The sequence below is a fragment of the Eleginops maclovinus genome, chromosome 9 (assembly GCF_036324505.1).
Source record: "Eleginops maclovinus isolate JMC-PN-2008 ecotype Puerto Natales chromosome 9, JC_Emac_rtc_rv5, whole genome shotgun sequence".
In the NCBI taxonomy this organism is placed as follows: Eukaryota; Metazoa; Chordata; class Actinopteri; order Perciformes; family Eleginopidae; genus Eleginops; species Eleginops maclovinus.
This window is the reverse complement of record NC_086357.1, coordinates 2,443,758-2,587,936: the sequence shown is the minus strand read 5'-3', so window position 1 is coordinate 2,587,936 and position 144,179 is coordinate 2,443,758. Positions and strand designations below refer to the sequence as shown.

Genomic DNA, 144,179 nt, shown 5'->3' with positions numbered 1-144,179 from the left:
ACCCTAGAGGTGAGATATGATTAGCGTTATTGTTGAGGACAGGTACATCATTATCTCAATGTACCTCGGCCAATGCCAAGTTCCAGAGCCGTGCTCCATCCTCTGACTCGGGCACTAGCACAAGACATAATCTCTTCTCCGGAGCAGAAATGCACTTAATCATCTACTCAAGTTTCAGGGTCTGCCCCCGAGTGTTCTCTGTCGAGTGGAACTACGTTAGCGGCTCGGCAGGAATCTGCAGCCATGTTTTAAGTTCCCAAATTAATTGCCTAATGGATTAAGAGGTATGGAGTGTCCTACTTTACTGGGTCGGAGCAATCATTTTAATTGTGCCAGGTAAGGACAAGGGGAAGTTGTAATTCAGGAGAATGTGTTTTCTTTCTTATACATCTTTTATTGCCCCAAATACTGTGAAACCCCCCTCCCCCACCCTCATTTTCATGCAGGGGTTCATTAGAGAGTCTGCTGCCTGGAAAGGAGACACAGGCAGGAGTTTTGTGTTCCTTGCATACATGGCCAGACACAAAGGTGTTTCAGGCGTTGACTCTTCAAACCAGAGTCACTGTCATTTTAGTTCAGGCGCCACATACAGCCTGATGTAATCTCAAGTGGGCCGGCCCAGCAAAATCATAGCGTAATAACCTATAAATTAAGGCAACTCCAAATGGTTCCCTTTGTTTTAGTACAAAAAAAGTACATTGTGAAAATGTTCAAAATGAACTATCTTTTAAAAAACATTATGAACAACCTGAATAAGTTTATTATTTACAAATGTGCATTACAACTTACAGATCACAGTGTGTCTACAAAAACATTTAGTCCGTACAATATAGTATTTTACTTTATGATCGAGACGAATTGTCAAGACCTAGAAATTATTTGACTCATTATTATTATTATTGTTGTTGTTGTTATTATTATTATTCATTTCCATATCTGTGTAGTGATCCTTACACACCACCATAAGAACTCAAGTGGGCACTATTAAGTAAGAGGGTGAAGGTATCCCCCTGCTTGTAAATAAAATGCAGACATATGAACAACAGGGTTCCAACTAACCAAACTGTGTTGTACTGAAGCTGCTGACTGACATTATATTGCACATTTACATCTTTAAACTTCGTAAAATCTTCCCGTATGATTGAAACCCCCTGCTATAAAATACAAACTCATGTCACTTGCACAACTGTGTGTTACCATGACAACACTTTGTGCAAAGATGCAAAGAAAGGACGTTGTTTTAGAAGGGAACTCTTTAAAATAGACTCTCATTTGGGACAATGTAAGTGACCAAGAGTCAGGCTGTTACTTTGCCATACCTCATCGTAATGGACATTAAAGTGGGGTGATTGAAGGAGAACGGCTCCATGTGTCAAGTGTTGAGTGAAAAACACATGACACCAAAACCCATTAGTGTCCTCTGGAGAGACAATGCCCAGAACTCCCCGCCCCCCACTCCTCGTTGCTCCAGACTCGGGGTGCTGTTTCTGTCAAAAGACACTCTCTCTGCTTCAGATAAAAGGCCTCGCGATTAGCCCAGGGGTTGAACTGTGCTCCATTCCAGTTTCACTTTTTTGTGAAAATTAGGACTTGAAATGATGTCAAAGTCTGGTGAAATGAAAGCGAGGGTTTTTTTTCTTATACATCTCAGAAACTCAGGATATCATTCAATTATCTTTTAGCTAATTTTACTGGAAATATGGATGCTCAGAGTTGGTTCGCCTTGATCCATTCAGATTAGTTCTTTAAAAGAGGCCATATTATGCTTTTGGGGGTTTTCCCTTTCCTTTAGTGTGTTCTATGGGTTTGTGTGCATGTACATTTGATAGTCTAAAAGTTTGACCAACCACAACCGCTGGGCAGCTAACCAATCAGAGCAGACTGGGCTCTGGTTTCAGACAGAGGGTGAAAAGAGGTGTTGCAGCACAGGCAGTATGAGAAACATAAAGAGCTTTTTGAACATTAAAGTGTGGAGACATGTCCCAGGAGAGACACTACATACTGATATACACCTGAACAGGAGCAGGATATGTCCTCTTTAAAAGTAACTTTCATCTTTCTGCTATTCTATCTGGCAGTATGGGTGCGTATCATTTCGTTAACTGAATCATATGACAAAAGTAGCTTTAGCACAACAACACTGTACTTTACAAAAGTTGCCTCCACTTTTACAATATATTCCGACTTTTGTCAACTGATAAATAATACAGCATTCTATTCATACGGACAAATGGAACACAGGCTTAATTTGTATTTTAATTCTAAGTCATTTTCAACAACCTGCATCCATCAGTTTATCACACATTGTTTCTCCTGACTAATTAGACGTGTCATCTCCAGCTCCTGTTCGCTGTTCTTCTTTACACTCCTCAGGTGTCTCTTCTGCTTCGTGTTGTATTTGATGATTATTTGCCTGGACAAGACGGCTGACCCTATTAGTGCCTGGGCTCTGAATAGAGTAACTGACATCAAATCATTAACACACACAAACCCTGTAAGGGGCATGAGCATAATTGTACAAAGCATGAAGGCGAAAATGGGCTGACTGTAGGAATACAAAGAGTCTGGATCATCTCCAGCTCGTAGAGCATGTGCACATGCGCGTTTCAGTCAAATGAATGTCGGGAAAATAACTCTGAATTTGGCTTTTAGCAAATTGTACAATTTTAAGACCCTAATGGTCTAAATAAGGGCTTTAAAAGTCTCTGTACTGGGTGGTTGATAAGGTAAAGAAAGAAATGATCTGCTGATTTACAGATGTCTCTTTTCCAATGTAAGTCTTTTTTGGGCCCAAATGGCGTTACGGACTAGAACTGTGGTGTAGTACCATGGTTCGGCCACTACAAGGAAATTGCTTCCATGGGGATTGGGCACTTCAGCATCAGGTAACTGAAATGATCATCTGTTAGCTAGTTAGCGACCTGAATTCATCTCACAAACCAACATTGTGTTTTTGGCTTTATTGCTGCCATCTCTGAAGTCACAGTAACTTGACCTGCTAATAACTACAGATGTCCGGATGAAAACATTTCTGCAATTACCTCTATCCAAAACCCTGTTTTGGATTTTCCAATCTCAAGGTATACAATGTCTTAAATTGAAGAAGCTGTCCGCAAAGACAAATTCTCTGGTTAGTTTTTGACTCACAGTGGTATTACAGAATGAAGCTACTCATACAACCCTCTCTTTGTCGGAGCACAGACAAACATACCTGACAACAACCAAAATGTCCTTTTGGATCGCCAACAATTTAACCCCTGAAATGTTGAGGGACAGCTGACTCGTGACTTGTCATTTAAACCTGTGTGAGGGACACACGGTGATGGCTTACAATGGAAGAACTGTCATCAGATTTTTAATCAAATCATCAATGTTAAGATTAACCAACATTTATTTTTCAATAAGTTTTGGGCAAGAGCGCCTTTATTCCAGCTGCAGGGTGTGCTCTGGCTGCCAGATTCAGCAACATTTAAATGATATGTTCAGTTATTTTAACCTCAGCTAGCAGTAAAAAGACAAGCTAAAGATGTTACACTTGATGAGTTCTCCTGTGCACACACACTGACCGGTACTTTGCTGAATAAAAGTTGTAAAAAAGAGTACTTCAAAATGGAACTTTGCCTTTAAAAGCGCAACTGTGTGAGGAGCTTGACAAGATACAATTCAGGATTCTGGGTAACTCAATGTTTTACATTTCTGTTGATTAAAACTATTTAAACCAACAATTCAACTAATATCAAACTTTTTCAAAAGACTTATAGTGAGCCAAACGAGCCAAAGGTCTCAGTTTGATCGAGCCACTTTTTCTGTCAGCCATCATGTTTTTTAATATCCTCTATTAAGAATGTTTGACACAAAAAGCGACGTACAAGGATCAATAATGGAGCTCTGTACTAGTATTACCCCGAGAGTCGTGCTAGTCATTGAGTGGCGCCATGAGCTCACAGCTAATGACTGAAGATCAATGAGCAGAAACTGGCCTGTGGTTTGCTTCAGTGTTATGTTTACCATACAACAGCTGACGCTTCACTCAGGGGAGAGAAAACAGGCTCTGCAAATGCATCTGATGGCTGTGGTTTTATTTGCTAATTACATTTATAGCTACATGAAAATCCCTGAATATGTAATTCAGTCAGTCAGGCAAGACAGTCAGCTTTAGTAATACTATTCAAAAATTGCCATTCAAAAATCTCATCAATATTTAGGGTTTCCCCAAAAATTATAGAGATGATTGTAGGTGGACTTCTGAGTTAGGTCAAGGGGGATCGTCGCCCATCAGAAAGTTTTTGAAACTGAAATTCATCAATCTGGTGCACTTTGAGGACCAAATTAAGAGGTTGAAATAATGAAAAGCTCTACCTCTTTATGATAACTGTGTGATCTACGAACACCTTTATCCTAAACACACAGGTTGTATGGAATAAATCTACTTATACATGTTTTTTTATGGTGACATTATTATATCTCAGTAGTTGAAAACAAAAAAGGATTATTTACTCAAAACCAAAACGCCTCAATTTGATCACCTCACAATCTTTTAAATGAAGGGAAAGTTTCTACAACAAAAAAGACCTTACAAATGTGTCAAAAACAATGGCTTTATTTCATCCAAACAGGAATACAACTAGCTAAAGGCCTACTAGTTGAAATGTCATTATTCAGTCATGTAATGTGATTCGTTCTCAGAGTAAACTGCTTGTCTGTTGTTTACATTTAACTTTATTGTTAAAAAACTTGAATCTATCCATATTCTCTCCACCCCAATCATTTGTGTACAGTCCCTAACAGACTGAATCAGAAAGCTGGGAAAAATCTGCTTGCATTTTTAAATAAAATCCAGCTTCCTTTTAACATCTCTCTTAAAGTCACTGTCCCCCCCGAAGAGGAATTGAGAACAACTCCATCGCCACCATGAGCCGCTGTGGTTTCAGGCTCAGCCCAGTCAGACAGGGGCTCACCCAGGCCACTTTTTCAAATATAGACTTATTATTACCTTCCCACAATAAATTGCTCTGGAGGGCTGGGGAAATGCTGCTCTCAGTTTTTGTAACAGTGGCATCTCAGATATCATTAGGAGAGTAGTGCGGGGGGGACAGCAGATCAATGGATTCCACCACAGCAGCATTAGGACACTGTGTGTACGATCAGTTTACTGAGCAACAACACACCGCCTCTGCGGCTCTTACTGGAAACAATTGATGCATTGTTGCAGTAAAATGCATCACCTGAATTTTTAACCCCAATCACAGATTCAATTGTCACTACCCAAAATAATTGTGCGGATGGCTACACATGAAAAACAAATTCCTCACTGAGGCAGGAGACGACCAGCAAGGCCCACCGATATCATGCTGCTCTGTCATCGGAATCAAACCAGGAGAGCACAGACTCTGATTTATTCTTAACCTAGGAGAACCACTTTGAATCCACTGAGACAAACATCTTGGTATGTTATCCGTGTTTATGTGAACTTGTGGTTTTATGATACGTTTGCGAGTATGTCAGCTAGTGAACTGTCTGGATCCTGAGGATTTCCTGGAGAAATATTGAATTCTCCTGCAATCCAAACATGATCGACATGTTGGCCCTCAACAATCTCTGACGAAGATCCTCTGCACTAATCATCGACATGCTGAAATTCAAGCCTTTAATTACCCACTGGGTAAATATGGGAGGTTTATCATATAGCTTAAAGTTAATAACAAGTAGTATATATATATATTTTTAAAGTAACATTTTTAGCTGCAGAAGTTTGGAGCTGCTTAATGTGTAATTTCTGCTGCCTATTTAAAACTCTTCAAGGACACAGAAATATACATGATCTTGTTAATAAGATTAGCTATAAGTACACAAGTCTTTAAATTGGTAGACAGATAATGAATCAACGAGACATATATTATTTTCATTATTTTTCAAAGATATACATTTATTTATCAATGAAAATATATATTTGTTCATCTATTTTCATAATGTGACATAAATATATATATGTTTATCCAAATATATATAAATGTAGATATTTCCAACTTTTTTCATTGTTTGTCAGTTGATTTTTTGGTTCCATTAAGCTAAAAACAGGCAACACTGTCCAATATTTGTTATGAACGACCAGTAAAAATATTCCGTTCACTATCACATAGGATGAAGTACTTATACTTTAGAAGCTACTACATGGAAGTGGAAAATGTAATACATTTAGAAAACAATGAATCCAATATAACAGTTCATGGTATTTTTATTTATCAATCTGACTTTTTTGGGGTGGATTTCAAAACCAATTCGCAAGATTCCAAAAAAAACTATAGCAGAAAAAAAGCACGTCCTATTACAACAGTATTTGTTTGTGTTGTAAAATGCAAAGTGAAAGAGTTATGATTAATGCTGTTTTAAGAAATTTGACTTTAGGTTTGAATTTCTGTTGTGTATTTTTGATGAAATCCAGGACATCAGATCAGGTCTCTTTTGTTCTTCTAGTCTAAAAATATCAATTAAACAGCAAACTCACAAGTCCTTAAAAATGTAAAGTCACATCTGCTGCTGGGGAGAATAAATATTTCAGAGAGGTTGCATCAGTTAAGTGACACGGTCACAATGAGAGAAGCTTGCAGTCTGAATTAAAGATGTTCTCTGTACGAATGCTGTGGCGGCATTAGATTAGCCACAAGCTGTAATCTGTCACTTAGCTGCAGCAGGCCTCCTGTTTGAACTGATGTAAACTGCTGCTGTCTGGACACAGAGCTGGGGAGTGTAATGGGGATTCATTGATCCACTGGTCTTTAGCTGATTGAGTTAGATAATTAAAAAGCCTCTTGTATCAGTTCCATTAAGGATTGTTTGTGCTGCTTTTTTTCTTCTTTCTCTTGTTCTTTAACAGCACAGAGCTCCAGAGAGCTGCTGGAAAACAAACAGAGCGGTCTTTATGGCCCATTATCTAATGTATTATCAGACCTGCCAACCTGCACGCATTTTAAGTAGCAGTTACGCATTTTCACACCATTGTATGCTCGTACAGTCTGTCACAATAAAGCATGATAAAAGCTTCTGAATTCAACCTATTGTGCAGTACTCTTTTCTGACAGCAGGAGGCATCATTAAAACGCCAGCGAGCGGCTAGCCTGGCGTAAAGCAAAGAAGAAAAAGATTTTGACCAATCATAGGGCAGGATTCCTTCCTTTTGTTTCCATTTACATACATACAACATATTTGAAAACAGGTAAAAGACTTAATCAGCAAACCAACAGCTCAACGCTCAACCTTGTTTTCATTTCTTTTGGCTCAAATTTGAAATTCTCCTTAAACTCAGTGTGGCTAAAAGGAAAAGCTTTTTTAAAATATGCATGCGCCCGAAAGTCAGTTGAAACGATCTTAAGTAACCTGCTATATTCCTCTGTAGTTCGTTTATAGCATAATGTTAGCATTTTGCTTCTGGCGATTAGATTTATGATTTGGAAATTATGAAAGTAGGGTAGACGTGGAGATTATCCGGCTGAACAAAACGTGCATTTATCAATCAGGTTAGTTTTCCTCAGATCTGATTTTTTACAATATTCCAAAATCCTATGGAGAAATCGCATTGCTTTTTTGTCGAGGGAACCCATTCGCAGCTTACTTCCGGGTCGGCCTACAAAAATACGTCATCCCTGCAGCACTATATGGTAACTGCGTATGTTTTTTTGGACGAAAAATAAAAATAAGGCTTTTATGAAAATTTGACTAAAATAGAAGGTATATTAAATGAAGAGAACACTTTGGAGCCTACGAACCGGCTCTTCTAAGAGAGCTAATTCTAAAGAGCCAAATCTCTGAAAAGAGCCGGAAAACCCCTCACCAATCTGAATGGCACAGTCCAACAGCACTACCAGCTTATGAACGGTCCAATTTGTTCCAGAGTGCACTCTGGTTTTCTTAGTGACTATTCACAAAAGCACTTTATGTGGGCTTGATGAAACCCAAACTAGGTGGCATTACTAAACTACATTACACAGAGATATTTAGCCAAAGGATTTCACCTTTCAGTATCTGAGTGAATAAAAAAGTGAACATGCAAATCTGGATATCAAGCAGTAAGTATGATGTGCTGAGATCAAACGTATCCCTCGAAACAGGATCTGCAGTGACTGTGCAGTCCTGCAGGGCGTGGGCTGAGGTCTGCTGTACCTCCTCCAACATGCCGCTGTCCTCTGCTGTCACTGCAGCGCCGGCCTTCTCCACAGCGGCTGCGCTGTCTGCGGCGATGCTGGAAATAGCCACGCTGAGCTCATTAGCAGATTAGGTGTTGCAATGAATCTGTGTGGTTAGAGCTCCACGGCCTGATGTTGTTCCTCCAGGATGGCAATTACAGCTGATTGACGTGTTGGCACATGGGGTCGGAGGGGTGGGGCCCGCAGCTCGGGCCTGTGGAAGGCCGCCACATGAAGGGCAAAATCATCTTCTAATAGAGTATCTGAACAACACTATCGATGTCACTGGCATCTAGTGGGGGTTCTACAGTTGTGTGGGACATACAGTAACATTGTATTGGGTCAGATCAGTCTCATAATACACGAATGCACACAGAAGGATTAACACTTATATTTCATGATCCGCAAAAGCATTCACACTCGTATTTCAGGATCCACACAAATGTTTTTCAATGCACACACAAATGTGTTCCGTTTCACATACATGTAAATAAAATCCAAATACAAAAAGTGTTTTACATGTGTAGTTTTGGTCCACACATATTTGTTTTCCTAGTCAAACCGCTGAACCTGCATACACAAACCGCTTTCTGTGCACGGATCGCTGTGCATATGTGTGTGGGTTTTTTGAGACTCCCCTGACGGTCACCCGATTCATACTTGTAATGTTTTCCATCTATAGCCAATCAGATGTCTCCTGCATTCTAATCTTCTATTCTTTAAAACGGAAAACAAATGTGTGGATCAAAAATACACATGTAAAACTTTTTTCTGTATTTGGATTTTATTTACATGTATGTGAAACAGAACACATTTGTGTGTGCATTGCAAATACATTTGTGTGAATGCTTCTGTGTGCATTTGTGTATTATGATACTGATCTGACCCCATAACATTGGGGCTAGCACTAGAATGCTGGACATGAAACTTTATTGTATTGCAAAATCCACTTTGTACTTTCATGTATTGGATTGACCTGGAATTTATGTTCATGAGCAATGCCAACATTCATATTTAGTACCTCAAGTTATAGTCACAGTGAGTAAACCTCACACAGGCACAGAGGGCAGCTCAGGGGTCCTACAGGTGAAACGCAAAAGAGGTAAAGGTTTCACTTATTAGACCTAGCCGACAGTAGCCACGACGATGTGCTAGTGTTTCTGTATTTTAAGGTAAGCTTAAGTGGGGAAAAGATGTATAAAATAACTAAGTGATATACATATAAATTGAGTATGATTGTAACAAACTAGTGCAGATATACAGTATATGTCACATTTTATCTTTAATTTACGAGTATGTCATGCAATGCGTCAACTGCTAGCTTAAATGGACTAATGCAGGTAGTGTAACCACCTGTAGCTAAATGCGTTTATAGCGCGTTAATGCAAACAAATGTTTATGCGGATGCATCACTAATTAGACCCAGCCGACAGTATGTAGCCACGTTGCATTACGTGCTTGTCTTTCTGTATTTTCAGAACAAAGTGAAAGGAATGTATTATAAGCTTATGCTTATCAAAATAAATAAGTGCTGAACCACTGATGCTGAGCTGAACATGCTAACTTGAAGTGCAAAATATGAATATACTCACATTCGGCTGTTGACGTTGAATCTTGTTGTAACATTCTGATTCTGTGGCTCAAAGATGTCTGTAGAGTTGAAATATAGGCCACCATCTGATCATTTATAACCATGACTTTATTTCCTAGCTAACCTGGACTCGGTGGCACCAGCAGGAAGGATTACATTTCTTGGTTTCAGTCAGGTCCCCTCTTTTGATCATACATGCCCTCTCAGGTTTTGCCATCCTGGCTGCTAATCAAATAAGTGTGCTCTTTTAAATGGATGTAGTCTGTGATTCCAAATGACACCCCCACCTCCTCCATTTGAAAGAGTATCATGGTGAGCTGCCAGTGACTGCCTGACCCTTTGTCTTTTAAATTATACAGTTTGATCTGTGGTTGTTTTAAACTGCAAATTTCAAAGTAAATATTCAGCTTAATTTCACATCATCACTGGGGTGTCAGCAGTGGCAAGAGAATATTTGATTTGTTACAGAATGTGGCAAACTGCCAACTGGCCTCTGATCATATGTTGTTTAATTATGTATCAAATGTGGATATGTGAGCATTTTTTCAAACACGCAGACATTCATGAACTTTGAATGATGTGCCTGTTTTAAGTTTGCGTTTGGGAAATGGGGAAAGCACTGTAGGGGGTTAGCATTCTGTGTATATACAAGATAACAAGCAAAGAGAATTATATTCATCTTGTGTGGCTTGATTCAAACATGGCAGACCTAAAATGAAATCTCAATATGATACTGGGGATCCCTATCATCTACAGCCACACTTAGAACAAAAAAAAAAAGCTCTAGATGATCTTATGAATACCATCTACTAGATGCTGCATCCTGTGAGATGCTGTTTTATCAATCCATCTTTTACCACATCCGGAGTCGGGTCACGGAGGATGCAGTTTCAGAAAATGGCCCGTACCACGGCCAGATCAACTAACTCTGATTGGGGGATTCCATCGCACTCCGGTCCTGGGATTTCCCCTCGGTCTCCTCCCAGCTGGACCTGCCTGGACCTCCTCCCTAGGCCAGGTGGCATCCTTACTAGGTGCCCGAACCACCTCAACTGGCTCTTTTCTACGCAAAGCAGCACAGTTCTACTCCGAGTCCCTCCCGGATGACTTGACTTCTCAACTTATTCCTAAGGGAGATAAAAACAACCTGCTGTAGAAAACCCGTTTTTGGTCGCTTGTATCTACGGTCTCATTCTCTAGGTTATGACCGATCTTTCATGACCATAGGTGAGGGTAGGAACGAAGATCGACCGGTAGATTGAAAGCTTTGCCTTCTGGCGGTGGGGTAAAGCTACTACAACACTGCTCATCTCACGTTCCACTGTCCGTCCCTTGAGAACAAAACTATTTAAATGTTTTAGCATGAGGATTTAACACAAATAACATCTCTTGTTACTCTGACATTGTAAACATATTTGAACATAATATGACCTTCAATAAGAGAGACCTTTTCTAGTTAAATTATCCCTGCCAGTCTGGCTCCACTGACCATAAAATCTGCTCAGGTCCAAGTACTGCTCTCAATCCGTACAATAGAAGTGTGAACCGCAGCAGATGAAGAGCTACTTAATGACCCATGAAAGAATGAAGGCTCTTGGACCATGTGTGGCCTGAGGTCTGCTGTTTATGTATCCAAAGACATTAATCCCAGGGTTGAAATATTAATAACCGTACAGAGATGTGCAGAGACAGGATACAGTCTGCCAACAAGATCAAATCTGAAACGTGTCATACATTTTGTCAAAACATATTCCCCAAATGATAGTGAGGACTAAGGGGCTCCAGGGACAATAAAAATACAAAATAAGAAAATAATAACTATGTACAAAAAATGGTTTTCCAAGACCTGGAACAATACTGTACTTCTGTAATGTTCTAAACATTGAAGAGGACATAAAGAGTTTGCCTTGGTTATATTACTGCACGTCTTTTTGAGAAAAAGGGTCTTACCCCTCGCTGCGCCCAATCTCTATAATGTCTGTTTGGGAAAGTAAGACATACAGTATGATGAGTGTTAATGTCAATGACTTTTATAATCCGTTTTTTTGTGTTTCAGCAAAGCACAACAGCAGCTCCGGGAGAATCCATGCCTATTTTTAAAGATTTAATTCAAGCCTGTGTTATAAAAATAATTTCAACCATCTTAAAGTGATAACCTTATAATTTACCTTTGCCAATTACGCATTTTTACTGAATATAGCTTGACGCAACACAACGAAGGTCAATGCAAACTCCACTCGGTTAGGTGTTATCCATGAAATGAACCAAGCAGGACTCGACTGCACATTGACTGCCAACAGTAACTAGCTTTCCTCAGAGAGGAAAAAGGTTTTGTATCAGGGATCCGAGTTTAGAAAGTCGTAACAATTTGACCCAATTGGTCCAGCATAATAATCCCTATTGTGCCATTTATGTGTAGGTGTTCCACATACTTTATAGGCAACCATAGCAGGAAGTAGAATACTCGTTTTAAGTGTTTGGGCTAGCCATGTTGGATTCTGCTTTCATTGTTTCAGGACTAGCAGGCAGTGAAGAGAGCGTACAGGTGGCTACGATTCCTAGCTTCCCACTGGCTATATGTGCTTTCTTTATCAGTTTTCTAGTCTTTTTTTAATTTAATATATTATTATTATTTTTTTAACATATAAGCTTAATACTTATTTCCTGAAAAGAGCTTGACAAACGCAAAAGTAATGTATTTCCTATATGAAACGGGATCTATGTTCTATGGTCTTACTTTAAATAGAACATACTCTATGGAAAAGTACAAACTTTAAAACTAGGTCATTTTTTACATTCTGTTTAAATCACTTCAAACTTTGTTTGTGATAAGGCTATTTTATGGTTCATAAACTATAGTTTTGCTACCCTTGATAAACCTCCCTTCTTTAAGCTATCATAGCAGGCTATCAGAACAGAGTTGCAGATTAAGGCTGACAATGTCGCAACACATTTCTCTTCCAAAGGGCATTATGAGACCCCCTGAATCGAGGTGCGCAGCACCATAGCCTTATATAAAACATCAAATGTTTGATCTTGTGCCTATTTTTGCATATTATTATCCTAAGGTGAATAATAAAGACCCTTTGGTGAATGATGGGAACTTTAATCTGTCTTCCTTGTGTTTATGTAAAAAAATTGAAAAAGGGTTGGACAGAGAGACGCTAGATGACTTGTTTCAAACTAAGATCCAGGATCACAGCAGTGAAAGAATGCCTGAGTGCTTCAACCTGCTGACGTATTTATGTCTCAGAAAAAAATCTTAAAATCTCACAAGCTTTTGTTGTATCACAGACCATTTTCAGGCTTCTAACCACAGTGGTACAGTTAAGTGTTTCCTGGGTTTTAGGATATTCTCCACCTCGTAAAAAAGCTAAAAATGCCAACGTTGGGCTATAAACAAACTTCATCATGGTCACATGGTTCCTCGTCACAGCGACTAAGCTAAAGGCATCATACAGGAGTCAATATCACTGTGAAGTGCCTTTGGTGTCCTCATCACAATCACTCAGTCATCATGGAAATGTAGCAGAATAATGAAACTCTAAATTCTTATTATAAATGACCAAACATGTACACACATATTAGTACAATGATAAGTCTCTTTAAATATATGGTCTTCATTTTATACCATTTTCTTCATCAGATGTACATGATTTTGGCATGTCCCACACACTGCTCTGCTAACTACAGTGTGTGTAATAAGTCGTAAAATGAGACTACATTTTTTTTAAATGGAATAGTTTTATTGTCCACAACAAGTTATTTGATAAAACGAGTCATTTTGATGATGTACTAGTGTTCTATTTTCATAATCATATTGAACATTTTGCATTTGACCCTGAAATTAATAATAATAATACATCACATTTATATAGCACTTTTTACGGTACTCAAAGACGCTTTACATATTGCCCTATCAGAACTATGCAAACAGATCATTTATTAATTTATACTAGGGTTAAAAACAAAAACAGATGTTAGAACAAGAAGAAGAAGGTGGGAGTTAGGTGGTGAAGGCTAGTGCAAAAAGGTGTGTTTTTAGTGCAGATTTGAAAGAAGAGAGGGTTGTGGAGACTTTGAGGTGGGAGGGAAGCGAATTCCATAGGGAGGGGGCAGCAACTCAGAAGGCCCAATCACCCCAGGTCCGGCGCTTTGTCCGGGGGACTTGCAGAAGGTTGGCAGAGACGGACCTGAGGGATCGGGAGGGGGCATGGTGATGGAAGCCAATGAAGTTCACGGAGGACAGGTGTGATGTGTTCTCTGGAGCGGGTAGCAGTGAGGAGGCGTGCAGCAGAGTTCTGGACATATTGGAGCTTATTGAGGACTTTGGTGGTGGTGCCGTAGAGAAGACTGTTGCAATAGGCGAGCCTGGATGTAATGAATGTATGGATGAGTGTCTCAGCAGCGGTAGTTGACAGGTTGGGGCGGAGGCGGGCGATATTTCGGAGGTGGAAAAAGGCGGTTTTGGTAGTATGGTTGACATGGGGGAGGAAGGAGAGAGTGGGGTCCAGGATAACTCCAAGGTTACAGACTTTGGTGGAGGGGGTGATGGTGGAGCCGTCAATGTTAAGGGAGAAGTTTGTGGGTGGAGTGGGTGAGGGAGTCAGGACCAATGATGAGGATTTCGGATTTATTTGAGTTGAGTTTGAGAAAGTTATTTTGCATCCAGGTCTTGATGTCAGTCAGACAGTTGGAGAGGGTTGAGAGGGTGGAGGCAGTGATGGTTTTGGAGGGGAGGTAAAGCTGTGTGTCATCAACGTAGCAGTGGAACCGGAGACCATGGTGACGGAGGATCTGACCAAGTGGACACATGTACAGAATGAAGAGGAGTGGACCGAGCACAGAACCCTGGGGGACACCGTGGATGAGAGGAGCAGCGGCTGATTGACAGTTGTTGATGGCGATGAATTGATATCTGTCGGAGAGATAGGATCTGAGCCAGGAGAGGGCCGTGCCAGTGATGCCGAGGGTGGATTTGAGACGGGAGATGAGAATGGAGTGGTTGATCGTGTCAAAGGCAGCACTAGAAGTGTGGTGGGAAGCGGGTCCAGGTTGCAGGTTGATGATTTCATGGTTGAGACTGTGAAGGAAAGGTCCGAGGAGGTAGCAAATGTGGAGAAGGTTGGACTTCGGGGGGCTCAGGTACGGGAGGTGGAGCGGGGTAAGTGGTCAACTGGCTGTGAATTGTGCTGATTTTGTCATTGAATAAGGATAGGAAGCTATTGCATTTTTCAACTGAGAAGGAGTGTGAGATGGTGTCCATAGGCTTGAGGAGCGTGTTAATGGTGGTGAAGAGGGTCCTTGGATTGATGCTGCCAGACTCAATGATTCCGGAGTAGTAGGAGGAGCAGGCTGAGTTCAAGGTGTCTTTGTATAGCTGGAGGTTTTGTTTGTACATTTCCTGGTGGAAAGTAAGACCCGTTTTCTTGGCAAGCTGTTCCAGTTGGCGTCGTTTGGATTTGAGATGGTGGAGTTTGTCGGTGTACCATGGGGCAGAGTGGGTGAATGAGACCAGTTTAGACTGGACGGGTACAAGTTGGTCAAGGCAGAATGAGAGTGATGAGTTATACCTGTTGACCAGGTTGTCGGGGGAGTTATTGTGGGTGATGGTGAGTTTTGAGATGGACTCAGAAAGACATGTGGAGAGAGAGGATGGGTTGATGGACTTGAGGTTGCGGAAAGTGATGGTGCGTTTTTGCTTCTCGTGGGGGGAGGGAGTGTGAGTTTGAAAAGTAATGGCCAGATGGTCGGAGATGTGAAGGTTGTTACTGGCCAGGTGACTGATGGTGATGCCAGTGGAACAGACCAGATCAAGGGTGTGGCCTTTGTTATGGGTTGGAAAATCTACGTGTTGGGTGATGTTGAAGAATGAGAGGATTTCCAGAAGTTCAGTTGCCGGTTTGCAGTCAGAAGAGTCAACATGGATGTTGAAGTTGCCCAGGAGGAGAACAGACGGTGATATAGCACAGAGCTGGGTAAGGAATGTAGATAGATCAGAGGGAAAGGCAGGGTCGGGCTTGGGGGGACGGTAAATGACTGCAATGACCAGGGGTTTGGGACCAGATAGTTTAAAAGAAAGGGATTCGAATGATGAAGGGGTTGGGATGGATGTTGCACTGGTTTTGATGTTATGGCGATGAATGATGGCAATTCCACCGCCAGTTCAACCGTCCAGACGAGGTTTGTCAATGTAGGAGTATCCAGGGGGCGTGGCTTGATTAAGTGGAAAATAGTCCATGGGTTTTTGCGAAGTTTCAGTGAGACAGAGAAAATCCAGCGCTGAGTCAGAAATAAATTCACTGAGGAGAAGTCCTTTTTTGTTAAGTGAACGGGTGTTGAGAAGAGCAAATTTCAGATGAGATGGGTTTCTGTTGGTGATGGGTTGAGGAGCTCTGGGTAGAGGAGTGAGGTAAACAGTGCGCACGTTGTGCTTGTTATGGTGTTGACGTCGTGCCGTTGGAGGGTGCCGATTGGCCCACAGAGAGGGAATTTCCCTGATAAAGTGCTGTCCACCCTGTCATTATGGGGTAACTGCCCCTTTAAGAAACCCCCTGATGTCTTCAGTGGCATTACTACCATCGTGTTGTCTTTCTTCAATGGAGGCTGAAACAGTGGCTAGTTGCGGAGTAAGTATTTACACTTATATTTCGTCATTTTCATCATATTATGTGTGTAGTCAGATGTTGTCAAGCTTAACATGTCCACTCTGTCAGAGTGAAATATCAATTAATATAAGAACCTTTCAGAAATTTGAAATATATTTGTAAAACAGTACACAGTCACCTTGCTAACTGAATCATGTTGCTAAGTGAAGCTCCACCATGTGCTCATTAAATGCTAACATTAGCAAAATATGTCCACCCTGACAGGGGGGACATATTTTGCTGTTTGCATATACATTGTTAATTTATAAAAATTGTTGGAGCTTGACCAACATGCATTTCTAACAGCATAACATCTACTTAAATGAATATTAAGTTCAATGAAAAATCACAGCTTTTTTTTTTTGGAAATGGGTAAGTCTCAAAGGCACCTTATGGTGATATTGACCCGGCTAATGTTCAGCGTGATGATGTCAAGCAGTCTCATTTAGCCCCTTGTTAATAACCACTGTTTTAAGAAAAGGCTTCAGGCGTTCACCAGTGGGCTATTTACAGACGTATTTACTGACGTAGAGCAAAACGTGAAAATGTCATTAGCTTCTACTAACAACAGATCACAACCCAACATGTTTAATAAATCGTTTGACTTCGAGAGGGAAACTGGGAGTGCTAAAATGCTAACACATTTCAAGGTTTTGGACTAGTTCCAGCATCTATCTACAGCGCAGCCCGGACACTGATTGCAGAAGCAGTGGGGGTCAGGTAACTGTTCAGATGGCTATAGGTGCTTTAATGCAGATCAAATGTAACACTGGCCTATTTTAATTGTATATTTTTTTAACTTTATAAATCATCCATAAAACAAGAATATAAAACAGCTACATTACCACGCTTCACTAACATTTGTATGAAAATAAAGTAGTTTCTCTTTTTCTCATTTGAATCACACAACTGTGGTTCTTGATAAACATAGTAAACACCCTTCAGTTTGTTGTACACCATACATTTTATTCAGCTTATTCCTTTTCATCATGCTAACATCACTTCTGTTTTCCCCTCAGTATTATAAAGCACAGATGCTTTCAGTGTAGCAACTAGATGCAAACCTCACTGCAATGAAAACTTGATGGATTTTATTCAAATTGGAGTAAAACGGAGTTAAAGTGTTACATTATGTGTTTGCTACATTATGATAAATATGCTCTCACGTTATGTTAAAAGCCTGAGCCTGACATGCAGAATAGCTCTAATCCACTCTGGGCTGTTGCACATTTCTTGATTTGACTTTTATTGATGTAGATTTTCTATGGCATCTACTCTACAACTACTTAAGTTGGAATATGCTGCAGCGTTGGCCTTTATCATTTGATAAATGTTTTTCCCCTGAGTGCATGTCCAGTCCGCTTACAAGAAATCCATGGCTTTTACCAAACGCCTTCGCACCAGGAAGTAATCTCATAATGAATACAACAACAGTTTACACACCGCCTGCCTTTGTACCCATAATGCAAACAATGGAACTGCAGGCATCCAGACCTCCTCTAATGGAGTACCAAAGCAAACACATTCATTTAATCACAAGCCTTTCTTTCAAAGCAAACCGGCCGGGCAGCAGAGGATGAGAGGCTAATGACCCATGAGCAATAAGCAAGTGTTACACTGAATGTACTCTTGCAGGAAGAAAAAAAGCTTTTACGGAATAGCGTATCAATATCTTAAAGCAAAACCTCTGTGGCACCCCCCTCTAACTGGATTAGCTGTGTGATGTGTTCTGACAGTATGCTGTTAGTGATACTCCATTTGCTTTGTCTATCATCTGATTTTCCCTCGGTAATCCACAGAGCAGCGTTATATTTCATAATTTGTTTTTCTATCAGGGCTGATTTGTAAATGTGCAAATTCTAATTAGCCATAGCTACTGTTTCTAATTTATTAAATATTAAATGATTCCTGTGGTGCAATGTTTCTTCACATCCCCAGATGAAAGTTTGGGCTATGCAAATTCAATTGCCTTTTAGATGTCAGCAGTATTTTTTTTAAATGTCCCATTTAGCGAGTGGAGGCATTTTCCCCTTGTTGTTTGTTTGTCGGTCCCCAGTCCTCCTTAACTTCATATTTATTCATCCCAGTTGTGTTTAGCTTTTCAACACAACTTACATATGCTGTCAGCTCTGCTACCGCTGCTTTGTTAAACTTCATTAGTGCTGTCTGAATAATCTGCTTTGGTCTCGTACAACAAAGCAGGCTCTACAGACTCTGAAGTGAAGCTGCAGGTTAAGCCACAGACAGGTTGTTCCTCACATATCAATCTTTATTCTTTTGAAGGCTATTAACAAGAGCCTTTGTAACTCTTCATCTCAGAAGTTAAGAGTGTTTTATAAAGTCTTTCTAAGAACACTTTTAACATGTTTCCAAAGCAGCACTATGAGCTGGCCAGAATGAAGGATACCCTCTGAGGTAATGTAGTGTATTTAACTTCATAAGTTGTGCAAGAGGACCAGCATCTTCTGCCAAGATTGATCTCAACTTGGTGAAAGGTTTTGTGACTGCCTCTCTCATGGTAGCAACAACATCAACAACATCTCTCCTCAAACGGTCACACCATCGTCACCAGAGAGAATACATTTACTCTCAGATATTTACTTTGCTTTATTCTTTCATTTTTGCTTTTAGTGGAATCATGTTAAGTTATCGCTAATGACAACCTAGGATTTCCTGATTTTGCTGCTTCACAATAAAAGCTTTTAAGTAATAAATATAACAGGGGCTACTCTGTCAAGAATTTATGGGAAATGAAATGTTTACTACGCAAATTGTCAAAGTTTTTTATCATAGACTGTATATGGCTTTTACTCAAGTCTTCTACTTCCCCACCCCTACCGAAAGCACAAAGAGGGACATAAAATACACTGTTTGGACATTAAATACCATGGCAACAGTCTGCTGCAGGTCCAGGTTCTTCTTAAGGTGCTATACGCTTCCTACGAGTATGTTTTGAGATATTCTACAATCCTAAAATAAGAAGACCATTATTAACACCCCATCAGTATATTTATCCTCACTCCTCTCCTGAATGTTCTCCCGCTGCGCTCCCTCAGCTTCATGCCGTTTGAAATGTTTTTGAATGCCACTTGTATTCAACTGCTAGACATTTATTGAACGCCCACTTATCTTCACACTAATTAAGTTTTAAGAAACACATCCATCATGCTATTGAGGCAGTTAATTTACTATTGCAGTGTGAATCTGAAGCCCTCCTCAGGATGGTGCAGATATTTCTCACCACACTGCACCGGGCTCTTTCACAAACCCAATTAAAGATTATAATACAATTATTTTTGGTACATTTCCCAATTCAGACTTTAATTTATTGTAGATTCAGTTCATTCTTAAGACTTTAAAAAATATATAATTTGATAGTGAAGAGGGTGTTTTTCACCTAGTTGGAGTAAAAATCTTTATAAGCTTACAGTTAAAGGTCAAATTGGGCAAAAATGGCATGGACTTTAAATATATCCACAGCATTGTTTGCCATTTTTACACACACCTCTTTTTATTTGAGCTCCTCTGTCTCTGTTCTGCCTCCCCCTGCATAATAAACCTCCACCCAATTTGTCATGAAATCCCTCATTTGCTGGATACTCAGAAAGGCAGATTATGCTTATTTTTCATTTGGACAGAGGGAGATGGAGCCAGGTGTTTGGCAGCAGCGGAGTGTTCAGGTGTAACTGTGCCGGTGACGGGACATGACGAGCAGCCGCAGATGAAGGATGAGGCGTGGAGGATTTTGGGAAGAGGGGCACCCCTCGACCTGCTCCCTCAAGAACACCCCCACTGATCTGAGACGTTGAAAGTTTCTTCTGAATCACTTCTTGCTGGAATCAGCATCTATTTCTTAATTAGCCTCTTAAAGCCATATTGAAAATACAGCTGTTCATGTGGGAGAGCGGAGAAGGGATTCCGCTTTGCTCCACAAGATTTATTCATGCGGCCTCTTCAGACAATAGACCATTTAGAATCAGTATCATGCTAAGTGAAAAGTATAAATGCTGTTTGGTCATGTTTGTTTTATACATTTATAACAGAGCTTGCATACAAACAGAATATTGCAGGAATCAGTCCTCAAGCCGTAAACAACTGCAAAACTCACCATCTTCAGGTCCCTGGTCTAGAAGGCACATGGGTTTTTAGTTAGCTGCCTGAAATAAGGTTAAGTGATTTCAACATTTTGTTTTACGACATAAACACTGGAAAAAATGCTGCTCCAAAATCAAGCAAAAGAATAATAAATAATGTGTTTGCTTGTAATAACCAGTGTTGGGCAAGTTACTTCCAAAAAGTAGTAAAGTACATATTACTTATTACTGTCTTTTTAAAGTAATAAGTTACATTACATTATTACTGTCTCTGAACCTGTAATGCGTTACTCTACGTTTGCGTTTGCGTTTGAGTTACTTTCACCAAAATAATCACAAAAGTTTGGCTTTAAATGCTAAAATGTAGTTTATTGCAGGTCATTAATTAAAGCTCTCTATCTATCTGGCAGTACATGCTGAACATTAGGAAAAGAGCTAGAAATGAAATGCTCTGTTTAAGTGGGCTGAATAATATGTGATACCGGTAACATGACGTCTCTGTGTGTTATTAACAACATGTTAGTGGAGCCTCTGCACGGCCCTGTGACCTGCTGTATATGAACGAGTCTCTATTCAACGTTAGCTCACCTTGTCATTGGTGTGTTAACGGGGATTTGGCTGACAATCTTTCTAAAAGCCGGCGATTCCACAGAGGACAGAGGCTGCATATCTACAACACTCTGCCACGAGTCTCTGAACTTCTCGGGGTTCAAGCAGCAGACCAGAGAAAGTTACCTTCTGTTTCTTTGGCCTGCGCGCACTCCTGTCTTTCTCTGTTCTTTTCGCCGAGCCTGCTGCTCTGCATTGTGAGCCTGCAGCTCTGCATTGTGAGCCTGCAGCTCTGCATTGTGAGCCTGCAGCTCTCCATTGTGAGCCTGCAGCTCTGCATTGTGAGCCTGCAGCTCTGCATTGTGAGCCTGCAGCTCTGCATTGTGAAACTGTTTAGCCCTCTTAACCAATAGTAAACAGACTTACTGAGTTACTATTCTACCGGCACAATTATTTCTCTGGTGTCAGAATGTCTGGCGATGTTTGTGATTTCTTAGAAACAAAACACCACCTCATTTCGGGTTAAAATTAGTTGTAACTGCGTTACTGAGAATTGTAACGTGTATTATATTACCCACATTTCAGAAGTAATGCATTATATTACTGCGTTACAGCAAAAAGTAATACATTACTGTAACTCCGTTACACCCAACAATGGTAGTAAGTAAAAGAAAACTGCCAATAGAACAAGGGAAATTTGCTTGGTGAGATTGCTTGAAATAAGATGGTATATTTAGATAAATTAAATGCTTTTATTAGCTGGAAAGACTTATTTTGAACTAAAGTTTACCAGGATCAGGAAATGATCTGTCACTAAGTAAGCCAGAAATGCTCAAAGGTTTTCTGTTTTCTGATGTCAGTTGGTGATTTTCTAATAAAAATGAGATGCATCTAAAAACAAGACCGTCACTGCATTGTCACATCTTAAGTTATTATGTCTTATATCAACTGTAAAGACATATTCTGACTAGATATTAGACTAATACAATTGGCAAGATCTCTTGAAATCTTGCCAAGTGAAATAATGGTGAATGTCTGAAGCGTCTATGTGTCTAAATATAGCGTTTTCTAACAAGTGACTAAATGAGACAACTGAACATGCGAAACATTAGCCACCTTTAGCTTAACGGTGGTCACGTGAAGTCCTGTGACCTCTGGCTTCAGCCCACCTAAAATATTTTAAAGTTCATCCAAATGAAAATTTTGAAAAAAAATAAAAAGGCACTCACGTCTCATGTTCCTTTTTGAACAACAACGTTTTCAAAATGAAAATATTTCACTTAATTGTCATTGGTTGACAGTTGTGCCCCCTCCTCTTGCCAAGACCACAAAGTTCTATTAGATCTAGCATCTTAATTTTGCTCTCAAAATGCACCATATAGCAATATATTCTTGCGTAGTATTTCAGAGTTTTTCTCTAACCCTGAACTCTTTTTCGGGATAGGACACAATTACATAGTATCACAAACGCTCCTTTACAATCAAAGCAAGGAATGACAATTTCCCAAATAATGGCTTTCCGAGTGAAATGATGAGGACATTTTAGAGTGCAACTTGAGGGGGTTAGCAGAAGCTTACAAATAAAAAGAGCTAACTCCATAATGGTCACTGCTGATGGTGAATGCACTGCGGCGGTGAGTGAGAGAATCCGCTGATCCTAAATAATATTTGTTATGATTTATGCACATATATTTTAATTCAGGTTGTATCTTGTGGTTGAACAGCACGTGCGCAAAGCACTCACTGATGAGTCATCGGTTAATAATGGGCCAAAAAACACATTTATTAGTTCCTTAAAGTTCTGATCAAAATGACGCATGGAGCGACATCAGGGGGCAGAACATGTCATGAGAAGATGTCTGAACAAGCCATTAAAGAATAGCAATTGGTAAATCTACAACCATCTGACAAGATTAAGTGTCATAATGTTTCAATGGAGAAGATAAGAAAATACAGTTGATAATGTTTAACATCCTCAGCCTTTGTATCCTGCATCACCTCCAGTTCTCGTATGACACAATTTAAATCCTGAACAAACAAGTTCGACTCACCATGAACATCTTTTAAAAGAGACAAAGTTACAGCATCTATATTTATATTACATCGAGTTTGCTCAAATCAAATAATGAGTTTTAATATAATAAAGATTAGCAGTGCGTGTTGATGCCTGTGAATACATTTTTAAGCTCTTTTATCTGCATTTTCATTTACGGCCATCAAACACTGGAAAATTCTTCCAGCTGACCTTAAAACCTGCACTGATGATCACTCTTTCTCTTATTGTGCAAAAACAAATGATATTAAGCAGTCATGCCAACAGTAATTACACTCTAATCTGAGTTTTTCAATTGCAACTGTATTGTAGTATTATATTTTAACTGCACTATGCACTATTTTATTGACCTGTACTTACATATTGTTTTATAATTGTTTGTGTGATGGAGATTATGCTACTGTATGTTTTTAGTGTTTGCCTGCCTAAGGACTGCAGATAGAAATGAGCTATTAGTTAAAAATCTGGCATAAATAACCATTTCTCTTTTCTGAGAATAATGTATTTGCATGCATGGTCCTTTTTGAAATAAATCCATAACTACTTCATAATATAAGAAAAAAGGAGTTAATTGCACTACATATTTCTGCAGTATTTTGCATGTCACTTATGTATTCTCATATCAAAAAGTATTATTTGCAGAAGTTTTTCATTGTTTTAAGTGCTTTGAAAGGGGAGTCAATTTAGCATTTCTATATTTCCTTTCTATATTTGACCTCTAAATCTTCTGGTTTGACTTTTCCAGAAAGTAGAATAAAAAAAACAAAAAAAGCAGCCATGCCTGCAAGCCCGCTGAACTGAGCACACAGCCCTATCATGTAAGCCCCTGAATTGAAATATCCTCTGCTTGAAATATTGACTTTAATATCTCATATTGAAAAATTAATGTAACCTTTGATGTTAAATCCATACTCAATTTTGCAGAATGTTATAGAAATATTCAGAAAGGGGATAGGAGGCATTATTATGTTTTCTTTTCCTGCAGAGAAATTACATTTTACGGTTGTAACAGCAACCTCCCCTGTGTTCTCTTTAGTCCACGAGGGAAAAAAGACGGGGCCATTAAGGCAAAATGAAAAGAGCTATTGATTGGGCTCTTATGCCTTTTCTATCTGCCTCATTTCCTAAATGCATGATAATAAGGGCTAGCCACTGAAACTAACAATACTCCTTAATGAATGGAACTCTAAAGAATTAACCTAAGTTCGCATAATGATCCACAGATGTTGCATTCAATGGTTGATATGCATTTTGTTTTGTTGTTTTGTGGATTCATGTTCCATTTACCAAATACACGCTCATCCCCTTACATCATTATGATGCAATCAAGACATTATTTGATGATTTCTGTTTTGAGAAATGGCTTTCTTGTTATCAGAGATGTCTGGGGCGACGTTTCTAAAAGCTATCCTATTAGAATAATGTCACAGTTGATATATTGGAGATAATAATAGTCAAATAGGGAACAGTGGGTTATAACAAGTATGGAAAATCATGCTTTTAGCTAATGGAGTATTTTAATAGAGATATTGGCATGAGAGCCCCACAGAGTGGGAGAGTGAGAAATGAAAATCAAATCCACAGTTTGCTAATAAGTGACTCATGTCATACAGACAGTTAAGTGTCCCTGCAATGCTAAATTAAAATTAGGCTAATGGTAGATTTTCTTTTCTCTTACTTTAATCATTGTGTTATTTCACAATAGAGAACAGGTTTTAAAAAGTAGGAAAAAGCTCATTTCTTGAGATCTTTAATGTTTTCATTGCTATAAAGACTTAATATAATGTCTATCACAAAGTAAAGAATGAGAACATTGTACAGCCATTATAAGAAGAACCTCATTTAATTTTCTACCTTCATAACTTCATGAAAAATGATATTTGATGCTTTAACTCACTTTACTACTACCATTTCTTTCACTTTACTCCCAGTGCATTAATGTATGACAAAGCTGAAGGTCAACAGCAGCCAGGAATCATCTGCAAAAACTCTGTTAAAGGATCTTTACTACAGATGGACAGAGAAATAAATGTAACCCATCAAGGGTTTCTGTATCCTTGGGATACAGTCATTTGACGCTGTGTCCATGTGAAAGAAATGGGTATTTTAACATTGTATTAACAGTGTAATTAACATGTAGCACGGGTGTAATATTGGTGTAATATGGGTGTAATATGGGTGTAACAACATGTAGTTAGGGTGTAATAACAGACACTTATTGAACTGATTTTATACATGTAAATCTTTTAAATTGCAAATTGTGAAAATGTTGTTTATTAACTAGTTAGACTAGTATAAAGGCCACATTAGTATATGAGTATACCACACCTGATTTGTAATATGGGTTTAACAACATATAGTGTGTATGGTGTAATAACAGTGTAATACGGGTGTAATAATGGTGTTATCTGGGTGTAATGTAGGTCTAATAACATTGTAACGGGTGTAAACTTGGTATAATAATGGTGTAATATGGTTATAATAACAGTGTTAAAGGGCTGTAATAGGGGTGTATTAATGTGTTACATAGTGTTAATAATGGTGTAATATGGGTGTAGAAAAAAGCAATCAATTAATTTTCCAAATGATTTATGTATGATAGCCCACATAGGGATCACGGTTGTAACTCTCTGAAATACATCATAGAGATTGTTGTACAGTACAGCCAAAACCTCCCATTGTGACACAATATGTGGACACAGTGTTACAGATCTGTCCCATCATCCCTTTGTCCTGCCTGCCTGGTAATATTTGCTTGACCTTTTTTTTCTTTACACTGAGGTGTTTCTTAGTATCAATCAAAAGAAAATATGCACACTAGTTCCCAGTGCACTGGGTTGTGCTGATGTTCATGTTACACTTTAACTCGACGAAAACATATCCAAATAAGTACCAACGCTCTAATGTTATAGTGTTTAACCACCTAATGGTCCTTTATACTCCAAAACGAGACACAGACATTCTGCTGCAGCGGTGCTTCGTTGACCTGTCACTGCGCCCATAGAGAACAAGAAACTGCAAGTTGTTCAGCAGAAGCCTTTGCAAACATTTTGTGACATATGAGATGCATTGAGCATGTTTGTAAGGCCTTAAGGAAACACACCAACCATTTGGTATGCAACGCTGAGCGTAAACAAAGCCATGTTTGTTTTCAATGAAAACTCCACAGGGTAACTTTAATTATCTTAAACTAATCCTGGCCTAATTAGTTCCTGTTGTTGTTTTCTTTAATGTATTTACCCAGCTACTTGGACAGATAATTGCACTTTAAATGCGATGATGAAGTGGCGCAGGTTTGTCCTACTTTATGTTGATAAACTCTTCTCTGCAACATAGGCGTGTCAAATCGCCAAGAGTCTCCTTATCAGCAGAATGATCTGATGCTAGGTAAGTTATTTCCTTCTGGGCAAATTATATATTATGTGTCCAACCGGCATATCTAAACATGAAAGCAAAACACTGCTATCTCACAGCCCTCAGTGCTTTGATCAGAGATACAGCAACATTGTTGAGTAAGATGTTAGTTGTAATGTCTTTACTGCACACCGTTGTACCGTCTGATTTGCTGTGGCTGTTTGGCTTTGCTTTACCTCAGGCTGCATATTTGCATAATCAGCTTTTGGAGTTGTGGAGCCAAGTCCACAGGGGTGAGGCTGAGATGCTTTCATACAATCGATTTAAAATGTTTGTGTTTTTGTAAAACGTAGTGAACTAAGGATATTGGTCTTAAAGAACTGAACTGGTTATATTTTTTTGGCTTTTTCTTTCTTCTTTAACCTTACCTTCTACAGTGTTTGGAGGAAGCCGCTTATTAATATTAATAATTCATTATTTGTGTCTACTGTCTACACTGGAACACACAGCTGCGAACGGCCTTGTCAAATTGTCAAGAAGCCCTTAAATGCCTTTTTTTGCATTTTCTCTTTCCTGTAGTGTGTTCTATAGGTTATTGTGCTTGTCAATGGTCTGCAAAGGCTAAAATCCCAAAGTTCCCGCCAGAGGGATTTTCTCTCCCACACACTCCCCCCTTTGCCTGAAATTAGAGGACTGTTTTTGTCCTCCCTTGTTCACTTCTGTAACAAAGTGACATCACTATGACAACACTTGCGCTTCTTTTGCCAACGCTCCAACGCACATTTCAGGTGATAGGCTAAGGGGCGGAACATTTCAATCAATCAATCAGTTTATTTATAAAGCCCAATATTGAACATTAGTCTCAGTGGACTTTACAGTTTGTACAGAATATGAATATGAATCAAAATCTAAGCGGTTGACCAATCACAAAAGAGCCAACCAGCTAACCAATCAGAGCAGACTGGGCTCTGGTTTCAGACAGAGGGTGAAAAGAGGTGTTGCAGCACAGGCAGTATGAGAAACATAAAGAGCTTTCTGAACATGGAGACATGTCCCAGGAGAGACACTACATACTGATATACACCTGAACATTTGGATAATAAGTCGTCTGTAATCATCTGTGTTTGTAAGCAGTCTCATGACCTTATAATTGAATATGAAATGTCTCTGTGATAAAGTACACCCAGCATGTGGCACTCTTGGCCTTTCTAAGCCCTGCCACACTGTCCCCCCAGGTGTGACACCCAGTGACACCCAGGAGGATGTTATTCAAAACTAGAAGCAGGGCCCCTGTGGCACACGGTCACTTTCTAAATGAAATGTAACCCTGTGGCTCTCTGAAAACAACAGTGTGTTTCAGAGGGCCGGGGCCAGCTGTACATGGCTTACAGAGGGCCATTACAGAGCGGAGCCTGCAACAGCAGCTTCCTGGCAGGGCAGTTTGCCCCGCTGCTCGGTTTGCTGCCTCAGCTTAACTCCATCCTCTATCCGGGGACAGTTCCCTGCAGAGGGGCAGATGGTCTCATTTCTCCCACTGGGACTCTCTCACAAGCAGCAGTGTTGCAGTTATTTCTCCTGCTACTGCACAAGGATTCTTGTTGTACAATTAATTAAGTGCTTTTAATACTGTATGCATTTTTAATAAGTGTAGATGCAATCTTTTCCAACTCTACATAAAAAAAAACAGTTGCAACAATTATAGTGATGGCTGACCTACTTAGGCAAGCCTCCGGTCGATCAGCTGACCTTGTACTTTGGCCCAACACTCTGCTGTCCAACAACACAAGCTGCAGCTTTTACCCTTCCTTATTCAGATTTGTAATGTCATATTTTGTCATTTTAACTTCCTGTCTACACTGGAGGTTTTATTTTGTAGGTTAGCATCTGCAGCTTGTGATCCCCTTGATTCTTTATTTTGGCTAATAGTTGGCCAGTTTGTATGTTCAGTGTGGAGGTCTACCAGAGCGGGAACTTCCTTACAAACCTCAGCGTTTATTATCAGTAACATTATAGCTGATGAGATTAATCATTTTGTTTTCAGCTTATATTATTAATGGTATATCTGACGTATTAGAGGTGTTTCCACACTCCTCTGCTGAAGGGAGAGATACCAGACTAGATTAAGTAAGTCACAAATTCTGAATAGCCAATAACTGCACCTACCATTCTGATGCATCTGTTAGTTGCTCTGTCTGGCGCAGAGCAGACTCTTCATCTGAGTCCAACCTGTAGGGCTGAATCCTTCTGATGTTTCCTCTGAAGGACAGACAGAGAGACTAGCTGCAGATGAAGAATCAGTCGCTGCCATGAATATTACCCACGAGTTAACCTGGCTTTAGAAGCTTTATCAGGCAGGGCGAAACCAGATCCAGCATTTTTGAGAGAGAAAGAGAGGTATGCTTTCAGCACTCTTATTACATCAGACACATCTATGTTTATAACCTGCATCGCAAATAAAAATAAGTTAAGCACAGTTATTTAGGTTCACTACAGTCTCATTAAGCTAATGCTGAAAGAAATGCATTCAGTAATGTTTCACCGAACATAATTTACTCAACCCGATATTGGCAGTGCATTTAGTAACTTTTGTCTGCACAACCTTCTCATAAATGTGTATTCCAATGTTTGTGTATAACTCTTTAGAATTGTTGATTCTGAGCCAGTGGCACCAGACCGTAGAACAATATAATGTATCATCCAGTGGTGAACCATCAGGGCCGTCTGACGTTTTTTAAATTTTTTATATATATATATTCTTTACATATTATTTTAGTTATATTTATCATTAGTTTTACCAAAATAACTTCATTTAATTGTATTTAAAATAACATTTCCAAATAAATAAATCTTTCGAATCTGCCTATTCAGTTTCATTTGGAGTGTGAATGGTTAAATGAAAGAAGCTCCTTTGGCCGAGTTACTGGGAAGATAGGAGGTGAGGGGGGTCCAGCTGTAAATGCACAGAGAGCCTAGCTATAGTAACTCAACGAGAGAGTAATGTCAAATGACAGCACCAATCATATCTTCCCTCTAAATGGGTGGATTAGTGGAAAAGTAGCTAGTTAGCATCAGAGCTAACGTCAATTAGGTCAGAGTAACACATGCGTTTTGCACCCCAGGCTGTTGTTTCGATATATCGCTGAAGTGCATGCAGCTTGTGGGATGATATGATTATTTGTATTTTTAATTTGTAAATAAAACGTTTTGCTTAATAAATAAGTCATTTTTTTGTGATAACTCTTGTCTGTCGCATTGTTAAGGCTTGAGTTGTTTTTTTTTTGTTGGAGGAGTCGAAGAGGGGTCAGAAGGCCTAGGTATCATAGTCACGCTTCGCCACTGGTATCATCTAATGCTAATTCCTGACTTAAAAAGTAATAATAAACCCTATCTGTCATGGTGGCTGGGGACCTGGCAGTGGTAGGTGACATGTGTTTATTTCATACCTTGAATGTGAATGGGTGTTTCCAATTTGAGAGATTTATAGAATTTATAGAAATGTACACCAATATGTTTCTCTTGCATTCAACAGGAAGTTCAGAAACAAGAGAAAGAGTACGAAAATGCTTGATAAACCCTAAGCCCATCAAATATACAGTGAAGGTATACTAATTATATTTATATATACTATTTATTGTGATAAAGACAATACATATTACATTTTTTAAAAACTAAATCTGGCAGTATATTTGATTGGAACTTGGATGTGAATATTAGAAAGACCGTATATCTGGTTGAACAGTTCAGGACAGTTCTGATGTAAACTTAAGGCATCAGTTCCAGGTATAGCCTGATAATACCTACAATATCTATACATAAAATACAAAAACATATATTAATAAATAAATATTTGCATTCAGTTGTGGCTATTTTCTCCTCGTAATCATTAATAATATAACCTAATTTCCACAAATGCTAGCCTCCATGCATGTGTAGGATATTATTTCCTTGCATACACAGTGGCCGATCTGCCTTGCATCTCCCACGTATCAACTCATTAATATTGCATGAACTTGTTAGTGTCTTCTACCTGTTCTTTACCCCTCCACCCCTGCAACCCCAGCAGCTGCAGGAGCCAGAGGGTGCCTCTGAAAGTCAACCTACCACACTCACACACACACACACACACACACACACACACACACACACACACACACACACACACACACACACACACACACACACACACACACACACACACACACACGCACACACACACACACATATATCCATCCCAGGATTATCATCCACTGTCTCCCTTCCAAAATATCGTCATAAGGAAGTGTCAGAAGAAATTAAATGAGCTCTTCTATCCTCTCCTCATTGGGATATATTATGTGTGATTTTCACCCAAATAAGCTGGGGTGTAGCATGCCTCAATCCCCTCTATTTCAGCCCTGTTCCTGAAGTGCTGATTCTGTGACTGTCGCTTTAAATGAACTAGCTGCTGCTGGTCACGCCCCTTTGGAGCTGCTGCTGGCCACGCCCCTTTGGAGCTGCTGCTGGCCACGCCCCTTTGGAGCGTCATGATCTCTCCAAGAGAGTTTTCTACCGGGAGAAACTCAGCTAAGCGCTGCCGTGATTAAACGCCATGTTATGTTCCAAACCACATCCAGCATTATTTCTGAAACAGGTTTACCACAAGGACAGGACCTTTATATTACACACAGTCTCTCCAGTACAGCGTTAGCTCTGAGTGTTAGCGATGCTTGCTAACGTAAACACAGACCATATTACTTCCAAAACATGTCGCGCATTGTTTCTGATACAGCACATAGTTCGAGATGTTCTTTCTCCAGTGTTTACCACTAGAACAGTGACATTATATGTATTATATATATAACAACTTTACTCTCTTAAAGTAGGGTGACCAGACGTCCTCTTTTGCCCGGACATGTCCTCTTTTTATGTCCTGTCCGGAGCGTCCGGGGGGGTTTTATAAATTCATGAAAACGTCCGGTTTTCACAGTTTTTCATGGGACCATTGGCGCTTTGCACAGAAGTCTACTGTACTTAGACTTCCCCCCCAACAATCGCAAGTGTCCTCTTTTTCGCCACCTCAAATCTGGTCACCCTACTTAAAGTCCCTCCTGCTGTATATAAACACACACACACAGCTGGGGAGGGGACGATAGGTTGGGACGTGGATGGGACGTTGCGAGGAGTTTAATGTAAAGCCAGCCCACATTTCGGTGATTACATCATAAGGAAAGCAAATCTTAGATTTTAGAGATGTGGGTAACGAGGAAAAGAGAGAGGGTTGTATTTTCTGACCCTTTGTGTGTCTCCTTACACTCCGGGGACACATATTTATGTACAAAAGACATCAAAAAGTGCATTTTGCATAATAGGGGACCTTTAAATATATGTATCACGTCAACAAATTTGACTTATCTGAGTTGAACATAATAATATGTTATCCAAACTTTTAATTATTGCTAACCTAATACAGTTATGTGATATGTGTTGAAATAATACATTTAATTAAATTCAATATTTTCGCTTTTCAGCGTAGCTTCTTGACAGTTGTGATGAAAAGTGCTGTGTGAAAGCGATGACAGGAAGTGAAAGCACTCAAATGAAGCATTATCAACACCCAAACACTTGACCTCTCGTTAACCTGGAGTTATGGTTTGTTTTACTCTGGTGTCCATATGCAGAGCCCCTTTCCCAATTACAGCAGGCAGGGCTGCAGCTCATATATGCTGCACTAATGAAGACCCACAGAGGCCAAGGGAAAGGCTACAATGGAGTGGGAGGACAAGGAAACAGGTGGAATGCTCTGGAAAAAAAGGTCAACACTGGAAGTGGAATAATGAAAAATATGCCTGGGTTATTATTTATAATTTAATCTGCAGAGCAATTTCCCTGTTTCAGAAAAGAAGCCTGTTAAATACATTGTTAGTTTTTAAACTCTTCCACTTTGACCGATGACTTGCAATGAAAAGTATTATTTTCTTTGCAGAGAGACTGTTTAAATGTAGCTTTTTAAAGACTTTTAAAAAGCTAAATGTGTTGAAAATAATAAAAAGCAGGTTCAGATTTTTAAAAAGGGTTAACAGCTTCAGACAAATCAGTTGTTTTGTTGCATCGTCACACAGGAGTTTGAATTTGAACTTAAATAGATATGGTTTAAAGAGAAATGCAGCTTTATGGTTTAAACCTCACCTTCTGAAACATCTATGGTGAAAACATCTCTTTTGTATAAGTCTGATAATCAGATTCTTTTTTATTTCCCTCCAAATATTCAGCCTGGTATCTGCTCATTAAACATGGGTTGATTGTCTTCAGTGTTGCGCTAATTAAAGCTGAGTATTGGCAAGAATCAGGCGATAAAATACAAATCATAATATAGCAATATACTGTATTAACATACCATTAGCAAAGTGATATTTAGATATTTCCTCCATACATACAACAGCGTGATCGGCATTAATCATCATGTCCCTTTAATATCCATTCTTCACGTGAACTATGAAACAAAAACCAGTAATGTGTTTGCGAATCAATGCAGCACCACAAGATATATTCTACATAGTGTATCGCTATTTTCTCAAACTCATAGTGCTGACTGATCAACAGTCAGTGAAGCGTTTGTACCGCAGTTGAGTGATTCTTACACCAATAAAAGAAAATAGGCCAATGGGTTGTAATTAATGCATATCTTTTATGTCTCAATTTATCCATTACTTTTTTTAAAGTATGTACCTAGCTATGTAGGAGGATGTCAATCAGATAATGGTTTCTGTTAGCCTAGAAATCTAGGCATCTAGAAAATCTCTCCATCAAAGTTTTCCACAACACACCATATGCGCAACAGTTGCCCATGGACTCTTTTCCGTCGCTCTGACTACATCGCCTTCTTCGTTGCTCTGATTGGTTGTAGCTATCCTATTGCGTGCAGAGGGAATTTGAAAGACAACCGTTTATCCTCTGCATTTAACCCATCCTAGTACTAGGAGCAGTGGGCAGCTATTGTGCAGCGCCCGGGGAGCAATGGGGAGGGGGGATTGGAGGTGTCCGGTGCCTTGCTCAAGGGCACCACAGCAGGGCCTAGGAGGTGAACTGGGACCTCTCCAAGTAGCAGTCCACTTTCCATATTTCATGTCTGTTTGGGGACTTGAACCGGCGACCCTACTATTCCCAGTCCAAGCCCCTACTGACTGAGCCACTGCTGGACAAAAGAGTGTTCCCTGACCGGGAATCGAACCCGGGCCGCGGCGGTGAGAGCGCCGAATCCTAGCCACTAGACCACCAGGGAGCCCTGCCAATTGGGTGTGCCCAGACCTACATTTTGATGTTGGTCTGGTTTGCCAGGCTAGGTTTCTTTAACTTTCAGAAAATAGTTGACACAATACCAGACAATACTTACGTTTAAACAGCTGAGGTTAAAACTTCTGCTTGATCGTTGTTCTTCTGGCAGGAAGAGGAATAAACATGTTGGTTTCAGAATGAGGAAGTGTTAAACAGGAATGCTGTTTCATTGGAACAGGGTGTATAATGTAATGCTGCCATATTAACCGGTACCTGCAGCCAGAGGGGGGGTGGGGGTTCTCAGGGTAGCAATCAAATCTCTCTCAGATCATGTTTACTAAGTGACTCTTACAGCACAATAATTCGCCTTTAACTAAGACCGCAGCGGTGAATTGATATGGTAAATGTAGTGAAGGAAGGCACACTAAACAAGGCTACGGCTCTTCTGTGGGTATGTGTTTGAATGTGTGGGGGGGGGGGTAGGGGACTCTTTGGAGATTACATTTTGTTAATTGCCATCATCCATCAAGCATAACATTCATAAATGGGATAGCCATTGGACATTTAAGATAAGTCTCAACTATTATGATGGATCGTGGTTGCAGTGCTCGTGTTCAATCTGGTTAATGTCTGAGATAATAATTTAGCTTTAATCACCCTAATTTTATATTTCGCCACTACCTCCTCAGGCACTCAAAAGTTATTTTAGACCAAAACTAATAACACAACAATTTAAAGCAGCCCTAAAAAACATCTCTGGACCGAGGTATTAGTGGCAACAATGATGAATTTATATTAAGGATACAGTATTTAACACTAATTGTTATAGCATGGTCTCATAGGTCCCCATAGCACAGTGTGACCTCATCAAATCATGCTTTGCAATAGGATTTAGCAATAAATAAATACTCTTTAATACTATTAATGTTTAGTCCTAATATTTTGTATTCCATTTATTCCATTAGTCCCTAAATGTTTCTTTTACATTTGTCATTTATTAATCGTTTTTAGACAGTATGTGAATTATTTCATTGTCAGATTTTACTATTTACTTTAATCTAAACATTTCTTTAAATGTATCCCCCTCCACTGGTTCTGTATGTATTATTACCTCTTCATTTTTCACAATATGCCGTGATACAAATGAGCTTTGTCTACTGGAGATAATTGTTCCTTTTTTCTCCAAAAATATGACAACAAGTGAAAAACGAAGGGAACCAATAACAATGTGAAATTCACTATGCGTTTATAGACTAGAGGTACATTTACTCAAGTACAATTTTGTTGTAGTTTCAGCTTTCTATGTTACATTATACTTCAGGAAAGTGTGTCAAAATACAATATCTGCCTAAAGTAATGAATAAATAGGGGACAGAATGCGCCACAATTATTTAGAAGCTCTTGTTCAACAAAAGAAATAGACTGTCAATTGAACGAGCTCATTTTAATAAAATGGAAAAAATGAGCTGCCAGCAAACATGACCTGAAAAAAAATGCTGTGTACATTTCAATACTTCTGTAAAAACAAGACAACATGAAAAGAACAGTGAGAAATATTACTTTTGTACAAACAGGTGAATGTTAACCACACATTTTGAGACTTTAAATGACAGTGTTTGGTATAATAACTTGTGTCTGATGTGGTTTTGCCACAAAAATGTTCATTACCATCCCCCCTGCTCTTGTCTATGAATATGCAAACAGTGGTTTTAAAAGTTTAAACGCTGTACCTGAGATGAAAAGTCTGAAGAGTCGATCTCACAACTGCCTCTGAGTAATATCACACAATCATTTTCATATGAATACTTATTAAACAGGTTTAAGTTGAGCGCAGACACATGTTCCCCCTTTTAGCAGATGAATGTGAAAAGGCCTTTTAATGTGTAAGTGAAGTTATAATAGGAGTGCGTTTTGAGTGCATAACTTGACTTGCAATGCAGTATTTTCATGGTATTGTGCTGCATACCCAGGTATAGCTGCTTCAGCTTAAAAATCTGAATACAGTGCAAAGTTCAGTAATGGAAGACAAACAATGCTCTGACTTTTCAAAGCTTCTTGTTCTGTGTATGACCTTAACCTTCCTGCACAGGTTTATGTAATAAGGATGAAATGCTGCATCTGTCAAACACCATACATCATTCCAGTGTGCCTTTCAAAGGAAGAAGTGTCAGTGTCAATAGATGACAAGCAGGTGGAGCTGTGAGCAAAGTAAAGCTCAGTGTAACTCTCAGTTACATTACATTTTGAGGAGTTCTCTTTCCAAAGAGAGTGTGTGTATGCTTTACTCCTGCAGGTTCCTCCTCATGGATGGAGCTTATTTCTGTGCCGCCTGCTCAGTCCATGCACCATGAAGACCTCGCCTCTGTGCACTTTCTCCATATCTGGCATAACTAGAGGCTAATGGTGTCATTTTAATTGATGTTACTTCCACATCTCTGCCTCTTCCTGTGTATTCTGACGCTACTGCTGGTTGGTGCTGTAAGTGACAGTGTGGAGAGGCGCTGCTAATCCAGAGGTGGCAAATAATCAGAATAATTTGGCCGCTGCGTGTGTTTGTGTGGGGCGCTGGCCTGCATGTACTGCTTGTCATTTTTTCAATTACTCGAGCTGTGGTTAAATGTTCATTTTCAGCAGTCAGCCCCGAGCAACTGAGCCCCATTAGGTTTTACCCACAGCCTCACACTCATTAGTTTTCTCCGGTCAGACGAGAGTGAGGGAAGCTGGGCCGGCCTCTCTAAAGAGGTCAGGGTGGAGTCTAGTGAGATTGTTAAGGAGTTTCCAGCCACGATCCTACCCTAGTAAGATAGTGAAGACTTGGGTGACCTTTGTAAAGGCAAATCAGCGCACACTCCTAATTGACCTTATCTCTTTTTCCTTCTCTCCTTCTATAGTCGAAAGGATCATGCTCCTGTCGTTTTCCCTTTACTCTGGCAAATTGAACCGGTCTTATTTAACTGCTCTTACATTAACACAAAAAACATTAATAATCAACAACTTTTTTTGATTAAGCTTGAGAAAAACTGAAACGTTGATTTTAATTAAATGTGTTATGTCAACAGATTTCACATAACTGTGTTAGGGTTAGTTGAAAGCAATGATATTACATTTGAATAAAATATATTCACCGGGACCATCGCAGGTGTGACACAGTTGCCTGAACCTCTCAGAATTCAATAATAGTTGTGACGAGCTATTTATATGTTTATGATTGATCAAAGGAGTAAATTGGTCAGATTAGACCCGCACACAACAGATTAAACCCAGATTCCAGGAAAGATCTTCAGATGCGTGATGCCTACAGAGCAGGCATCATTACCCAGCGTCCTCTGTTTCCACTGACCTGAGGGATCCTGTCTTGTTTTTTTTGCGTTGCTTTGGCTCTGCCAGCTAAATGGAGGTTGGAAGGAGATTGCATCCATTATTGAGGTATTCAATTCAAATGTCACCCGTTTTCCACTTGGCACTGTTTTCCCTTCCTTTTTTTTTTGCTCGCGGCGCGGGGGAGGGAGGCACCAGTTTTTTGTCTCAGCATTGAGAGGGACTTTTTCAGCAGACATTAGCCGGGACAGATGCAAGGTGACACCGGTGTATGTCACGCCACTTCACCTTGCACCCTGACACTTGGACGTTCTCCGGCACTCTCTCTTTATGGTTAGTATCCTCCTGAGCACAGGCCTCTGAGGCTCGGCTGATTGTAACTATTCATCATCCCGCGTCCACTTAATTGGACCAAAAGTAGATTGTAGGGTGGCACGGGCCCCTCAGGTGGGCGTGGACAGAATACAGTTCAGATCAGACGCTGGAAGTACTCGAGGTGCTCACATGGAATAAACCCACTCCGTCTCCACGCGCAGGTTACCCATTTAGCCACCACAGACTCGGCTTTCATTACCCGGTTACCCTCCTGTCAGTGCAATTCAGTCCTATCATCCCTCAACCCAGTTGAAATTAACAGGTAATTTGTAAATGTCACTTTGGGTTAGACACCTCATTTTCTTCTTTTTCCAACAATCCGGCAGCCACAAGCTAATTTTTTCTTGTCTTTTGAGAAAGCTTTTCATTCACAAATAGAGTTATGGTCCACTAAATAAATGAGAGTAATTGATGAGAGAAAAAAAAAGTGATTTACCGTAACCTATTAGAGTCAATCAATGACATACTACCCAGGATTCCTTTAGTTACCGTAATGCATGTCTGCCGTCATACTGGAGACGCTCTCTGAGAGTGAAATGAGATGTGAGGAGATGGTGAAGTACTGTATTTAATATCTTGTCACACACACACACACACACACACACACACACACACACACACACACACACACACACACACACACACACACACACACACACACACACACACACACTCATTTATTAAATCGCACACCCGAAAATGTAACATACATGTAAGAGCACTGTATAATTCTCAGACTACATTCAGTAAGACATCTAAATGCACAAGGTTTATTTGTAGAGCAAATTATTTACACAAAGGCAATTTAGTGCTTTAGGCAATATGTACAATTAAAATGATTGATGTAAAATTAAAGTGCCAGTTCATTTGCTTGGAATGACTTAAAAAAACAAAAACTGATGATGTGTTCCAAGATAGAAGCAACCAATTTATGCCCCTTTTCCACCAAACCAGTTCCAGGGCCGGTTCTGGGCTAGAGCCTGATTAAGCTCTGGTTTTTCCTGTTTCCAACGCACCTTGGCTGGCCTCTAAGCACCGAAAACCAGTTCTTAGCTGGCCCCACTCGGCTGCCAGGCAAGAACCAAGAACCACTACATCACGCTTACGTCGGAGGTGGGGGTGGGATTAATCTGATCAACAACAAGAAAATGAAACATAAGTGGTGCTACAGAGTAGAACCAGAAAAGCACCAGAATGGATCTTGAACCAGAACCAGTTTGGTGGAAGAGGAGCATTATTCATTGAAAGCTGCTCGTTTAGCATGCACACACAAAGCGGTGCAAGACTGAGTCCTTATCCTGGAAAGGAGTTGCCATATAAACACGTCCGGTTCCCCGGGTGCTGCACAACAGCTGCCCACTGCTCCTAGTACTAGGATGGGTTAAATGCAGAGGACCAATTTCACTGTGTGTGCTCTGCTGTGTGCATGTATGTGACTAATAAAGAGGGTTTCATCATCTGATTCTATCTATCTATCTATCTATCAACTCAAAGTTAACATTTTTAGAAGTGTTTTTGGAGAGTCTCTGTTCATTGTTATACACAAAATACATCTGTGAATAGCTCACTGATCTGAAGCTCTTATGTGCCCCAAATGTGGCTAAAATGAGATTACTAAATCAAGGTAAACTGACGGTGTCTTTAGCTTAGTGTGACCTTCATGTAGTTCCTTTATAAGCAAACGTTAAGCTTTTCATTCTGGCAATTGAGTTTACTGTTTACGAATCAGTGGCGTTATTAATATGTGGAGATTATCCTGCTGAACAAAGGGTATACGTAGCTACCATAAATGTGTTTGCCAAAGTTTTCTGCAATATTCCCACATCCAATAAAAAAAAAACATTGCTTTTTGTCGATGGAGCCTTGTGATGCTAATATCCGGGTCTGCCCAGAAAATGCATCAGCCCTGCATCGCTCTATAGCAGGTTCTTCCGTGGGCGAGAGGACTTCCTGTTGTCTTCCTGTACATACTATGAATGGCTTCAGATCATTTAACAATATTACTCTGGTTGACTTTTGAGCTAGAACTTGACATTTCTTTTTGACCAAATTGTTAACATTCTGATTTAAAGGTCCCCTGTTATGCAAAAGACACTTTTTGATGTCTTTTATACATAAATATGTGTCACCGGTGTGTAAGGAGAAAATACAACCCTCTCTCTTTTCCTCCTTTCCCACATCTCTAAAAACGGGGGTACGAATGAGCTGATCCAGTTTTGCTGCCGATATGATGTCATATCCGAAATGTGGGCTGGCTTCACATTGAACTCCTGGCAACGTCCCACCCACGTGACACATCCCAACCTATCGTCCCCCATATACAGTGGGCGAGCTGAATCCCTTCCCCTGCACCTTTGTGTGTCTGTGTGTTCAGCAGGATGTCTGCAGGAGGGACTTAGAGTTGTTGTAGATAATACATATAATGTCTCTGTTCTAGTGGTAAACACTGAGAAGTGTTTCAGAAATAATGCTGGATGTGGTTTGGAACGTTATATGGCGTTTAATCACGGCAGCGTTTAGCTGAGTATCTCCGTTAGAAACTTCTCTCTTCAGAGCAGAGATCATCATGCTGCAAAGGGGCGTGGCCAGCTTCAACTCTGCTGAAATTTAAAGCTACAGTCACCGAATCAGCACTTCAGGAACAGGGCTGAAATAGAGGGGGATGAGGCATGCTACAACGGGGGATCTGTTTGGTATTTTGAGCAAAACACTTCACTTATGTATGCATTGTATAGATATTGCCCTACAATATATTGTTCCAATATAGCATAATAGGAGACCTTTAAGGAACCAAATGTGGTTGTTTGTGACACTTAAACAAACCTATTTTCAATGCTTTACAGTCCCTTATTTTGTAAATATTGGGAAGGGTACCAGTGTGCATCAGGTGATCCTGCAGTACTCAGAGCGACCATCACTCCAAAGCCAGCTCACAGCCCGTTAGAGTTCCTTGGTTCTGTGGAAGGAGAGAAGACTCAATATTAATTTGGATTTACCACATTATTTTGCCATGAGTTTATTTTGTCATTCTGCTGTTCTCACTTACCATACCCACCAAGGCAACTATCACATCCTGTATTTGGACAACTTCAGGTCTCCAATTTTGTGTGTGCTTGGATTGAAATGGTAAAAGGATTTTCCTCACTTAACTTAAAGCTGCTATCATTCGAGGTTAATATTTCTAATGGATCAAATGTAGAATGTAGGGGTTGCTTGTACTGTAAAGTGGCAAACATTTACCAGCAGTTCCCTTCACTTGTACAGAGGATTAGCCTCTGTGGCTTATTGTATATATTTACATTAACTAAACCTAAGACAACTGCTTTAGTTCAGTCCCACTGCTCTCATTCAAGACGCAGCTACTACATCCCATTGCACCAAAAAGCTTCAAATGTAAATAGAGACTATTCTGCATTTAACTTCTGAAATGATACAAAAATAATATCTTCATCATTAATGTGTTGACATGTTATGGATGTCTATTCATTCTTTCAGACGATATTAATGTTATTATTTGTTTCATTATCAACTAAAAAACGTTGATATAATGGGAATCATGTTTGATTTTACTCAGCTAGAAGACTGTAATAAGGAAAATAATCACATTGACTGTAATTCAGACTTTAGGATGGGTGAAGGAAAAAAATCACAATATTACCACAGCCAAAAAATCCCAGATAATATCCACTCTCATTTGAGGATATTATATTATATTGATACATCATGTGGCTTCAGGTGGCACAAGCATAAAATGTGTTAGTAGCAATAAATCAATTCAGACAAAGCATCATCATACATAATGTATTAGTTATCAAGGTCCACATTTTTTCTCTCAAATTTGCATAAATAAGCTTGGATGAACCTGTTATTCAGTCTTACAATTTGCATCAAGTTCTCTACAATTCAAAAAGAAACATATAGAGCACGCACTTTAAGTTTCAGGGCTTTTATTGCTTTTGTTCTCCAGTTGTCTCAGAACTGTTGCATGACCATCACTCAGAACAGCATTCAAGCTAATTCCCCAGTCAGTCAGTGCATCGGCTAAGTGGAATTCAAGACTGATTTCACCATGTGATACCGTGAGCCTGCAGCCTAAAAGCCTCCGTGTGATTGATAAACATAAGAATTGAGGAGACGTTCCGACTGGGGAAAAGCCTCTGTCATTAAAAATATGGTGTCCGTAATGAAGAGGAAATAGAATTAGCAGCGAGAAGGATGAAGGGGAGCCAATTGCTGTAAATATTGTAAAGACTGATCGACATCTTCCTCCTCCAGCCACAGCAGAAAGTCATTATGTGGTTTTTGGATATAGGTTCCCCATGACCGCATATTTATTATCTATCTAAATAGAATCACTTACCTCTGATGCTGCCTCTGATAGCCAGTCACCACAAATATCAGTTCCTCCGGTGCCTCTGCTGGCAATTTTACATAAGGCCAAATGATTATGCGTGCAACCAGACAGGATTGCATTTTGTTGTTAACTTGAGTCGTGTTTTCCTGTGAGAAATAACCATTTTCAGGGGGAGATTTTTCCCTCCAAGAGTGTATATTCAACACTGTTTGACATCCTCCGTGGTGGAAAATGAGGTCAGTGCTAGAAAGTCAGTGCACTTTTTAAAAACAGGGAAAGAAAAATCCCTCCTCATAGTTCCATGACTGTGATGTGGCCATTAGCCTTCTCCATGATCCCACATCTTTATTCATTCTACCTTTATTTTGTCGGCATGGTGCATGGTGTATCTTTTATTCTCTGCAGCTTTTGTTCAGGCGTTAAGAGTTATGGCAATATGTATTACAACGGGGACTGCAGCACAATGCCTATTCATGAAGGCAACTTATGCAGTGCTCAAAAGCATGTATGCACATAGGTATTGGCCCATTTGTCAAGCCAGGAGAGCTAATTATCTCATAGCTAGCGATATTGTTTTCAAGCCATGCATTTCATTGTGCAACATTAAAACATACGTGGTGCAGGCAGCACAAATGGTTTCCATGAGTATGAATGCATTAGAACATTTTGGGAGGGGATGTTGTATTAGAGCTCCACAGGGATATCAGCATGCTGCACCTCTTTTGGTTTGTCATTCATCTTCCTCGGCTGGGGCGGGGACAGAACCAGTGGGTAGTGACGCCTTCAGCCAACTTGGCAGGTTAATGAAGGTAATTTGATTTCGTACATAATGGCTGCCCATGCCACGCGAGGCCTAATTGCGCTCAGCGCCTGGGCGTCATTTCGTGGTACCAGCCGAGGCCCCGTGTATTTCCTGAAGGTTGTGCGGAGGCAAACAAGTTCCTGATTCAAGCAAGATGGAACCGATAACTCAGTTTCATCTGCTAATAGTTGATCTTATTTCCCTGTCAGCTGTGGGCACTGCTGTCACAGTGAGAGGCCGGCAGCTCGGTTTTAGTGAATCAAGCAAGTTCATTACTACAAGGCAAACAAACACCATGGTAGGCCTTACAGTCCTGGGATGACTCTAAAGGAACATGGTGCTCTTCACACAGTGTTATTTATTACTTTGATTTGATTTTATCCATGTGGAATCTGTTTCTGTGTGCTCTGTCAGTCATCCTAGGCTGCTTTTCAAAGATATTTGACTTGTATAAACTATATTTTCTCTCATATACATTTGTTATTTTAATATTAACATACAGTTGGATTTCATTACAAAATGTAATGGTATACAGTGAATTCATATTTAAACTACCATGTTTCCATTGTTCGACATGCTGTCAAATGTTAATGAAGTTGTCAATTTGTACCTTTGAAGACTGAGACCAACAAAATACAATCGTTGACTTTAAAGTATTATGTCGACAAATTTCACATAACTGTATTAGGTTGGTTGTAAGCAAAAATGTTAAATTGAACCTAATATTCTTTTCATTTAAACCTAATATTATTGCTTTCAGCTAGCTTAATACAGTTATGTGCAATTAGTTGACATAACACATATAATTAGAGTCCACGTTTCAGTTTTTTCATTGTATTATTATCAATGTTTCTTGTTAATTCATTCAATAACACTTTAATCTGCAAGATAGTTGGATGCAAAGACAGGGTGAGATGACAGTATTTACGGCGACGCATTATTTACTGTAGTTGGAAGTATAGCCACCATGTTGATGGGAACCCAAATTGGCCTATATTTTAAAATATGGCCGGTTAATTTTTTACAATATGACTCTATATTAACACCATAAATTGTAAAGCCATGAATATTTTCAATAATACATTGCATTCTCTTATTTTTATAACTTCCCATAACATTTTATTTCTTGTTCATAATTCCAGTCCAAAGCAAGTGTGACATAACTGTCTCCGCCCCATGTGGTATCCTACATGGGATATATAAAACATGGTCTTGCAATTATTTTTGTTATAGTTGATAGTCATCAATTAAACATCTCAGAATCCTCAGAATCAGATTAAATTACAAAATAATGCTAAGTTGGACAGAGTCTGAAACACACCATCCTAAAGTTAATTAGTGTTTTTTCTCACCCTATAATTGGATCCTAATCAGCATCGGGGTTCAAGCTATTTTGCTGAGACCTCTTCATTTGATCCTTATCTACAAAGCCGTGGTAGATATTATAGGCCATATTCTTTTACTCTGTCATCCAATCTAAATGGATCTTGTTTCAAAGCCTCAAGGACAGTCTGCGATAAGCATGACATGATTGCAATTTCCTGCTTATCTTCATAAAATCGGTAAACATCAAAATGCACTGATCAATATAATCGGTTACAAATAAAACTTCAAACCAGAGGTTTGTTAAATATTGCAAACCAAGATTGTAGCAAAAACTGTCAAACAGTCCTCAAAACCAGGTCACTTATTTTACACTCTACTGTTGAAATCACGCTTCTGAAATTTCAAAATAATGGGAATATACCAAGACAATTATAAAGATAATTGAGTTTTTGCTACCATAAAGAATGTGTATTTATTTAAAGAAATTATCATTTCAACAATGCTAATTATGTGATTTGATCTAAGTGTATTCTGTTAAGTTTGCAGTTTATTTGGTGGAATCAATTTTACTATGAACCAATTCTGCTATCCATTATGGCGTCTTTGCTTCAGTGTTAATTGTGCTAAAAATTGTAACACATATTCAGTTGTCGACAGAGGTTGTTGGAAAGCTAGCCTTGTTCAGTCGGAGGTTATGGATTATTGTGATAAGTTTGCCATATTATCATTTATCTTTTAGCTACAACACAATGTAGGCGACATAGAAAAGTCCTTTCTGTTTCAATTACCCCTGGTATGTAATGGTATGGAGTCTCATTTTAGCGGCTAAGCTAATGTTAGTTGGGGATTCTGGTTTAAGTGATTGAAATTGATATGAAGTATAATAGAGGGATTACCACGATTGTGTCTTTTAAACTTGTGTTAGCATTAGCATTAGTACTTGAATGCTAGCTAAATAGAACTTCTGAAGCAAAACATTTTTTTTAAATATCAAAAAACTAAACAGTGGCATTTCTCTCTCTTAAGAAACCATCTTTAGCAGAGCATACAGACAGCAGCAGGGTTTCCAGACAACAGTTTGATTTTACAGCTTGGCTAACTCACAAAATGAATGTTGATACAGCTGACAAACTGAGAAGTCTGCTGTAAGCATGGATCCTGCCCTTGATTTTTATAGTGCAGGAAGCTGGAAGCAATGGAAGATTTTATGTTTTCAAAGAGTTCAATGCCTCAAAAAATGTGAAATCTGACAAATAATGACTCTAGATTTATAGTTTGTGGCTAATACTGGATAGAAACATGGGCTTAGACTTAGAATACTGATGTGGCTAGGAACAATATGGTAAAGAGGTCACAGATGGGCTGAATTTAAATATGTATTGACTGAAGTAAATATATTATTAAGCACATTGGTGTGACTGTTAATTGTATAAATATTGTATAAATCTGCTTTCTGTATAAAGTGAGATTTTAAAGTTACGTTTGCTGTGTGCTAAAAATGAGCCAATGCTTGCTGTATCATAAATGTTATCAGGAGAGGCTCTTCACTGCATGGAGATGTGTGCCAACACAATAGTTTAAGCCAAAGCTGACCATAGGTACGGCTGCACGTTACCTTTGACCCCCATCAGCCATGCTAACAATCACCAACATGTTGTTTGCATTGGCTCGTCTCATCATCCTCTTACTGTGTGTGTAACAATGCTCTCTGGATGCCAGCCATGAAACAGAAAGCCACTGGAGAGTGCTGAGTGGATGAGCACTCCTACAGATTCTCTTAACGTGTAGCTAAAAGCCTGCTACTTCCTCATCTCACTGCCTACCTTCACTAGTGGCTGTACAATGAGCAATAACAATCCCTCGCCTAATGATCCAACATTAATCCTGTGCTTCTTCAGTTCATGATTTAGTTTAGTTGTTATCTAAATTCAAACATGAACATAATAGTAATCCAGTTTGAACAAGGAGTGGTTTGTGTCTTGACATGTCATGGTATTCACATGGTAGGACAACCATGTAAGAGAAAGTGCAAAAGACATAAAATGTGTATAACGATGGAATATAATCTTGTATAATTCCATACATTTTTCATAGTACACATTAAAGGCAGCAGAACAAGAGGTTGATAGATTAAGAACAATCTACCATTTCACCATCAGCTAATCTTGAAAAGATAGTTAATGACAGTCGCAAAGACTAAACGGATATGATGAATAATAAATGCAAATGAGGTTTTGTAATAATCACGTCTTTGATGACAGCATTAGTAAATATTGCCATTCTAGTATTATTGCCTGTATTCTGGAGACTAAAGAGATGACACAAAGTGTTAAGTGGTTTGCTCGAGAGACAAAATGTTTTGTTTTTAGTTGAATATCAACAATGTAAATGAACTCATGGAAATAGCTGACTTTGCTTTGTCACCAATCCTGTTTGTGATATTCATGGACAGGATTTCGAGGCGTAGTCGTGGGGGAGGGGGGTCGGCAGTTCGGTGGGCTAAGGATTGCACCACTGCTTTTTGCAGATGATGTGGTCCTAATGGCTTCATCGGTCTGTGACCTTCAGCACTCACTGGATCGGTTCGCAGCCAAGTGTGAAGCGGCTGGGATGAGGATCAGCACCTCCAAATCTGAGGTCATGGTTCTCAGCAGGAAACCGATGGATTGTCCACTCCAGGTAGGGAATGAGGCCTTACCCCAAGTGAAGGATTTCAAGTATCTCGGGGTCTTGTTCTCGAGTGAGGGAACAATGGAGCGTGAGATGGGCCGGAGAATCGGAGCAACGGGAGCGGTACTGCAGTCGCTTTACCGCACCGTTGTGACGAAAAGAGAGCTGAGCCAGAAGGCAAAGCTCTCTGTCTACCGGGCCATCTTCGTTCCTACCCTCACCTATGGTCATGAAGGATGGGTCATGACTGAAAGAACGAGATCGCGGATACAAGCGGCCGAAATGGGATTTCTCCGCAGGGTGGCTGGCATCTCCCTTAGGGAGAAGGTAAGAAGTTCAGTCATCCGGGAGGGACTCAGAGTAGAACCGCTGCTCCTTCGCGTTGAAAGGAGCCAGTTGAGGTGGTTCGGGCACCTAGTGAGGATGCCACCTGGGCGCCTCCCTAGGGAGGTGTTCCAGGCACGTCCAGCTGGGAAGAGACGGAGGGGTAGACCTAGGACCAGGTGGAGGGATTATATCTCTTCGCTGGCCTGGGAGCGTCTTGGAATCCCCCAGTTAGAGCTGGTTGATGTGGCCAGGGAAAGAGAAGTTTGGGGCTCTCTGCTGGAACTGTTACCTCCGACCCTGACGGACAAGCGGGAGAAGATGATGGATGGATGGATGGAAATAGCTGAGTCCTTGCCTCGTATGTTACATCATAAAATATTTGTCTGCTTGAACATTAACTTTCCTTGTCTATACAAAAATATCTTGAATGTAACTCATATATTCTTTTTGGGATGCCTAGATTTTTTCAGCAATATGTTGGACTCTTAATATCTCAAGATCTTTTGGATGACCCTTCTCAGCTTGGCGTTACCTACGGCCATGACTATCCAGCACCATAGTGGGTTGCATGTGTGAATAGATGTGCTTTTTTAAAATCTCTCTATGTATGGCAGCCATAACATTCCAGTGTCTGTTCCAACACATAGAAATGTTGTGGGTAGTTTATATAATAAAACCAAACAGATGTTCGTTTAACTGAAAGACATCCCCTTAAATAATAAAACCAGAGAAACTGATAATGTTGCAGTGGTCTCTTAATCAGTCTCTTAGCTAATGAAATGTATATTTAAAAGCGTATATATAAAATTCTCTACATCTGCTTGGTTATCAAAGTATTGTATGTGAGCAGTATTTGTGTATTTTACTGTGTATAGTGCATCCATCCATCTTCTCCTGCTTTTCCGTCAGGGTCCGAGGTAACAGCTCCAGCAGAGAGCCCCAAACTTTCCTTTCCCTGGCCACATCAGCCAGCTCTGACTGGGGGATTCCAAGACGCTCCCAGGCCAGCGAAGAGATATAATCCCTCCACCTGGTCCTAGGTCTACCCCTCGGTCTCTTCCCAGCTGGAAGTGCCTGGAACACCTCCCTAGGGAGGCGCCCAGGTGGCATCCTCACTAGGTGCCCGAACCACCTCAACTGGCTCATTTCAACGCAAAGGAGCAGCGGTTCTACTCTGAGTCCCTCCCGGATGACTGAACTTCTCCCTTTATCCCTAAGGGAGATGCCAGCCACCCTGCGGAGAAATCCCATTTCGGCCGCTTGTATCCGCAATCTCGTTCTTTCGGTCATGACCCATCCTTCATGACCATAGGTGAGGGTAGGAATGAAGATGGCCCGGTAGACAGAGAGCTTTGCCTTCTGGCTCAGCTCTCTTTTCGTCACAACGGTGCGGTAAAGCGACTGCAGTACCGCTCCCGCTGCTCCGATTCTCCGGCCCATCTCACACTCCATTGTTCCATCATTCAAGAAGAAGACACCGAGATACTTGAACTCCTTCACTTGGGGTAAGGCTTCATTCCCTACCTGGAGTGGACAGTCCATCGGTTTCCTGCTGAGAACCATGGCGTCAGATTTGGAGGTGCTGATCCTCATTCCAGCCGCTTCACACTCGGCCGCGAACCGATCCAGTGAGTGCTGAAGGTCACAGACCGATGAAGCCATTAGGACCACATCATCTGCAAAAAGCAGTGGTGCAATCCTTAGCCCAACTAACTACAGACCCCCTCCCCTACGACTACGCCTCAAAATCCTGTCCATGAATATCACAAACAGGATTGGTGACAAAGCGCAGCCCTGGCGGAGGCCAACCCTCACAGGAAATCGGTCCGACGTGCTACCGAGGACCCGGACACAGCTCTCGCTTTGAGAGTACAGAGATTGGATGGCCCTGAGTAGAGACCCCCTCACCCCATACTCCCGCAGCACCTCCCACAGTATCTCCCTGGGAACCCGGTCATACGCCTTCTCCAAATCCACAAAGCACATGTAGACCTGATGAGCGTACTCCCAGGCCCCCTCCAGGATCTTTGCGAGAGTGAAAAGCTGGTCCGTCGTTCCACCACCAGGACGAAAACCGCATTGTTCCTCTTCAATCTGAGGTTCGACAATCGGCCGGACCCTCCTTTCCAGCACCTTAGAGTAAACTTTCCTAGGGGGGCTGAGTAATGTGATGCCTCTGTACTTGGCACACACCCTCTGATCCTCCTTTTTAAAAAGGGGAACCACCACCCCGGTCTGCCACTCCTTCGGTACTGTTTCCGACTTCCACGCAATGTTGACGAGACGTGTCAACCATGACAGTCCCTCAACACCCAGAGCCTTCAGCATTTCTGGGCGGATCTCATCCACCCCCGGGGCTTTGCCACTGTGGAGCTGTTTAACTACCTCAGTGACTTCCCCCCGTGAGAATGGAGTTGATCCCCCTTCATACTCCAGCTCCGCCTCTATCATAGAGGGCGGAGTTGTCGGATTCAGGAGTTCCTCAAAGTGTTCCTTCCACCGCCCTAACACACTATCAGTTGAGGTCAACAGCGTCCCATCCTTACTGTACACAGCTTGGATGGTTCCCTGCTTCCCCCTCCTGAGGTGTCGTACTTTGGCGCCGACCAAAAGTCCTTCTCTATGACTTCTCCGAACTTCTCCCACACCCGCTGCTTTGCCTCGGCCACGGCTGAGGCTGCTGCCCTTCGGGCCCGTCGATACCTTGCAACTGCGTCAGGAGTATCCAGGGATAACATATCCCGAAAGGCCTCCTCTTCAGTCGGACAGCTTCCCTGACCGCCGGTGTCATCCAGGAGGTTCGAGGGTTACCGCCCCTTGAGGCAACTAAGACCTTGAGACCACAGCTCCCCGCCGCAGCTTCGGCAATGGAGGCTTTGAACACCGCCCACTCTGGTTCAATGTCCCCAGCCTCCACAGGGATGCCTGAAAAGCTCCGCCGGAGGTGTGAGTTGAAGGCCTCCAGACGTTCCCAGTTCACCAGTACTACACGTTTGGGCTTACCAGGTCTGTCCAGAGGCTTCCCCTGCCACTCGACCCAACTCACCACCAGATGATGATCAGTTGACAACTCCGCCCCTCTCTTCACCCGAGTGTCCGAAACATACGGCCTCGGGTTCGATGATACGATAACAAAATCGATCATGGACCTTCTGCCTAGGGTGCTCTGGTACCACGTACACTTATGAGCATCCTTATGTTCGAACATGACTAGCACAGAAGTCCAGTAACAAACCACCACTCCGGTTCAGATCAGGGGGGCCGTTCCTCCCAATCACTTCCCTCCAAGTGTCTCCATCATTGCCCACGTGTGTGTTGAAGTCTCCCAGCAAGACTAAGGAGTCCCCTTCAGGAGCCCCATACAGGACTTCTTTCAGGGTCTCCAAGAAGGCCGAATACTCTGAACTGCTGGTTGGTGCATAAGCACACACAACAGTCAGAGTTTCCCCCCCCCCCATAACCCGCAGGTGTAGGGAGGCGACCCTCTCGTCCACTGGGGTAAACTCCAACAAAGCGGCACTCAACCAGGGGCTTGTGAGTATCCCCACACCCGCTCGGGGGCTCACACCTTGGGCAACTCTGGAGAAGAATAGAGTCCAACCCCTATCCAGAAGTAAGGTTCCAGACCGACGCTGTGCGTAGAGGTGAGCCCCACCAGATCCAACTGGTAACGCTTCACCTCCCGCACAAGCTCCGGCTCCTTCCCCCACAGAGAGGTGACATTCCACGTCCCCAAAGCCAGCTTCTGTCGCCTGAGTCTGGTCCGTCGAGACCCTCTGCTTTCACTGCCACCCTTCTGACAGCGCACCCGACTCCATCGCTGTTTCCCGTAGGTGGTGGGCCTGCGGGACGGGGAAGCGGAGGTGTTGCCCACGTTGCTTTTTTGGGCTGTGCCCGACCGGGCTCCGTGGCAAGCCCGGCCATCAGACGCTCGCCGACGAGTCCTCCTTCTGGGCCTGGCTCCAGAAGGGACCCGGGCTTCCTCCGGGCCGGGTTTCCTCGCTTTCATGTTTGTTTGTCATGAGGTCTTATGAACCAATCTTAGTCTTGCCCCTTACCTGAGACCAATTTGCCATGGGAGACCCTACCAGGAACACAAGGTTCCAGACAACACAGCCCCCAGGTTCATCGGGGCACACAAACCTCTCCACCACGATAAGGTGGTGGTTCTCGGATAGGCTAAAGCATGGTTTTAGCTGCAAATTGATGTTTTTATATTTTGTTGCTATTATTTAACACAGCTCCAATTTACTTTTATGAATTTTTTATTAAATCTGAGTTTTCTCTAGAATTCAAAGTATTGTTTAGTTGAAGCATGAAAACAAGGATCTCTTCTCCCACTACATGGCTTGAATATAGAAATGAAATTGGAAAGCCTGTTTCTCTAATTTGTCCCAAATATGGTACAATTTTTAATCATGTGCAAACTGTAAGAGACATAAATGTCCAGTATCTATTGAATCAGGTGTATAGTGCATATTTTATGTATTTTTCCTATTCCACTCTTCTTTATTAACCAATTTTTTTTAAACTCTCTGCCTTTGCGACGGTCCATAGTCAGGCTGCCTGTTTTTCAAATAGATAAACTTTCCTTTTATAAGGTCAACATTCATGGTTCTTTGGCTTCATAATCTACCATAAAGCCAAAGCCAAAGTCCACTTCTGAAAATGGCTCATTAAGATTTTGATCAATCTTGTTCTTTTCGGTGAGACAGACTTAGGAAATGCCATCAGAAAATTGCATTTCCCAATGACATTAGGCGCCCAGTTGACCATCCAATTCCATGTGTTTCTGTTGAGATGTTAAGATCTGATATCGTTTGGGTCAGAAAACCTGCTTTTCCCTCTAAGTGAAGCAATTAAATTTCCTTGATGGTCTCTGAGAGCACTTAGCTTAAGAGAATACACTTTTAAATCAAAAAGCTTTCAATCATCTCAAATCATATTTGGGAGAAATCTGCCCCAGAGTGTACTGTCACATGCAATGCTATTGAGCATGTGACAGACCCGTGCTGAGACGGCCGATGTTGGGAAAGGTTATTGTACATGTCTGTGTGAGCTCTGCATTGGCTGCGACATGTTGTGTATCGGCAGTACAATGTGATTTAGTATATCACACAGCAGCGGGTTAAAGACGTACCTGAGGAGAGGCCTGGCTCATTGAGAAAACACATAAATTATAAGAAGTTATGCATAAAAATACACATTCCTGATAACTCTGGCTGAAGTTACAGCACAATATTAACTGCAACACTCAAATGATATTATCATACACTCTTCTTTTAGATATTGGCCCCTGTTCCCCCCCCTTAGAACCGCCGGTGAACCACTGTTAAACCATGGAAGGAAAAATGTATTATTTTCTCAAGCTTTGTCTTTAAGAGCCGACAACTAAACCTTTTTACATTTCCCACAATTTGCTCATCTCTTCTTGATAGGCTGGTCGTAAACACTTGTGTCACATGACTAACAAATTGTAATGTGATTGGCCGGTGGTCTGATACATTCCTTTAAGACATGATTAATGCTGACAACAAGGAAAAAAGGAGTTCTTGAATGTTTTCCCTGAATTTGTAAGCCCTTTTGACTATTGAAAATGACAACGAGGATTTCACTGCAAATTAAATTTGTTGGCTTTTAAAGCATAATATTGAGGCGTTATAAATTCACTGCTATTTCATTTTAATCATTGAATAAGCAGTAATCATTAAAGAGATCCTAGGTTTTCCCTTTCCTGTAGTGTGCTCTATAGGTTGTTGTGCATGTAAATGGTCTGCAAAGCACCCCTCTACATTCCACATAAATATACAGTATATAGTAAATATCTCCAAATAATGGCCATTAATTGCTTAGATATCTGTATGGTGCGGCAGTATACACAATAAGATGGATTATTTTTTAGTAACACTGTTAAAATAGAAAAAAGTAGCATATAAAGAGTGCTAGTCAGCGTGTGAGGAATCACACATCTCTCTGTAACTACCTGTTCACTGGTTTACCATCCTGCTCTATTTTACGACAGCTAATTAGGCAAGTTTTATAAGCAGGTTTACTTAACTCTGTCAGGCAAGGATAAATTACCATTTTGCACTTCTCACTTAATCATTTTAATTACCACAGGCAATTTATCAGGCTGTCTTCAGGGTATGAATAATTGCAAAGATTATTAAATGAGAGTACAAACTGTATATATCAGAATATACAATATGTATATATTTTGAGGATACTGAAGGAATTGCAGTATGGGATTTTACTAACTACAGTACTAGTTTCACACCCCATCATCTTAAAGTCAATCGGTAAGATACAAGCATTTCACAGCCATTCCAAGTCCATCCTCCCTTCCAGATACCATCAGCAGCAGATATGAAGCACGCTGTTGTGCAGGTTTACAAATCTTAATGCTTGTGTGCATCAGGAGTGTGTTTGGGAGGGGCTGGCCCTTTGCTGACTTTGTCCTGACATTCATTCCCACACTATATCAGCAGCAGAGAAGGATGCACCAGACGCTCCCTCCTCACAGATCAAAGAGGGGTGTGCCACGCTGCTGTGGGCTTACTTGAGAGACTACCAACATGAAAATACCACATCCCAGTCCACAGTGGGGGGAAGGTCTGTAATTGTGTCTTGTCAGACCTCCAAAGTCCCTCTCACAGCTTCGTACCTGACATTTTCCTCCAATGAATTTATTTTTCATTCTTTGGTATTTTGGCGGCGCTGCCATTTCCCACTTCTCCCACCGTGTGTAGTGCGAGACCATGATTAAAGTGTGTGGAGAATGTATGAAGAAAGAATTTTCCCCACATTAGGAAAAGGTCACATCAAGCATCAGATGAACGGTCAATTTCACAAGTGATGTATCAATAATGATTCATCAGTTTAAATATTTGAAATACACAACATTTAGCAAGAACAGAAATCGTCACTGAGACCTGTACCTGTCAATATGGAAAATAAAATCCAAATGATCAGCCCAGAATCAAAAATGCATAAAACATAAAGCTGTGTTTGTGATCAACCAAAAACAAAAATGACATCTCCATTTTAAAGTAAATCAATACGGTTCCCAGCAGTTGCATTGCTTTAACAGCGTAATGTAGAAATTTCGCCCAAATAACAATCTGAGCTTTAATTACCACGGTTTCTCAGATTTTTTTGGAGACTTAAAAATGTTTTTGGTTTGACATTTTACCAAGACATTCCTCAAATGCCTTCGAAGTTAATTCATTAAAAATAAATGTTCTGTCAGAATTTAGTCTCCTGACAGACCTAAAGGGTTTTGGGGTTCATGCTGTAAGAGGGCATTGTTCAGCTTTACTTGAAAAAACTATATTTCAGTATAATAAAAAACCTGTATATAATTTCAATGAACACCATGCCAGTTACTAACTAATGCAGTCTCTGGGATAGGCACAGAAGGGTAACTTATCCAGGAGCTGGTGGCAGTGGCAGTTGTACACCCATTTTAATTGGGAGGGCCACGCTGGGGCCAGTTATTTTACAAGATCGAACTATAATGCTGGACTAAAGACAAAACAGAGTGATCAAGATTTCAACATTTTTTTTCAGTATAAAGACAAAGCGCACAAAAATCCGCAATATAACATGATTAGTGTTTAACAGAATTAGTGTCAGTAAGTTATAGTTACGTTATGTATTAAATCACATTTTTGAAAACAAAACACATTAATTTTAAATTTGGCTGAAGTTACAGCACATTCTTTGCAATTTGAATGCTAATCATTGGTATTATTATAGACTCTTCTTTAAGAGGTGGGCCACAGGGGGTTCCAAGCGTGGTGTTACAGGGGCACTGCACCTAACCTCTATCTGCTCCCTTGGCACCGGGTACCTGGCTGCCTCTCTGCTCTGCCACCTCTCCTCTGCATGTGGTTGTGTGTGCATGTATTTCCTCTGTGTTTGTGCATGTATATCCTCTGTGTGTTTAATGTGTGTCAACACAACAGAGTAGAGAAAGCAATTTCCCTGTAAGGGATTAATAAAAGTACGTCTTCTTCTTCTTCTTCTTCATAGGTTGCGTCAATCAATCATTTAATCTGGTGATGTTTCAACAACCAATGTCACATATTGCCTTGTCCTAACAGAAAGAATAGAATGATTACATTTCTTTAAATATTGTGTGATTAAAGACAGCATTAGCTTACATTGCTATAGATGGAATTATTGCCTGTTTTCTGTGGCCAAACGCAATGGAAGTTATTGTGATGTCACTGAGGGTGTTGATTCGTTTGATGTGATGAACTAGATTCTTTGATTTTAGTTGAACATCAACAACAGCAATATATAGCCTGATGGGTTCCCATTATCTGACACAGCGACCACTGTAACACACAAACACATCAGCGAAGAGCTGTGAATGGACATGAATTGCCAAGGGCAGTGCAAACGGAAGCATGGACATATTCGCCAAATATTAAATTAGACCAAAATGTATGTCCAAAGGTTTTATCAATCGAATCCGGGTAATGGAAAATTTGAAAGACCTGAAAAAAACATTTTTTAAAAAATGTGTTCTGGTTACCGGATTGCATATATAGCACCGGACAATGAGCTTTTCAGTTTGCCTTTCAATCACCCATTTAAAAACATTCACAGACAGGAGAAACTTGGGGTTCTATGACTTGCTCAAGGACATTTAGACATGAAGATTAAAGGAGGACCAGCTCTACCTTCTGAGCCACCGCTCGCAATCAGAGGCAGAGCTATTGCCACTTTGGTTGCTAATGTACAGCTAATATGAATAGATCCGGCAATGGCTGTTAAGCTCACATAACCTGTAATTGAGAAAAAGGAATGTAAACGCCACATTTATGTAAAAGGTCTAATGCAAAACATCTGTTTGTTTGACATTATGGCACAACATTGGAGTCACCTTACCAGTAGCAGGCTCTGCTATGAAGGTGGAATACCAAAGCCTGCCCCCCTCACTTCCACCATCCACTCTATTCCAAGGTAGCATTCCCACCAACATGAACAGTTGATTGTGTTAATTGGGATGTATGCTGTGGATAACTGCTTCAAAATGTGTATTTTCAATTAAGACTTCTTTCATTATATGTTACCATACATTTTGGGGGAACCTGAAGGTGCTGGATAATCTGCACTACTTTATTATTTAATTATAATGACTACAACATGAAGGTATTGTACCAGACAATACCTCAAATTAGCACCACCCTCTACCTTTTCTGGCTTCTTAAACATACGATAATGTAATATTCCCCAAGAAATCACAGCCTTAAAGAGGCCCTGTGCTTTTGGGGGTGTTTCTTCTCCCGTAGTGTGTTTCATAGGTTTGTGTGCAACAAGATAAAAAACCATCCCTTCATTGAAACCAATAACACTGACAATGAAATCCAGATTGTTGCCTAATTTAACAAAACAATTATTTCAAAATTAAGACACATGAGTTGTAGATGTATCATGTATAAGTCAGACATGAATTTGTTTTCTTTGATTCACAATCTAGCCTGCTGTTGTAGTTACAATATTTACAGTACAGGTCTGCAAATGCTAAATTCCCTGTATTCTGAAACTCGCTGTTCTTTTACCCAGGCTCCAACACATTGTACATGATGATAAATGTACATGATGTTGACCAATCACAACAGAGTCAGCCAGCTAACCAATCTGAGCAGCCTGGGCTCTGGTTTCAGACAGAGGGTGAACAGAGGTGCTGCAGCACAGGCAGTATGAGAAAAATAACGAGCTTTTTGAACATTAAAGCATGGAGACATGTCCCAGTAGAGACACAACATACAAATATGATCCTGAACATGGGCAGAATATGTCCTCTTTAGTGTTGCCGTTTACTGTATGTAATGGCGAGTGTCAAACCTGGCAGAGGGGATAACTTTACTATGGGCGTTGACTTAAATCAGCCGTTAGGCCCTAAAAATTCAAGCAGTATTAAATACATTCAGTGTCATCTATTTCATCTTTTTTACTCAACTGTATTAACTTGATGATAAGTTCAGCACAAACACACTCTGTAGTTAATCTTATAGTGTTCAGCACTACACCTCTGACTTACTGTGGTGCTCCTTGAAATCTGCCCGTGCTAACATGCTGTATGTTACTGAGAGGCCTGAAGATTAGCATATGACAGATTACATTAAGTCATGTCTGCGCTGTACTTTATGACATTAGCCTCTTAGCCCAGGCATACAGATGCATGCAAATGCTCCCCCAAACCCTCTTATTTAAATCTGCTGCATGACATGGCACCTTTGATATGATTATTAGTCATCTAAGCGACTCAGCTTCACCCTCATCAGATAGGAGATGTCAGCCAAGGTGAGAAATGATGGCCACTTTGAACATGAACCTTGACAAGCTGCGGTGAAACACTGAAAAGCGACTGACTGAAAATGTTATTTAACAAAGGATGTCTGGGGAGGTTTTTCTAACTCTGACTATGATTTCCATGAAGAACTTTTGAAAAAAAGAACGTTTCACAAAGTCTCACCGTATCCTCGACATAACAGGAGAAAGTTGTGAGAATGTGGTTCTTTTCATGCTGTCCAACTCATTAGTAACAGAAGTCAGTCTGTCTCAGTCAGAGCGGCTGCCCAGATGGCTGTCCAATCTGCCCCGTGTAAAGAGTGAATCATCATAATCACACATAATCTGCTGTTTGACACAGGCCTTTTGCTTTAATTTTGTAAAATAATGTACTACAGTAATACACAAATCGAGGTATATCTTTTTAAAACCTGTAAGCGACACAGAATTGTGAGTTATCATGCAGTGTGACATAAATCAGCGAACTTGATATTTTAGCCTCATTTCGATGTCAGTTTTATCCGGTGTTTGCATATAGTGATACTCACAGTCTCCTACTCGTTGGGGAGGTAGGGATTGGAGATACTTCTCTCCAATTATTCCCAGTGTCATCGGAAAAGCCCGCAACACCACTCGAGTGTCTTGTCTGTGCTCTGTGGTCTTTAATCTTAATTATAAAGCTATCATTACAGCATGAACCCTGGGCTGCCAACAGTGGAGCCCTGGGCTCATCTGCTGTGAATCAATCAAACTAAGTTCTGCACTGGAGGACTTTTCTCTTTTTTTCAGTCAGGTCATTTTGATTCTCCCTTATCTCATTTTCATAATTATGCTTGTCCTTTCTCTAATGGACTGAAAACGCTCTACCTCCCGAAGCTCTACATGGTCAAGTCTGAATATTTCAACTGTGTTGCAACCTTGAATATCTGACCTTGCTTTAGAACATTGTGACAGTAACTGCTTTTATATTTTGGGTTGCAAGCAGAGCTTCAGTGAGTAATCCAAGAGATCAGAATGTGTTCCCTGCCGTGCTTGTTAATGGAGCCTTGTTAATAGTGCGGGAGGAGACAAGAACAAAATAACTTCAGTGGTTTATTGTTTATGAGAAGGTGTTAGATATGGAGTTATGTGTCTGTGAAACGCCCTCGTTCACACTCAAATTGTCAGCTTCTGCTGTAAATCAAGGCAGTTAAATTGGATGACAGAGAGAAAGTTGGCAGCAGCCAATGACAAATTCTCCCTATCTCAAACGCAGCTGACATCTTAAAGCTGTGATCAAGTGGAATGATCAAAGGCATTCAGTACTCCACTGAGAGTACAGTATGTGTGTGTGTGTGTGTGTGTGTGTGTGTGTGTGTGTGTGTGTGTGTGTGTGTGTGTGTGTGTGTGTGTGTGTGTGCTTCCTTTTTATTGTGCTTGATGAATACAGCACTGAATTCACAGGAACTGCCAATGACTCATCAGGTGTTAAAATAAACAAAACAAAAGGCAGTATTGTCATTGTTTATAAGCAAGGCTTACTATCTTGCACTTCACAAGGAAAGCAAGATAGCCTGGTTTGCTAGCTTTTTAAGCAGAATCATTTCAGTTAAGACAAGTCCGGGCATCTGCCTTTGCCAAATGTAAGAGACAGCTAACGCTAGCTGAACAACAATGCAGCGCAAAAACAGTATGAAGAAGCTGTAGATGTATTCATTTAATACCTTATTTAAAGGGAGAGAGCACATTAATAGACATTCCTGTGAATGCCCCAGTTAGCCAAGAAGCCATTTTTGGCTAACTGTTAGACTTAAGCCTCTGTTTCACAAATAGCTTTCTAGCTTCCTCAATGCTAGGAAGCTAAGCTATACTAACTTTCACTTGAAATGCTTTTTAGCTAGCCTACCTGGCTAGCTCTATTTTTTCGAGTTAAAGCAAATTGGCCTACCTTGCCAGCTTCCACTATCCTTATGTTTTTTTCAAAACAGCAGGAGGCATTCTTTTTCAGGAAAAGTAGCTTTAATCAGCATTAGCTAACTAATGCTATATTAGCTTCTTGAAAAACATCGAATAGCGTCCACTTAGCTGCTGCCAACAGAAATATCCGTAAAAAGGCCCGAATAGATTTGAACAAAGGGTTTCAACTATCCTCTTTTAAAACATCTGTAGCTGAAGAATTGTAGCATTTTATATTTCCTTTTACAAAAAGATAAGGAAATGTTAATGACTCCATCGTTTTATAAGAGGTTTATTTTGGGCATTGTTCTTTATCTGTAGCATTCATTATTCTGTAGACCAGTAGGCTTTTCGTAATTTAAAATAGATACATTATCCAGACATAGAGCCTCATTTTATCAGACAGTCAGTGAACTTATGAATCTTCAGTCCACAGTGTAGAAACTCAAATGAAATCCTACACAAAGACAAGCTGTGAGTCACATCATTCATCATTAAAGGCGATGAAACAGATGAAAGAGAAGATGAGTTGAGCTTTTCAGCTTTCAACAAGCCCTGCAGGTACAGTACTGCTTCCCAGTGTCCGTGCCACCTAACTATAGCACAAAGGGAAAAGATCCTGACAAGTGAGCATATGACAGAGAAGATTATGTTGAGTTCATAGGTCACATTTCTTTAATTTGCAAAACCCTCCAAAGTACCTTTTATTGCTGTCTGTGAGAAGGCTAAAGCCTCATTTTAATGCGATGAGCGGAGGTCCTCATTGGTTTTAAAATATGCAAAGAAGTACATACTAACATTAACCACTGCCTACATTATTTATCATCCTGAAAAGTGTTTTATCAGCACTAGGCCTACTTAACTTTACTTTTAAATATTCAAATTGAAGCAGAACTAAAATATCTACCGTGCAAGAAAAAGGCCCTTTTACATTTGATTTTTAAATGAAGCTCGCTGTCTCATGTGTTTGGATAAAAACGGTTTGGAGCTGCATTTTTTAAGGAAATTCTAAATGCCTAACTACCCAAAATGATCAATATCTATTTCTATGTGACTAAAATACAGGTTTTGACTGAAGCTCAAGCTGATTTCAGTGATAAAATAAAATATATACAAGGTTCATTTTTAGCGAGATAATACATGATAAGATTCAAGATTCAAGAAGCTTTATTTATCCCGAGGGAAATTGAGGTGCAACAGTTCAATACAAAGAAGGAAGGAGAAATATACACTCAATATAACTAAACTACTAAATATACACTAAAAATACATCAAATATTACTAAATATAAACTAAAATAACTAAGTATAACATGGAAACAAAGGATAACAAGGTTAAACTGAAATACAGGGATTACTATGGGATGCAGAGTTTGTTTAAAACATTTGATATCACTTTGAGCAACGACATCAAAACTACTTCAAAAAGGTTTTAAGACAAATTAACCTTAAAATGCACTAAAAGCAAATCATGTGGAGGTTCTCAGAGAAAATGTGTATTTCACATAACACCATAAGGTCATAAACTAACAGATTTATATCTCACCAGTTACTTTTCGCCCATTTTTCAGTCCTTAGTGGTGGATTCCTTCCCTGATGTGATCTTTATTTAGATGGCAGAGGTTTTAGAGGAGAGGGAAAAGCTTTTACTGTGGTTTACATTGGCCATGTATCATTGGGCTTACCAAAAAGTGAAGAGCTGTTCCTCTGCTTTTTAGCACTCAATCTCTCCCCCCCACCCCTCTTTATTCCCTAACACCCATCATAAATTTGGTCTGGTATGTGACTGCTAATTTATCCTTTCAATGTATGATATCCTGTCATCTCCTCATTTGTCCCTGAGTGTTTCTAATCAGAGATAATCCCAGTCAAATCCTTTGATTGTGTGTTTGGACCTGATCCATCTCTAAAGAAGCAATTTAATGGGCTTCATGGCACTTGGTGTTAAGTCATTTATCTAGTGGATTGGATGTGAATGCTTGTTTTAATAAGTGCTCTTCATGAATAGTAGGAGACATGCCATTTAATTAGGCAGAGTATAGACCTATCCCATAGCAACAACTTCTCCAAGGTTGTTTTTATTTGAAGCCGAGTGCTTTGTTACAGGAGGTATGCAGCTCTGCGTCTGTATAAAGTCAGAACTGTGTGATCATTTCAAAAACAACAACCTATACCTAAATACCAAAATACCAAATAATACCTTTGCACATTATTACTATGTAGATCATTTATTTCTAAAAGACTGCAGCTGCATGTCCCTGCAAAAGTCAGCTTCCCAGCAGATTCATGTAGAAGAAAGGAAATGACTGCATTGCTCTGGTGTTGCAGGGTAAAACCAGCTAGGTCCAATTAATACAGATATGTCTTTATATCTACAGTACATCTTTTCTTTATTCTCAAATAACTGTTGGTTGGATGCTTATTCCAGGAAAACATTCTTGGGTTAGATTAATTATTTATTATTTTTATATTCAAACAACATATATTACTTTTCTTTTTTTTAGAGACACAGTAACACTAACACAAGATACATTAATTCCTGTCTTTCGTGGATATTAATAGGATATAGATGTTCTTTGGATTGCACATGATCATCACATTTCAAATACTGTCTTCCCCTTAACATGAATGTATTGACTAAACAATACCTGTAATATTAGCTAAACAATATGTAGTTTAGTATAATTTAAATTAAAGAAAAATGACATTGAAATAAAATAAACAAGTGAAAAGCACCTACAAATGTACTAAATAAATAAAGAAAGAGGTGCGACTAGAGCACATCATTTGCCAACAGTATATTAGTGATGATGACCATTCTTCATCAAACATCTGTTTTCAGCTGTAACCAGGAAACTGTGGGGAAAAAAGAAGATTAAATGTGGGAGGTGATGTAGTTTTGGAGTTTACATTTTGGATATGATTTTTTGCAGTCTTTTAACACAATAAAACACTTTTTTGCTATAATGCTAAAATATTTGCTATTTATTAAGCCTCCTTCCACTGAAGGTAATATTACCTTCTTATTTTTCCCTCTAAATATTTGTTTTGAAATGATAAAGGACATTTTTTGTATGATATGTATTATATTTATTTGACCTATTTTAGGACTATTTTGGTTCTTCACCAAGATCTAATACTTTAAGCTTTAAATAAATGGTATAATACATTTTATTTCTATAGCACACCTTAAAAACAACATCAACTCAAGGTGCTTCACAATACTATGAGGGAAAAAAGTCAAATAAAATCAAAAGTTATCTTAGAAACATATTTAATACAATACATATGAAAAATGTTGAAATTCTTAAACACACACTAAGCCGTTACATGAGAATCAGAATCAGAATCAAAAATACTTTATTTATCCCAAACTGGGCCATTTTTTATGTGGTCTGCTTAGGTGACAAATACATGTCATAACTGTTGCTTTGGAACTTTCCATTCATATCTGTAGTTCATATGCAGAAGGATGTGTGGGGGAAATTCCAAGATGTGTGTGTCATTTCCCAGCAGAGCCTGCACTGTGGTTGGTTGCAACACACTGCTGTGTTTTACAGAAAGCATGCTCTACATGCTCCTCCTTCATCATGACATCTTATAAACCTTGCGCTGTTCTACCTAAACAAAACAATGCATGTACCTGGAAAAAGATTCTACCTTTGTGGTGATTTACAAACATCACATTCTACCTTGTGAAACATTGGGCGTGAGACGGTGTTGACAGAGAATGCTCTGATTTTCTCATTCTTCCTGTCCTGACGTGCTCCCTGCTGCTGCAATGATTGGCCGCCTGTTTTTATCACTTCCTCAAAAACAAAAACAAAGAGCGATCAGCTGAGTGCACTGGTAGTTTTGACAAGTTTGACTCCTTGTGTCTATATAACCGGGCGAGAGAAAACAGAGGAATTTTAACAGGAAGTGGAAGAAACGGCCGGTATCTGGAAGTACTCAGAAGTCAGTGGAAGAAGTCTCTCGACCTCAACCAGAAGTGAAATATGGGCAGTGAGTACCAGACACTGTCCTCAGCAGAGTCATGCAAAAGTCTATTCATCGGTATGTATGCCATCCCATCATGCATTTCATGAGAAACACACGTCATTCACAGAGTGTGATGCTGCTGTCCTGCATCACCTGCAGAGGAGCTGATGATGTATTGTAGTTTTCTTAAATGAGAAATGACAAAAGCACCTGTAAATATGTTGTATTACACATGCAGCAATATCCCCCTCTCACTCAAAGCTTCTTGATAAAGGGGGCCTTCAATGACTTTGGAAATCAGTTTACACAGACTGCTCTCTGGCCTGTATCACACATTTACAGCAGAAACCCTGGGGGCGGGGCCTCAACCTGCATTATTACCGATAGTATCAAGATGCATTTTGAGAAAATGCGTTATTGTGTGACTTCACCTTTAACACATGAGCCCATGCTGTTTTTCTGTACTGTCACCACGTCTTGAGAAACGTACTGTAACAAACAGTGAAGGCCAATCATCGCTAATTTCAACACACATAGTTTATTAACCCACAGTTTGAATGCATGCAGCTTGTGAAAAGGAATTAATCTGTGTATTATTGAATACACTGTATAGGCCATCAACAGGCTGAAAGGTCCCTTGTTTCTAAGATTGGAAGGATACGTCTTTCCCTTCAGAAGTGTTGTATTTGTCTGATAGATTTATCTTCAAGGTCAAATTGTATATTTTCTACTCTTGAATGCTGTTATGTTAAATCCAACCTTCTTCTTTTTTCTTTCTTACTTTGATATCAGGTGCAATTGAGTCTTTAAAACCTGAATTTGTGTTCTGATTGCTTACTAAAACACTAAATAACTGCTTCCATCTAGAGGTGCTGTAAGCCTGCGCCTGGAAGTGGTGACGGCCGTGGTGTTAACTTACCAGCCCCCCAACCCCACTCTACCCCACCCCCCACTGTAGCCAGATGGCTGTCACACAGGCGGTTCCTTGCCCAGACCATGCTGATTTCCCATCATTCTTCTGTTAATGAGGTCGTTAGCAATGCAACGGACAATTAAATCATCTCAATCTGGCATTTGTTTACTGTACGGTGCACTGTATAGTGTTTGAAACTGTTATAACACTGAATCAGATTATGGCTTCCTTTGGTTTCCTTTCTTGTGATGAATGTCTGACACAGTGCAGCAGGTAATTAAAACGTCACTGACAGCTCACCGCTAAAGCCACTTTCAGACCGTCACGTAGTGTAAACAGAGCTCTTGACAGAGTCATGTTGGTACATTCTCCTCTGTGATAGTGGGAGATCTACGTCTCCAGCTGACACTGAGCTTCAGTACACCAGCCCGCTGCTGCTGCACACAGGAACTCTGGTTAGCTGTTAAAGCGTGGTTGAGGGAGTGACTTCAGCCAGTTAGTGGAGCACTCACCTTCATGTGAAACACTGCTGAACACTGACACTGCTGACAGTTAATTATGGATGTCACAGATCACGCAGACGTGTCAGCTCGGCTACGAAGTGACGCGCCGCGTGTTTACATCTCTGTTGTATTGTTGTTTTCCAGTTATTTACCGAGAAGCAGTGCATCTGTTACTTAGCTCCAGAAGTGCCTCGGGGCTTGCCATAATGATTGTAAAAGCAGTACAGATTCAGGGGAATGAAATTTTAAAAAGGACTTGTGGGGATAATTGGTGAACCTGCCATCACTGTAACTTTGGAAATGTTTTCGGTCAGGCTGTTGAAACACGAAGACTGCCTTTAAGCTCCACTGTCGTACTCCATGTGTGTGTCTCTGCATGGCTCCATTATTTCTAGCAAGCTCTTCAACACACACAAAGTTATTTTGACAATGAGTGAAAACCAACCAAACTTAATATTTTGTCAGACAGACAAGACGAGAAGGAGGCAGGCATGTGAATGTTGACACACAGTAGTGCCTCACTAGAATGATTTCCATTCATAGGCCAGGTGTCTGGTGTCAGTAACATGTCGGTAAAGTTGTGGCACCACACATTCATCTGAAAAGTCCTGAGACTTGTCTTGAGACAAGAAGTTAATGCGTGTTTTTCTGTTTCACAGCTCCTCTCAGAGACATTAATGCACGGTGAGATATATGCCTGGTCAGTAATAAAAACTGCAGATTACACAGAATCTGATGGGCTACATTAAAAACCCACCCTTTGATTAAAAGATTTTTCATCTGAAGATGGAGTTTCACCTGGAGCAATCTGGTTCCACTAAAGGCCCGAAAGAGACAGGAGCTTCTGAGGCAGCAGTTTATCCCACACGGATGACCGCTAGCCTTCACTGCTGCCTCCCGATGTTTTTATGGGATGAAACCAACAAATCTGGCTCCTAGCTACTGTCCAATGTTTAGCTTCAAAGCTCCTGTTTGGGAATCATCACGAAAGGAGGTTTCTGATAAATCTGAGATGCTGGTTTCTGTGGCTAACCCCGCCCCGGGCTGTAGGACCACATGTCTGGTAGCTCGCGTGATGCTATCCATGGCTTACCTTTTATGTCCTCTCCTAATTGTATCGGGACGGATGATTTTACTGCCAGATATAAGTGTTTCAGCTTTGAGTTCAAAGCCACTGTTCTGAGTTGTGAAGGCATCACGCAACTTGTTGTCGTTAACAATTACCAACTCCTGGTCCTGCTTTTCACCTGGTGCCAAACTGCCAAATATAATTTTATGTTGAGAAATATCTACTAAACAAATGTGTGGCGCTTTTATGTGTTTTGAAAATGTTTTTTTGCAAATAAGTAAGAGATATGTTAAAATATAATGTGCAGCCAGCTTTTACATAATCCTGCTTAAGACACGGTTACATTCAAAACAAACCGACAACTTTACTCCCAATAATGATGTTAAATGATTTAATTTCATTAAAAATAATTGTATAGCTTCTGCTTGGAGAAAATAGTGCTTTCCACTGCGTACCAACAGCTGAAACTATGCCAGAAAAACGTTTTTCCTGCTCCTTTTCTCTTTTCCTTTTCTTTAGCGGGGACAGTCTTTTCACAGAGAGAATGTTTGATGTTGACCAGTCAGCATCGATTATTCAATTTAGCAGGAATGCAGAAATGTAGAGATAACATACAGTATCCCTAAAAGAGGAAGTCTAATTTAATAAGAAACTCCAAGTTAGAATTGAAATAAACAAAATAAACAGGCCTAGATTTACCATTATTATTTCCAAAATAAAGGTCTCTTAATAAAGCGGGCTACTCTGTTTTGTATGCTGTAATCATGAATAAGTTGCAATATAAGCGAGAATGTTTGTAAAAATCATGTATGTTTTAGTTGGATCTGGGATCAGCTGAGATGCAAAGTGAACACAGTGCTCCACCATTCACTGCCTCCATCTTCTCCTCCACAGAGACGTCAGAGTGCTTTATATGCAGGGATGTTGAACTTCAGGCCAGTGACCCACTGAGGAATTTCTGTGACTGCAAGAATTTACTTTCCCATCATGTGTGTCTGTCCACCTGGATCCAGAAGGTAAGAAAGACTCTCCATGTGGGGAACCTTGATATTTCAGTCTGGCTCGCTCGTCTCATCAGCCGTTTGTCAGAATTTGAAGCAAGAAAATGTCTTTGTTGGTTTTCCAACAGTGAATAAATGTGTTTGCCATGTTAGTATTCCTTATTGAGACAAAACGTAGCTGTTTGCCTCAAGGTAATGAGCTACCTTTCAAACAGCAATACCAATTAGTTTTAATGAGGGTTGCTAACAATGATAACACGTCATTGTTACAGAGTTGAAGCACAGCTGAAACTGTGAGAAGTGTCTCATAATGGACTGGCAGGAATCCAGGAAGCTATCATACACCCGACACCTGTCACCTACCGCAGGATGGCTCATTTACATGTGTAGAGCCCCTTGTACCAGCGCTGGTACTGATACAGCGGTCACTGATGTGGCTCCCAAAAGATCACTTTACACTCCTCTCAGTGAATGAAATGTAAGCTTCTGTAGGTGGCATACATTTCTCTTTCTGTTCAGTCATGGTGCTTATTGCTGCTCATGCTAATTACTCTTCCACCGTCCATTCCCAACAAACTGCTGCTGCCAGAACTGCAAAAAGATATAATTACCTCTTGTATAAGTTTTTATTCGCAGAAATAAAAAGTAAAAGTTACTTAAAAGTTGTGTTGATGTGAGAATTTAAATTACACTGCAGATTTTTACCTCTCAGCTGCAATTTCTCATCCTACAAACCTCTATATGCAAACAAGGCCTGCGCAATATATATTATGTTTTTATCGTCATTACGATGGCAACTTGTGATGAACACATTATAAAAAAGACTGCCACATCAGGGAGTTTTACGTTTGTTAAAACAGTAGGAAACCCATTACTTTTCTTATTTATGCCTTATCTTTTGAGTCTGCTTTAATTTTTTAATTTAACTAGCCATTTGTTGTATGTGTAGCAGTATTCTGAAAGCAACAGAAGTGCAAAACAGACTTTAATATCTGTTTATTTCTCACTAGAAATAATGCTGTAACGTGAGATTAAACAACATAATCACATATTCTTCCTTTAAATGCAATGACAATGCATTTTAAGAGCAGCTTGTTCATTTACATGGAAACAGTAGATGATGTTGTTTGTTTATACATAATATAATCCCTGTTTGACTACCATTAAGGGCATTGAAATAATCCCATTACGGTATTAAAAGTACAGGTTGAAAGCACCACATCATAGCATTCATTATTCCGCACATAAATATGCACATAGATTTTCTATAGATCAAATTAATATATTTAATATGAAAGCATTACTCTTCATGACTGCCCTTGACTAACTGGAACTTTTTTGCCTCTTTTAGCTCATTGTTTTGATTTTACAACCTACTGTTTTGGTTCACAGCTCTTATCATCCTTAGTTTAGTAATAATAAAGTATGGATGAACCTATTGTAAATGATGAGCAAAAAACAACAGATTCACAGAGTTAGCACCAACTAGCTGATGAACATAACAGAGCGTTTGGAAGCTAAAGAGGTAAAGACAATAATGGACCTAAATAGAGAGTAAATTATGGACTAAGTAGAAACAGCACTCCAAATTAATGCTGTAGTTGCTAATCCACCAATCACTCAGGTCAAAATGAGTTACTAGTGAGGGGGATTACTACTCAGCCTGTGAAAACAGTTGTATATAGTCTTATGTCAGTGTGGGGGACCCGAGGGGGGGTCAGCTCTGCAGAAAATGACCCTGATGAGGTCATCAGAGTTTTCTAGGCTGCTTTGAGATTTAAGTGAACAACAGCTGTGTTTGATTTGAGAAAACACTACCCAGTCGAGAACCACGCACTACGCAATCAAGTACAGACAGAGTACTACATGGAAGTGTACTGATGGAAGTATCTGAACTGGGGGCATGGAGTTGTGTTGGCATTTAACAGGCAGGGAATATCTGAGAGATGCTACTTGCTTTATAGGAAGTATTTAGGGCACCTGAGTATCTTGTCTAGATACTTCAGGGTTCAGGATTGAGTCCTAAACCTAGAAATGCCTTACAAGTTTAGCACGTTATGGCTCCTTCATCCCAACGTCAACATTTCTTTGGTTAGATTCCAGAAAAAGGTCTGTGGTATTACATTACATTTCATGTAGCTTATGCTTCTATCCAAAGGGACTTGAAATAAGAGCATTCAACCATGAAGGAACAAACTCAAAAGCAAGAATACTGCAGGTACATGAGCTGGTTATTAGCTGCATTAGCTTCAACTTTAGCCAAAAGTTTCTAAGTACAGGGGCATGGTCCACCATTTTGGAGCGAGCATAGCAAACAGGCTTGTTTTTGTTGAGGGAAACCTGGGTGCCTTGCAGTGATGGAGTAGTGAACCGATTGGCTGATACAGAGCAAAGAGAAAGTACCGGAGTGTAAGGTTTAACCATGGATGAGGGAGATTTACGACATAAATAACTACATAATCAACACACTTGGGGAACATGTAAAGCTTTAACAAATCTTTATAAGGCAGTTGCTAACAAGTGGCTAAAGGAGACTGCGAAACATCATCACGGCCAACAAAAGTTCCACTTTTTGCTTAGCTGTGGTCACAAGTCATTTTTTAGCATTACGTTAGCTTTCTGCCTCTGGTGATTGCATTTACGCTACAAATATTACAAAATTGGTGGAAATATGTGGAAATTAGCCTGCTGAACAAAATGTGTGTTCAGCAATGTGTTTGCGACAGATCTTCTTTTCTACGGTATTCCAAATTACCATGGAAAAATCCTGTTAACTCTTTGTTGAGGGAGCCCTTGTGATGCTAACTTCCAGATCGTCCTAAATAAATGTCATAAATACATCACTGCACCAAACTATAGTTGTGATATTCTACGAATCTTCTTTACTTATAAAAGAACGGTATGTATTTTATATATATAGATATATATATATATAATACATATATATATATATATATATATATGGCGCAATTCAACCAGCTGATGGGAAGTACAATATCAACCCTTAGAGCTTTGGATTCACTGCAGTGAATCTGCTGTTTGCCTCTCTAGTCAATCTGTATCACTTAAGCACTTTTGGACTGTACAATATCTTCAATATGAGGTATTTTATATCAGCGCAAACTATCCATAAGCCAATATACTGTACATATAAGTAAGTGAGTGAGTTATAATGACTTGCAATAATTGAATATTAATTAAGGGTAAATGGAGCGTCTGCTGTTGAGTGGTTTGCTGTTGTTCCGTCCACTCTCTTTGGATACTCCACAAGTGGTAGACAACATGCTACAGCAGACCTTTCATCTGCACCACCCAGCTGTCAGAGTGAAGAGCCACTTCCATTAAGTGTGTGTCTTCCCACTATACAATTATATACAGACACACACGCTCAGGCTCCTGAAGCATGCACGCACACACTCACGCAGAGCTCGGCTCTATGCTGAGTGTGTGCTGATGCTGCGAGACTACTTTAGTTTTTGTGTGTGTGAGAAGCAGACGGAGAGAAACAGAGAGGGGGGAGAGAGAGAGCGTGCGACCTTTTAGAGTGCTCAGGGTAGGGAGGCCCTTTCCCTTTTACAGAACAGAAATCAGCAATTGACCTGTCACTTTTGCTCTGATAGCCATCTCTGGAAAGCAGGTCATGCCCATATGTCTAAAGTGCCTCTTAACCGCATTTTATGAAGCCAGAAAATGTAATCCAATAATGATTTGACTTGCGAGAGAGAGAGAGAGAGAGAGAGAGAGAGAGAGAGAGAGATAGCCTTTTGGGAGTGATAGCATGCACCGTTAGCACTCCTAAAAGCAGGCCGAACAAAGAAGGGCAAATTCCACGTCCTTATTTAATTTCAGCCACAACAGTATGACACAGATGTTGTCACTAAACAGCAAAAAGCCTGAATTCAAACACAACAACGCAGCGCTGGCATTCATTCCCACAATTGTTGATGCATACTTCAGCGTCTGCAGCAGAGGCTATCTGAATGATAATCATCAGCACTGAGGCCAACCATACGCTATCTTTTTTAGATTCATTTGTGCCCGCCCCTCCTCTACTTCCTCATTTTAGGTTCCCAAAGACAAATAGCATGGCACAAAACTAATTAGTAACCAGGAACTAGTTAGGAGATGCCCTTTGAAAAACATGTCCTGAGGCCGGATTTAAATATAGGGACAGAGTCAGTGACTGAGTGTGCCTGGGAGATCCCGGCCTGCAGGCGCAGCAGCACTTTGACCCCTGACCCTCATTATAGGGAGTGCATTCCTAGAGGGGTGAAACCCTCGCAGCACAAAGTACAAGGGCATGGGAGGACTGTAAGCTCGCACCACACCAGCCGGGCCGGGCCTGGTGTGTCTCACTGCCCAACACAACGACGGCTTGAGAAGATGCAGAGCTGGGACGCAGGCTTTAGGAAAGTAATGGTATACACTTAGTTTCCCCACAGATAAATATTTCTTTCATTTTTATACATCTGGTTTCTCTCTACTGAAGGTAATGGGATTCTGCTAAAAGAAAAAAAAAACTTTTCAGAATATGTAACCCAATCTATCTGATATAAAACACACGGGAGTGAGTGGGGGGAATGAGGAGAGGGGTTTTGGAAATGCTAATAACTTGCTAGCATTGATTAAGTGGAGATTGAACCGGTGACATGTATGGATAGGGCTATACAGAAAAGTAAAACACTTGAAAAAACACACATTCAAATTCTAAATCAACATTTGAATGCTTCACATGTACTCATGTACACATGTAAAATCAACATTTCTTAGGAAAATATAGATATTATAACGTTATTAAGTCACACAATGGTTATATCCAACAAAATATCCTTCTGAAATGAGTTGATTTTATAGAAAATAAAAAAGTATTTAATCTGATTCATCACTTCATTCAGCATTAGTTTAAGGCTTGAGAATTGTGTTTGTTAGGGTTATGACATCATCAAAAACTCCCTTATTCAAAGCTCCATTGGAAACACCCAATATGAACCTTATATGTTAAAAAAAACAACACTTTGAGCAGGCTAACACGCTGACCTGCATTAGATATATTTTTTTATTTGTGACTGAAGTATGCATTTATGTCAGCAAGCATGCCCTTGCTTATAAGTGTGCATGCTTATATTTCCCTCTAATTGCAATGGTTTGAAAAGGGAGTTCAGACCCCCCCCACTCAGTCTCTCATGGGTTGATAATTCTCATCACTGCAAACAGACTTGGTTTACATTCATTAGAACAACACTCACAGCAATCAGGCCACATTGCCAGGGGCAATGGTCCTCTTTATAAAATCACATTGCCTAATAGCAGTGTTCTATAATTATATGCCATTAACATCTATCAGGAAGTGCCTGTGTGTGTGTGTGTGTGTGTGTGTGTGTGTGTGTGTGTGTGTGTGTGTGTGTGTGTGTGTGTGTGTGTGTGTGTGTGTGTGTGTGTGTGTGTGTGTGTGTGTGTGTGTGTGTGTCTTAGCATTGGGTTTGTTTGTACATTTGCTTTTCTTGTTTTGCATCTTTACATACTTAGCACCAGCTCAAAGATTATTGCCAGCGTTATTTTTGTTCCATGTGCGCTCCTGTCATGTGAAGTGTACATTAAGTGTGCGCATTACCAGAACATCTAGTTATGTATTTTTTTCATTAATTACTAAACCTACAGTGGCCCGGAGGTGCAAAACACAACAACAAGGACAAAACACACAAGGGATGAACACAACGGAAAAATACTTTTTGTGATTTTATTTTCTAAGATTATAAAGGGATTGCATTCTTTTTCCTTCTGTGTTATTCACGATACACCAGCAATCCTTTAACATCATTATTAATCCATTTACCATTAAAACTTGTATTTGATGTAGGTCAAGCTTAGTTTTACGATTAAATGAGATGCATTGATGCTCGAATTGATATAAAAACACACAACTAACTACCTATTGAATTATGAAAAAATCAAGCCTAACAAACATAGTGCAAGTAATGCAGAATAACAGATCATATATATTAATATATGAAATTAAAAATAGGATCCTTACCTTATTTACCAGATGTAGCACTATTTAACTACCATATATTATACACATTACTACTATAAGTGTTAATGTGATTGCTAACCCTAAAAAAACGTGACAAATAAAAGAGAATTGAAAGTGAACTGTTTTCTGGCATGTTGTTCAAATCAAACACTTTTTAATTGGGTTTCTTATCCTTAAGAACTTTAGGTTAAAGACACAATCACATTTTCTAAACAATCATAATTAATTTGTCAGGATTTGTCTCTCATGTCATTCTACAGTAAGTCCAGCTTGGATGTTGTTTCGTTGCTTCCCTGTCACTAAATCACTTTTAAATATGCTTTCCTTACAGGGCTGTGAGAGTGAACACAGACTGCACTGCATCATCTGCAAAGCCAAGGTAACTGTATCGATGTGTGTGTGTTTTGAGAGGGAGGGTATTATGAAAATCCAATGAGGGTTCTGATGATGTCTCATTCTTTTAATCTTACAGTTTGAAATGTTGGTAGCAAGCATTTAAACAAACACCGTTTAAGTCATTAGCTAGTGCCTGCATCTCACAAAGCAGATTTAAGCAGAGCGGATCCATAATACTAATGAGCAATCAGGTCTTTGTTTTGCTCTGTGATTTAGCAGATTTTGCAGCAGTTGTGTTGCTTATGAGCTCTCTCATAGTCCTTATTATTGCAGCAGAAAGAAAGCAGAAACATTACAATATTTGGCAAAGGATACAAGCCATGTAATGACCAAATCTGTATTCATTTCATGAGCAGAAATTAATCACGCCTTCCTGTGGTACGTTCCTAATGCAAATTTCCCGTCAACACATTGTGTCTTGTGTTTGCCAGTTTATTCGTATGAAATGGTGGAGCTGATGTGTCATCACAGATGGGGTTGCATGCTGGATAAGGTGGCCACATTACTAACCATGCGAGATTAGGAAGTGTGCTGTTGATGTGTTGTATGTATTCATGCGTGTACGTGGGTCAAAGCGTCTGGCTGGATACTGAGTGTTTTATTCATTGTTTGCTCTACAGCGGCAGGTTGACAATGTGATCTTTACTGTCGGTTCTTGTGTGTATGTATGGGAAGGATCCACTCTGCAGAGGAAAATGTCACAGTTACTCTGACAACGACCTGTTGAAGATATACACAGAATCACACGCTGATGGAAGTTAAATGAAACATTTACTCTCTGCTGGTTTTTGTTATTCATCGAAAAATCTGTCTCCATTTGGGGTCAAAGACCAATTGGTGCACAGTGTGATGCTATGTTTTATAGAAATCAACATGGATCTATTACTGTACATACGGCTGAGCTGTTTTACCAACCGAGTAATGAGTATGTTTTAGGATTTTAAGTAAAACTACATTTTGCATTCTTGTCAATTTTGGCACGTCATTGTAAACTCCAATGATATTCTGGCTATTGCACACGTATTTATAAAGAGGATAAAAGAGTTTTGCCAAATGCTGATTCAACCAGTTTGTACAAAACCAAACTGGTCTAAGGTCATACACCAAACAGGGAATTGTTAGCTAGTTAGCCAGTTTTACCGGTTATACTGGAAATCCACCCACCTCTTGTTGGTTATAAATCCTTAGCATTTCAAGATGCCTGTCTTTTAGTTTACAGCCTGGAATATTTGGAAGGACACATCATGCCATTAAGTTTGTATTCCACTCAGAAAGGGGAAGCTAGTTAGCGAGGCTAATTAGCATGCTTAGCTTCTACTCTTTGAGGAGTTATTCTAGTTTCTAGTTAGCTTAGCTCAGAGGCCTGTAACCTTTACTGTCAAAAAAACAAAAACATTTGGCTCCCTTTTTCACCACCTCAAATTCAGGAGCTGCAAAAACATATTTGATAGCACAGCTTAGAAAGGGTTTTATTTATTATACTGTTTGTTGCATGTATGAAATTATAGACCAACAATAAAGAAAACACTTTTTTTTACCCAAAACATAACACGCCTTTTTGTTTCTTTGTCATATTTGGAAATTAAAAGACATAAAAAGAGAGACTTGGAAAATAAACACGTATAGCTACAGCCCATTATCTAAAAAAAAAACCAGGCCACTTAAAACTGTTTCAGTGTACTGTCAATGTTAATGTTGTTTTTCTCTCAGCCACATAGCAATCAGAGGTTTCTGAATCAAATAAATAGTATAGCTGTTATATATTTATTTAACTTTGGTGTTATGTCATTTGAAAAGTTCCTACTAATTAAGACAGAATTCCATCTGACAATTGCTTTTCTTTATGTTGTCCAGAAATCTGAAAATGTTCAGACAAACAAAACTTATTTTACTTATTTAAATGATACTGTACTCATAATGCTTTTAGCATAGATCTAGCATAAGCTGTTGGAACTGAGGAGATATAACCAACCATTCTTGGTAGTGTGTCGAAGGAAGTCATTGTGATTATTTTCTGTTTCCCTGTCAGTATTTGGCTGCAGGCAAACACATTGTATAGGCATTACCACCCTCTCTGCTCCTCTTTTACCTAGCAGCAGACATTTCTTGCTCTTTTTCAGTATCTCAAACTGACCGTTGCACTTCTCTCAGTCCATTGTAAGGAAGGCACGGTCATCAATTATTAACGGCGAGCAGAGACATCCCACTGAGAGTCATGAACAGGGGTTAGTGGCAGGCCTGGTGAATGCTGCGAGTGGCAGTGGTGCCATTTGGAGAGTGATTGTTGGGAGGCCTCTCCTGTATATTGATATGAACTCTGCTGCAGTAAGTTAATGCATCAGTATAATAACATTTTAATGTCTGCGGTGGCACGGCCATTTCATATTTGTCCACAGAGAGATGCATATGTACATCCGCAATGACTGTAATGATGATAGTGATAATCATTTGCGCTGCTATCACTCTGTAATGTGTGACTGCAATCACCCTTGGTTAACATTACGAGGCTTTAGCCATTAAGACTTTGAGCAAGCAGTGCTCATCATAAAATCTCCAATTCGATGTGCCGGCCGTTTCATTCTCCAGCTTCTTTTTGCTCGTTGATGTTGCTTTTCCTTGAATGTTCTTTTCCCCATTTTGCAGCGTGCTCTCAAATGTGGGCCATTTGTATGAGTTATGCTAATTTGTTGGGGCAATGAATGCATTAATTTCATTAGCACATGGCCTCAAAGCAATAATTACCAGAGTAGGTGTGTCACAAGCAATCATGTTAAAATTTGCCAGTTAATTATTAAGATTTTGTTCTGAGGGACCTGAATTTGACATGAGTCGCCGAGGGAAAAAAAGAGAGGGGAAAGTTAATGCATTTCAGTGGCCGAGGCTAGGTGCTTGTTGTTGAGCACAGTGTTGGGGGGGCTGCTGCACTGCGGGGCTACTGGCACCATTTTTGCATGTTGACAGCTCACATTCTGGAATAATTAGTGTAAATAGCAAAGGGCTAGCTGGCGCTGGGTCAGTCCAGGAGGGCGTAATTAGAAAGAAAAGGAGGTCCAGAGACACCTGATGGCCTCTGCTCCCCCTGACTGAGTCCGGTGCAGAAGACGTTGGTTTGAGTGTTGAAGGAGGAAGCACATTCACAGCTCCCTTCCTCACCCTGATTAGCCCTTGTCGGACACAGAGCCAGGGTCAGCAGGACACACTGTGGGTTTAATGATGTTCTGTTAATAAAAAATAGTCATTTTTGGTACCACCAGGTTCCTCACCTGATCATTGGAGGAGGTGGTTCTGCTTCACTTTTACATTTGTCCTCTGCTACTAAATCAGAAATCAGGAATCAGGTGTATTGCCAAGTAGGTTAACACATACGAGCAATTGGCCTTGGTAAACACTTAAAAAAATAAAACGTTGACTTTAATGAAATGTATTATGTCAACAGATTTCACATAACTGTATTAGGTTAGTTGGAAGCACTGATATTAAGTTTAAATAAAAGTATAATGAGTTCAACTTAATATGATTGCTTTCAACTAACCTAATGCAGTTTTGTGAAATCTGTTGACATAACACATTTAATTAAAGTCAACAATTCCTTTTTTTCTGTGTTTTTGGTGCATACATAAACACACAGTAAAAGCAGATGAACTACCATTAAAGAAAACAATGAATAAAATAAAACAATAAAACTATTATAACATTAAAACATAGCAATATATAAATGGAATAGATGAAATATAGATATACCCGTAAAATTCAACCAACCAGCAAATCTCTTACCAGGGAAGCTATGAGCGAAGAAAATAAAGATATGAGGATGCAAAACATTTCAAACTTCTTCTGCAAACTTCAAAATAAAATGTATAACTCAAAATGATGTACAGTGTTAACATTTCAAAGCCCAAGTTGCCCATTATTAGATTTTTGTCTTAAAAAATAAGTGTAGTATGGAAGACAAAACAATTAGCTAGTTTTATAAAGGCAATTAAAGTCCTAATCTAGAAAATCAGTCCAGACAGAGTCAATCAGTCCAGAGAGAGTCAGTCTAATTCAAGAGCTTAGTTTTTACTCCATGTTAATATAACTTCAAATCTCCTGACACGATTCTGCACCGTTCTTCAAGCCTTCCCGGCCCATGTCTCTCAAGTGTCTCCTTAAAGGTGCTAGCATTTACACTCCCATCCCCCTCTTTGAAGAAAAAAATGTTAATCATCACTTGATTTTATATAGAAAGCAGATTATCCTTTGATTTTGATGAATGCAGCAGCTGCCAGACTCTTCATTTGACTAAAAGCAGGACATTCTGCAGAGGCCTCTCGATGTCACTAAGCTTCTGTCAGGACAGTGCTGTGACAGGAGACGACACATGAAAGGAATTCCTCCTCATGGCTCTCACAGGACAATGGAACATGGCCTTGAGGTAGTGTGTTTGTGTGTGTGTGTGTGTATGTGTGTGTGTGTGTGTGTGTGTGTGTGTGTGTGTGTGTGTGTGTGTGTGTGTGTGTGTGTGTGTGTGTGTGTGTGTGTGTGTGTGTGTGTGTGTGTTTGTGTGTGTGTGTGTGTATGTGTGTGTGTGTGTGTGTGTGTGTGTGTGTGTGTGTGTGTGTGTGTGTGTGTGTGTGTGTGTGTGTGTGTGTGTGTGTGTGTGTGTGTGTGTGTGTGTGTGTGTGTTTGCTTGACACAACAGAAACATCTCTTTTTTTTTCTTGCTTTTGCTTGAAAATTATTTTCCTTTTATTTTAGGAATCACTTTTTAAAAGTTGAACTGGAATTTACAAAGTAACGCGTTAAAGTAATCTGATTACATTTGTCTGTAACCCAGTGCTGTTAATTGCTTCAGCAGTAATTACATTACCGTTACTAAGCACAAAATGATCTCGATACTTGCGTTATTTTTAAGGTCTTCGACTGACTGCATAACGGGAGAACAGAAAAATAAATCAGTTGCTTTTCGCATGCGCTACACTCGCAACTTCATCAATGAGGAGACAGGGCAGACATGTCAGAGTCTCATTGCAGAGATGAAGAGGCGCAGCAAACATCATGGAGGAAATGTTGCCCGATTCATTAATACATCCATGCTTTCCACGGTGGAATCGCTGTCTTTCAGAAACATATTGAGCAACAAATACCTATAATATTAATAAGGGGCGGGAGGACGCCATTGGACTGGAAAGCTTTTGCAAGCTACCAGGAGCAGTGTTATGATGGAAACATGAAAACATGGCTGCTGTTCAAACAAAGAGCAGAAACAGAGGGCTGTGTGCAGTGTTCCTTATTAGATGAAGCAGTTATGCTGATCCGGGCAAACATCAGGTTAAACTATATATTGCTATTTTTCATTTGATTTAGGTGCATCTCAGGTGTTGGTAAAGAGTAATCTAAAAGTTATGTAACAAGTATTGTAACTAATTACTTTCAGCAGTGAGTAACTAAGTAAAGTAAGGCATTAGATTAGTTACCTTAGAAAAATCTAAGGTAACTAGTAGTGTGTAATTCGTAACTACCCCATCACTGGTGATAGCCCATCACGCTGCTATGTTTGTATTTTACTTGGAAAGTGGAAGCTAGCAAGCTAAGCTAAGTAGCGACTGTTTGGAAAGTAGAAGTTGGTTAGCCGATCTTGCTAAGTGCTATATCCCACTTTTTCCATTCCACATTACGTGTTGCAGGTAGCAGGTCACACTAGCTATGTCATTTTGGTAATAAAACACTCAAGTCAGTGTTCTAATTTCCTAGCATTTTTATTACAATGTATCTTAAAAACTGAACCTTTTTGTTTTAATGCTGCAAATAGTCCTTGGGAAGATGTATAAAAGATGTATTCGCACAAAGAATGCATATTCCATCTGTCACACTTAAACAGGTATTTATAAAAGAAAGATGTGCAGTGAAAATGTGAGCACCTCATGTATGGTAAACATCAGACCGGGCCTACACAGGTTTCTAAAGCTTTACAGAGAATATGATAAGGAGGAATTTAAATATAAGGTGAGAAATGTATCTCGTAGTATAAGGAACTGTTTAGGTTTTTTGCCAAACAAATGCACAAGCATATTTCTGTCTTTGTGTAAAACAGGTCCGCCGGTCAATCTGACATAGTTTTTATGCATTTTTGTACTCGTGGCATCTGCATTTTGTGCAAATTCCTCCAATTTCTTTTGGATGAGAAGTCATAAAGTCAAACAGACAAAAACAAAAATAATACAGCATGTGGTTTGGTTGGATAAAGTTACAAACAAAATAGAATTTCCCTGATAGCAGGGTTAGTCTCAAGCCATTATTCCAGGCAAATACGTGGACTCTTGGTCATTTCAGCCTTTTTATTTAACCTCCATGCCCTCCCTCCCTCTCCTGCCCTCAGTCCTCAGGCACAATTCATTTGAGTTCCTGCTCAGGAGGGTCCTGAGGCTGATTCAATTAAGTTTCCTTTAATTGGCTTTCAGGCATCCAAACTGAAACTGATGGAGAATTAATAACAGTTCCAGTTGGTCTCTGCTCTGTTTGCAACCTTGGAAACATCCCTAAAAATATGGAGGCAAAGTCGACCCAATTTTCCATGTGTCTGTTTTGGTAGTTCGATAAAGCGGTGAAGAAAACGTGGTCACAGTTACTGTGGGGTCCAGGCTTTTAGTATGCCATTCATCTCCTTGTCAACACTCTGGAAGTTTGTTGCAAACTTTGCACCCACAGAAACACAGCAGAGGCCAAAGATAATATGTACTGTTCTTCAACCCCATCAAAGCCATCAATTAGTGATGAAAGATTTAAACACTCTGTGGCTGTTCAGCCTTTACAGAATGTTCTCTTTTATGTGTTCTTCAGTGAGGCCCATCGTAAAAAGCCAACATAAGACTAAAAACAATGTATGTTTCTGTCTGACAAGTACTCCTCTGTGGGTATGGATCGCTCTTTGTCCAGAGAAAGAGAAATCATTTTCAGATGCATTACGATTTAGGTGGTTGACAAAAGACAAGTTGTGAAATGGCAGGAAATGATATGCTGCTGAAATGAAGGTTTGGAGTTCACATATCATTAACAGCCATGAAATCAACTTTTCCTCTGACTACGCTTTCCCCCCAGAGTCTGCCTTTGTCTTCAAACAGCGCCAAGGCAATCATTATGCTCAGGCATAATGCACCATAATGACAGTAATTTCAGTATCAAATTTTCAAATGTTCGGCCTTAATTCATATTGGTTAAGTAGCTTAGTTGTAATTCACATTTTCTACCCTTCTTAGCTGAGTGCTCAAGGAATGAGACTTCTAAAGCCGGACAGGAGAGCACCACGGGCAGGGACATTTAAATACTGCTGAATACATGAGGCCTGGGAAAAGCCTGGCATAGTGGTATTGTATTTAAATTGTTTTACATAATATCAAGCTTATTATATGGGCAAACAGATGGCAAGATGCAGCAAATTCACAGGGAGGGGATCATCTTCATCTCATAATATCTACCAGAATTGGGGGTAACTGCCGCAAAGGCTCCAATCTGAACCACTGTGGCCTCCACCTTCCACATCTTCTCTTAGCTCCTCTCTGAGTCCTCAGTATTTCCCAAGTTTCTCATGTGGCTACGACTTGGTTTTGATAAGTATCACAACGGTTCCTTCTTCTGCTGTTTGGCAACCACCACAATGTCTGGTTGGTTAGCCATAACCATTCCTTCAGTCTGGATCCGGAAGTCCATCGGGATCTTAGCTTTGTCGATCTCAGCCACCAATGTAGGTGCTGCCCATTATGACCTTCGGACTTCCAGCCCACACTGGGCACAGATGTTCCTGTACACAGTGCCAGCCACTTTGTTTTCCCTCTAAGCCGTACTGGCCTGCATCACACCCTGCTGTTTTGTACGGGAATGTCTCAGGAGCTTCTTTTCAAGCCTGCACCTGGGGTCCTGTCTGGCGTGGAAGACCCCAGCCTCTATGGGCAATTTGTCCCTTTCAGACCATAGGATACGATTTCTCGATCTCTGACTTCTTCTTTCTGTTGTTACTTAACTTCTGCATGGAAGAAACTTCAACAGTTTTGATAATCCATTAATCACTGTTTTTAAGACAACGGTTCACAGTTTCTGCTTCCCCTTTTACACTTTTTGTGTGTTTTTTGTTTTGTTGTTTGTCTTCCAGTATCCTGAATTGATTATCCTTTTTTTATGGTTTAAGCATTTGATCAGACAGTCACAAACCAAAAAACCTTTGTTTGTATCTCAGCAGGAATATGTACCATGTTACAACATGAACTAAAAGGCAATCGGAGAGCTCAGAACTTCGGCAAGATCAGACATCGCCTGTCTATCAGGCCAGTGATTTGGATTCCCTCAAGAATGTAATGTGTTCATCTTTGGCTCATGCTGCACCCTTCAACCAAAATGTTATTAAAAATGAGACGGCCATTTTTTTCCGTTATCCTGCTGACAAACAAACCAACAAGTGGAACCAAAAACCATGCTAGAGGTAAACATCACCTTACACGCTGCAACTAAATTATAATGCCTATATAAAGCATATTCAATCATTTCTTGGAAAACAATGGCACAGAAGAAGGGAATCAATTTGTATTTTTTCTACTTAATTTGTTATTTTGTTAAATGGGTTTTTACAACGTGTGGTGCACAGCATTAATTTGTATAGAGTGACCAACTGGCACATCACTAGAGGGGATAAGATATGACAATTTTTATTTGATCATGGATTGAAATAAAGTAAACAAACTGTCCAAACTACAGTTTCATGATTCTAATTGATTATGATTTTTGTAAATGATTGAACAACATATTCCTCATCTGTTTTTGTGCTTATAGTTAGAAGACAACATGGTGGGGGCCTCATTATAATGATTTGTTGGCATTAAAGAACTCATATGAATATAAAACCTCTTGATTAGAATCTGAGGTTGATACATAAGCAGAAGGCCAAGCGCATATATCATATATTCATGGAACCAAATACATACATAGAAAGAAAGAAAGAAAACTAACATAACCTGCATGTTTTTGAGCAGTTCTAATCTTTTACACATCTTTCAGCTTATTAATCACATCGTCCTCATGGCGGACCTCGCTGGTGGTGATCACTATTTTTATTATAAGGCCCTCAAAGCCATTATGCACAGGATCTCTATCGGTTCCAAACTGAGCTGTAAATTTTGAGAGAATGTGACACCCCCGCCCGAGGGTTACAGCAGAATGCTAACGAGGCCACGGCGACATTTCCATCAGCATACAGTCAGTCGCACCATACATCAGCCCCGCGCCGAACATCTCCAGCAACGCGCCAAGTCACTGACAATTTCAGACGCACACTTTATTAGTAACCCCCCATATCCACGGTGTAATGAATGAAGCCATTTAAACAGGATTTACGATATCTTTAAAACTTGATTGCTTAGAATTTGAGAATTATTCATAAGACTAAAGCATCATTTGTCATACAGCGAGTGCTGTTTGGGTGGGGACAAATGGTTTTGTTGTAGTTTTTTAAATGAACTCCTTTTCATCCACTCCTCAAATAAGCCATTTGTATGCATGTATGTCCACACACCGGATGTAATTAAAGCGAATGAGGCACAGATGACAACTAGCAATCAAGTTTTCCTCATAATGCATCGTGCCAACGCCGAGCTAAAGAAACAGATACGGATACAAATGATTAAAAATACACACACACATGTTTTATTACTCTGTGAATCCTGCTGAAACAAAGAGTACAGTGTTCCTATGCAGGCGTGGCTAGGAGGTGTTGTGGAAAGTACAATGAAGATTTGAGTTTGCTTAACCCTTTGTTCAACTTATTTTCTTTTAGAACAATACACCTAAGGTATTATATTGTGTCGCCTTGAGTTACGTTTCCTTATTTGCACCATTGAAGAGGCTCCCTTGCCTTGTTACAAAGATTATTGTGCTCACTTCCCGAGGCAGTGGGACCATGCTTTGTGTGCGATGCCCAGATCATCTCATAATTACACAAGGATCCTGAGGCAGAGGGTGGGGACCCAAGTGAAGGACCAGTTATGTCCACACACACTCACACACACACACACACACACACACACACACACACACACACACACACACACACACACACACACACACACACACACACACACACACACACACACACACACACACACACACACACACACACACTGCTATAGCTGCGAGGCATGGCTTACTATAGCCACAGCCAAGAATGAGGCCTCTCAGGATAGATTTACACACAAATAAAACCAGTCTTATCTTGGCCCACATGTGAACGGGAACTGATTACACGGTCTACATTTCAATGCTCAGATTAAATTGAGTCAATTTCCAACGGCCTATTTATTCCAACCTGCAAACACAGTGAAACCAAATCAGATTGTACTGCTCTAAGACCTCAAATAAGTGAATCTGTCTCCTGAGAAACTGTTTTGGAGGTTGAAGAAATGTATAGTTTTAAAATGGTTTGAAACTGGTGAGTTAAGTCATACTACATCATTATAACTGACTACCAAATGCAAGCCAAAATACAAATGTTTATGATGACTTATGGTTCCCTAACATGGAAATTAAAATAAGACAAGGTACTTTGTTTACCTTTACAAATGTTATGTCTCTTTACTTTAGTTATTAACTGTGTTTCCACCTGCCAGCATGTTCTCACTCCTAACTCACATGCAACATCTCCCTACGCATCACCATTTAATATACTGATACCTTTAAGTGGAATGTTTCAAAGTGCTGGCTTGTTTGATTCATGGTTTGTGTAGCGAATTCCAAAAAACCTACTTAGTTTGGTTTCAAAATGATCATGGTTTGTGTTAAATTAAGTAAGCTGACTTGCATTTATTTAACGCATTTGTAGTTTTCTGTCAACTTAAAGGGCTTTAACACAACATGTCATCATTCACGCATCACACACACACTGATGCAGAGGCTCATTAAGATTAAAGGGTCTTCCCTTCCCTGTAGTGTGCTATGTAGGTTTTGGTGCATGTAAATGGTCTGCATAGGCTAAAATCCCTGACGTAAGTTAACTTTGATTTTTGGTTTGAGACACAAGCAGGGTAACATCAATTTAATCCCGCCTTGACCGCCACTGCAGTCAGCATGCCGCTGTGTATGAAACGTTGTGTAAGACACTTCACCCCAAATCTTCTTCTTCTTCTTCTTCTTCTTCTTCTTCTTCTTCTTCTTCTTCTTCTTCTTCTTCTTCTTCTTCTTCTTCTTCTTCTTCTTCTTCTTATTATTATTATTATTATTATTATTATTCCAGTGGGTAATATTATATTCACACTGGCAAAATATTGCTCTCACAAATACCCTGTGATCCTGTTTGTTAAAAACAGTTTGCATTGTTCATGTTTTTATTGGAGTCTTTGATATATTTTGAAGGCCAAAGTCATCCTGAACACCCTGGACCAACTAAAACCCTCTGGTAGTACATAGGTAAATTAATATAACAACCTTAAAGGAAAGGAGAGGACATACATTCAGTGTTTTTTAATTATTGGGTTTAATGTTCTCAGTTAGAATTCACGGTTGATTTAACTTCCCATTTTAGTGATAATTTTTTTTAACTATATTTTATTAATTATGTTTAAAATACAACTTTATTTTCTGAGTTGTGACGAAAACTCTTTATTATCCATCTGGTAAGTTTTCAAACTTTGTGATTGTGTGTGTGTGTGTGTGTGTGTGTGTGTGTGTGTGTGTGTGTGTGTGTGTGTGTGTGTGTGTGTGTGTGTGTGTGTGTGTGTGTGTGTGTGTGTGTGTGTGTGTGTGTGTGTGTGTGTGTGTGTGTGTGTGTGTGTGTGTGTGTGTGTGTGTGACTGACGCATGAACGCTCGCATACACGTGGGTGTGTTTCTAAAACCCCATAAAGTCATATTGCAATGCCTCAGCAAAGCTCTTGATTAGCTGTGGTTTTATGTTGGGATGGTCCATTTGATTAGGTTATGTACGAGATCGAGGCCGGCCCAAAGTAATCACAAGGATTATTTATTCTTGTTAATTGAGGTTCCATCTTCACACCACAACTAAAGGTTAATGTTCTCTTGGTATGTTATTTACTGTGCATGTTCTCCATGCCTGCTGGCACCACATACAGGGGAGGCTCCACAGGTATAGGGGAGGATATAGAAAATGAGAAATGATTTGTAGCGTAATATTGACAGCAGTTGAACTTTGGATATTTAACAGCCCTGCTCTAAGCCTTCTGAAATACTCTACAACATTCATTTTAATAATCGCACTTTGGCTCAGGTGTGATGCTCAAGTTTCCTGGAGCTTTAGGTGGTGCAGCCCATCACTGCTCCTAATCTCTCCTTTAACTAACCACAGATAATTCTTCATGCACATGTAAATCATAGAGGGACTTTAAAGTGAATTGAAAGGTATATTTGAAGTGACATAGTGTGATTAATTCTGCCGCTCCCTAAATGACCCTCCGTTCTGTCTTCATAGGAAAGCTGCTCTAATAGTCTTTCCAATAGTGATTAAAATTACAAAAAAGTGAACCTGTAGGTTAATAAAAATGGTAATTTAACTAGTATCTGATTTAATTGACTCTGAAGAAGTACTTAAACGTGTTTGCACTCTGGAAAATCTACATGGCTCAGCGGCAAAGAAATTGGAATATCCAGCTGTCAAGATAATAAATTTGACTATTTCATCAGTGTAATCTTCATACAATCTCCCTTTGTGCCGCTCTCTACGGCTCGCCGCTAATGTAATAAATCACCTCAGTGTTTGGGAGCGTTTCATGTGTTTTAGAGTAATTGTAATATACTCAAAAGACCCAAAGTGCGGTGAGCAGCCGGTGTTCTTAACCTTTGTAGATTCAAGATTTGGAAAGTTTAACTCAAACTTTTACCTTCCTCCAACTTCTGCTGTTAGCAAGAGGAAGACCCTGATGAGGCCCGGTGGGTTGAAACACTGCTCCATGAGATGTCTTACTTTTAGACATGGCAGTTCACAGGCCTGGCGCCAGAATAGATCTACAGAGAGGGCACAGGATTTTCATGGGAAGGCCCATAAAACCGACATGTACCGCGTCACAATATAGACAACATCAAACAGCATGGCCACATGCATTGTGTAAAGACGCACGAAACAAAGAGCAACATAAAAATCACTTTTGCAAAAGTGTGTGCGTGGTAACACACCACGCATGAGCAATACACACAATCTCATTAAAAACATGACAGCAGCAGCTTTGCTTGGTCCTTAAAACTTGGGCAACTGCTGACCACAGCAGCAAACATATTTACATAATTTAGAGCGACAACACATTATGCAGTGCGTAATGTAGAGCGTGCGGTTGCTGGCCCAATAAAGGCAGCAGCAGAAGCTCGGTAGCGTCTGTGGTGGAGGCAGGAGGAGGAAGATGGCGCGGGCGGGTGAGGTACAGGGTGCGGCAACACTGGTGGTGATGTGTAGCAAGACAAGGAGGTTGCGCTAACTCTGCCCCTGGGCTGGCCGAGATCGGGTCAAGTTAGCTACGTTAAGGCTGCAACACCGGCTGCAGCTCTTTCATCACGGTTTGTTGTTGATAAATCCTTAGACCTATTTAATTACCTAAAGTCAATTACTGATGTCCATTTTTTCATTTAAAACACAAATGGGAGGCTACAGAATGCAAATTAAAAACAACTCCAGAATAGGCGGCAGAGCAGTGTCACGCGCAACAACTTGCTTGCGCGATCTATTCTGAATAGTGTTTGGTCTAAATGTGGAGTAATCACAAACCTCAAAAGTCTGTATTACAAATGTATTTGACGTCGGAAATATTTTATGAACTTGACTTACTATCTTACATCTCTTACATCGTAGCATTAAAGTGCACAGCAAAAAAAGAAAAGATGTTTGCTGGGGGAGGGGAGAAGGGTCAAATGGGAGGGCCTGGCCCTTCAATATATTTATGCAATGTGTACCTAAACATTGTCTCGTGTGCTTAACCTACAATTCTTTTTGTATTTTTGTATTCCATGTATACTACTCAGAAATGTACCTATACGTTTTTGATTGATTCAAATGAATATATGAAACAACATTATACTGAGTCATGTAGCTGAAATAATCAGAAGTAAAACATAACATAGAAAAGAAGGCAAAACTAACTAATAAACTATTGCTAATGTATGTTGGTTATACATCCTGGTTTGAAGTATTTTTAAATTGAAACGAGAAAGGATGTTGATTAACATCTGAGACACTCGCTTTGACTTCTGGAATATACTTTTGAGACGGTCCCTAACTTCAGCGCATCAGTTTTCATCTACTGTCGAGAATAATACTCACAATTATTTTTTTATTCTGAAGTTACTATTTGTTAGGGATGTTGTAATCATGAAACGTAAATGATTTAATTCAGATTACTTTTATTGTTAAGACATAATGTCATTCTGTGAGTGTTGTTGACAACAATAAATCATAGATAGTTTCACTTTAAGTATGCTTAATAATAAGTGCTTAAAATATAGTTTTACATTCAGTAATGACCTCTATAAATACAAGTTTTGAATAGGCATAGACCGTGCTGTCATTTTTATACTGCACGCACAAAAACTGATTATATTTATATTCTTAAAATAAAAAAGTAAAATCATTTCAACAATTCCAATGCTCATATTGTTGAGAAATATGTTTAGAAATATTAATATTCTATTAGAAAAGGTATTTGAAAGGTTTATAACCCTAAATATAAACCTTTCTGTCTTACTTTTTAGGACAGAATGTCTCGTAGTATTTTACAGTTTATTATTTATTATTTATAGATTAAACACTACTTATGAAGGATACATTGTTACCCACATGGTTTGATATCCAAAGTGTGTCACATGCCTGCAGTATGACCTGCAGACCAGATCATTCTTGCAGGGTATAATTTCTGTCCCTTTTTTTTCATTTCTTATTTATATGATGCCAAAAATATGCTCCCAGGGCTATCATTTTTCTGTGGCTGTTTGCAAAAGCGGAGAGCTAAGAGGATTTATCTTTTTGACCCATCACACAAAGACAATGAGCCGCAGAATAGTGGTGTCCAACAGGGAGGAGTGAGGGTGGGCACACCCAGCGTCCCCAGGCCCCTCTACCGGCGGACTCATGTTACAGGTGAGAGCCATTAGCTACTCCTGTCCGTATCAACTCTGGCTGCCTCTCCAAAGAGCCAGAGCATGTGTGTCGGGTGCAGGGATTACTGTATGTCAGTGTTATATCTCTGGCTTGTTTTGACCGGCTCCGGCTTCATGTTTCTGACAGCATATAGTATTAGATATCTGCCATGGCACTAACACAGCAGCTCACTCTCAGGCTTTGCATGAACACTAAGGAACAGAAAGGTGTTGCAAAACTCCTCACTTTTTTTAGGAAGCATTTGCCCCGGAGCCAGGACTAATGGTTTACTCACTCCCCGACAGGCCCCGGGGCCCCAGGTAGTCTCACATTGTCAAGCTGCTCTCATTAGCTCCTATAACTCCTGCAGAACGAGCGTCAGACAGACACACACTGAGGGCTTACACATGGAAGTGCAACACACTGACAAACACAATTACAGGCAAAAGTACACAGTCAATTATAGTTGTTGTTTTTTAAATGTAAGAAAGCAGTTTTATAGTTTGGGTTTCTCCCTCTTTATAATCATGAAACATTTGCTACTTTGCACATCAGTAATTTATATACTATCTTCTGTATATATATATATATATATGTATCTGCTCCTGTAGTATCATATCTGCTGCTGCAGTCTTTTATAGAACATTTTAATTTATCCAGAATATTTGATATTGTGTTTTATTTGTGATATTTGTATTTTCTACTGTAGATGTGTTCATATTTGCTGCTTATTGTTTTCATGTCTTTCTTTTATTATGTTTATTCTTCATTCCACCTTTTAAGTATTTTATAGTGCTGCTGTAACTAGTCCTAATCCATCTATCTGCACTGAGACGTTGACTTTAATTACATGTATCATGTCAACAGACTTCACATAACTGTTGTAGGTTATTTCAAAGCAATATCATTAAGTTTAAACTAAATATGTGGTTCAACTTAATATTATTGCTTTCAACCAGCCTAATACAGTTATGTGATATTTGTACACATAATACATTTAATTAAAGCAACGTTTCAGTTTTTCCAGTGTGTACTGTGTATTCATCTATAGCTAAGTATCTATTTTATTTCATGCTTTAAATCTATGCGAGTAAATGAACAAAATAATGAATATTTAATTTTGGTGTCTGGTTATTCCACATGGATTTATTCAGGCAATAGATAATAATAATAATAATAATAATAATAATAATAATAATTATAATAATAATATAATAATAATAATATTATAATCACAATCATAATTTAGTAATATAATCCTCCCACGAATAAATCTTTATCCCAAAATGAACACAACAAATATAGAAACATACTAATAGTCTCATACACAAATAAATACAAAACATAATCTATATTTTCTTGTATTAGCGCTAAACCATATATATTTATATAATGCAATATAAATTGAATTAATTTATTGGAGCTCAAAATATTCACACATTATTTCTTAAGAACTAAAAGGAGAACTCAGATCTCTCGCTCTACGTAAAAGTAATAATGTGTTTGAATACTAAAGTTTAACCTTACCGTAGCTTTAAAAAATACTTAAACTTCTTATATAATATCACCTCTTATACTGTGTTATATTAAAATAAATATAAGATATAGTTAAAAAAATACTGATGCAAGGTAGTTGGTGATTAAAATGTGAATATAATGTAACGATTGTTTGAACGGATCAAATGTGTAAAATGTCAACTCCATCTAAAGGAGTTATTTTGTCAGATAATTGTTGACCCTTTCCTCATGAATTATAGTACAAAAGTCAAAACGAAACCTGAATACGGAAGTAGCGTTTCTTAATAGGCAGCAAAATAGCAGGCATTTTCTTTGTAATATTTTAGACTTATCTTCAAATAAGGCTTTTTAATCAACGCGCAGAAAATGTGTGTGGAAGAGCTGATATAAAATACCAAATGCTGCATTTTCACAGTTTTGTTAGTCATCTGAATCACAGGGCAGAAAGGATTCAGGATTTCTGAATTCTGTACCTGTGAATGTCCTGTGTGCTGTCACAGTCCCCTGCTCCTCTGCTGCTCTAATCTTTATTAAATATGGCAATAACTTGATTTGACAATGTTTGAGCCGCTGGACTGTCGCTCAGTAAAATATGTGCGCAGGCCTGAAGAACCGTACAGTAAAATATAAACTGCTAAGCCAACATGTTTTCACAAGACTTTCAGAAAGAGGAGCCACTTTGTAAAGCTACTCATCTATTCATTCTTTTTGAGCTGACCCAAGTATCGTTCATTCTTCTGTATAATAATGTTGATGTGGTCGCCACATAACCACATACTTCTCAGTATATGCAGTACAATGGAGTAAAAAGGCCATTATAGGAAAAAAAGAGAAAGGTGACGTAGCAATGGAACAATACTCCCAATAGAAACTTAGATCTTTCAAGTTTAAAGTTGAATATTGCAAGGAAAAGTGTATATTCTCAGAAGTTCAGAATTCAATTCAAAAACAATTCTGAAATGTGTTGATAAAAATGTAACATTTATGAAAACCAACATTGATTCAAAACAGTCAATATAGTACAGTTTTTACAGTACAATATTTCATTTGAATAAATACATATTGAAATAAAGTTAAAGTTGTGAGACTCTCAACATATTGAACTTTGTTTTTGTTGCACATGTTTTAAATGTATTTGCAAAGAGATCATCAACCTTTTGTTTTTATTTACAACTTTAATCAAAGTTTTTGGGGAATTATTTTTCCCCTCTCCTTTACATAATGTTTTACCCATAATGTACCCTAGAGACTGTTGTCAAAACAATGCATTTATCTATCTATCTATCTATCTATCTATCTATCTATCTATCTATCTATCTATCTATCTATCTATCTATCTATCTATCTATCTATCTATCTATCTATCTATCTATCTATTTATCTATCTATCTATCTATCTATCTATCTATCTATCTATCTATCTATCTATCTATCTATCTATCTATCTATCTATCTATCTATCTATCTATCTATCTATCTATCTATCTGTCTGTCTGTCTGTCTGTCTGTCTATCTATCTATCTATCTGTCTATCTATCTATCTATCTATCTATCTATCTATCTATTTGTCTATCTATCTATCTATCCATCTGTCTATCTATCTATCTATCTATCTGTCTGTCTGTCTGTCTGTCTGTCTGTCTGTCTGTCTGTCTGTCTGTCTGTCTGTCTGTCTGTCTGTCTGTCTGTCTGTCTGTCTGTCTGTCTGTCTGTCTGTCTGTCTGTCTGTCTGTCTGTCTGTCTGTCTGTCTGTCTGTCTGTCTGTCTGTCTGTCTGTCTGTCTGTCTGTCTGTCTGGCCGTCCGTCCGTCAATGAGTGATAAATAGGAACATGCCATTTTCTTTTAATATGAATATAAAGTCACCAATCATAATGTAGATGTTGAATAAAGCACAACACATCCAGCCCTGCATTCGGCTCCTGTGTGAAGGCACTACTGTGGAGTCGCTCTGGAATCATAGCTCTAACCCCCCCCCCCCCCCCCCCCCCCCCCCACACTGCAGCCAGTCAAGTAAACTGGAAATAACAGTGTGTTAAAAACATTTTTGGACCTATACAAGAGATTTTTCTCTCTTCTTCCCTTTGCCCCGTTCTTTTGCTTGTTGAGGTTGAAAAAGATTAGCGGAAAATAGTGCATCACAAACTGGCTGCAGGCCTGGGGGCAACGGAGTCTGCTCCAAAGCTGGATAATCTCATATCAGTGTGGCGTGTTCATTTAGCTTAAAAGATAGGCCCGTTTTAGAAGCACCTCCTTAGGTTATTATGTAGCTTTTCATACTCAAGATGATAACTCATTCTGGCACCTGTGTAATTTACTAATGACACATGATTTTAGCCTGCACTGACTGCGAGCCGGGGAGGAATTACAGTGCTGCACTGACATCCAGCAGAACCTGGTCGAGTTGTTTTTTAACGTCTTTGATTAGGTGTGTTTACTCTGTGTTTTATTTGCATAGATCATGGAGGAGCCTGGGGAAAGGTAGATTTAATTAAGGGACATTGATGAAAGCACACAGCTCATCTCTGAAGTGTTTCCTCTGACATCGCTGCAAAATATCCTGATGACAGGTGGTGCTGGGGAGGAGGTGACACGGCTGCGAAACACAACAATTTGGCTCCATTCTCACCGTGTGTAGGTGGGAGAGTGTTATAGGTCTTCTGTTATATATCACTGAACTGAATGTAACTGCTAAATAAAATCCATTTAGACGAATGCAGGAGGGTGGGAGTTTATAGTGGAAACATGTGAAAAAAGAGACTAAGGTGATTCACATGAGGAAAGGCTGATGGTTGGTGAGATAGTGGAAATGTACGAGCAGCTTTGCAATTAGCAAATGCAGGCCTGCCACATTGTCAAATGCCCTCACGCTCTGTCTCTGCGATAATTGTCACAGCCCCTCTCTTTTATTACAATCTGTCACAGAGTCAACCATATTCATTATGAATTCTTATCTGCTGTGCTCTAGCATTTGCCAGATGGCACGTCGGTATCAAAAGCTAATAATGATGTAGTAAGGAAATTAAGGCTTTATCAAAAGCTACTTAATGCCAGAAAAAAGGAAAATCAAAATACATTGATGCATCGGTTGATCCTTGATGATCCCATCTGTGAAATTATAAAAGGTGAATCATCCTATCTTATAGCCACAGAATATGCAAATTAGAGAGCAAAGCTGTAAATTCGATCGGGTTTAGCTTAACTAATCTCCTTTGGTCACAATTTAGGTTTGATGTAGAAAGAAATCCCATTTTATACATAGATTAAATCTGGTTTCCTCACCTACAGTACGGGATTCGCTGCTAGGATGAAGTGGTTATGTCCATGAAATATGTAAAGTAAGATGCTCGCATTTGGACAGCTGCGGAAAAATACTCATAGCTCTCCGACATTTTATACACCTGCCAATTCCCAAGAAAGGGATTTACCTTTACCACACGCTGCAGATGCACCGGTCTAATTAATACATGCACGGGATATCTAAGTTGTCCTTATGATCAGAACAGGCTGTGTTGGTCAACATGTGGAGCAGTGTGGTTTTGAAAGCAGAAGGGGGAAGAGAACATCCTGTAATCAGACCAATTACCTTTTAGTCAGTAATTGGTGATTTAGATTCTTGATGTGGAGAACGCCACAGCATATTAAACACTTCATTTAAAAAGTGATTGGAAAATGTGAGTGAACAACAGGCCTTTAATACAGTGAACACAACAAGAATTCACCACACACCTTGAGAGCGGCATCTTACATTTACATTATTAATGTTACGCCGCACTTAACGGTTAAGTTAAGCTAACGTTGCTGTGTGTTAACTAATGTTACTCGATCCAAACACACAGCTGATTGCTGTAAGCTAAGTAGTTTTCACACAACCCTGTTCAAGTAAAAACATAGAACATTGCCTACTGAAAATGGAAAGCCTCTGGTACACAGCTAGCAGCGACCTGAGCCGCTGAGCAGCAAATCCTCCCGAGCTGAAAATATGTGTGAACATTAAATTGAAAATATTTGTATTCACCTACTTTTACATTCAAATGTAATGTACTTGTTTTAAATCAGGGCAATACATGTTCAAATTTATTTGAAAAGATAAGAATGATTTCTTTACACAATAAAATCTGTAAAATAAGAGAGATTAAAACATGTAATTGGGGTCAGAATAGTTCTTTTCATTGAGTTAGAAAACTTGCTTGTGAATTTCTGAGACTGTGTTTAAGCACAGCAGCTTAAAGTGCTAAAATGATCATGCTAGAATGCTCACTATGCAAATGCTTCACCATCTACATTTAGCAATTAAACATGAACATTTGCTAATTAACACTAAACACAAATTACAGCTGCAGCTGACAAGTGTTCTTATTTCTGTATATTTTGGCACATTTAAGGTCATAAACTAAGCTCAACTTCTATATTAAAGATCAAAGTTGCAACCTGGGAATAATTATTGTCTGTAACAAATGTCAAATAGTTGTTGATAAATGTCGTTAAAAACGTAAACACTTAACACAACTTCATATATTGTATATGGCATGTTTTATACTTGCATAGCAAAAAACCAAAGAAATCAAAACTAAAATGGACAAAAGTAATTGTGTACATGATTACAAAATAACAACATGTTTGTCCAGGCATAACCTGGCTCATCTGTGACTGCAATGTTTACTAATTTACTAAAAGTAGAGGAAATAAAACACCAGAAATGAAAACAAAACAAAGTATAATAATAGTGCTTCAAATTAAAAAAAAGAAAGCTGTAACATCAGTGGCTCGTCAGAGTAAGTGAGATTTATTGTCTCGCTACCGTGAATGTTTGCTCGAAATATTGTATTATGATGTTCCACTATTTAAAACTTTGACTTTCTTGGCCCAAAAACAGATCATTAGAAGTCATTAGAGTGTATCATCTGGGGATCATGAATGTCTAAAAAATGTAATAGTTATTTAGTAGTCTGGACTACACTGGTGAACCCATTGACTTACATCTATCCATCAAGGTTTCCTACTTACAGTATAATAAAAGAGCAAACTAACGGCCTCTCTTATATAAGCCAGTTTCGAGGCTTTCATACTTGTGTGACTCTATCATTAATCTTATCTACAATACAAGTAAAGCCTGGCATTAATATGTCTTTCCCCTTGAGAAGTAGGCCCAGAACAGAGGAAGAATTTCAGCAATGCACAATAAATAGCTGAGAAAATGAGGCTCATGGGAAATAGTGGAGCGGCCCTAGATTTTCCCTCCTCAGTGACATCTTGAATAGTTCAGGAGTTATATGCAAAAGTTGTGGAAGATAATGTCTGGTGACGTAGACTTGTTGTCACATTTTTCATCCACTTGTATCCAGTCCCATTGCATTCTGATCACACCTCTTCAGGCAGATAACTATTTCCTCAGGATTAATGTCCCCTTTTCTGCATCCTCCAACACATCACAGTTAATGACCTTGATTTAAATCACCAGAAGGTATGTAGGAACTCATATTACTTCCAAACAGGAAATAGATCAGCCTTAAGGTCTTGTTTTTGTCTGGTCCTGTGCAACTTTTGGCCTGCAGCTATCAGTTAGATATGCACATTGCCGCAATCCTGCTTTGATTGATTCAAAGCAGGTCTACCATGCTGGGACACCTCGCTCAAGCATTTGCAATTTGCATACTTTTTTTTTTAAGTTGGAAACTTTTTGCATTTGCAGTTTGATTTCAAAATCTGAAATAGTTTGACATGCGGAATAATCGTGTAGGCTATGTGGTTTTTCAAAACTGAAAGGTAGGATAAGCTCAGAGGAAGAATTAGTTCCACTTTAAAGCTTGCTACATGTTTTCAAAATGTCTTATAGTTCCCAACATTTGCGCTAAGCTGATGACAACATCACACACAAAAAGTCAAGTATAAGCAAAGTAAACTGTGTATAGGCCTGTAAATGATTTTAGGCTCACAGGGGGAATCCTGACATGTATGACACTTGGCACACACACCTCAATCACGAAATGCAGTAACACACTCTCTGCCCATCTTTCTCCATGTCTTCATTTCACAAAGCTGTTATTCAACACCACAAAGTTTCTACTAGACGACTCTTTGCAGTTACTGTAAGCCTCACAGACACTATATTTTGCTAAGTTTGACTGCATTTATTGCTTGAAAACACCATCATGTACACAATTCATCAATTGCAAAGTCAATTAATTTAATTTGAAGGTCCCTGATATAATAATTCAGACAGTGTTGATAGCTTATAAGCTATTATAAAGCTAGTCCTGTTGTTACTGTTTAATTTCACAGCACCGCCACTGTCAGATTCAAAGTTGAAAGGGTTTGTATATGGGTATGACACAGGAGACAGCAGCACAAACATCTCTATTGAACATGTTGTATATTTTCCTGTTAACTAACCGTTAGCGACCTAGCTTGGAAAGCAACAAGCTGGCTGACAGTGCTAGCATGTTCACCAACTAGCCAGCACTCTAACAGTAACATAGCAACAGTTGTTCACCATGAATATTCACCACAACGCCTAGCTTCTAGTGCCAGCTAACTTGATTACAATACACCAAAATACAAACATAACAATTTTAAGTCTGATGTTTATCAGTTCACCTACTTTGCCAAAAGTGTATCACTTTTTGAAGTTCACATGAAACCTTCCACCACACGTTACTTATTTAGAAAGGAAGTTCTTTACTTTTGGCTGGTTGCTTCCTCCTCCCATCATTTCCTTACCTTCTCCAAAACAATGCTGTAAAAACCGGGTGCTAATGCCAGCAGTCATGATTTTATTCTGATAAAATCATGACTGGTGTGTTAACTGCATGCCAAATGAATCAGAGCAAACAGGGCCAAATAGCGTCTTAAGTTACCATATGAGAACATAATATTACATAACATTTAAAAAGCCATTTTTATAATCGGAGTCCAGCGCAGAGTTCACTCCACATAAAACACGGAGATTAATGAGGGCAGAACAGCATCACCCATCGGTTTAACCAGGTCACCCCCACACAACCAACATCTAATCTGTAAGCATAGATGTGTCTTTCACTACTGCACCTGTCAGTCTCCCGTAACAACAACATTATTGTCACATCAATGGTGCGCTTGACCATCTTTGCTGCTGTCTTTACAGACATATGAACTCCCCACGGTGCAGGGCAGAGTTCACTGTGTGAGAGCTGGCCTCGGCGTGACACTAAAAAAGCGTCCAGTTATTACCAAGCAACTCTACAGTATTTATATAGGCCTGTCGGTTTAAATGCTCCCAACTCAATCTACATGACTTGAAATGACCACCCCACCCACCCACCCACACGTTCAGATGGCTCTGTGGTCCCTGCCAGTACGCAGCAGGTTGTAGTGACGCATGCATGACAAAGCTGAATGCATGCCTGCACACAGCCAATGGACTACAGCTTGAAATAAAACAAGAGCGATGAGATGTTTCTGTGACACAGTATACAAATCTTAGCCTTTAGGATGTCAGATATTATATATATATTATCAGTGTCATATCGATAGACACTGTGTTGTGAAGAATTATATATTTTAAGAGTTAGTTTCACACATTAATACATGGATGTGTTTTTTCTGTGAGCTGTGAACAAACAGCAACATCCGGATTTGATCTTTTCAGGCCTGAGGAGTCTGACTAATCACCAAGAGAGACCCAAGAAACCTAATGCAGATGTGAGGTAATTGCACGGACTGGCTCTCCAAATATCTTCAATTAAATTTGCAGAAGTTACTCTGTCAATATGAGAGGTGATATGTGATTAGCTTATCTCTTTTCCCTACTTCCCCTTCAGTGCTTCATGACCTGCCCCAGTACATAAAGAGATATGTTATTATCAAACGGCATGAATGGATGTTCAAAAGTCTGTGGTCTAATTTAATTGAACACACTTTAAAACCGGGTCTGTGTTGTTAGGTCTGCCCTGACACACGTGCAGGATATTCCCGAAAACAAACTTGCACAGGCAACAATGGAGCTTGGACTTTGAAATGCAAGCTGCAAAGCATCCTCATTAATTGCGTAAAATAGTTTTCTTTCCAAAGGAGTGACAGAAATGGTGTAATGCTGGGCTTCATGGGTAGATCTGCTGGCTAATTGGCTCTTTAAAAGAAGGTTAAGGCATTTTAAAGGCTTCAAATTGGTCTTTTCTCCTTCAGAGCAAGTTTTGAGTGCCAAGAATAATTAGGGCGGTGCTGATTGTTATGGACCCCATATCACACTAAGGCAAAACAGACAGCAGGGAGGATGCCAAGGGAAGCTTTATGAGTCTCATTTGAGTTAAGCTGAACTGACGCTCATTATAAACTGTATGAGTTGTGTGAGAGATAGTCAGCAATACAGATTGTATAACTATATGGAGCTTTTAAAACAACCATTTGCAGTTTGTAAGGTCATTATTAGTGGAATTTAATTTATGACTGTATGGAAAGACTTATTTTATCTCAAGCCACAAGGAGGCATGAATCTGAAGTTAAGAGACTCACCACAAAACATGGGTTATTGTCCTTCTCTTTAAATGATCCAAACAGCAATAATAATTGTTTGCTTTTGGGAAACTTTGGGATACTTAAACAAGCTGTACACAGAACACTGACATACCAAAGTAGTGGCATATCAAGTTGTTGTGGGGGATGTGTTAGCAGTCAGTTTGAGTAGCAGGCATGTTTGCAACTTTAGGACCCATTTTTGTCTTTTTAGCAGGCCACACAACATATCATTCACTCTGCTTTTAGCTGTTGCGGTCGCCTTATCACATCCCTGAGGTAAATATATGCCTTTCAGCAACTAGCTGACAATATTTCTCTGTGTTGGAATTCAACAGACACTGGAATGGCTGCCATACATGTAGAGATAAAGATTTAAGAACAATTTGGAGTGGACTCTTAATCTTTTTGCAGAGCTGTATATTGTTATAATAGAATCTACAAAAATGTAAAAAAATACCTAAACATTTTAACCTGCTTAGCATATTTGCACACCTAAACTTTTACAGTTGAAAGTACTGTCACTGGTCTTTGGCAATGACAAAGTTCTTACATTAATCGTCACCCCCCCCCCTGAGCGCTGACTCCTCTCGTGCAGCTGGTTGGGGACTTCCACATTGTGAGGTTTCATAATGCTGACATGGAAACATGGGGAGCAGTCGGATGTCCTAGTAGCCTCATTCTCCCTGCTAGCAGAGCATGTCCCAACTGTTGTCAATTTATCAATGTATCGTGCACTAGTGGGCACAGTTTGAGCCACCATTAGGACAGGTGCCTCCATCCATCATGGCCAAGTCACTTATTCCACCTTGTCAGGGGAAACTAAAAGGAGCTTTTGAAGAAATGTAAACAACTCTCAGTGGACAATCGGAGGAGACATCTCAACACTGTGAGTGGAGGACTGAGTACAAAGAGAGTTCAGTCTGTCATTAACATCCAGGGCCTCCCGCACTCATGCTAATGGTCTCCCATATGTCCTTTAACCGTACAGACACACTCATATGCAGCATAGGAGATATCTAATCCTGCCTTTTAAATGCTGCATATGCTGCACTAATTGAAATTATCCTTTTCCTTTGATTACCCAGAATATCAACAATTTTGCTTTTCTGATATGTAACGTAAAAATAGGAACACATTTTAGCAGATTTATTTTTTGTGGTTCCTTTTGCCTCATCCAAAAAATTATGACAAATGTTTAATTCTCCCAAATCCGTGGAGTTAAATTTATTATTGAGTAGTGTGGATGAATAATATAAGAATAAGAAAATGTTGGGTGTATAGTTCTACTGTTAATGGAATGCTAATTGATGCTAAAAGTGATTCATTTTTCAAAATGTGTTCAGCTGAAGCTGGTTTAAAACAGTTTCATCTTGACAATTATAATCATATGAGGAGTGCTCTCACCCTCCCAGGCTTCATTCATTTTGGTTATACTGCTGCACATTACAGCCAGAGGTGAAGTGAAGTGGGTTTTAATTAAAAGACACAAAGAAATTAGAAATTGGGGGATGCACAAAGCTGTTAATCAATCCCCAGCAATCAGCCAGCGTGATGATGGCACAACAAGCGTCAACAGAAAGAGGAGAATAGAGAACAGACAGATTGATGTGTTTTTTTCACTTTCTTGAGGATCGAAATAAACATTTGACGTTATGATGAAAGCTTTCTTTGTGTATTTTGTAGGTTATCCTATTTCAATTTAGACACCACGCACCACAAATATGTTTCCCTAGCTCTGTTTTTCCTTTGTTTTACAATAAACCTAGAGAAAAAAGGGAAATATTGAGAGAATGTCCATTATATATACATTTTTTAAACATCTGGCAACTTTTAAATGTGTCTTTTGATATCTTTGTCATTACATCTGCAAACACAGGCCCTAACACTAACACTAAGCCTTTTACAGAGGATGTGTTGACGTGTCACAGTAGACAGACAGACAGCACAGGTTTGACTAATAAAATAAGTAGTGGCTGAATTCCATTTATCTGCTCCAGTTTCAGGGTCCTGGTATTGTGCACGCTGGCTCAATGTCACACTGTCACGGCTTGCTGGGCCACTTAAATATAACAGAACCGTCCTTAATGTTGTTAGCATCACTATGCTCTATTTGCTATGGCAATTCAGAATGCCTGTTGTGGAAAAGGTCGATTGTAAAAGGTTAACTGTTTTATGGTAAGGTAAAAGGACAAGGCCAGTGAGATTCTATATTTCTTTCTATAGAAATAAAATAAAAAAAGGCCAAAACTAGAAGTAAACTCCTCCACCTTAGGAATCCATTGTTGTCCAAAAATGATCAGAAACACATCAGATTCCCTATTGCTGGGTTTCATGTACTCAAATGACCATGAACAACCACTCATCCATCATTTTAACAAACAGAAACAATTTAATATTTGACCTTTAACCTTCTCTTTGATTCTCTCCATTGGCTGTTGGTTTCTTTTTTTCTAACGCAACATTAAAAAGCTAATGAGTCATACCAGCTCTTCAGTTAACAAAGCACCTGGAACAGAAGCTTTTTGGATTCAACAAAATAGATTGGATCGTGGATTAAAGAGTTTATTTATCTTATTTACACCATGTATGTTGAGTTGTTGGAGGGGCATGGGATATAAGATTTTCATTGCCAACATATATGTTGTATATGCTGTGCATATGAACAATAAAACCTTGCTGTTAGCTGAAGGAACAATGGTAATACTATAGTTCAGGTTATGGGTGCCTGCTTGGTTTGCCTGCTAAGTATTAATAAGACTTTGAGTTTGAAAACTGACTTTAAGTTCATTTTTTAAATTCAATTGTACTAACATTGTCCTGCTGTCATACATAATCCATGGAACACCAAATGTCACATGTAATTAGCTGGAAATAATCCACCAATATGCAAAATGTACCTCTGTTTGGGGTAACGTTAGCTAAAGAGAAACGCAGTGCGCAGCTGTTTCAAGAAATGATGCAGCTTATTTTGAAAGGAAATTTGAAAAAGGCTGATGCCCCTAACCAGAATGGGGAGTTTCCCTTTTTACAATTTGGTTTTGGTTGTAACAAGATGTTATTTATGAAATGTGGGATTTAGAGCTACTGGAAGATGAATTTGTAACTTCTGAATGTGGAAAGGCTAGCTCTTTTTCCCTTGATGCTAAGCTAGGCTAACCGTCTCTTCGGTGATATGGAGCACATATATTTGTGGTATCAATCTGCTCATATAACTTTTGGTAAGAAAGAGAAAAAACTGATTTTCAAAAGGTACATTTATTTTACACAGTATGCAGAAGTTTGCTAACTCTGTACTTTTTGATTCCCGAAACACAGAACGTGACTGAAGCCATTACAGGAAATTGTGCAACATGTTATTATGAAAGGAATTCAGTATAATAACAAGTATGGAAATGTGCAGCAGATATGTCAAATCCCATGAAGAGCATTCCTTTTGATTAGCTCAGAGAGTCTTGTGAGGCCGGTATACAAATCAAACATGTTGAATAATTTAGTCATTCTTTTTTCCCATAACTATTTGTATATGTATGTTGATACAAAAAAATGTTTTACCCAAATATCATGCTTTGTAAAAGGCTTTTCTTTGCTCATAAACATAATAACAACAACAACAGACTGTAAAATGATCCACATTCACTACAGGCAAAGAAATAGAAGAAGAAAATATAACACTTTTATTCCACACATATTCTGCCTCATTCTGATGTATTGTTATGAAGTGAATTCAATTCAACACGAAAGTAATTATATCTATTATATTCAAACAAAATGTTGTAAACCTCTGGCCATGCTAATCACATCTTCTTTTATTCCCAGTGAAGACTCTAGTTGGCTGTTTTTTTCCTTTCATATTATTATCTAATTTTCTTTTGAAGGCCTTGATTACTCTCGGTCTGAAAATGAACAATAATTGCTGCCCTACTGCTTACAAAGTGTAGGGAACAGAGGAATAAAAGAGTGTTCTTTTCAGTGGTCAATCAGCAAAGAAGTACATTAATCATTATCTTACATTACAATTTTTTGTTTTGTGCATGAACTATGGTTCTGGAAGAATTAAAATGTCTTTTACCCTTCCAATTATGAATGAGATTTGTATGGTTAGCCTGAAACATAATATGAACAACAAGGATAAAGTAGAATTTACAAAGAAGAGAGTGCTTTGATCACATACTGCATGCCTTGAGGAGTCTTGCCTGAGAGTCTTTGATGTGAATCAGTGCATGAAACACAGGTCCAATTGGCCCGGGGTGACCCTCAAATTTGCACTCTTTAATCATGTGTTGGATGTCAGGTGTATTAAAAAAAGGTCCCTTGTGGTTCATCATGTTTTACCATTATTGCATGAGGCTGATTTCCTGACAAAAGTGTGTGAAACAATTTGCTGCGCTTTCAGTTATCGCACAACACACTGCTGCTTGCTGCTGAAGACATTACAGAGGACAGAGACAGGATGGGAACAAAAGCCCAAACAGTTGTTGTGCTAATACCTTCATAAACACTGGGATTCAGCACCTAATTACCATCAGATGGATGGAACTGAAAGGTCACTCAGAGCCTTTTTAAACCACGATACCAACGCCCCCCTAGGGATTCCGATGTTGGTCTTTGCATCATCAGAACAACATTGTAGTCCTGAATACAATATCCTGACAGTGTGAGTGGATTGGATCAAAAGTTTTTTGACAAGAAGACACTGCACAAACAATTTACCATCTTTCTCATGTGTATTAATTTAATGTCAAAATAGCTCAAAGACCATTATGTTCTAAGAAAGCTGTATACGGAACAACCAGTAGTTTACCAAGTGGTTATTTGCGGAATTGCAATGAAAATGTTTTAACAAAATTCATCTTTTAGTTACTTCAAGATGAACAGTTGAGGATGGGAATCACCAGGGTCCCCATGATACGATACTATTGCAATATATAATTCCACACCATGGATTTAAATGCGACTGGCGCATTTCTAGTTTCTTTCTCCGCTGACTCCATCTTTGTTTTGACTAACCTCCTGCCAATCCCAATGACTTTACCCATAGCCATGACCGCACAAGAAAAAAAAGCAGTTGTTATTAAAAACTTTAATTTAGATTTGCAATATGAATAGTTTATATGATAAAATATCGATACTTGCCATGCAAAGTATCATAATACTATGCTCTATCAATTATTTCCCCCACCCCTATTAACAGTACAGTAACTCAGATCACTTGACAGTGCTTGCTGAATATTGAGCTAAGCCTGACCAAGCCTTTCTGGCCTCCATGTGCCTGTATCAGTACCACAGTCCAACCAGGAACAGAAAGCGTCCTTTTGCACAATTATTAATACTTTCCAAAAACAGTACCAACCATCATTTTGCTACCCAAAGAAACAAACTGAACGATGTATTAAACTAAATTCTGTACTGAGTTTTCCATCCGACCTTACAGGCAAAGACTCATGAGGCTTCAGGGTTTACCAGGCCCTTCAGCAGCCGATCCTGCTACCCACTGATAAGTCGAAAACAATTCAATTTTACTGGGTCCATGTACACTTAGCAGCCCTTTGTGTTGTAGTGTAGTTACTGATATGGACAATTCATTGCTAAAGCTGTACTGTAACTACTTCAAGTTTATGTTGTATTTATTTTTATCTTAGTAAAGACCTGTATGAGTGGTTCAGCCAAGGTCTAAGAGAACTTCCAGCGTAGGAATACCAGGGTCCCCTAAGAATGGGCTCTATTCTCGCGTAGACCATTAGCTTGATCGGAACATGATCAATTAGCAACACCAACACACTACCGTATAAGCCAAGAGCAGGAAGTAGATTTAAAGCTTTTTTACAATTGAGGTCATTTTCTTATAACGCTAACTTTGTATTTGTCACTTCCGTTGTAGAGAGTTGGGAATAAAGTCACTGCTACCACTATGGATAAATGCCAATGTGATAGCCATTCATTGTCACACAACCGATGTTTCAGAAGTTCTGGGAAACAAAAGCAGGTTCCTAAGAATACAACATTGCAACAAACATGTTCGCTCTCTTAACTCTTTGTGTTCTTGAAAGATAAGCATTAGGGCCTTAAGCTACCAATCACTATTTTTGAGTAATGGCGACAGGAGGCATGTAAGTAGATCTTTAAGTGAGAGAAACAGTAAACTCAACGACATATCTCATTCCTTTGACCAGTGTAGGTTTCCTGCTGTATATTACCTTGCTTCTTTAGTAGCAGTCTGTGACACAACTTGTTTTTCAGACTCATTTTACAACGCATTATCAATGTTACGAACTGGTAAATCATGAACTCATAACAGGTAGCAGCTTCAGGAAAGAATAAAAACACTGAAATTAATACATAGGTCAGTCCAAACTGAGAATAAATGTGACAAAGTGCATACCTCCCAATATCGTTAGACTATTTTAGAATATTAGAAAATATAAGAAAACTTTTGGTCAGTTTGAAATGAAAATCTTGCACAATATCCTAGTCTCGACATGTCAAATGCAAATTGTTATTAGTCTTTACACCTAATTCCATTCCTCCTGCTGTATAGACATTCCTGTGTGATTTAATAGGGTCTCTTGCTCCTATATGGAGATAGAATTGGAAGACAAATAGGATTTAAGGAAACATACTACCTCTTGTCCCTCTCTGAATACAAAGGGCAGGCGCTGGTGCTATCACAAAGAAAACAGCTTAGCAGCAGTGCATTTGTTTTCCATTCAGAGAGAGAAGCACTTTGTCTTTCCAATCGTTACCTGTCTGTGAATCAGTTGCTCCATTAAGGACAGCCTAAAGAGGGAGGTGCTGTCTCGGGCTAAATTGCAATTAGTCGGCCTGCAAGTGAGGCTGGCACCAGTTAACTTGGGATATTGGAGAGCAAGGCCCCGTAATCAGGCTTTGGTCATGTAGAACAATGCATAAAATTAAATTGACATTAATGAATAATTGTGTAATGAAAATGGAGGAGTAGAGTTAATTGCATGTTACAGTGACTGTAATGCCCAGATAACCTTGTGTCTAATGCTATTCTTAGTCTGACTGCCAAGGCTCTCACCGTGGCTCCTCTCGGCGGGAAGTCATTAAAGCCGGGGAGTAGATAATGCCAGTGTGCCGAAACCCAGAGTAGCTACAATCTTGCAAAGACTTTCTTTCACAGGCCCTTTTTTCCTAAGTGGGCTATGCTGAAGTCATTTGTACACAGTCTGAATGAAATTAAAGGTCACTAGTGCTACGCATCTATGTCTGGATGGGCTTTAAGAGTGGGGCCCACTCACCCACGGGGGGCTGTCACACGGTAGAATGAACACCTTAAGATAACTGAGGGCTAGGATATTTGCCACAGATGAGGAGGACTTGAGTGACAACTGCTCTGACTAATTCATAAATGTAACCCATGTTGAACTACACCTTTCATTTAAAAACCGTTCCAACAATTAGATGCTCATCTCAGATTTTCAGTAGACTATTCAAAAATGCCATTGACTGCTCAGTGGCAGACATATTATTAGACGTATAATATAAAGAAGAAGAAGACGACATACTTTTATTAATCCCTTACAGGGAAATTGCCCAACTTAGGTCTCGGGACCCCTTCAGGGATTGCAAGATGAATCCTTTAGTGTGGGGATGTGATTAACGGCACAGAACAGAAGAACAAAGACATGCTATGCTACACAAAATGTATTTTACTTAAGTAAATGTTTGGCTGGTTAAAAACCCTTTTTTATTGTGCAATAAACTCCTAATAACCTCCAGGAAGTTTTTTAACAATAACTTTATTGTATGATTCGTCTCAAATGTTGCGTAACACTTTCACATTTTCTTGTTGCACTTTCTATCCACTGATACCAATGAAAGGCCTCGTCTCATAGTCCGTGTTTATTTGTTTGTGGCTTGCCTGAAATAAGGTCTGTGCTGAACACAAGCTGAAGAATGTTACCTGTTTGGTTGCATTATTTTATTAGAACACCACATATTTTTGTTTTATCTCCCCCAAAATACTATTAAATACTAGTATTATACAGTCGTCAATAATGGATGGATGGATGGATGGATGGATGGATGGATGGAGGGATGGATGGATGGATGGATGGATGGACAAAAAAATGTCCCTTAGCCTAAGCTGGACTTTTTGTCATGAGCAAAAATGTAAATGTTAGCATGCTAACATGCTTAACTAAAATTGTTAACATGGTAAACATACCTGCTAAACATCCGTGTAGCCAACAGAGAATATTTCTTTGGGAGAAATGACAGAGATGGCAGATTTACAAATTTGAAGATCTTCACAATTATTATAAATGGTCTTGTTGCACTTTCTTAATACCAATGAAAGGCCGTCTGTTCCTCGTCTCGTGGTCAGTGTTTATTTGAACTCATTTGACGTACAGTGTTAGCCATGAAGGGACTAAATAAACTACTTAACGTTGTCATCCCGACAAAAGTGAGCCTTTAGCTTTGCTGTGGTTAGCTGCAGCCATGTGACCGTGATGAAGTGTGTTTATAGCAGTACATTTTATTAGGTTTTTACCTCTGCCTATTGCATTTACTCTTTGCAAAATCACAAAGCAGTGTTGATGGAGGTATCCTGCTGAACAAAACATGTTAAGTATCACAAACATGTGTTTGTACTTAATACGTTCTAAATAATGTTCCAAAAGTCACTTGTTGGTTGACCCAATTATACTCCATTTAACGAGTGATGATATTTATTTTGCTTAAATTTAAGATTGTAAGTGCTGAAAATTGGGAACCACTGCGCAAAATGTATTAACAAAGCAATACTATATTTCAATACACGTAGGTCAACATTAGAAAGCCAAAGTGCCTCCGTTTGAAGTGAAGCACAGGCCTAAGGGGCAGCAGTAAGTGTTATAGACTGTCTGTGTGGGCCCGTCTGCAGCAGCCTCCCATAGGGAAATCTGTGAAAAGAACAGCAATGTATCAATTTACTAGCTGCTAATTCACCATTGTCTCAGCTCATTAGGCTGAAATGCATCAGTAACATCACATTATCACAGGAACGTGCAATAAATAAAGCTAAGGAAGCAATATTATAGTCACTTACCTGATCATTTGTGCTAATCACTGATCTGTTTTCGTATTGCTGTTTGCTGTTAATGTACTGAATGACTGAATGCACTCATCTGATAAGTGGACCCTATGAGGAATGAAATATAGACCAATAACATAGTGTACATTTTTAAAAGGCACATTATTCCCCCCCCTCTACACCAATGCCATGCCATTTAGTATGGCATGGCATTGTTGTGCTTAAGTGCACATTTGTGATAATATATTGTGTAATGTTATAAGGAGGTAACAATTGTGGTAGATTCCTTCATTGGTGCTTATATATAGGTCATATGTTATAATGGCAAAATATTGATATCTAGCTAAGTGGCTTGAGGGAACGCAGACAGTGAAATGGCTCAACAACTATTGAATGTTTCTGCATGCATGTGGTACGCACCTCAATGACACTTTGTAAAACAAGTAATAACTTAAGTATTAACAGAGTATTAGAAAATAATTAGAAACGGCACTCCACAATGGTTTTAGCCAGAAATAGCACCGGACAGACTCGACTTTCAACATTAGCCTCCATGGCGATAGAACAAGACTTATCATTGGAACTGAAAACTCAGATAATCTGTACAACAGAGTCATTGAACACTTCTTGAGGATGAAACGCCCTGTTACTCTGCGTTTCTGTATATTATTAATGGTTTCTATAGCCGTGACGTCATAATAATGGTATTAAGAGATGGATTGATTCAGGTAGGACACTACTGAAGGCCCAGGGGTGAAATGCACGGCTGGCTACTGTAAAGAATTAACAGAAATAAATGTCATTAGCAAGTTTGACCCCAACTTCCTCCCACTTTGCTCTCTGTGACAGTGGGTTTGTCAATGCTTTAGTTAAGTGTCTAGAATTTTTCCGATTCAGAAAACACGTTATAATAAGTGAAAAACCGCTTTTGTAACTTAACTCCACATGTTTTTGCAATTATAATTGTGATAACACAATTTCATTTTTTAATCAATTGACTCCACTACTACAAATATTTCCCTTAGCCAAAGCTGGACGTTTTGTTATGAGCAAAAAAGTAAATGTTAGCATGCTAAACTAAACATACCTGCTAAACCTCTGTGTAGCAAACAGAGAATATTTTTGGGGAAGAAATGACAGAGATGGTAGACCTTCACAATTAATATAGGTGGTTTTATACTTAAACCTCAGGTATCATGTGGGGAAAACATGCTTTAAGTCTTCAACCCTGGTCATTGTCCCGATCATTAGGTGCTGTAAAACAAAGATAAAGTATTATCAATAAGCATGATGTCATTATATTGAATTTCACATACCCCCTACTCTTGTATGCACTGTAGATATATTTTCCCTGGATATGTCATCTAGCCGTTTTTTAATAGTTTTTAATTTCACCTGAATATCTCTTACCCAGTGTTGGGGGGGATCAGAACCTGCTGTAGAATTACACAGATTATCATTCAAATGATAGCACACACATATGTACCCTGGCATGATGTAATGCTTTCTATCTTATCTCAGGCACTTGGGACCCTAGTGGCCCTTAGTGCATGTGTTTGGATTCAATACAAACAAGTCCCATCTTGTACAGTTGCCTTGTTGCTTTGGTGAAAGAAGCAGGGTGACACACTGGAGGAAGTAGACCAATTCATTTAACGTTACAGTTCACAGTAACACCACCCCTAACAAGGAGATTCCAAAAGTGGATCCCTGGACAGTTTAAAGTGGGTTTCCAAACCACTTCCTTGGTGAAGTTCACTGATGCTATGATTTGGATCCTGCTATAGTTCCATTGATGTATCCTGTTCAATCCAACCAAGCTGAAATCTAGTTTATAGTTTTGGTAGCAAACATGTTCAACTTGTCATGTGACTCATGGTCTTGTTTAGTGATGTCAGCCTTAAACAAAAAAATCCAACTTTGATTGGCATTCGTTAACTAGATTGTGACTATCATACACAAATATAATAGTTATTCTGAATGAAAAACTGTCCAAAAGGGTCAAATTAATGTAAGTCATTCAAACCAGGCGTAGGATAGTGACACAGGGTCAGAGATCTCCCTTCCTTATAAGGGTGCAAACTACAATTATCATTCTTTAGGTCATTTTTTTACAATAATTGCTATTTATTTTTGCTTGTAACTACAGCCTCAATGTTCTAAGCTGGCATGCTATAACAATTTACGAGTTTAAAAACAAAGATATTTCATTCAAAATCAAATTTTTCCCCCTTTATTTTCAAATTCTCTAATCACATGAAGACAATATGGACCAACTCAACAATTGAAAGGCAACAACAGATAGTTATTGATTTATGGAACATAAAAAGAAGACAATAAACGGAGAGTGCGATCTCTTTGTGTTCGGATTAGTAATATTAATTATTTCTGTTTATCCATACACACTCCAAAATACACATATATGTTACCCCAGTTACAAGCTTAACAATTATGTGACTATTTAAATTATATTATTGTGGCATTAGCTCATCAGCAGCTTATTGCATCTGAGAATTGTTAGATATATTTTGAAATTAAACAAGTTCCATTACTATCTTTATGTAGAATCAACAATTGGGAAGTAAGGATTTTTTCCCCCTTCACATTTCAAGGTAGTCATTTTCTTGGCAATAGTTAGGCCCACAAGTAATAGTATGATGTCAACAGATTTCACATAACTGTATTAGGTTAGTTGAATGCAAAAATATTAAGTTTAATTCAATATTAGGTTCAACTTAATATTATGGCTTTTAACTAACCTAATACAGTTATGTGAAATCTGTTGACATCATACATTTAATTTAAGTCAGCGTTTCAGTTGTTTCAGTGTAAAGTACACCAACAGTATCAAATGAAAATAAAGCATCACTTTATCTCTAATGTTGCTTCCTGCTTTGCTCTCAGTCTGAGCAGCGTATTGCTGGAGTTCTGAAATAAACTTTGATGCAGTCCTCTGCTTACTCAGCCCATTTTTCTAAATGTCTCAACATCTGCTGATGCATAAATAAATCCAAACTGATCAGGTGGTTAAACTGTTGATGTCAACTTAAAAATGTGAGATATATGAAATACATTTAAAAGTCAGGGCTAAAGTCTTCATAAGCTTTTAAAAAAAAACATTTGGAGCACACTGACGCTGGCGGCTATGCTGAGTTACCTGTGTGAAAGGAGCAATGAATAATTTGATCACATTTTTCATTTCACTCGAGTGCTGAACAAACAGGAATCTGTGATTAACAGTTTTAATTAGGATTCTAACTTGACAAATTCTTACAGCCTCGCAACGTGCCTAAGATGAATAAATCACCGGCCCGGGATCATCAAGCTGCCTCCTGAGTGAATGTGCCTCCAGATTACTTTGTGATTCCACCATGTGAGTCAGCCAGGTCTGAGTGTGTTTAACTAATCCTCTTCCCACCACATGTCAGGAGCAGGAAGTTTATGTCCGCTCAGTGAGCCCACTGCCCCGCTCAGGTATCGGACCCCCAGCACTTGGCAGTGTTTCTTCTGTGCCTCTTGAAAGCTGCATGTCAAAGCTGATTGGAGCCGGTGTGGGTTGACCTCACAGCGTGTGCACACCTGGCTTATGAGAACATTGTGAAAATGATTTTGCCTTGTCAAAAACGTACCTACATTAGGTCAATAAAGTCTAACTTAAAAAAAAAAAGATATGTTGTTTTAATCAGCGCTTGTTGTTACAATAGAATGGCTAAGATAACCTATAATTTCAGTTGAAATTCGTCCAAATTTCGAATCAATGGCAAGTTTGATAGAAACACGTAATTGATTTCATTAAGCAAACATTATGCATTTACTCTTAGAAACATTGTAAACCAAAATGTTTTTGGTTACCTAATTGAAATCCAATTATAATATTTTTTATTTAATTTCAATTTCATTGATTTTCATTAGTTAATAATGAATAAAGAGTGATGTCATCAGACATTGTGATTAAGGCTCTGTCAGTATGTAGTATGTCTTTTCACCCTCTGTCTGAAACCAGAGCACAGTCTGCTCTGATGTGATTGGCCTATCACGTAAATTGTGTCGGAGCGCTAGCCAATAGAAGAGCGAGTGTTATGTAGCGATGTCCATAATTCAACAAAGGAGTCCTATGGAGGCGGTTCAGGCGGCGAGGAGGGGGGGTTAGGGGGAGTGTGTGTGTGAGAAATGCCTTCTAAAGGGAACAAAGGGATTTTAGCCGTTGCAGACCATTTAAATGCACAGAAAGCTATAGAACACACTACAGGAGAAGGAACACCCCCAAAAGCATGTTGAATAGGTAACAGTCTTTAACTAGTTAAATGTGGAAACCCAATGTGCTTAAACTTATAACTTCTTACAGGAGATGGTCCATAAAGTACTTTATTACTACCTTTTTCCTTTAATCACAGGTTCTTGCTGTGCATCAAATTTAAATTTATAGTTAGAAAAAGTACTGCACAGTAAGTTTTCTAATAGCAGTTTAGTGAGAGAATGGAGATACACACCATCTCTCAACCCCCGTGACCCGCCCTCATGCTGAATTTAAACATCAGTAATGTGCACTGGGCTCTGAAATTCCATTGTGAAATGTTAGATTTAAATCTTGATGATATGCATCGTAACTATTGTAATCAGACATCCCAAGCTTCGCCTCCATTATTAATTGTCCAAAGCGTAATGATTTATTGTAGTCCTGCAGAATGATTATTAATTTTCTGGTTGATTATACCTGTGGGCGGCAACAACACTGTTCTGCATATAAGCATCTGCTAAATGAGAAAGTACTCTCCACATGAAAAGATGTCCTTGGAGAACAGCTCATTTTTACTTTAATCAAACATATGTAAAAGTGCTGTTGATTAAGGATTCTGTGGCAAGTATTCAGAAGGAAAATATGTAATGAACATTATCTGATTGTATTTATTGTTCAGACTTGTGAGAAGACCTTTCCTGAGCATGCACTGTTGTTCTTTTCAATCATTTGCACGCTGTAACTTGGAGGCATTTCAGTGCTGCAGCCTGAACTACACCTGCACTGCAACAAAACCGTGCAGCTGAGGCCAAACACACTGCTGTGACACTGGTGGTTTACATTCCAAAGGAACGGCGGAGAGTGACAGGACTGTGTGTACAATACAAGCTTCCCTCAGCCAGGCAAGTCTGGGTACGCCTGAGCCGCAAACAGCAGGCCAAGTTCAAACTTCACTTACGGGATCTCAACACTTGGAGGAATGCACAGGTGCAGACACTCAGCAGCAGACAATCCCAGCAAACACTTGATCAATCTGACACTTTGCAGGGCCCATGCCAATGACTAGTTCCTGTGGGATTGGAATCAGGCCTCCTGCAACAAAAGAAAGAAGTCCATTGAGCTGCTTTTTACCCTGAGAAAAATGAATTGTTGACTTTAATTAAATGTATTATGTCAACAGGTTAGTTGAAAGCAATAATATTAAGTTTAGATAAAAAGAAATATTGGGTTGAACTTAATATCATTGCCTTCGACTAACCTAATACAGTTATGTGAAATCTGTTGACACAATACATTTAATTTAAGTCAGTGTGAACATTAACAAAGCCGCTGGGATTCCCATCTGTATAATGTGCGAAACACAGAGCATATGCTGGTATGGTCGTACTTTGAGCACCTTCCATTCCTTAAGTTGTGACGCTGTCTACTATCTCCCAATCCTGTTAAAGAAACTAGAGCATGGTTCAGCAAAAGGCCTTTCCTCTGTTCTCAACACACCTAAAGAACGAGTGCAGAACACGTCATGGATCAGGTGTGCCGTTACAGCGAGGTAGTCCAGAGTTCTCCAGTTGGGCCAATACAGCTTTTGAATAAAAGGTTTCAACTAATCTAACACTGTTATGTGAAATGTGTTGACATAAGACATCTAATTAAAGTCAACGTTTCTGTTTTTTCAGTGAGCCTCAGGTCAATGCAATAACCACATTTACAAAAAAAAAAATCCTCTTTACGCTCTGCTCATTTACAGAATCACAGCTGATGGTTGTGTAATAACACTTTCACTCTGATGAGCTTGGCATTGGTATCCAGTGGCATATTAATCTACCCATGTCCAATTAATCAATGCAGGATCACATGCTGCTGCTCTTACAGTCAGATATAAACTGACATGTCGACCTGGGATCTCCTCCTATAGAGTACGACGCATATATTTTTATAAAAGCAAATGTATGTTTTAATATTCTGCACTAATCAGTCAGGAGAGAACTTCTGAAGAGCTCTATTTGCAGCTTCATTGATCACAAGAGATATCACTGTCCCTCAAACCAAATTTCCCAGGACTTTCATTAACCAAATTAGATTAAATATCCAATTAAATTGCTCCTCTCATAAAATTAGAATGGAAAGACATGATGTAGTGTTTTAATGATACTGATTAGGGATTTTGCTGAACATCACAGCAGGCTCACCCTAAATTAGACGTGTGTTTGTCTAGAATAGTTCCTCAGACCCTGCGCTGCCGAGGAGGGAACACAGCACTCCTCTCCGGCCACTAAGAAAGAGAGGCAGATTAATTAACAGACCTTTGCAGCCAATGAAGACAGGTGGCAATAATCCTGACAAGAGACAGATCTGAAGCCTCTCATATAAAACCAATTTCAACCGCATTCCATTTATCAAAAGCTCATCAGGGTGAAGAACGAGAGTTGAAACCGCGTGGCTGCGGAATTTGTTTCTCTCTGATTGCCTTGTCAGGATATCTTATCTGATCGCAGATGACCAAAACCCCACCCTTCACAAACCAACTCCCTTTCTCTCCCCATGACACACAGACTGCTTCACACAAATGCGTCCTGTGTGTTTCCCTCACTTCCTCTCACACTGTCACACTCGCCCACAGAGACGCACTCAGCCAATAAGGTTTCAAACTAGTTCCAGTCCAAATGCTTGTTAACCTTTCCATTCTCGCACCAAATACAGTTTACAATGATAACAGATAGATAACAGGGGCAGTCGCACCACTCGGAATTCCTATTAATATTTGAAAGAGACAAAGGTTGACAAAAGTGGGCTGCTCATTCCTACTCAGCAGCTTTTAATGTTAAATTCTGAGATGACAACTGTCACAGCTAATGTTAGCTCTGTGAGGCGTGTGAAGACACTGTCTATTCTAGGTGAGCACCCTGTAAAGGTGTATAAGATGTACTAATGACATGCTAACTCTTGGCCTGGAAAGTGACTCTGGTTTGGGTTACTACTGTGATTGGAAACTTGTTAGCCTGAAATGCTAAAGTTTGAGCCCTACATGAGCGCTCAGGACGGACTGTTCGATCCACTCCCTTTACTTTTACTTTTGTGCTTGAGTTTGCAAAAGGCTCAAATTGGAAACTCTCAACTCTTCTGATTCTGCCTCTAGCCCCATGCACACCACTGCAACATCTGGAGAAATCCAAAGTCAATTTCACTAAGGAAAACTAAACATGTTCTTTTTTTCCATGATAAAAACGAGAAGGCTGCACCTATTTCATTAAAGAGTGACTGTGACTATACTGTGGGTTAATCTTTTTTTTTCTTAAAGAAAAGAAATGATTAGACTTTTTTTTTTCTCTGAAGCACTTCTGTTCTTCTTAACTACAAACAATGAGAACAGCTTGGAAGATGTTTTACTTATTTATTGCTTACTGAATTACTTACATACATACTTACTTGCATACTTACTCACTTAACTACTTACATACAGTACCAGCGTTCTACTTACTCACAAGAGCTAAACAGCAGCCACAAAATTCAAAAAATAAGCAGGCTGGAGAATCATTTAAACAGAGCTAAAGTAACACTCATGCTAAAATGTCTATGATTGATGAATCTAGATTTGGTGGAGGGGTTATTTCTCATTCACTGCATTGTTTTGTTGCTCTAAATCATCAATGTTCTACCACAAAAACTTTTCAGTTGTTTTAGAGAATGTGTTAATTAAAAGTGAACAGGAAAACTAAGTTGTTTCTATAGAGGCATTGATCGTGATTATTTATCTTGGTTATTGTCTTCAGTACAATGAGTCTATTTATCGGAACAGAATAGACCCCACTTGGTTTCGAGCGTTACAATCAGCAGCACATTAAATAAATGCTGCTATGCATTGGCAATTAGTACATAATAATGTGCTGCACTTGCATTAATGTGATTGAACATGTTTGCTTTAGGGATATGCATATGGAACATTCCTTTCTTTGCCTTCCACCACTCCTGCTAACCCTCCTCCGGAGGGCTCAGTGGTCGATGATAGGATCCACCCGGACTGTCCAAACATCGTCCCTCAGGAACATTAACTTCAAGCAGTCCCATGAGAGTCAGAGAGAAAGCTCACTGAGCATGAAGAGTAGGGAGTGGAAACCCCCCTTTGAAAAAGAAGTCTCTTTTTTTAAAGGAGAAAGTATAATGGCAAATTAATTTCCCAGAGATTAATGTACAGGGTAAATATTTTAGTGTGAGTACTTATCTTCTAAAAAGTCAGAGGATGGACTCACTCCCTCCCCCCGCCCTGCTCTCGCAGTGTGTGCTGAAACAGCTGCATAAGGAGTCTAATGAGAGCAGAGATTCCAGGCTGCCTGATGGCTCTCATCAATCACCTTTCTGCTTTGGAGGTGTGATGCCGGCCGGGGGAAGGGGCCACGGAGGGTCGGGTGGGAGGGAAGGCATCAGGCTTTTAATCTCAATAAGTTAATGGACTTTATAGTCTGGTCTTGCTAAGTAGAACTTCATCCCTGTTGTTAGCAAACAAGCAGCAGCACACAGGAGACTGTCTCTAGAGCTGCTTGGCATTTTCACATTACACACTTAATTTGTGTTGGAACCAAAATGAGCACATCTACCTAAAGTTTGTCGATACGCTGATAAATGCCTGCTGAAGGTTACTCAGTACTGAGTTTAGGAAAACCAAATCCAGATCTCTAATGGAGCAGGTATACATGGTGCAGTTCCTTGGTAAATATGTTATTGCTAATGATGCTGCACGTAGCTGAAGGCATATACAGTAATCATCCCAAACTCCTATCCACACAGGACTCATAATATGGTCCATTATATCCTCAAGCATGGAATACCACAGTTGTCACATTGTGTTGACATCTGAAGGTGGAATAAACCAGTATAAAGTCCTCCATGAACAATGAATGTCCAATGTTAGCTTAGCAACAGTAACTGGCCAGATAACCTTTAAGGTCTTGGTGGTATCATTTTATCGTATTTCCAAAACAAAAAAATACAAAGACTGAAGCAGATGAATAATGGATTAAATAATGTTTAGTCTGCTCAAACACATCATCTTTCCTAACAGATTTGAGCGTTAGCCAATGACTACCAAGGGAAACCATGGATTGGCGAGCATCGTGAAACTGTTGCTATTTTAAATGTAATATAAATTGGTTTGTTGTAACTAAAGGTCAGGAACAGATTATATTCCTAGTCAAAGAGTTAGCATTGGTAGCTAGCTATAGATGTAAGTTGTGATGGAAGAGTGAAGGCTACTTGAGTATCTTTCTTTTTAATTAAGCACACATTGTTTTCATAAATAACTTTAATGACGCAGATAATGCAAAAAAACTGCAGTTCAAGATTACAAAGCTAAGCATAGCAACAGTAACAAAAGACTAAGAAAGTTGATTCATTTGTATATTTGACTATAGTATGACATATCATTTGTTTGTCTCTGCAGCAGGTTGTTCCACCTTTAGCATTACATCTGAGAACACTACAATGACGACGTTATTCCTGATTAATAACCAATCGTAGATAAAATGGCAGGTCAAACAGGTGTGACCATGACTCTATAAGGAAGATATTGTATTTGTGCCTTTGCTACCTTTTCTGTACCAGTTTGATATCCCTTGTTAATTAATTATCCCCCATGCTGGACAATGTGTTCTGAAGGGAGAGGTGGTAATGTGGAAAATATGCAGAAAATGTATTTGGGTTGACTGTCCGGCTATTAATAATGATTGTGTTTGGATAAATAGTGCCCTACTTTCACAATGTGAATCTAAATATTCCCAATAGGATTCTTCCATCCTGTATTGATTGATTGGTTTAGTGTTTAAAGGTCATAGTCATAAAATATCAGCATGCAATTAACACACTGTGATGTTTAACCAGTGGTTAATACATTGGATGCTCACTTTTTTAGTTTTAGTTTCTTGTTTGGATTTGAATTGAAGATTAGCACAGAGGAAATGCAATTTGGTGCTTCTTCACAAAGAAGGGGCAGGTGGGGCTGCAGGGCCTGTGATACATATCCTGATGTGGGGAGTCTTTAATCATGGTTTCCTTCAAAGAATGGATGGACTATTGTGTCTCTCTGTCCTCTTAACTAATGGCCTCCAAAACACTAAAAACCTGCTAACCCTGAGTCACGTGGAGACAAGACAGATGTGAAGGTCTGCGTCCTTATGGTTACCTCAGCTCCTTCGCAGAAACTTAATGAGGCCGAGGGAATACAATGAACATTCTGAGATGCTTTTAACCCAAACTTCAAATTGGCTTGGCCTTGATAGGACAAAAGGCAGAGATCCTACTGATGGATTTGACACTAACAGCTTCATTTAAATATGCCTTTTCAGTATTGTCACCAAATTGTGTTCAGCTGAACTGATCACCACATGTATTTCCATCCTTAATAGCTTGCGTTATCAGATTCCATATCTAAATAACGAAAGAAAGCCTTCACATTTGCTCTGCTGTTCAATTGGGAGTTGAGCCTATTCATAAATTCTCTCAGATTGAAAACATGTGTTTTGGTTTGTGAAGACATTTATCTGAATGTCTCAGCTTTCTTTGGCTGAAAGGATGGAATACGCTTTTTTTCTCTTCCTCTCTAATAGCCTGTGCACTGAAGGGACTGTTGTGCATTATGAAACCAAACGCAGAAAGATTTACACATTTTAATTAGCTTTTGATTTATACATGATTGATTATATCATTAATTGGATATAAATCTAATTTAATATTGGTATCATTTACTTAAATAATAATTGCAATGTTCCAATTGCCAGACTTCTTAAAATGGTTTGGTTTTAAAGCAGATTCCTTTGAGAGATTACTACTCTCAGTCACTTTGCTACAATGGCTCAAACCCAATTGATCCAGGAGAACAGGATGGAATGTGACATTAACACAAGTTTTACAAATTCCTTGGCTGTAATATTTATCTGAAAATCCTTACTTTCCATTGTTAAGGAAAGTTTATATTCCACAAACACAAAAAAGGGGTTTAGTTTTGATTTGGCTGCAGCATTGTTCCACTTTGGAAAGGAAAAATCACCACAAAGGACCCAATATGAGTGGAAACCACAACCCCGGTAATGCAATCAGAGTGACTAAAATCAAAGGAGGCAAAAGTTCAGGATCTGAATGCAATGTAATGTATCAGTTCCTTAGAACCTACTGACATAGCTCACTTGTGGAGGAGCAAGCCTAGACAGAGGGCTGAGTAATGAAGATGGATGCATTCTGTTATCAGGCAGCCACTTACTGGGGCCTGATGTAACCTTAAACATTGAGGATAGCTCAGTTGCACAAAGAATCTAATTAATGAATAGCAGCCATGAAAGAGGACAAGGCAAGTGTGCATTTGCAGATGAATTCCAGACACTAATCAAACGCTGTTCAAGTGCTTTGCTTGGTTTGTCTCCAGAGCAAGGCAATATTTGGCCAGGACTTAAAGCAATGTTTGCACACTGGGTTGATGACTGCATGCATGCTTCAGTGTTTTTTTATGTGTGTGTGTGTGTGCGTGTGTGTGTGTGTGTGTGTGTGTGTGTGTGTGTGTGTGTGTGTGTGTGTGTGTGTGTGTGTGTGTGTGTGTGTGTGTGTGTGTGTGTGCTTGTTTGTATAAAATGTTCTCGTTTCTTTTATTCGTGTGAAAGTGCTTTACACAGTTTTAAGTGTGCCATCCAGTGGTAATAAAGCACTGCATATACAGATCATGTGTAATGTTCTATTGAGTTGATTGTTTACCCTCCTTTATGGGAAAACTCTACAATTCATAGGACTTCTATATGGGGGAAATGTCTACTATTTGCTTGTAATGGCTATAGCTTGGTATATATTGATTGTTTTTAGGTGGGAACCCAGTACACAATGTAAAAGCTAATGGCTACTAAACCAGTTTGTGTGACCATAGACAGTGAGTGTACATTATCTTGTAACGATAGTCTTTAGGGTGCAAAACCCTCGCCTTGGACAAATGATTTAATGACTAGATCTGGATGCGATCCAAGTGATCCATTCTTCACTTGGTAAGAACACAACTCTACGCAAAGTGTGTACTTGTGTAATTCGTCAAGGTTAGACATAATTAGGGCCCATTATTTCGCTAAAGGTTTTTTTTAAAAGAGTCAATAGAACCTATTTCCAGACCTGTGAATGGCTTTAGATTTAAATGACCAGTTAATATTAATGTTAATATCAGTCATTTTGAAAAACATCACACCTAATTTCTATGAACATATGCATATGAGCGTAGCTGTAGCAGTATGTCATTTGAGCAGACTTTGGTTGCATGGCGATGCAAAAGTCAGACAAAAACAATTTGTCCTTTTCGTTAGTATTTTTAGATATGGCATCTTCATCTAAAACTGCAACCTTTTTGATGAATGTGTTTCTTTTTCCAGTGTGAATTCATGACACTTACAGTACTTTTTACTCTGTCATCCAGTACCAGGTCCAGAGGAGTTCTCCATGGCGCTCTGTGAGCTCCCAGTGGCAAACATGGTTGGTGCTGTTCAGTGCTGTAGTACTGCTGTTTCTGGTTCCTTATGCTGTTTTCTGCCTGATGACCGCCTTCACCAACCCTCCTCCTTCTATCACCTTTAAAGTGGCAGCGGCCTCCTTTGGTCTGCTGACAGTGATTCTGCTAATCAAGTGAGTACTTTGTTTACTCTCAAACCTGTAAAGTGCCCTTGGTCTGAACTTCTTCTCACATGGCAAACACAGCCAGAACATCGTCCATTAAAATTATGATGACGTCTCCCCGTTTTTATTTTTGTTCTAGCTGTCGGTTCATCAGCAAAATACATTTTGAAGCAACATTTCATGTTTATGTGATCTTCAGAACCAGAGTGTCGGTGTCATCCAAATAATCATTTCTGAAAACATGCTGTTCTCCAACCCCCAACACCCCAGCACCTCTCTTGTTTTTTTCTCCTGTGCTTCTTTCCCATTTTGATATTGCTAATTGGAATGATGCCTGCGGTACTGTAAACCATTAGTAAATGAACAGTCTGTTTTTATCAACATCTAGCTTGTAAATAATGCATTAGATTCCTGGCATAAACAATATCTACTCTGTGATTAGAAAGCGGCATATGGCGGATACTGTAATCAGATTACAAAAGCAGGTTATGTAATCTCTAATTGCTTAAAGCAGTACCCCAATCAGGCTGAAGAATACAGGATTACTTGAAAAAAAGAGAAATAATAGTCCTAATGGTAAAATAATGTGACATATTGACTGTCACTAATCAACTGATGCTGGGATTTAGACAAGCCCTGCTTAATAACATTCATTGTAAAATATAATGGGAGTAGTCGAAGTGACGTAACCTTCCATTCACCCTAAACTGTGTTTCGTGCCAGTAGCAAAATACACACTTTGTGTTCCTCTAGTATTTGTCTTAACTAAAATAGAGAGGCTGTTTGTAATTAACTCAACAAGGCTCGTAACTTTTTTCCCCCATTAAGCGCCTTTGCAAGGAATGCGGCTAGTGAACTGGTAATTAATAAATATGGTTGGACTGGTAATGTGCTTCTGCATCATTATGTTGTTGGAGCCCTTATCCACACTAGTCATGAGCTGTAATTTTATGACAGGAAATTGGTTTGTTTACAACACATTCAGCGGCTTCAGACGAGCTGCATTCTTGGCAGATCTCGGCTGCAGGTATGTGCTCATTGTTTGAGTTTAAAGAGGTTCAAATACGTTGTCATGCTAACAGTTATACCGTTAAAATACTAACACTTTGTTAATGACCATGAATCATTGAAAATACCTTGACTGTTGTGTTGTTTTTTGAAGTTTCAAAGGCTGATCAAATCTTAAGCGTTTGTAGTAAACCCACATTCAAACTGTATGTTATATCTTTATATATAATGGTGAACAAGTATTTTTATACGTAGTAAAAGTAACAATACCACTGTGTCAAAGTACTCTGTTACAAGTCAAAGTTCTGCATTCAAAATCATACAAGTAAGAGTACATACGTATTACCTTTTAAATAAAGTACATAAGTTCCAAAAGTTAAAAAATACACTAACCGTGAAATAGTCAAAAAACACCATTAAGTTCAAATGGCTGACTTCCTGTTGGGTTTGCTGACTCACTCCAATTTGGTTTTTTTTATATTGTCTCTATGTTTTACATATACCCACCAAAATTCATACACGTAGAACATTTGCAAATATATGTGGCACTATTAAGTCAACATATAACCCATTGCAGCAAACCCTCTTTTATATACATTTTCACCAGCTTTGAATTGAATGATAAAGGACATCTTAAGTCCGTCAAATGTACCTTTCATAAGGGAAAAAATAATTATTATAATAATATTAATAATAAAATTATGAAAATAATAATAAAATAGGCTAAATAATATATAGAACATTAATGGGTTTTATTCTTATTCATGTGTCACTACTTTTAATACACCTGGGGGATCTTAATCAAATAGCATACCTCATAATGAATAAGCTGATTTATATTTTGTATTAATATTGTTGATCTTCAAAGTAACTTGTGTTGTTAAATAAATATTAAGGATTAAATATCTTTACAAACCTGTAGTACAGGTTTCCTGTTCACTCATGCTCACATTATTACTGGTGCGATTTGGAGTTTGGTGGGTGCCCTTATTAGGAATGGTGGGTCTCACAGATCCGTGCCCCATGGTGCTTGTGCTGCCTGGGATGTGCCAGCCTCCTGCTGCCCCCTGTCAGCCTGCATCTCAGTCACTGTTCCCCCCGAGGGTGGAAGCCCTTGTGAGGAGCGACCCCCTCATCTCTCACCCACGTCACGGCCTGGTTTCTTCAAGACAGTATGAGGCGAAGATAAACTCGTCGGAAAAACCTTTTATTGTGTTGAATCCACATTCTGTACTCATGTGGTCATTATTAATCGCTCTTCATCTCGTTCCATGCTATAATGGCAATGTTTTGAAAAGAGGGCTAAAGCATTTTGCTGCTCATCCAATGACTAAAGTGAATGAGCCTCTGTTTCTTACCTGTTTGTCAGTTGCCATGGCTACATCACTTCAGACACAGGTATTTTTTTTATAAAGCAATTCAAGTATCAGTTCTGAGGAAATATGAGGGTTTAGATTTTAAAAAGGTTATGGTCATTTGGCTAATAAGTGTAATGCTTTCTCTTCTGTTTGTTAAAACTAATGTTCTAGATGTTTCTTGGTGTCAATAAATTCCATGATAATAACAAAAGCAAAATGAATTGATCGTACTTAAAAAACGTCGTTCCTTCATTACCATGAACACAGCACTGCAGTTTGCGTTTGTGATTCAGTCATCATCCTGCTCCTTAAGAAACTCACAACAGAACAACAGATGTATTAATCCACAGCAATCTTTTTTTCAAATGAAACTATTAACTTGTGGCCCATAATTATTAATTGACATTGTGCATAGACCCTAATGGGCTTGTTTGAAATTGCAGTCGATAAAAAAATATTGACTTATAGCTGAATTTTAGTTCAAAAGTGGGCCTGCTATTGTAGACATATTTCATACTTCAAATGTGTGCGTCATCTGTTCTTCACAGTGTTGTTAATTCTGTCAGCTGTTTTATAAATTAGTCCAATGTCCTTGTTAGTTGTTGTCCTATTAAGTCAATAATGCTGCATGATGATGAGATGAAGTCATAGTTTGAGTATAATGCCGTCTGTGCCATCTTGTCCTTGATGATTACATTCATAGATTGAATTAAAAAATGAACATAGCTTTCTTACTAACTTCTTTTGTATGAATACTTCTTATTCCTCTCCACTGCACTCTGGCTTCCTGTCAACAGTTTGAACCTTTAAAAGTCGTTTTAGTCGTTGTTCTTTTCACCCTCATGTTGCAGGTTTGTTATTGTACACATTCACAAAATCACATGGCATTTGTCGGGCTTGAACTGCCTTTCAGTTTGCTGTCACACAATATGCGCCCTCTCCTTGCTTTACTGTCAGGGCGGGCGTCGGGCCGCTGAGACACTGCCTGACCATGCAGCTCTGCACTGTGAATTTTATGCCATGCCTGGAGGTTAGAAACTCTCATTATGCCGTGTTAGATTTATTAAAATAGATTATGGAAATGTTAATTAAGTCATTAATTACATTATTTAAGCAGCATTGACAGATAAGGGAGTGTGTGTGTATGTGTGTGTCGGGGGGGAGGGCTGTGGAGCTCCCTCGGTGGTTTAAAAGGATGTGATTGGTGACAAGGGACACTGTGGAGATGTCGGCTAACCGCTAGCGCTGACATGATACAAAGTGGCCTACACTGCTCCCTCACCTCACGCTACTGTCTGCAGCAGTTTGCACAGCTGCCCGAGGACGAGTAAGATAGAATTGTTCACAAATGGACAAATGTACATTTAAGGGAAGAGAAGAGAGAGAGCTCAGTGCTTAAAGTATAGACATCTGCATTCTGCTTTACATTTCCTCAGTGTGAGCATTTGGTGGAGCATTTGCTGTGACATTTGAGCCAAGGCCTCAAACCATATTTCCAAGCTGCTCCCAAGGAAAACACAACAGCACAATTGTAAGATGAATTACCCGGGAGTTGATACTATGGACTCTCTTATCTGTTGACAGTTTAGTTACCGCGAAGCACAAGAAATGTGTTTTCCAATTCTCTGAGAATTGAGCTTTTCTTTGTCCCATCAAGCCTATATTAAGGGAGGGAAAATTGCTCTGATCGCACTTGATAAGAACAAATGATAGATGTTGTAAACAAGCAGAATGCTTCAATTCTGATCTAAGGCATTGATTTGCCTCAGCAGAAAATTACTGTGTGGACTGAGGTTATGCATCCAGTCAGTCAGCTGGGAGAGGGAGTTTTGTCTGCGTCCAGTCTTTTACTTTGTACAAGACAGTTCCTAAAATGTAACTGAATGTAATATGTATCACTAAAGATGCTGATTATTCCCGCCACAGCTGTGCTGATCCAGTAAGTTCACTCTGGTATCTTCTGAACCACTCCAGGGTCCTTAACCCCTAATCAAACCATATTAAATGGCACTGACCTGCACCGTAGCCTAAGAACACCTAAGTACACACAGGGATGCCTTTCTGTTTTTATTCCTTTTATTATTTTATTTATGTACTTATCTCTTCACATGTCCATTATTCTTTGGATTTTTTTCAACTTTTTTATTAATCTCTTCCTCTTTGCTTGATATACTGTATGTTGGCTCTGCAGATACAGCTAAATGGAAATGGAAGAAAGTGCTGAAATTTGACCAAGAATGTATAATGAATTTGAAGCTGAAATAAAAGCTGACATAACCCAAAAAAAGGCACTTTTTATAGCAATTTACATGTATTTATCGCTTTTGTAGGATTGCAATGGGTTGTAAAAACTGTGACCATATGCACAGTTGCCTGTGGATGGATTTTTATGGATAAGAATATGGTTTCGCAGGAAAAATCAACAACAGCTAGCATTAAGAAGCAAAAATATTACATTGATTTACAGCTAGCTGGCTAACCTTAGCTTTTATGCTCGCTAACGTAATTGCAAACATAAGATTGGATAGTTTGGTCGGCTAGTTTAACTTCACCAGCAAGCTCGATCCACTAACTTGTATGATAAAAGAGGTGTTGATTTTAGCCAATGGTATGTAACGATAAAAAGAACATTTATATAATTAATGATCGCTTGTTATTTGCCAAGAGTGGTACACGGCTGGGGCGGCCAACTAGCTAACTGTAACTTAAGCTCATCTAAGGTTAGCTAGCTAGCTGTAATTTAGCTACACCGCAATAGATCTTGCATTGATTCCTAACAGACGTTGATCAAATAATGAAGCCAATGGTCAGGAACAGTACATAAAGTTACATTATTCTAAATATGAGATTAATTAAATCTAATTTTACATCACTATTTTGGGCAGATGTCCTGATGCCAGCAACCGTTTACTGTGTGCACTTAACTTAACAGCCACCGGTGTCTTTAAATGCAAAGATGTTCTGAAATAAACACATTGTACCTTTAACTTTCATAGTTTTATAATAGGGATCAGTCTTGCCTCCTCAGTTCCTCCATCAGGTTGCCAGGCAGTACTTAAAGGTGTATTTCATGATATTAAGTGGCCGCTGATTGTAGGAAATGATACGCTATGAGGCTGTCCAATCACCTAGGAGTCAAGCTATCATGATTAGCTCCTACACCAGGCACATGAACCTCTAGATAACTACCTTATTGCTGTGGTAGTTAGTATGCCCCACATGCACAATCACATGGTAGCACTTTGCCACTACAAGACTAAAACATGCATATTCCACCTGTCTGATAGCAGCTGAGTACGCTGTGAAAGAATAAAGTACCACACTAGCCCTTAGTGTGTTCTTGATGATGACTTGCTGGAGGTACTTATAACCTGTTGGCCAATCACCAAGCAGGATACACTGTAACATATAACATGTAGATACTGTTATACTGCCTACAATATTTTCCCTTAGCAACTGAAGCCCAATAAGCATTTTTATGGATACGCAAGAGATGGAAGAACATTTACTGTTTCAATATTTTAAATATATAGTTAGACATTCTGAAAAAAAATAAGCTTCATCCAGGAGAGGAGTACAAAAGTCATCAAAAAATCTGCCTACCAACATCTCTAAAGCCCTTGGATCTAATTGTAATCATGTAACTTGACATAAGAGGCGACATTTTGTCAGGATTGGATAAAACATATAGCACACTGTTGCAGGTGTCGACACTTCACCTCTCAACTTTATTTTGTACCCAGAGGACATTTGGTTTTACAGCAGTGCATGTTTTAATACATAAAAGACCATGGACGTACAGTACAGTAAGGGGGAGGGAAGGTGTCCTGAATACAAGTGGGCAAGTACAATTGCAACCCTGGTGACCAGTTTGCAAAAGAACAGCAGTACTAATATCCAAAACTAAAGTTATTGATTCATACAAAATATTTCCTTTAAATCCTTACTTATGACCCTCTCACGATTTGTTGCGCAGTCTGTATTTCAGAGATCCTGCCTTCTGCCTATGTTTTGGTGCGTCATAATATACAAAGACTTAGCAACCAGGTGCCTGATCAAATTCAATCAATCTAAGGCAAGCTATGATAATGACCAATGTGGCTCCGGAAAAAAGCAAATATAGCAAGGCAAATCAAGAGTGAATGAGGGGTTAGCCTTCGAGCACCGTGACCCTCATTTCTGGGGAGAGGAGGTAACCACTTTGAATGTTTAGTTCTGAAACAATGACTTTCTTCTCACTGTGGCTTTGATTTGCTTATTAGTTCACATATTTCCTGGACTGTATGTTTCCATCATCAGGAGGCCAAGCAGCACCCTGGATTCACCAGTAGTTTCATGTAGAATAAGTTTATTATATAGTTTAGTTGGGATGAAAAAAAGTTTGATTGTAGCTCATTTGACTAAGGAATATTTGTGATGAAGCAATCAGACCTTGAGTCCTTGAGTCTGTTCTCTTATAATGTTTTAATCGTGGTGTTTTCCCAGGTGTGTGTCCAGCTATCTCAGCAGCCGGTACCGGCAGGCGGCGAAGAGCTCCTTCACAGTGCGCGCCAGAGGCTTGGACCAGGACAGAAGGAGGCGGGGCCGCTGGGACGGATCTGAGGCCTCAGCGGTGTCAGGTCACGCTTCATCTGCGGCCTCACCCAGTCAAGTGGGTGACAGGAAAGTGGCTATGTTGAAGAGTGGATGCCTCAGCCTTTATTGAAAAACTAACAGAAGGAGTTTACAGAATACAGCATAGTAAATCCTGTGGGATTAAGCCATTCAAGATATCACATCGGCTTATCAGCATGATATTTATGAGATCTCACACCTATCTGCAAGGTGTCAAATATTGCTGTTTTCCTCCATGTCAAAGCCTTGCACTCTTTCTTCAGCGGGTATATTGTCGTACTGCAAATTGATCATAAGGAAGCTAATGCACGCAGCCTTCAGGAGCATGTTCAGGCTCAGGGAGGTAAAAAAAAAAACTGGAATCTTTCTCTTTCCTTAATGATGTCCACACAAAGACAATGGGGCGCCGCTCTGATTAGTGTCACCTGTCCTTGTGCATCTCATCAGCTCCATTATGGCTCCATCTCCCATGCTTCTTCTGCTAATTGAATAGCCTGTGAAGTGGTGACGAGGATGGGGGCGAGAGCAACGTCTGTGCCACTGCTGCTTCACAAATGAGAGTGAGACTTCCCAGTGAGACACTACTGAGGCTCTTAAAACATAAACCATTATCATACAGATGGAAAAGATGCTAACAAGTAGCCCTCATGTTATATTAGCGTCATATCGTCTACGGATTATGTTATCTGTATCAGCTTTCAATTGGCATCTACTGTTTGTTTTCAGAGGGCCACTTTTCTTCAGTGTATCAGAGAGAGTGTTAATAGTAGACACATGGCAAGCTACGTATGGGTAAGGCAAAGGTTTAAAAATATGCCTTCATGCGTTGAAAAGTGGATATGAAATTCAAATCTGTCGTTCGTTATTCTGCAGCTGTGTTTGAGTTAGCACAAACACAAGGAACAAACTAGCTTGGTCAATGGTAATAAAAGTCCAACTACTAGGACCTCTTTCACTCATATATCAACATGCTACACCTTGTTTGTTTAATTCATACCAACACAAAAGTGTTTTTTGGGGGGTTCTGTGTTCCCAAATTGTCCATTGTCAACATATCCCATAAAAAGATAATGGTTCCATTTCTGATCCAGTGGTCCCCTGCTGCTTGCTTGCTTGCTTGTTTGTTTGTCTGAGTATGTACATCTATGGTTGTTGTTCTAATGTGGATTAATATATGCACTGGGAGGGACCTTCTGTCAGGGAATCACAATTCATTTAGTTGGACAATCCAATGACCTCCTGGCCTTAAAGACTGACATAGCAAAGATAGAAACTGGCCTCCAAATAAGTTTGACAATGGCCACTAACCTCCAAATCTAAGAGACTTTTCAGAGTTACATGGTCATATATAAGACAATAACTGGGACTAACAGTTAGCAGTTTGGGCAAATCACTCTTACTGATAAGCCTGGTCCAAATGGTGATGCTGCAGCAGAGAGGTTCGTGGATCAGTGCAAGGATGTCCTCCCCCACTTTTCAGATACAACCGTTTTTAGGACATTTTCCATTAGGTTTATCGGGGATTTTACCAATGCTTCAGCAATATATGGACTGTCCCACTCGCTTGACCTGCTCTCTGGATCCTTGCTTTGGAGGCATCCTAGATTCCGATTAGGATGTTTGCAAAACCGCCCCTTTGGAGATCAGACCACTGCGTAAATCACCTTTTGCTTTAACTATTAATCAGTAGTGGGGCAAATGAAACCCTTCCCCAAAGTAGTTTGTATTTGGTCTTAGGAACCTTTTAGAGGAACCGAGAGGCTGTTCAGAGAACTCTGTATTGGACCTCATTATAATCCCAGTGTGTCTTAGATTCAAGTTTTGTGAAGATGTGTGTAAGACAAAGTGTGTCTTAATCTTGGCTATGAAAAGAACTGAAATGATTTCTTAATGCTAAGAAAAAGGCCTTCTGTTTTGCCATGAGTTCTCTCAGAAAAGAGGACACTTTTTGGATTGAAATGGCAATGGGTAACATGAGAAGCACGGGAAAGCTTAAATGCTCCAATGGGGTTGGCCAGAGAGAAAAAAGAACGCTCCGTCAGGAACAAGAAGTGCTAATGAGCTAGATGTTTATTACAGTAGGGTGTGTGGTGCCTGTGTGAAGCCGAATATATAAGACTACTGGCCAAGACAGACTACAGGCACCGGTCCTTAAAGAGCCAATTAAAGGGAGTCTTTACAAGGTTACTCGAGTCACACACAGCGCCTAAACAAGGGGAAATCTCAATCATTAGGGTCACTCCCGAAAAAAACGGAATGATTTTCGACCAATCTCCATCACTCCTGTACTTTTTAAAACCGTGGGCAGTGTTAAAGCTAGTCTCCTAAATTCTTCTATGGTATAAAGTGGGATTAAGTAACTAAGTACATTTACTCAAATTCTGTACTTCAGTACAATTTTGCAGTACTTGTACTTTTCTATTTCCATTTTATGATTCTTTCTACTCGATAATGTACTTTTACTCAACTACATTTATGTTGCACCTTTAGTTACTTTGCAGATATACAGTATATTCATGATTACCATATAATCAGCACTTAAATCTGACTTTAGTTGGACCAAATTCACAGTAAATAAAGTTATTAAAATGAATTCTACCTTTACCAGCTTGATAAACATATCAATAATTATAATCAAAACATATCATATATATTATTATGAAATGGACCAATCTGCATAATAAGTACCTTTACCTTTGGTACTTTAAGTATATTTTATGCTAATACTTTTGCACTGTTACTTGAGTTACATTTTGAATGCAGGACTTTTACGTGTGACAGAGAATTCCTTCTACTTGTACTTCTTCCACAGCTGATGGTAAAAATGTTGCTCTGGGTTGTGTGATATGTAAGAGTTTCATTTGGTGGTTTGTTTTGGCTCGTTGATATTGGGGTTAATGGTGGTGTTATTTTTACTATCTGACAACCATTAGTGGAACAACATCCGACCCCTTCCTTCTCCCAAACTCGCTTGAGATGAAAGAGAGAGTTTTTAATGTGCAGATGACATGGCCTTAGTTGGCCTTTGTGTCTGGCACACACACTCTTCAGTGAAACAATTCAATGTTGATAGCACTTAAGATATAATCATGTGTGCCAAGCAGGATTTCACTAGAAAGCCAAATGTATTTGACATCATGGCACAGACTGATGGCCAATTTAACAGAAAAGATTAACTATATTTAAAAAAAATTGCACACATGGCTTTATTTTCTTAGAACTCAACGAGCAAGTCAGTGAAATTGTTTACAAAACCCTAGTTGAGAGTGTTTTAGCATTCCTCTTGACTTGAGCGTTTGAACTGCGAGCTGCAGAATGAGATGGAAAGGATAGTTGGCATTGCCAGCAAAATAATTGGGATGCACCGGCTTTGTGAGCTATAGCAGCAGGACAAGAGCATTCTCAATTTCATATTCAGACCATTAATATACAAGCAAACAATTATTTGCCATATAAAAAAATTGTGTAAGGGCTTTAACCAAACATTGTTCCAAGAAAGTATTCTATTCCAATTTCAATCAGCATTTTAAAGTAGAAAAAAAAAGACAGATCTTGCCACAAATCTTACGCCACAGTATTTTGTTTTAAGGTTAAATGTGTTTAAGGTATTGTATCTGTAATCTCTTTGAGCACTGTATTATAAGCGTTACTTTCTCGGTGTATATCGTTGCCAGATGTGTTCTTTATATCGATTGTTTTATGTTACCTGTTGTTGTGCCACCAACAATTTGGTGTACAATGCCTTTATTTTATTCTGTTTTAAACAAAAACGTTCCTATACAAATACCAAATACTGATGTGATTGAAAATAAAAACAGCTGAGCATTGTAGTGTCAAGAAAGCTGAACTCAACTGTCTTTCCTTTGGGTTTTGGTCTTCTCGTGGGATTTGCTGATAATGAAAATAATAAAGAATATCAACATCCTTCTCCTTTATGCACGCTTAAAGCAAATGTGTTCATGCTCTTGAAAATCTGTGTTGTAATTTATGACTTTTCCAGGTTGAAATTAATGGCTGAGAGCTCTCCTTGAGACAATTATGCCAATAGAGTCCAAACACAAACACTCCAACATCCACCACGCAACAATCTGGGTAATTTTCTCCCCCAGTTATACTATCATATGTTTGCTATAAATGTACTGTTAATAAATGATCCTCCTAGCTGTGTTTTGAATGAAATATCTGAATGTAGAGCATTATTGCAATATTACTTGGTTAAAAATTTTTGCAAATGCAAACGGGGGCAGGTCTCTGTTTGATGTTTGGATTACTTTCCAGGTCTGTGCGTTCAGTCAAAGGAAAGTACGTAAGATAGTTTCGAGGTCTGCAAAGAAAACCTTGAAATATAATGACTATTTTATGTTGAGTGGATAAACACTACCAGCTGTGATGCAGGGCTGTAGTGTGGGGTCTCTCCTGCCAGCCCGGAGCTTTGCTGCTATCTGCGTGAGCCCGAGGCAGCTAATGTAAGAGATCCTGCTCACTCTGCTCTGCTCGCAGTGAGCTGTGCAGCTTATCCTGCTCAGCCCTCTCCGTCTCACCTCTCTAACACAGCCAAGTGACTCTCAGCTGTGCGCCACCTCAGCCCAGGCCTTTCTATAGACACCACAGAAAAAGTAGAGCTGTATCTCCCCCACTGTATCTGCTTAATGCCACAGCGAAAGGACTGGCTTCCCAGTGTCCCCATGCCTGTATGGTTCCGGGACTTAATGTGAGCGTGTGGGGCCAGATGGACACTTTCATGAGTGTATGAGTGTGGATTATTCTGCCGGCTACATCTGGGGCTCCACATGGTACAGCAGACTGCCGTAGAAGAGGCAGGTGGGGAGGGCACCCCTCCAGTGGGCGCTCTTACATCTACACCCACCGACAGGGCACTGCCGCCGTGGCACACCTAAAGGTTACTGCACACAGAGGTGGGGTAAGTACTCAGGTCTTGTACTTGAGTAAAGTAGAAGTATTCAGATCTTGTACTTGAGTAAAGTAGAAGTACTCAGGTCTTGTACTTGAGTAATAGTAGAAGTACACAGATCTTGTACTTGAGTAAAGTAGAAGTACTCCGATCTTGTACTTGAGTAAAGTAGAAGTACCAGAGTGTAGGAATACTCTGTCACAGTAAAAGTATTCTAAATGTTCCTCCAGTGAAAGTAGAAAGTACTCTCATCTAAATGTACTTAAAGTAGCGACAGTAAAAGTAGTCATTGTGTGATTGGTCCATTTCAGAATAATATCTCTGATATGTTTTATAATGATTGATCATTAAAGTGTTCTCAGAGCTGGTAAAGGTGCAGCTAGTTTGAATGGCTTTGTATACTGCAGGGTAGCTGCTGGATTTACTGCAGGTGAACTAAAGTCTGATTTAAGGGCTGATTATATTTACCATCATTAATGCACATCTGTAAAGTAACTGAAGGGATTAAATACATGTAGTGGAGTAGAAGTACACCATTTATCAGGATTAAAATCAGAAGTACTTTATTTATCCCAAACTGGGACATTTTTGTGTTGCAGCAGCGAAATACAAAGAGACGCAAAACAAATACAAATGATTAGAACTAAAAAATAAAGTAAAAATAAAAATGAGGGGAGAGAGGCTACAGAGCAGTGAGTTGTCTGCAGCCAGAGGGGAATTATTGTACAGAGTTATTGCAGTGGGCAGGAATGTTCTCCTGTCCCTGTCCTTGTGACAGCGGAGCTGGAGCAGTCTGTTGGAGAAGGAGCTCCGCTGTCTGTCCAGCTGCAGGTGGAGAGGGTGGGTGGGGTTATCCATGATGGACAACAGTTTGTTCAGGGTCCTCCTCTCCACCACAGTCTCAAAAGGGTCCAGTTTGATGCCGATGACAGAGCCAGCAGCAAAGAAGAGTGCGCTAGCAACAACAGACTGGAAGAAGATCTCCAACATCTTGTTGCACACGTTGAAGGATCTCAGCTTCCTCAGGAAATAGAGTCGGCTCATCCCCTTCTTGTACACAGTGTCAGTGTTGGTCTTCCAGTTCAGTCCATTGTCGAGGTGCACTCCAAGGTACTTGTAATCCTCCACCACAGCCACATCCTCACCCAGAATGCACAGGGGCAGTGAAGATTTACCTCTGATCTATAGTGGAGTATAAATACAAAGTAGCATCAAATGGTAATAAGTAACGTACAAGTGTCTCATATGTAACTTAAGTACAGTACTTGAGTAAATGTACTTAGTGATTTCCCACCTCACACTGCAGGATAATGTCTGCTTCTGCCTGTACACTCATGTCTGACCGGACAGCTCTCCGGTGTCAGGTGTGACTCTTTCCAGGTTGTGTCCAAAACATTTTCCCCTTATACACAGTTTGAGAACAATTCTGGCTATGGTGTGTTGCTCAAGGACATTTTGTAATGTGGACAAGACTCCAATGATTAATGGCCTACCTACTCTACCACCTGAGCTGCAGCTGCCCATGATATGAACATGCCACCACCAGCAACACATTATGCTCAGTTCATCGAGGGCAGTGTTTACCACCGGGTCAAACAGACTGTATGCAGACCATAGAGAGTAATGCTGTGTGTCAAGAGAGAAAACAATAAGGTAACTCGGAGCATCACATGTAAACAGTATATACCTTTTGCACCTGTGTGATTTTTGAGAAGATTTTTTGACAGTTTAAAGATCATTTATCTTCATAGTATATATATATATATACTGTATATATATATGTGTGTTCTCTATGCCAGTTCATTTTTATTTCTATTTCTTCCTTTGTCTATACTTTAGCATTGTACATTTTCTTCTTTTTATTTCTAATTAGTTTCTATGCCTTGTATTGTATTATGCTGCTGCAACAAAAAAGAAATCTGAATAAAAAAGGGGTTCATCTGGCTTCATCAAACAAGACAGTGCTTCACAAACCACAAAAAAAGATTACCCTCCCCTTCCCAGGTAAAATAGGAAGTGATACAGGACTTTTTGATTGATAAAACCGCTTAAAACCAAAAGAAATCAATAAACACAGGGCTGAATAAAACAACAATGACATCAATAAACAAATTAAATAAGTAAATAAGAACAGAATAAAAATAAAAACGCAAGATATACACATTTTATATTTTTGTTTTATATTTTTTTAACAAGGCAAGTTAAAAAGGTGGGTCTTAACTTGAAAAAAAAATGTAGATTTGGTGTGCTTTCTCAATGCTGAGAGGAAAATCGTGATCGAATCATGAGGCCAGCAAAGATTCATAACTGCTTTATCCTTATTTTTCTTTGGCCACGTTCTAATCACACCATTTGCAGATATACACCCAGTTTATCGAAGCCATCCTCCACTCCATTGTGATAATCCCTATTATCTGACATATAATAGACTAAGCAACAACAACAAAACATTACTTACACTGACAGATACATCCTTTGTTGGCATTGCAGCCACTATGAGCTTGTCTTTCCCGCAGTAATAAACACTTATCTCTGACATTTGCATATCAGTAAAATCTCATCATTCAGTTCAGCAGTGAGCAGACCATCATTATACTCAAAATGACACTGGATGTGTTTCAGTCAAAAAGGTGTATCTTCCAATTCTGAAATGAGATGTATAATTCAGAACATTACATTAAGAAATTAAATTCTGCGTCGCTGCCAAAATTATTATTATTATGAATACGCCGCACAGATTTAAGATTGAACTCATGCCAGGGCCTTTGTGAAATCAGAGCTCATTGGCCGAGTCCACATCAGAATGAGCGGCCAGATCCATCAGGAGAGATAAACCCGGCTGCGCTGACTGGGATCTAGAGTAACATGCCTGCAGCGTTCAGACCGCATGTGAACACCGTATCTGCTTTGAAGCACCAACACTCAGATCTGAATCCGCGTGTCAGAGAGCCAACAGTCCTGGGCTGTGAGTGACGGGGGATCTGCTTTTGAGTTGGCTACCTGTTGAGTAGGATTAAACGAAATACAGATGGTGTTTACATATTTAACAAACAAAGGCAATCTCTCTCCTGATCCATGAGAAGAACATTTGTTACCATGACATGTTGAAGTTAGAAGTGGGAAAATAACTTGTTACTATGTTGGAAAAAGGCCACAAAGGGACTCCTTGGAAGCCCCTATGGTAGTTTAAACATGGTGAAGTTCCCCCTAAGGTTCCCATCCAATGGGGACAATATTATTAGAACCTTCTATGATGCCCTTTAATGAAAACATTCGATTAAACTCTCTCATGAGTAGCTATAACATTAAGAAAACGTGAGGAACCACTGAAATCCAGAGCATTTTTTTCATTTGTCGAAGTCCGCCACTGAACTGTGGCTGTGAGGTAGTTTGGGGTCCTCTTATTGGTAGGTTGGTCCGATACCAATAACTCATAATCCCTGGGCAAGATACCTTACCCCTAAGTTGCTCCCAATGGCCAGTGGTGTGAATATAAGCTTCATTGAGCAGGTGGCACTTTGAATTGCACTCCCCTTTGGAATTGATATGTAAAAGTGCTTTGAGGAGTGTCACAAACTTGAAACACAAGGCAGTTGGACTCAAATGAGGTCAAGTATAATAATACTTTATTTTCAAAAATGCCCAAAAAAGAAACTCAGAACGCTCTAAAGGAGGAAAATAAATTTTAAAAAAATAACAACGCTCTTGACGAGGTGAGAAAAATACAGCAAAAAGAAGCTATGAAAAAGCATTAACAAAAAAATCACTCAGTATGAGGATCTAAACTTACTATCACAAAACTCAGGGACATGGAGCTGGCTTGAATCATTCAGCAAACGCTGGTATGCTTGGTACTGACACAAGGGTTGCGGTCGAATAGTCTGTTTAGCTTAGGAAGGTGATAACGTCCTCTGGTGCATCATAAATACGTGGGATAGTGTAAGTGCAGTCTGATTCTCAAAGCTCACAGTCTCTTTTCCTAAGTCCTTTTGAATTCTCCTGTCCACTATTCCTTAACCCCGTGACGTTTTCACACAAAGGTCAAGGAATAGTAGATAGGAATAGACGATAGGAGCTGATTTTTAGACAATGCCTCCGTACCCAGGGACAGGACAAGATAAACTGGCACAAGACAAGGGGAGACTAGACTATTTAAACATGAGGTAACTGGGAACAGGTGGAAACAATCAGGGGTGGGGCTGGCACTGACGAGGGCAGGGACACAGGGGGTACGGTCGAATTGTCTAAAAATCAGCTCCTATCGTCTATTCCTATCTACTATTCCTTGACCTTTGTGTGAAACGTCACGGGGTTAAGGAATAGTGGATAGGATAATTCTAAAGGACTTAGGAAAAGAGGCTGCGGTGCTTTGAGAATCAGACTGCACTTACACTATCCCACATATTTATGATGAAGGACGTTAAAATGTGCCTCTGCTGTGGGAAACTACAGCTTCTATAAAGTGGACTACTGAAAGACCTCTGCACCGTGCTCTCTGATGGTGCTGTTTTATGCTTTATGAACGAGGACAACAGAGAGACATATTCTTCATTACAAAGGCTGGATTTGAAATAAAAAAGGAAAGTGAAACTTCTGTTTGTCACCCTCACCCTCAAGCTCACGTATTAACCCACATGAATCCCAATACGTATGATTATATGAAATATTTATGAATAAATACAAATGTGTTTGTTATGCCTTAACCTTTCACTTTGTATATCACAACTCAAACATGTTTTAAAACCTTTCAGACCCCACACAGCTCAGTAAACACTGAAATGTGGACTTTAATCATTTCAGTAAAAAGGTAACGTTCATATTTCTCCTTCTGTTACGGCATACGTTTTGAACTGCTTAATAACTATTGTAACTTTCATGAAACGCATTTCTCCGTCACGATCGGCTGTTTCCGTGAACGGCCGAATGCTGTGTCACGGTAAATGTTGCAGCCGCAAGGCATTGTGGGACAGCATGTTCTCCTTTCATTTCGTAAAGGAAGGTCCAGTAGTGTTTCCTAAGATAAAGCAGGTTATAAAGGAAGTTTCAGAGCTCCTTTCCTATCATCTAGTGAACTCGAACAGTTCTTATCATGACGGCCATTGAGGTACTTCCGGGTCATTTCACTCCATTAGGAACCTTCCTAAGATAAACTGACTATTCGACCGTAGGGAGTCAAGGGACCTGGAATGAGACACAAGAGTACCAAAATAAAATAGGAAGTGGGAGACAAGACAAACATGACTGAACAAAACATGAAACATGACTAACGTTAACCTGATTAATATTTGACGAGACAAAACATGGAGACATAAAGACTGGATAAACCTCAGTACTTTTACCATGAACAGTTCTAGACCATTTTTTCATCACCGTTTAGAGAAAGCTCTTCTCTTCAAGTGTTCCCATATTCGTTCTTCATGAGTCTCTGGCTGCAGACAGGAAGTAATGAAAGATGTTTTTCCTGGCCTGTGACAGAATCACATATGACCCTGAGATCAGCTCTGAAGGACGGAGGCTGCTGAGGGTCCGGCCGTGCTCTCTGGTCGCAACAGGGTTGAGTCTGATCCAGCGGGTCGACTTGAATAAATTAACTGAATTACCAGCTGCCTCGTGCGAGCTCGCAGAATGCAGGGTGGCATGTGCACACCATTACAACAATGATAAGGATATCTGCACGTCCTTGTGTTAAAGGAATTACACATAGCATCCAGAGCCTTTAAGAGAGTCTGACAGTTGTGCGCACACTGGAAACTTAGTATGACATGGAAACGTGTGTGGAGCCTGTAGAACGACCCAGCTGCTGCCTGGCCCGAGTCGGGGGCACTGGCTCTCTGAGGAGTAAAAAAAAAAGAACACAGTGTTATTGTGATGCAAATGGACACAGTATTGTGCTTAAATAATGCTCTAATATGTCCCTTTTGTGCAGATAGCATCAAGACGCACAATAACAACACATGATGTCCTCTGAGGTTCTTTAAAGTGATATGACATCAAACCCTGACACTGCAAAGTACTTACTGCCTGTCCGACTGCTTTTGTCTCCACCTTTGATAAAAGCAGATGAAGGATAGATGGCTACTTTTGAATCCTGGCCACTATATGGGACAGTCCATTTGCATAATATTATGTATATTGCATTCAGCTTCATCCAAGCGTTTGAATGCAAACTGAATTTAGGTCTTTAAGGAGGAAGTGTTGTAGCTTAAACGCAGGACACGTGGCAAGGTGTCCGATAACTTTGTCTCCACCTGTAATCTGATGCCGCACCGAGAGGAGGGATCGGCCTCACTTCAGCGGGGTGATTTATGATTGAGGACATGTTAATAAAAATATCAAAACAATCTGAGCTCTGGAGGGGAAGATACCGGTCCGCTACGTACATCATGCTCGACAGGTCTGTGCAGGGGATGCCTGCTTGCTGATATTATGCTCGTATGGATGCCCCGCTGCACTGCTCTTGAATGCAATATGCAGCTGTTGTTTGTTTTTGGGAGGGTCGTGGGGGGGGGGGGGGGCGTGGAGCATTGCTCACACAAGGTGACATTTGCAGGAACATGTGCTCTTTCAGCCTGAGGTGAACCAGTACGGTCCAAAAGGAGACAGGAATGGTTTTCATCCTTTAAATTCCACACCAAAGAGCTGATATGAGTCTCTCATTTGGGCCTGAAGGAGTAAAATACACCCAGTGGAATGCTGTGTTTCTAAATCTCCTCTTACTAAAGGATGCATATCCTAATTCACTGGAGAGACACAAACCAAATAGTTCATTAAATGCCCTGAATGACTGGATGAGAAGATGTAGCGCTGTGTTCCCTTCTCACAGATCTTTTTCTCCCTCCCTCTCGCCTTTGATGGATTTATATCGAGCATGGGCATGGACGCAGAGTAATTTAGCATGTGTTAAAAGACGCTGCAGGGATGTAGCCTGTAATACTCACTCAATTCCACTTCCAATATCACAGTTCCTGAAATCTCAGTGATTTTCTGTCCTCATGTCTAGCCCATGTCTTGTACTCTGTCAGAGGAACAAATGTGTGAAACATGCGATCCGCTGCAGACGTTGCTCTGAGGCAGAATTAAGTCTCTTCAAAAAGCCCTTTACACTGAGAAGGCTTTCAGGATGTCTTCAACAAGTTGCTCAAGGTTCAAGGTTGAAGGGTTTTTATTGTCAGATGCAAAGGAACTACAGTGTAGTTATAGCAATGAAAATCGTAGGTCCCGAGCTCCTCCAACAGTGCCACATATTATTAAAGGACATAAAACAAAATAATAAAATAAAACTAATAAAATAAAATGAAATGAAACAGAGTAGTTCAAGTTATAGTTAAATAATGCAGGTATTTTGTTTGACTGGTCTATAAGTAGTGCAGATGAAGTACATACATTTCAGAAAAGTAAATAAACACAAAAAGCTTAAAAATGCATGGAATGTTGAAAGTGATCAAGCAACGCATGATTCTATGTACATGTAAATATAATTAAATATACAGTAACAGAATGTAAGATTTAAAATTAAATATTTGACAGTGAAGCACAAATAACTATGTTTGATCTGCTGTTAACTATAAAGATACTAAATAAAATAAATAGTGCTGTAATAATTTGCTTGTTTTAATACAGCAATTTGTCCACTTCAGCCATGCCATTTTTGTATGTAATGGCATTTTTTCAGTAAGCTAAGACTGTCAGCTGAGGCCTTGGTTGCCACAGTGTTTACTAAAGTGAGGGCTTAGCAGCCTTTTAGTGTGAGATCATTCCATTCACACAGCTGCACTACTCCACATGTGTCTATGCTGTTTCCACTTGTATACAGATTGCCACTGACCTTTTAAATGGAAGTCAATGGGGAGACGCTTAAAGGACATTTCTGATGTATAACAACTTGGGTCTGATTTTTTGGCTTTCAGTCAAGAGAGTCATTTATGGGTGAAAATATCTGCTGTCATTTACTGGTGGTAAATATCAATTCTCAGGTCTCAGAGTAGAACAATTAAGAATTCCATGCATTTTTCTTCTGCAAGGTGCCCGTCAGTAGGGCAAACAATTACACCACGTAACTGGAAATCGATGATTTGTGTGAATATGGTGAAATAAGAAGCAAAAAAGGATAGAATCGGCTCACTGGAACTGGGGTTTCTTTGGCTTGCAGTGTTTTATATTTCAATGCAGGATCAACATTCACTAATTTGACAGACCAGATGCCACTGGTTACGATTTTGGATAAATGTTGAATCTTTTTTTTATTGTTTGACATGCAGTACACGACATAGCATCTTATAGTTAAACCATATTTTTCCTTTTTATTCTTTGTTTTTATCGGGAAAGAGAAGGGCCCGTTATTTCACCATCAGTGATGTGGCGCTGCTCTCATTTATGACATAATTGTATTCATCAATTTAATCGCTTAGACCTTTGAAACACGGCCTCATCGCTATAATGAAGTGTGACATGCAGATATGTAAACACGCCAACAGAGGAGCCGTTTTTAAGTAGTTCATTGAAATTGTAGTTTGTTGAAATTGAATACAATGCAAACCGGATCATTTAATGGCGCACACACTTCAGTGTTCATGTTAGTGCCTCTGCGGCCACACTGAATGATCATGTTGGATGAGTCATCCGGTACAGTGTGACTGAAGTGCTGTCAGATGGCTGATCATCATCTGATGCATTCCAAGAAAGACTATTGGAAAGCCAACTATTGCTCCACCATTACCGGTGGAACAGCAGGCTGTGAAGGCATTGTGTTAGACAACCTTCATGGCCTTCACTTTGCTGTCAGACTCCCCAGACTCTATTTGCAAGAACTGTCATTTTTACCTTGCAGGAACACAGGAGTTATTGCTCTATAAATGCATCAGGCGGTTAGTTAGTTTGTGTTATTGTGTGACTTCCTTGAAACTCAACTGACCCTGAAAAAAAGCAAATTCACACGATTGATGCATTGGTAAATCAGCAACTTTTACACTCCAATGCAAAATTAAGTCTTTTGTTGTTGTCTGACGGTTTTGAAGAAAGCATAAATAACAGATTTGGTTCCCCAGTTGAAAAGGACTTGGTAAATATAAAAAGAAAGATATCTAATTGTCTGGTCTAAATATGCTTTGCTGCTGCCCAACCTCTACTGTAGGTAAAACATTGATAGGATATGGATAAGCCTTCCTCACACAACTCCTCTGCTGCTTTTAGTTGCATTTAGACTGCATCTAAATGATTTATTTTTCACAATTCCAATATGTCATCAATTGACTTGGTGTCATTATTGCCGGTTGATGAATGAAACTATGGCAATAAGACTCAGTAAAGTGCAAATCTCCACCAAATCTTCCAGTCTTCTTCTCCCCTCCCAAACAAAGAAAAGAGGAATCTCCCTAAATTATCCCTAAAGGCTCCCTTACAGACAAAATGGCGATGAATAACAAAAAAGGTGATAATGTATCCTGCCTCACATTAGTGGATCATAACATATTGGGTTTGGAATTAGATCAGATAGCAGGTGCTCAAATACTGAATTCATTAATCTGCAGATTGTTCAGACTGAGATCAAACCTGCCTATGTGTCGGGTGTTAAACTACGACCAGACACACACACAACACATGACCTCCCTATAGATTATGCATTGTGAAGATAATAAATCTTAATGATGATTAAATGGGTAGGTTCTTTGGAAAGTTGCCCAAACTGCTGATTTGTGACACTTTATCTTCTGATATGGGGTATCACAACAGTTGACTGCCAATAATTGACAAAACGAGTGTGTGTTCAGTTTGAAAATCACATCCCTGAACATGTTTCTCCCTACCCGACCAGAACCAGTTCTCAGTTGCAGGACTGCCTTTTTTGATTTCAAATGATCTGGTTTTGAATCAGCATCTCCTAACAGTGAGCAAAAACATTCCTTCCAGATACATTTCGCCCAACATGAGCTGTCGCACCCTGACATTGGCAAACTGAGACTTGTATAAATGTCAAGAGAGATGTGTCCTCCTTTTCTTCGCTGCAGAATTTGCCAGCAGCTCATTTCCTCCAGGAGCACATTAACAAAGCAGTTAATTCTATCATTAATTAAAAGGAATCACAATTCAGTGATCACTTCAAATTAATCTTTGGAGATTTGCTCTCACACAATGCTCCCATTCTATTTCCTTTGTCTCTTCGAAGAAATTGCAGCTCGAGAGGCATGATGTTTTTTTTCCTCGTCATTTATGACAGTCTGGTTCTGTGTAGCTCCGTTAGCAAAGCATGTCACCAACACTGCCAGGTTTAACAGTGTGATTGCAAAGAGATGCAGCCATCCAACACATGAATACACTCGTAGCATTAGCAGGATGCTAACAGGAGTCAATGCTCTCCTATTATAAAGGGGGAAATACTCCAGAAAAGGATTTTAAAGGCCCCCTATTATTCAAAATGCACTTTTCGGTGTCTTTTATACATAAATATGTGTCCCCGGTGTGTAAGGAGACTCACAAAGTGTCAGCAAATACAACCCTCTCTCTTTTCCTCCATACCCACATCTCTAAAAACGGGGTACAAATGAGCTGATCCAGATATGACGTCATAACCGAACTGTGGGCTGGCTTTACATTGAACTCCTGGCAACATCCCACCCACGTGACACGTCTCAACCTATCGTCCCCCATATACAGTCGCGAGCTGAACCCCCCCCCCCCCCCAGCGTTTAGCTGAGTTTCTCCCGGTAGAAAACTCTTCAGAGAGATCATGACGCTCCAAAGGGGCGTGGCCAGCAGCAGCTCCAAAGGGGCGTGGCCAGCAGCAGCTAGTTCATTTAAAGCGACAGTCACAGAATCAGCACTTCAGGAACAGGGCTGAAATAGAGGGGGATAAGGCATGCTACAATTGGGGATCTGTTTGGTATTTTGAGCAAAACACTTTTTGTATAGATATTGCCCTACAATATATTGTTTGAATTTAGTATGATAGGAGACCTGTAAATGGATTGTTTAAGGTTTTGAAGTGGCGTTTAATGAGGTTTTTATTCATAGTCAGATTACAGTATTATCAGTAGATGTTTGTAGATCCAGATATACGGTGTACTGCTGTGGACGGGGGCAGCAGCAAAACATATTGTAGCAACAAAAAGAAATCAATACCAGTTTAATAGTTCACGTTAATAACAATATTCTCTCTGCTTTACTTTGCTGTCAGACTCAATTTAGAAAATACAGTCATTTCATATGGCAGGAACACCTGAGTTACTGCTCTACAACAATAAACAAGAATATAAAAATGAAAACGTCCGTTACATTGTACAACCCCTCTTCATATCCTTACTATCTTTTCAATCCTAATTAATTTCCTTTAATTTACATCATTGGTAAATATAAATGCATCAATTGGTTAGTAAGTTTGTGTTATTGTGTGACTTTGGTTTAACTGAAATGACCATTTAAAACACCAGATTCATACATTAAAAATAACTTACCAATTGATGCGTTGGTAAGTCAGCAAGACCTATGCTTAAATGCAAAGTAAAATGATGTCTTCTGTCAATGGATTCTGGCGGTTTTGAAGAAAGCATAAATAACGGATTTGGTTTCCCCATTGGAAAGGACTGTGTGCCTATAAAGGGACTGATATTAATGGAATGTGTCTAAATTAGCCTCAGTGCTTGTATTCCAGCCTGTTTCTTTAAATATCTACTGTAAGTAAAACACTGACTTTGGATAAGAACAATACAGCTTTCTTTGTAAAGCACTCTGAACCAAAGTGCTGTACATATGAGTAAATAAATAAACAAAATACCCAAATCACACAGCTCAGCTCACAAACCATAGGCTACAATGGTATAGACAAGATAAATAATAAAATAAAAATGTCTGTTACATTGTACAACCCCTCTTCAAGACATCCTTACTATCCCTTTAATCCTAATTAGTTTCCTTTAATTTGCCGTACATTTATATCTCACATTAAATAGAGGTCCTTTGGAGTGCCTGGGTTCCCATGAACTTCATTCAAAAGGCAATGTTTTCTTTCTGAATCCCGTCTAGAACCGTGCAGTGAAATAGTTTCCCAGCAGCAGTGTGTGATGTGGCCATTGGCCTCGGCGAGCTGTTTATCTCCGCTGTCACTGGAGTTGTGTTATAAATACCCTGTGCTCGGCGTCTCCACAGTAAGGAGCCACTTGGAGGGTGATAAGGTGCTAATTAGCAACTGTTAGCAGAAGTTTAAAAAAAAAAACACGCGAGCAGAATGAAGCACATCTCTCCGTTGCCGCTGAACGTTCTGCCGATGATG

The 144,179-nt window shown here is 39.5% G+C and overlaps 1 protein-coding gene and 1 non-coding gene across 2 annotated transcripts; one reads left to right on the top strand and one right to left on the bottom strand.

Moving 5' to 3' along the window:
• Positions 1-33,654: 33,654 nt before the first annotated feature.
• On the bottom strand, positions 33,655-33,726 carry trnae-cuc (transfer RNA glutamic acid (anticodon CUC)). Its single transcript has one exon. It is a non-coding gene; the product is annotated as a tRNA-Glu (tRNA).
• Positions 33,727-62,735: 29,009 nt separating this feature from the next.
• Positions 62,736-130,940, top strand: LOC134869888 (uncharacterized). Its single transcript, XM_063891834.1, has 5 exons — positions 62,736-63,186; positions 66,491-66,612; positions 72,960-73,007; positions 119,829-120,034; positions 126,877-130,940. The coding sequence occupies exons 1-5, from the start codon at positions 63,129-63,131 to the stop codon at positions 127,094-127,096; spliced, it is 654 nt and encodes a 217-aa protein (XP_063747904.1). The 5' UTR covers positions 62,736-63,128; the 3' UTR covers positions 127,097-130,940.
• The last annotated feature ends 13,239 nt before the right edge of the window (positions 130,941-144,179 follow it).

Coding starts and splice junctions, on each gene's coding strand:
- LOC134869888 (XM_063891834.1), top strand. CDS start 63,129: ATGGGCAGTGAGTACCAGACACTGTCCTCAGCAGAGTCATGCAAAAGT. Junction 73,008..119,828: donor GCATCATCTGCAAAGCCAAG/GTAACTGTATCG, acceptor TCTGTCATCCAG/TACCAGGTCCAGAGGAGTTC. Junction 120,035..126,876: donor ACAGTGATTCTGCTAATCAA/GTGAGTACTTTG, acceptor GTGTTTTCCCAG/GTGTGTGTCCAGCTATCTCA.